This window comes from Myodes glareolus, chromosome 1 (genome assembly GCF_982192425.1).
Source record: "Myodes glareolus chromosome 1, mMyoGla1.1, whole genome shotgun sequence".
Classification (NCBI taxonomy): Eukaryota; Metazoa; Chordata; class Mammalia; order Rodentia; family Cricetidae; genus Myodes; species Myodes glareolus.
Genome location: NC_142026.1, coordinates 127,307,407 through 127,451,585, shown reverse-complemented (window position 1 = coordinate 127,451,585; position 144,179 = coordinate 127,307,407). Strand labels below are relative to the sequence as shown.

At 44.6% G+C, this 144,179-nt stretch overlaps 1 protein-coding gene across 1 annotated transcript; it reads right to left on the bottom strand.

Annotated features, from left to right (window-relative positions):
• Positions 1 to 22,849: 22,849 nt before the first annotated feature.
• On the bottom strand, positions 22,850 to 116,537 carry Ppp1r14c (protein phosphatase 1 regulatory inhibitor subunit 14C). The gene is made up of 4 exons (XM_048421850.3): positions 115,678 to 116,537; positions 59,113 to 59,196; positions 57,314 to 57,346; positions 22,850 to 24,421 (listed from the first exon to the last, which is right to left on the bottom strand). The coding sequence occupies exons 1-4, from the start codon at positions 115,978 to 115,980 to the stop codon at positions 24,347 to 24,349; spliced, it is 495 nt and encodes a 164-aa protein (XP_048277807.3). The 5' UTR covers positions 115,981 to 116,537; the 3' UTR covers positions 22,850 to 24,346.
• Positions 116,538 to 144,179: the final 27,642 nt, after the last annotated feature.

Genomic DNA, 144,179 nt, shown 5'->3' with positions numbered 1-144,179 from the left:
CCAGTAGACCTTGCTCTCACAAACAACTTGTCAAGTGAAACAGATCTGCTGGGAGTCCCGTAGTGAATAGTTACTCACAGTGATGTCTCTAATACGCCGTCTTCCAGAAGGAGAGCAACAGCAGATTAGACAGACAGCATGGATCAGTCCTTTTCCACTGGGAGAGACAGGGGTGGCAATATGCCAACTCTCAGGTACTTAACTGAAAACATCACACTATGTGAGAGGGGAACTGTGGAAATACGCCTGTTTAGCACGGCCTTCATCTACATACCCTTCTGAGAACAAAAGTCTATATGGATTCAATGTACTCCCTCATATCGCCCCCCCTGCCCCCTTCCAGGTGCTAAGCAGTGTTACCATCTGAAGGTTTGGGGCCTTTCCACAAATCTTTCCAACCAGGAAAGTCTGAATGAGCAATTGACTAAGAAAGTGAGCTACCACTGACAGTTTTGTTAAGTTAGTTATATGATAAAAAAAAAAGAGCTTTCCAGGGGTTTGGGAGATGGTGTGGCAGGGGAGGGAGGTTGCTGACAATTCTGACTCTCTGAGTTGGATACCCAGGACCTACAGGTAGAAAGAGAGAACCAACACTCTCCTCTGACCTCTCTCTCTCTCTCTCTCTCTCTCTCTCTCTCTCTCTCTCTCACACACACACACACACACACAGAGAGAGAGAGAGAGAGAGAGAGAGAGAACTCTTCATAAGTAAAATTTTAATTAAAATATTTTCAAGTAACACGGTGAGTATTAAAATAGGAAGTAATATTATTTCCCAAGATTATGTACTTGCAGTGGAAGGTCCAGGTCTCTGTGATGAAGGCCTTGATGAAATATGCAGTCAGCATAGACCAGCTGGTTCATTTTGAAAATCTTGTGACACTTAAGGGAACAAAGGGTGAAAAAGAAGTAAAAGTGAGGCTTTGGGATATGGCTCAGAGGTAAAGCTCTTGCCTAGTAAGCATTAGGCCTTGAGTTTGGTACCTAGGACAGAAGGACAGAGGGAGATGGAGAGAGAGAGAAAGAGAGAGAGAGAGAGAGAGAGAGAGAGAGAGAGAGAGAGAGAGAGAGAGAGAGATAAAAGAAGGAAGGAAGGGGAATGAGAAAGAAAGAACTTTATTTTTCTATAATATGTTTTTCAACATTCTATAAGCAACAGTTCTACCTACCTAGTCTAATCAGAAAGAAGTCATCCCTTTCCAACCCTGAGTATGTGACCATCCACACCTCCCAGAAGGGAGTCAAGTGTGGGTAGATGTCTTGTTGGGGAGCCAGGAGGAAGCACAGTAGGATCAGTTCTGTAAATTATGAAGCTGGAATCTAGCTGCGGAAAGCCTGTATGAGTAAGAGCCTGCCCTGCCTGCCCTGCCCAAATCCACTGGGCTCTGGAATGCAATTTGAGAAGCAAAAACAAGTGAGGTCCCCACCAACCACATCGGTAACCAGAGCCCCCATTCAGGAGCTTGGAAGCTTCAATTTCATGGAGAGAGGCCGTCAACCATTGAGTCTTGGCCATCAGAGAGCAAGATTTGTAAAGGAAGAAAGGAAAGAGAACAGGTTGGTGGGTTAGCATCAAGCAATCTGATCCTATGTCATCGGCCTGACAAAGGACCTGTGGTGAGTCCTCTTGCTCTCCTTCCAAACTGCAGTGACTCCAAGCATGGACTAGCATGGGGGAGAGGGAGCATGCTCAGAGTTTTCTAGATGAATATGTCATGACATTTATGTGCAAAACAGAAAAGCAATAAGAATTGTCTCTCACCAATCCTCAGGGCTGATATTTTTTTTGGGGGGGGCGGGGGGACATATACTGAACAAAGGAATATTCAGATTTGTATTCATTACAGAAGACATTTGCCACAGATACCACTGTGCCTCTTTAATCTACTCCAACTAAGATTTCCTGTGTGATTGAGAATAACCATCTGGTGTGAGAGAATTGTCTGTATTCTGTCAATCATGTATTTTAATAAAACGCTGATTGGCCAGGCAGGAAGTATAGGTGGGTCAACCAGACAGGAAGTAGAGGCAGGGCAATGAGAACAGGAATATTCTGGGAAGCAGGAAGCTCCCTCCGCCACTCCTGTCCAGACCACTGAAGAGGCAACATGTGAGCTTCCACGCTGAGAAAGGTACTGAGCCGTGTGGCTAACATAGATAATGATAATGGATTAATGTAAGTTACAAGGACTAATAAGAAGCCTGACCTAATGGGCCAATCAGCTTTATAGCTTATAGAGATCTCTGTGTGATTGATTTTCCTTGGGACTTGCCAGTTTGTTGGGGTACTGGGCTGGACAGAAACCCCAACAAGCCGGCCCACATGTTACAACCATCCAATTTCACTCATCTATATAGAGCGACAGTGGGAGCTGAGTTAGTGAAGCAGGAGCCAGGGCTCACCGTGTGTGTGTGTGTGTGTGTGTGTGTGTGTGTGTGTGAGAGAGAGAGAGAGAGAGAGAGAGAGAGAGAGAGAGAGAGAGAGAGAGAGGGCAGTGCGGGTTGTGACCAATAGATTGATGGTAGCTTTTGATCTCTAAGTTCATCTGGGATGTTATATTTCTGGAACCAGTACTGTCAGTGGCTGCTTCCTGACCCTTGGAGTGTTGATGAGGGGTACAGTTTGTACAGGGCCTTGCTTGTTCCTAGATCCATGAGTCTCTTGTCTACCACCCTGCTGGGAAAGCAACCCTGCTTCTTCCTCTAGTGGTCTTCAAAAAATTTAAATACTTCTTGGAACAAATTGGGCTTTGTTAGACGTAGTAATAACAGTTATGTGACCCATAATATTTGCTTTATAATATTTAATCTATTTAATCAACATCATTCATTTATCTGAATGCTCCCAAGTCAGAAATTTAATCTATTCTCAGATTAAACAAATATTGTAGATCTCTGCATTTTTCTCTATAGAGTAGTATATTGTCCAACCAAAAGGTCTTGTCACAGTCAACCTTCATGCTATGAATGAGGATAAGCATCCAGCTAAGCTAAGGATACAAAGGCGGAATGAATCAAACTGCTTACGTTTGGACACTCGAGGCCTTGCTTATAACCCAGACTCTCTTCTTGTGTGCCTGTCAGTCCCCCTCCCCCCCAGGAGTTCTTTCTAGACATCACTTACTCTTCTGAGTCAGGACTTGGGTACTCAGGGAAGGCTTCTGAACACTGAGATTGTAGGCATTCATTCTAATAACTGTGACCTCCAAAGCAGAAGAACATAGAGCTATCTAGGTGCCAGTGCTGATGTCTTGCCAATCCCACAGGAACATTTAGGCCCCATCCATAGCAACCTCCAAATTCCCAACCTGCCACTCCTCACATAGTACCCAACAATCCCTGTGGAGTTCTCACAGCCACTGTAAGCATATATATTCCTTGACTTTCCTGTGACAAGAAAAAACAAATGAGCGCAAAACCTAAATCCAGAATGACATATCTTAGCCCAGGTCACCCTTTGTGGGACAGAATCATTTTGTGGTCCTTCTTCCTTCAGGACAAGGCCCTGGCTGCTTAACATCAAGACAGCCATTTTTGGTCAACCCATCATTGGGTTCCCCATCTTCCACGTTCTTCCCTATGGGATTCAACCCTGCAAAATTCACCTCCTCTGTTTGGCTGACCCCTTGCAGCCTCCAGGTTCCAGCATGCTGTTCCGTGTGTTGGTCAGTCTTTACACAGCTGTCTGCCCTGTTTACTGCCTGTACCCTCTACCAGGTGCTGAACACACCCCAATCGACAGGAAGACCAGGTACTGCATACCCAGAGCTCAGTAAGGCAGGGAAGAGAAGGGATTAAAAAAGCAGTGAGAAGATTCTGTGATAGGTAGTGTGGAGGAGCTAAGGACAGGGTGTATGAAGCGTGGCTAAGTGAGAGGTTTTCCAGAGAAACAGAACCAATAATATGTCTGTGTGCACATTCAAAGATGTGTTATAAGGAGCTGGTCCTTGCAATGATGAAGGTGGTCAGGTCCTGGGATCTGCAGGGTGAGCAGGTAGCTGAGCACCAGAAAGAACAGTTTAGTTCTAACCCAGGGACAGGATAAAGCTGAAGGAAGGGGGACTTCTCACTCACTCTCAGGTCAGTCAGCTCTCTGTTCGATTCAGGTCCTCAGCTGTTTGGAGGAGGTCCATCAATAGTGCTTGACCAAATATCTGGACATTCTAGGGCCCAGTGAAGACTACACATTATTAACTACCAAGGGTATCAAAGGGACATCTTGATAACACTCCAGTCCTGTAAATGCTCATGAACATCTTGCTTTCTCAGAATTGTGCTCAGCATCTTTCTCACTGTCATATGGTCCTCATCACAGTTCATGGTATGTCGAGCCAAGCCGTGATTCCCGTTGGAGTTTTGTATCTTCCATTAGACTGCTGTCTGTGATGGTTATTCTTGGTTGTCTATTCAGCTACATCTGGAATTAACTGAAACTCAAGGTTCTGGGTATACTTATAAGGAATTTTTCTTGATTGGATCATTTGCGATGGGAAGATATACTAAATCTGGATCATTTGAAGTGGTAAGACACACCTTAAATATGGGCCACACTTCCTGGTGGCAGCCTATATAAAGGACATGGAAGAAGGAAGCCCTTACTCTTTGCCTGCTTGCCCTCATTCTCACTGGAAAGTCCATTCCTTCACTAATATTAGAACTTACTTCTTTGGGGTTCTGACATGTATTGGAGACTAGCTGAGATGCCCAGCCTCATGGAAAGAACAACCATTGGTATCTTGGGATTTCTATTGGAAGACAGTCTTTGTTGGAATAACTGAGCCATTAAAGGCAGTCTTTAAGCCATTCGTGTGTGTGTATTTGTGTGTGTGTGCATGCTTGCATTTATGCGTGTGTTTGTGTGTGTGCGTGCGTCTGTGTGTGTGTGCATGCGTGTGCGTGCATGCGTGTGTGTGTGTGCATGCGTGTGCGTGCATGCGTGTGTGTGTGTGTGTGTGTGTGTGTGTGTGTGTGATCTTTCAGTTCTGTTTCTCTAGAGGACCCTGCTGACTAATATAATGTCTTTACAAAGCTGCTAGGACCATCCTCTCAATAGGGTCAGACCAACAGGGTTCATGTGTCAGCTCTCCCACTCTCAGACGGACTTCAGAGGAGTGCTCTTAATGACCTTGAGAATCACTTAGTTGTATAAAAGCAGAATAGTAGAACCTCCTAACCTCACTGAGTGTCACCAGGATTAAAGAACCGAGCTCTGTGCTGGGCTGGCTTCTTGTCCATATGTCTTAGGTAGGGTTTTTATTGCTGGGAAAAGACACCATGACCATGGCAACTCTTATAGAGGAAAACATTTAACTGAAGCTGACTTACAGTTTCAGAGGCCTAGCACATTGTCATCATGGAGGGGAGCACGGTAGCATGCAGAGAGACCCAGTGCTGGAGTGGTAGCTGGGATTCTCACGCAGCAGGAAGGACAGAGTCACACTTCCTCCAGCAAGGCCAACCCCCCTAACAGTGCCACTCCTTATGGACCTACAGGGGACATTTTTATTCAAGCCCCCACACCCTTCTCAGCTAACAGTTATACTCCAGCCCTGGCACACTTGTTCATGCAACATAGGCTCTTGACTGACTCATAGGCCACCTCCTAGACTCTCCATTTCTGTCTTGTCAGCAAACAAATGTACCTGTGCCCAGAAGTGACTGGGGGCCCATTCTACCAGAATCTGTTAGCACTATATCGCTCCCTGTGAATGGCTTTAAGGAAAGGGACAGTTTGCTCATGCCTGCTGGAAGTGGGTGACAGGATGGGCAGTTGTCTATAGAAACAGTAGAGACCTAAAACAGTGTTCTTGGAGCTATTGCCAACAGCATTCAGTACTTTTCAGTGACCCAAGTAGTCCGGCTTGTTCTTCAGCTAATGGCGAGAGTGAGTTCAGTCAGGCAATTGCTTCTTGACAAATCATTTTCAAACAGAGGAATCCCTGGGACTATTAATTATTCACCATTTAATTTCAGCTACAGGGAGAGACAAGTCAACTCCCACCAGGGGCAGTTTTGTAATTCTCCACCGTCATAGATGTTTCTGGGTAATAGGAGGTGTGGAGCACAATCATATCTCATGCATTCTCATCCAGAGATGCACAGTCCTGAATGGTTTTATTGTTCCCGGGCATGATCTTCTGCTGAGGCCATGGCACATATTCCAGAATGGGAGCTCATCTCCATATCCCCGTGACTCAGTCACAGCATCTACTTGAGACAGGAACAGCCAGCTCCCCATGTACTTCAGGGTGGCACCACACAAACAGACATCTAGATGGAACAGGTGATGCTCACCATGATGAGAGGGGAGGTGTGCAGAACCACACGGGTCCAGAACAGCACCTTCCAAGGCAGGCAATGGTGCTGAAGGCCTTGCAGAATCTAAACTCATCTCAACATGGAAACAACGTGAAGTAAGCAAGCAACGTCTCAAAGCCAAGAAGACTGTAATGGCGTTCTTTGAAACATATTTTGGCATGATATTACGTACTTCTCTTGTCGCTATGATCAAACATCTGACAGGAAACACTTTAAGGGAGAAAGGACGTATTCTGACTCCTTGTTTGAGGGATGCAGTCCATGGAAGGCAAAGCATGGAGGCATGCAGCTTTGGGGTATCTAGAGTGTAAGAGAGTTTGTTTATATCTCTGAATCATGAAGCAGAGATCTCAGGCCAGAACTAGGGATGGACTATAAACCACATGGCCTCCTTCCCATCAACCCACTTCCTCCAACTGGGCCCTACCTCCTAAATGCTTTACAAGCTTCCAAAACAGCACCACCAGCCAGGGACCAAGTCTTTGAATATATGAAACTGGGATGGACAGCTTGCATTGAAGTCAGGACAAGTGCCAGCTCAATTTCTTGACCTCTCTCTGGGGGTCATAGTATGTCAATCCCATCATTTGGACTTCCTCAGAACATTTTATTTCTACTTTTCATTCCACCCCTCCCCTTGTTAACACGAGTACCAGTGATTAAATGAGTGTTTGTTGTGAGCCACACACATACAAAAAGATATAATGCAGTCATTAAATGTTAACAGAACAACTCACAATCGCTATGTCACTGCCTGGAGCTCTACTGCACAGAACCAGTTTGTTTTATTGCTTTTCTCACAATCCCCATGTGACTGCCTGGGGCTCTTCTGAACAGAACCACAGTGTGTTAATTACTTTTCTGTTGCTGTGATAGTACACCACAACAAAGGCAATGTATAGAAGAAAGAGTTTATTTGGGCTTACAGTTCCAGAGGGTTAGAGTCCATAGTGGTGGAGCAAGGCAAGCTGGGGAAGAACATCTTGAGCCACAAGCCTGAAGCAGAGAGAGAAAACTAGAAGTAGGCGAGGCTTTTTGATCTTTAAGCCCACCTCCAGTGATACTTCCTCCAACAAGGACATCCCTTTTAAGCCTTTCCAAGCAATGCCACCAACTATGGACCAAGCATTCAAATGCCTGAGATTATGGGGGAACATCTCATTCAAACCACCACAGTGTGGAAGGGAGTCTGACAGTTACTCATCAACTAAAGGGTACTGGCCTGGGAACCAGAGCAAAAGCCCAGCTTATAATTCACTAGGCCAGCGTGAAAACCAAAAGATGCTGAAGATCTACTCCAGCACTTGAGAATGTGACCTCATGATGAAACACTGGCTTCTCAGATGATCAGTACACTGAGCCCCAAACTGACAGGACTGATGTTCTCCTATGAAGAAATTGGGTGATCAAACAAACAGGGAAGAGCACCACCCATAAGCCAGGGAGCACTGCCACACTACCCAGATTGGAGAGAGCACCGTGGCTCTTCTGAAGGAGCTGATCCAGGAACACCTTGGTCTTAGCCTCTGGTTTCCTAAATTTCAATTCTACAAGGCTCCATTATTCCAACCATCAGGCTGGGGGACTTTTTTTAACGACAACACGAAACTTCTACACCAAGCTACTCTCAACTGTTATAAGCAGAATTCTCTCTCCTAACGCAATCTCATTAATCATTTGAATGTTATTCTACAATGTGCACAATTCCCTTTGATCACCTCAGAATCTAGGGTATTTGGGGAAGAAGCAGAGCTGCAGGAGGACAGACTTCCCTCAATTGATGAAGGAGAGGATCCATAAGAAAGAACTAAGAATGTTTGGGGAGAAATAGAGACAGTATCTAGAATTTATTGTGTATTAACAGTCATGTGCCTTTACTTAGTTAATGTAATTGTCAGATACAATTGTCATCCTTGCATTAAATGAGGAAAGTGGAGCAAAGGAAGTTTGCTTACATGTTGTCTCAGGGTTTCTATTGTGGGAAGAGACACCACAAGCCTGACAACTCTTATAAAGGAAAACATTTAATGGAGGTGGCTGCTTACAGAGGTTTTAGTCCATTATCGTCATGTCGGGAAACATGGTGATGTGAGGGTAGTTGAGAGTTCTCCATCTTGATCTGTAGGCAGCAGAAGGAGACTCTGTGCCACATTGGGCATTGCTTGAGCTAATGAGACTCCAAATCCCACCCCCACAGTGACACACTTCCTCTAAAAGACCACACTTCCTCATAGTGCAACTCCCTATGGACCAACACGCAAACATATAATTCCTTGGGGGTGGTATTACCCAGCACAACAGTATGAAAATGAAAATGCCATTGTTCGAGCCTACACCACCTACTAAGTCTCAGAAGAGCCCAGAAATGACCAGTTTGATAAATTTATGATTAATTTGGTGATCAGCATATGTGAAGTAATGAGGAAGACGTCTGTGACTTTATACTTTCAGCATAGAGTGACTGATGACTGACCACAGCCAGGCATTGTACTGATCATGGAGGAGCCAAAGCAAAACAGATTAACCTTGATATTCAGGCTTGTTTTGCTCACTCAGTTGAAGACTGTAAGAACAAAAATTGAAACTTCCCAGTGAAAAGAATTGTTTAGCCTAAAAATTGAAATATAAGTTTCTGCTCAGGTTCCCAGATTTTGAACTTGCTGGCTGTCACCATCACTTAAGCTGGATTCATAAGATAATAAATTGTGTATTTATGTCCATCACATAGGCACACATACGTGTGCTTACACAGATATAAGTACATACTAACATTCAAATGTCATGTTTGTGTGTGAGAGTGTACTTTTCCACGTGTGTGTAACTGTGTGTGTCTTATTGGTTATTTCCTTAGAAATGGCTGATACAATCAATATCTAGTTGAAAAAAATCACAGTATTAAGTGTGGAAGACTTTCACATGCCAGGTCTGGGTTATTCAGAAATTTCTGAAAGGGGTTCCAATCAGAGCTTCAAATGAGCACATTGGTCAGTCCTCATCAGAGAAGTTTCTTCTTGGAGTAGTTGGTGATCAGAGGCCCACAACTGGTCAACTTGTAGAGACTGAGGGACCTGGGAGAGCTCAGACCTGAACGGGGTGTCTATATCACACCCCTTCTTTCCAGGCTCAGGGATGGATGCAAAAAGGAAGTCAAACACCATGAAGACCTGAGGGGTGGATAACTTCAAGGATACAGTGTTTTCCATGCACAACAGGGTTGATGCGCATACGAACTCACAGAGACTGTGACAGCCTGCAGAAGACAGAACCCAGCACAGAAGAGAACTGGATAGGAAGTACCATTCCCCAGAAAGAAGATATTCACAACTGATCGCTTCTGGGAGATGAAAAATCAGTCCTCCAATGGGATGACACCGGATATCAATCACACTCCAGGGCTGGCCCCATGCTCAGGAGCAGGGAATCAACACAATTTGGACTCCAGTTTTTTTTTCCTCCTCCTTCTTATTTTTTAGAGGCAAACAGCATCAAGCTGGGTAGGTAGATGGGGAGTATCTGGGAGAAGTTGTGGGGTAATGGAGAATATGATCAAAATATATTTAGAAAAGAATAAAAACACTATTTAAAAATAATAAAATTTTGGAGGGCCTGAAACCCTCTTTAAACACTTCTATAATTTTAAATCCCCATGTATAAAGTGACATCAAAAGCATTTTTAAATGATCATTTTTTTTGCCTTATCTTCATGGAGTCAATGTGAACAGCAGGTGGCAGAGGTCAAAATACTTTTTAAACAGTAAAATGTCACTCTAATGTCAGTTATTAAATGCTGAGGGTGTATTTCCTACAGATAACAGTCAATCATTTCTTTGTTAATTCAGGGCTTACAAAATTGGTCTCCAAGTATGCCAGCGAAAAGATGGTGCTCAGTTTCAGATGGAAAGAATGCTCACCAGGCTGGGCTCAGGGGCCCCATGAGTGGGTCCAGGAAGTCATCAATGAAGACATTGCCCTTCTGAACTATCACTGTCCCAGACAAAGACAGACAGCTGCATGTAGACAAAAAGAGACAAGGAGCTTCCCATCTGTCCTGCAATCTCCAGAGGAGATGTGTAATCAGGGACTAGCAGTGTGGTACTCCTCTGCTTTGTGAATGAAACTGCTGATCCCACACACCTGTGTCTGGGCTTGAGCCAAAACGTTGTCTGTGCCGGTCATCCTCCCATGGAGATGAGAAAGGAATGAGGGATGCTCTGACCTACTCGGGCCTCAGAGGTGCGCACCTTACAGAGGGACAGTGTCATCTGGGAGCAGCTGCAACTGCTCTGTGCCTCCTTGTATATAAGCAGATATGGGAAAGGAGGGTGTGGTCGAATGAGAATGACCGCCATAGGTTTATATGTTTTTGAAGTTTGATCTCTGATTAGTGGAATTATTGGGGAAGGATTAGGAGGTGTGGCCTTGTTGAAGGGAGTTTGTCACTGAAATGGGCTTTGAAGTTTAAAAGCCCATGCTATTCCCAATGCTTTCTCTCTCTCTCCCCCCTCTCCCTCTCTCTCTCTTTCTGTCTCTCTGTTTCTCTCTGTACCTCTTGCTTATGGATCATATGTAATTGCTCAGTTACCTTTCCAGAACCATGACTGTCTGTCTAGTGCCAAGTTCCTCACCATGATTGTCATGAACTCTAACTCTCTGAAACCATGAACACCCAAATTAAATGCTTTCTTTAGTAAGTTGCATTGGTCATGGAATCTTATCACAGTAATAAAAATGTAAACAAGGCAAAGGGGAAAGCATAATCATACAGTGTCAGGGGGACCACTGCATAATGTGCTTACGATTCCCATATGTGTACCATACAGTGTACATACAGTGTCATGTGACTACAACATCTGTGAAGATGAAGGATGAGCAGTGACAGAGCCTACATGTGACTTGCCAAGAGAAGGCATGTATGACCTAGCTGTTAATAAAAGTGTGTGTTCTGGAGCATCTGAGGCTTCCCTATGGGGACTGACGCTCTCAGGGATTCTTATGGGGATATCTGATGTCCAGAGGTCTGTATTTTCAACAATGCCCTCAGGGTCCCAGGATCAGGCAGTTTGAGAAGTAGTGCCCAAAGTCCAGTCTCATTTCTGTGAGCAATAGGAGCCTGGACCATCAGAGTAATGCTCTGCATCACTGCAAGTCTGGGCTGCTGGGAACATCCAAGCAGGAGAGCTATGACACGTCCTTTAGAGTAAGTGAGGTCAAAATCACTGACACTGAATCTCCCCACAGAGAAAGCAGGTTGCCGCTGGATCACTGAATCTGACTCCATGGGAGGAAGCTTTTATTGCATACATGTGGAACCTCCACAGATCAAAACATATGCATATATAAAGCAAATAGCCGCTTGAAGTCACCTCTATGAAAGGAGAGGAAAGAAAGAGCCAGGGCGAAATCCAAAGACGACTTCCATTTCACCCATAATGCTTTATTTCCTGAAATAATGTCAGGCAGTGCAGACAAATAGCAGGGCCATGCTACTCAGAAGACCCCTGACAGAAACAACTCGATGGAGGGAATCCTGCTTTGGCTCAGGGTTCGGGAGAGTCCAGTCCTCCGTGGGGCTGAAGGTCTGGTGGAGTTCATGGTGATGAAAGTGAAGCCAAGACTCTGCAGATCTCATTGGATTAGCAGGCACCAGAGCCTGGCTACACCATGAGGACAACTTCCAGTGGCCTAGTTCCTCTGGCCAGGCCCCACTTCCTAAAGATGCTGCCACTCACCAAATCAGAACTACCATCTCACGACCATGCTGTCAAACACATGAGGCCGTGTGCGACATTTCATATTCAAAACAAAATAAACGGATTAATCTCAATATTATTCCCTAGGATTTTTCTATATCCAGAAATACTTTATATTGGTTTTTAAGCAGTCACTGCTGGGATGCTTAAAGTGAAGGAGCACTGCTGGCTCCTTCAGTAGTTGCTTGCTGGGAAAGCATGATGTCCTGCATTCAAGCCACAGCACACACAAAAAGGCGTCGCATGGCTGCTCACTTGTAATCCCAGCACTCAGGTGCAGATAGGCCCACTCACGGCCTGGTGGACGATTTCTAGGTCATTGAGAGCTCTTGTTACAAAGCAAGAGCTTCCTGAGGAAGGACACCTGTGTTTGTTTGTGGGTTCCACATGTATGTGTGTGTGTGCGTGCACACACACACACACACCACTGTAAAATGATTATAATTTTTAATTTCAGAACACCTAAGTTAGGCATCTAATGTCTTAGCTGTGGGAAAGTTGCTTTAATTTCTGGTCTCATTTAAGCACTTATTGAAGGGCAAGCCCTTTTTAAGAATCCTCTGACTTTTTTCAGTCACATTGAGGGGCACAGCCCACAAAGACATCTTTACTGAGGAGTCACTGCGGCTTCCCCTAGGAGGCCTTTTGTATTTCAGTTCTTCTAGCTGAAGGATGAACCTCTTTCCAGAAGGTTCTCTCTAGAAGCAGCACATAGGATTTGGATCTTACAATGCCTTCCAAAAGTTGTTTATTAAAGGCTTGGTCTCTAGTCTGTGGCACCACAGTGAGGGCGGCAGAATCTTCAGGAGTTGCAGCCTAATGGAAGGATGTTATCTAATGAAGATGTTGAGTACCTGCTCTCTCTCTCTCTCTCTCTCTCTCTCTCTCTCTCTCTCTCTCTCTCTCCCTCGCTCTCTCTCTATCCCTCTCTCCCTTCCTTCTTCCCTCCCTCCCTCCCTCTCTCATTCTCTCTCTCTCTCTCTCTCTCTCTCTCTCTCTCTCCTCCTCCTCCTCCTCCTCCTCCTCCTCCTCCTCCTCTTCACTCCTCTCTTCTTGCCTCTCTTCTCTTCTCCCTGCCCTACCATGAGCAAGCTTTTCCCACTATGCACTCCTGCTATCAGGCATAGGCCCAAAACTACTACCAGGTCAAGTGACTCACCCCCAAAACTTTGAACCAAAACAAGTTATTCTTTTGTAAAGCTAACCATCCTTAAAATGACCGAAAGTGGATTAATGTACAGTTAGAAACACAGGCAGGCCAATAGCTTTACTGAAATGTCATAGACAGACATATGGCAGTACTGGGCAGAATGTAGCCATTTGAGTTAGAAAGCAGCCCCTCAGCAGGGCTCTCAACAAAACATGCACCAGGAAAGAAAATGAATGTGACCTAACACAACAGAGAAACTGCACTGAGGATGTTTCCAGGGAGCCAAGCAGGTTACAGCTACAGAGAATGGCCAGAGCTGTAAATAAAGCCTGGAGGGCAGGAGGAAGGATGCTGCTAATTGGAGTACGTGTTTGCAAAGGTGAACACTGCACGCTGCCCCAGAGGGACCGACTGCAAGTTTAATTAAAGATGATTATCTGTAACCTTGTCCTTGATCTAACAACAGTGGCCCTAGAGATGTCTGGGAGATGTGAGCTCTTTAGATTCAGCTCTTGTTCTTGTTTAGACAGGGTGGGTTGTTTTCCCACGGCTACTCTTCCCAGTTATGATTTAAGAATCTTGCTCTCCAACTACCTCCATTCTGGACAAATATGACCCTAAGAGGGAAGAATAAAATGAACACATTGCAATATTTAAAAAGGTAAAATGTTGCACACAATGTATGTGTGTGTATGTGTACATATATATGTATATATAATTTTAAATCATTTTGTGTTTCTTTCCAGGTCTCCCAAATCTCCAACTATGGAGTTTAGGAACTAGAGAGCTTGAGGGAAGAGTCCTTGATCCTGGGGGGGGGGGGGGGGCAGGCACTGCACTCTGCTTCTCAGGAGGTAGTTTATAGCCTGGCAGGAATATTGTGAGATGCCAACCTCACTGTGGTCCCCTGTTTTAACGCCTGTTGTTAAGCAGTATCAAATAAGTGATGGACAAAGAGCCTGGAAAGAGGAGAAAACAAAGGCTTTAGGACAGCGGCGACTGCTCTCCAAACTGAAAATGAGTGAGGATATTCTATGTAACTACATTCAGCATGTATGCAGACTCTTCCACCTACAGAACATCTAAAAGTGCTTTATGTGTGTATCTATCTATCTATCTATCTATCTATCTATCTATCTATCTATCTATCTATCTATCTATCTATCTATCTGTAAATATACATGCTTACACAGGCAGGCTCTGACATGACAGAACAAGCTCTGATTTCCCTGTTGTTTTTTTACCTTTTGTGCTGGGCATTCAGTAGCCATCACTCTTTGAACTGAGGATTTCCCCCCAGGCTAGCAGTTTGCCATCCAACCCTCATCACACCTTAGACAGAAACAGCAACGGGCATCTGGTCAGGAGTACGGTCATGAGGAACAACGCTCTCGTGTCTCAGTGGAGCAGGCTGCCAACACTTTCTAAGCTACAGCTACAGCTATCACCACAAGCTTCACATGGTTTAGCAGAATTCGCTACATAACTCAGTTATCAGTCTTGGAGTCAAAGCTCTGTCACCTGCTATTTGTTTGAACCCAGAATATGGTTGACTCTACGCATCTGTGGACTGTCCTCCCATAGGTCTAGCTAACTGTGGGGTCAAAATGACTTTTTTAAAATTTGGTTTCTAAACTGGATATGTATAGATATTTTTGGCATTATTCCCTAAACAATAATTCTCTGCAATAACTAATTCCACAGCAGTCCCATTGTTACAATTATTGAGAGTCTATCTGACAAGAGCTTGGGCTTGGGAGGATGCTTGCAAGTTATGTGAAGATATTGTCACTTTATATGATAGACTTGCATGTACTGGGTTTTGTTATTCTGGGAAGGTTCTTGTAGGCGAGCTCCTGAGGATGGCAAGACATGAGTGTGTTTTTGGATCTAGGTTGGTGAGAATAACAACAACAGGTATTGACTATGGGAGTCTGTGGACCAGGCATCCAAGTTCACAGAGGCTGATACAGTGAGCACTTTGGAGCAGGCAGCTTGGCCTCACTTGCTTGGCTGATGACATGTGTCTTAAGTGGAAGCAGATGGGTGTAGAAAGGGATGCCCCCCACGTTCTTCGTGTTCACTGGGCAGGCAGGACAGGCAAAGGCTGGAGGATTCTGGTGGGGTTATTAGAGTTAAGAAGGAAAGAGGGGTAAAGCCTTACCCTGGAACATTCTCTCTACAAGTGCTTCCAATCATCTGGATAAAGTGTCACCAATGGATGGACTCTCAGACCAGCCACTAAATCTTCGAAGTCTCTTCATGGATACTGTCACCACCCCTCAGTGTGTATCCTCATCCCATGGATCGGGGAAGGGCTCTGGTGAGCAAGCCTTCTGGTTACTCTGCTCTGCAAGGCTCACTGAAGGTATTCCACATGCGCACAGGTGCATGAGGTCAGATGCAGGGGTTCAGTCCTTGCTGACCGCTGTAGCATGGGCACAAGAGCCTCACATGTGAGCCAATAGCACTGCCCATTAGCTCTGTGACTTTTGGAAAATGTGTCATATTTTCAAATTTTGTTGTTCATTAAACCCTCTCCTGAAATTTTCTGTTCCCTCTTTGTCACACTGGAAGCTGGTTCTACACAGTTCTCTCTGAGGACATGGCTTGCTTCCCATTCTTACTCTAAATATAAAAAGAACCATATACGAATTTGCACACACCTTAGGCGTATTTGTGGAAGTGGAACTTAGGGGTTGAATGATATTTTCATGTGATATATTTTTAAAGATTTTTTGTATTATTTTTAAATACATGTATATGTGTGGGGATGTGCTTTTGAGTTCAGGTGCCCATAGAGATTAGAAGAAAGCGTCCAAACCCCTGGAGTTGCAGCTATAGGAGGCTGTGGTGCTAGGGAGTGAAGCCAGGTCCTCTGTAAGAACAATATGCCAAGCCATCTCTCCAGCCCCTGCATGTTATACTTCATAGCTATTTCCAAGCTGCCTTCCAAAATTATGTCCCATTAGAACCCCTCCCCTGCTCCATCAGTGGGCAGTGGTCCTGAATGTGAATATGGCATTGCCCACACTACAAGGCTATATATAGACTGACTTACCCTGTAAGCTGCCTAATGATATCTGAGTGACAGTTGTAATGTCTTCCCCCACCATTCTCTACGAGTCTCTCACAGCCCTCGCATCCAGACAGCTCCCTCGATAAGGAATTTGACAGAAGCAGAAGTGATGGCTGCTGAGGACTCCCAGCGGGGATCTGTGAGTGTGCCCTAGATGAGAATGAATGCTGATTACACAATCACAGACTTGGATGTGGTGGGGGACAGTAATACAGGTGCCCCTTAGCTCCCCTCTGGCTGGTAACCCGCTCCTTGTTGCTTGTGGGTTTCTTCTTTTAAGATCTGTGGCATTATAGCCTGACCTCAGAACCACGAACTGAAACGTGGGAGTAGGGGAGGACATGGCTAGGGCTGGGTTATCTTTAAAAGCCACGTGGAGGAGAGTGGGCAGGCTCCACCCATTTCCTCATGGAGACTTCCTTGACGTACTCTATGGTCCTTTAAAAGTTCCAGGAAGCCTTGGTAAGCAGACCACGAGGCCTTCAGATTCAGGTAGCTCAATATGAGCATCCAGCAGGTCAGCTAAAACACACCCTTTTCACTATACAGCAGACATTACTTTCCCAGTTACCAACCACTAATCCCCAAGGGCTTTTCTCCAATGCTCTGCCAATGGTAAAGGAATTCGCCTCTTGGTCATGAAGTCAGTATCCAAGGGAGGTCGGATCAGTGGCTATGAGTTTAAAGCCCCTTCATCTCTGTCTGGCTTTCCCTGGATAATCCTCATTGAACGGATACTGTCTGATTTTTGTTCTTGGCAACAAAATGAGGACTTCAGCTCTTACATGTTTTCTGGCTTCGGGCTCTGGCATTCATTAGAAATGTGGCTTTGTCTTGTTCATTCGCTGTGAGTCATTCTTCATCTCCGGTGTTGGAAAGCTGAGCACAGACCTAAGTCAGGGTGGTGGTTTCTGTTCCTAGTATTGATCATATATGTATATATGTATGTATGTATGTATATATGTATATACACATACATATATATATGAGGTCTACTTGGTCTGTCAAATAGCACAAAGAAATATCTTTAAGGCTTTCTTCAGATTAAAAACCACAAATTAAAAGCAGTGCCTTAAATGAAAGGAAAGTCAGTATAAAACATGAGTGACAAAAAGAGCAATTAAGAGTGTACTTCCTCCTGGAAGGTGTGCAATGTTTTATGGAAATAAAATTTCTAGCAAAGTATAATGCAATAGCGTTGTCTCCTTACAGGGCTGCACAACAATAAAAAGATACATAAAATGGGTCTCATCAAGACACAGCATTGCTACTATTCTGCTCCTTATTATTTCTCCAGGGACAAGATGACAGCTTGTACATTTTTCCTGTGTCTGTCACTCTGTATTGCACACTCTGATTCATGATGTTGTCTTAATGTTTCTGTTAGGTGAGCGAGACTGGACAGCGGAGAGTGGAAGGAGGTGGCAGCGGGGCAGAGTGTTCACTGTCGAAATAGACATTAAAGGGGAACCCCACAGGAGAACCCGTGGGGAGAAGGTATCACAGGAAAAAGGGAGACTCAATACTCACCCTGTAGTGAGTGCACTGTGAGGCCTGGGGATGGGAGCCTGGCCAGGCCTTCCTTTGGACAGCATCCTGGGAAGTGAGGTTGTATGCACAGAAGGAACTAACAAAATGGAATATCAGGGGATGGAGAAGGAAAGAAAGGAGGGAGGGAGGGAGAGGTGAGGGAGGAAAGAAGGAAGAGAAGAAGAAAGGAAGGAAGGAGGGAGGGAGAGAGGGAATGAGGGAGGAAGGGAGGGAGGGAAGAAAGGAAGGAAGCAAAGAAGAAGGAAGGAAAAAAGGAAGGAAGGGAGGGAGGAAGGAAGGAGAGCAGGGAATCCAATCAGGTTGAGGTCTGGGACTTGGAACAGGTCTCAGAACTCCACACCAGTTGTTACTGAGATAATGGGACTGGATCTCAGTTTCTAGCGTGGATCTGGGCTCCAAGGTTCTTGGCCCCCTTCTTTGCCTCCATTAGCTGTGGACATTCTCGGGATCTGAAGGCAGTGTGGGTCCCTCCTCCCCAGACGTTCACTGATCCCCCTGAATGCTTTGTTGCTTTTCTTTTGGCTTCCAACCTTCATGCTGTTCTCTCTCCTTCTTCCCTCTCTCCTTCTCCCTGCTCTCTCCCATGACTATAATGTATTTTTCTCATGCTTTCAATGGCTTGAAGACACTATGGATGTACATGAACTATAGCTTTAATAACTTCTAGTAAAATGACATGGGTAAATTGAGTTTTAGACTGTAAAGAAAACAGTTGCTTGAAACAGAAAATAAGATTCAGGGGAGAAATAAAAATCTATGCTACTTTTTTCTTTAAAAAAAACTGTTTGAAGGGCTTCTTCTTTAAAGACCAATGCCACTTACAAAGAGACACCTTTGGCTAAGTCTTTGGGACATTCTTGGATGAAGACACAAGCAGAGTACACAGAATGTGCATATTAGTCACCGCCTTAGGATTGCAGCCTTGGTGATCCAGACGCTGCCCAAAGAGCTTTAAAAGATGAAGAGTCTTGCCTGTCACTCGCCAGCCAGCATCTGCAGGGACATTTGAGTTGGTAACACTGCTCTAACACTGGCACTGAAGTGATAATTTGCTGCTACTAAACAGCAGGAAAAACAAACAGTAAGTCACTTACCAGCCAGCAAAGTTGACAGAGAGGGTGTCGGACTACCATAACCACTCACTTCGGGACCAGACAAGAACCGATCTGGTAGCACCAGATTTTTTTTCCTGAGCTCCATTTCTATTTAAGTTTTAGTCACAATTTGGTGAACTGTGGTGAGCTCACCAAAGTCTTCCTGGGTTTCCTTTCTTGCAAACAGCCAGTGAAGACGAACCATCCACACCACTTGAGCACCTGTGCTTTTATACATACGTGCTGCTTATACAAGTGGATGGGGTTCCTTCCCCCACGATAGGCCCAACATGTCTAGAGCACACACCCATTCACTTCAGCCGGCACCTGTCTTGCCAACCCCTGCTCAGATTGACCTCTTCACTTTCTGCACATGGGAGTAAGCTTATGCTCTTGCCTTTCTGTGTCTGGTTTGTCTTAGTTTAACGTACCCCACTTCTGTCCATTTTATGGCAGATGACGGGATCTCACTGTTATTCGTGACTGATCAGTACTCCTGTTGTCTGCTGGTGGATGGTAGGTTATGTGTATCTTAGCTATAGTTTGGCAACCCAAACTTCCAAGGCTGTTTGCTACACTCCAGATGTTCTTGAAGAGGGCGCTCAGAACAAAGGTGACCTCTGCTCAGTCAAGAGGGACCCCTGCAGAACTGTCTTGCACCGTCTGTAGTAGGGAATTCCAAACATGTATATAAATGGGATCAGGCCTTGGCCTTTGCAGCAACCATGTTGAAAGTAAACCAATCTTTCCTGCTTTCCAGGACCATCCACTTGTAGAATCTGCCATAACAAGGTGAAGCTGAAGAAGGTTGACCAACCATCTTCACTTACTTCCTCATCAAGGAGCCTGAGCATGGAGAAAACATGTGCCAGAAACAAACCTAGCCTTGGTTACAAAGTTGAGCCGGTACCAGAAAACCAGGCTATGAGGGCCTTGTCTGTAGCTGTTTTAACCTGAGTGCCCTCTTGAGACATCAGGTGAGGTGCGGTGCGATGCAGTGCAGTGAGGTGCGGTGCTGTGAGGTGCGGTGCAGTGTGGTGTGAACAGAGTCAAGGGAGATGGGAAGGAACAGGTCCTACAAAGTAATTCATCTGCAGGCAAAAATGCACCAGAAACAAGAGAGAACCAGGGGATATCTCCATGGTTCTTCAAGGAGAAGCGTTCAGTATGCTCCTGAGGTTGGTGGAAGGGAGCTCACAGAGCCTGGGCAGCTGGGTCTCTGAGGCTGAGAAGATGCTCTCACATCCACAGGCAATTTATAAACACACGGGAGGTTATTCTCCAAATCACCAAGGAAATGGAGCTAGTTTTCCACAATAACCCTACAGGTTTGTTTAGCATAAGAGGAATTCAAGTGAAAAAATATGTACTTGTGTCCAACATGAAAATGACTTCCAAAAAGTTCCAACTGTCAAGTATGCTTGTTTTTAGAAAGAGCACAGATGAGTGCGCCGCTGCCCACAGCATTTCTTTCTGCATCCCACTGGACTTGACAGCACCGTTGAAAGGTCATGAGCCTTGCACACAAAGGTGAGAGTCAAAGTCTTTCTTTGAGAGGGAGGGAGGGAGGGAAGCACCCCCTAAAATGGATGGATTCCAGGGAAGATACCAAGAGGGACTCCCCAATGATAATGGCAAGAGGGACCCCCAATGATAATGGACCCATAGGAAATTAAGTGCTACCGGCATATGACTCACAACCCTGGGGCCTGCTCTTCTCTTGCTAAACTGGAGTCACGTGGATGATGGTTCATGTTCCCAGCCACTGTACTTTCTTCAAAAGGTCTGGATACAACCATTTCCCCCCCTACTGTTGCTAGGCTCATGTTCAGTCTTTCAAGTAGACCCCAGGAGGTAAGTAAAAATCCAGTATCTTATGCTTTCTAAACACCTGCCCCTGAGCTGGGTTTTCTTGCCTTCCCAGCAAATGGATATGTGGCTACTCCATGCTCAGCTAATAGGCCAAGTCCAGGGGCATTATATTGGATCAAGGGGTGAAGGATGGAGTATAAGAATTCTGAAACAGAGAGGTAGAACCAGGGTTGGGATGCTGAGCAGGGAGCCTCCTGTCTCCAGGTATGAGGAGGAGTTCAAGTGGCTAAAACCTGCCCATCAGCAAAGCCTGCATCCCATCGCCACAGCTCAGAGATCTGAAGCAACTCAACTGCAGCTCTTCAATTTCACTCCTAGACATGGTACTGATGGTGAAGCCCCACAAGAACCAGGAAGTCCAGTGGTCATGAGCCATGGGGAATATTGGAGTTAAACTGGCTTCTGTTTGAGTCTGAGGTCTAAGGTCTAATTACCACCTTAGGGAGGCTGTCAACTCTCCTGAGTTTATCTTCTCAGATGTACAACGATGGTGATGTTATGGCCTGCTTCATGAGCTTAAAGCCGGAATTTAATAAAGGTACGAAGGGGTTTTGCCCAGTGCAAGCACTTTTAAGCGGAAGCATACTATCAAGTTTAATTTGTGTGTCCCAGGGTTCCGCGGAACTGGATGTTGACGTCATCCTGCAGTGACGAGCACCTGTGTGGTGAAAAACCAGTGTGTCCGTGGGTCAGCTGCCTCCTGTAGTCATTGTGTAAATGAAGGAGACTGACCTCATGTCAGCACACCACATAAGACACTAGTGGGGCTCAGCGTGGGGATCTGGAAAAACAAGTCCTGTGGACTTAGGGGATGAATGTAATGGGTCCGAGCCGACCGAGGCCTGTGTTGTTTTAAAGCTCAATACACACTCAGACCCCAGAACCACCACCCTAGCCGGGGAGGAAGGAGTCTTCTAGAAGACTCATTGGCGTTTACTGACTTCTTTAATAAGCCAGGCAATGGACTGGATGCTGATTTACAGTCCATTCCCCAGAATGGCGATCCCAGGGCCTGATCTGAGGGATTCACATGAGGGCAAGCAGGTAGAAAACTGCAGATACGCGCTGTGATGGGGTACACACAGAGCTGTGGGGGACACCTTGGAGGACTGGGGGAATCTGTTCCAGCCCTCTCAACAGAGCCTGCTGGTGGAGAGGGTGTTCTAGGCCGAGGTAAAATGCTTTACTAACCCCTGGTGAGAAAATTACATGGGACATTCTAGAAACCACAAGGGTTCAATGGCGTCGAACAGGACCAAAATTAAAGCAGGGAGACAAGGGCCATGTTCCTCTGAAGGTGTGACAAGGGGTCAGTTTTATTAGACAAAGGTGATTGAATCATTCTAATTACTAGGTAGAAATAGCAGAAAGAGATAAGACTGGAGAAGGAAAAGTCAGTTCTAAGATGGCATTGCAATCTAAGGAGGCTCAGCACGGACAGGCTTAAAGTATTAGTTAAGCTTGGTGACTGGGTGTTTTGGAGAGGGAGAGGAACCAAGAATGTAGCCTAGCATCTAGCAGAATCACCCAGGAAGTCCGGTGATGCCAATGAGCAAGGGAGAGAAGCAAGGCCAGAGCACGCACAAGTGGGACGAGAGACCTCGGGAGGAAACGGGACTCCTGCTTGACCTGCTGAACATAACGCCGGCTGGTCAAGCCTGATAAAAATCCTGCACATATCACATATTCCTGACTCTTAATGTGCATGGCATTCTATTAACAACTGGAATTCTTTTTTAATTTCAAATTCTTACAGGCTTGTCTCGGATGGGAAAAGGGGAGTCTGAATGAAATGAATGGGCACAGCTTGGGAGAGCCTTGGAACAGGAGCCCACAGGGCTGAGTACACATCGCTGGTCTTGTTTCCTTCCCAGTCCAAGAACATGGTGGGTCCTCTGCTGAAGACACCAAGAAAAATGTCTTGATTAAATGCTGGCACATACTTGGAAAATGAGCACTCGGTCTCTTCATCTGCAGAGAAGGCAGCAAAGTGAACACGGCCTTGCATAGTCTGCAATCATACGCACAGACAAGCTTGTAAGCATCTCCCTTTATTTGAGTAAATAGCTTGTAAATAAATCATTGGTAAACATTACAAAATTAAATACATTTTCAAAAGCTTGCCAGTATACAGAAAATTCACAAACATAGTTCTTTTAAAAAATAAAATATGTTCAAAGCACCCTTGATATAAAATGCCTGGTCCCTGTCTTCAGACAGGGCCACCTGGAGACTTCTTACAGCAGGCAGGGTTTCCAGGGGGAGGCAGTAGGGGCTTCCTGGAAGGAAGGAAGGGTTTCTACTCACTTTTCACCCCGCCTACATCCCATATGAATTTTAATTCTTCTCTAAAGAGCTGGTATATAACTGAGGGATAAGGGTAGGCACTCAGGCCTAGCTCCCAACATGGAAATCAAAGTCACAATTAGGACCATGAACCACTGAGAGAAACCAGAGATGAAGCCACGCTTCTAAACCAAAAAGCATCTTGTGGGGGTCTTCCCATCTCTACATTTTCTCAATACTCAGTTTACACTTCCAGACTGATGGTATCCAAGCACAGAAGGGGCCAAAATCTACTTCTAAGGAGGAAGAGGTTCAATCTGTTGGCTTCCCTTTGGCCGGCTTTCACTGACAGAGATAATACACAGTATTGCATTGAAAGTAGAGAACCCGTTGCTACATGGGGCTTCCTTTCTCCATTGCAAAACTCTCTTCAGAAAGTGTGCATTTATTTAGAAATCTGGTTGGTTCTTGAAATTAAAAGTTCATAAAACTTCAAAAGACCACAATGAGGCAATAAGGACTTGACCTGGCGAAGCATCTCAACCAATGAAGAAGAAAAAAAATAGAAAGTCCATATAGTAAGCCCTTGACCAACTCAACATGTGTGTCATATGGCTCATTATAATAATGAACACACCTAATTCTTCCATTTTGGCGCAGAAAGTGGATGCCGAAGGTAGACCACATTTTTATGGAGGATGCCCAGAGGCATCTTGAAAACACACATCCTGTGACCTCTTCTAACAGGACAGGCACAGGTTTATTCCATCAACGTGAGATATAGGTCACATTCTATTTTTGACTTAGAGTTTGTAGATATATATATACAACCATGAGACATTTTTGACATCTCAGTCAAATGTATAACTTAAAAATGTCTCATCAAACTGACCACAAGAAAACCGTCTTCCCTGTAGAGTAAGATCCTAATTACAGCTGAGTCCTTACCGAAAACACTGCCTGGCTTTGCTCATCCTTACAGATGCATCTGTTTTTACAGTCTTTGCTTGGGCTGCAGTCCAAGTTGTGACAGCTTTGCCATTAAAATATTACAGTAACAAAAACCCTTTAAAGTAACAAAAGAAAGAACACTTTTGAATAAATGTCTAACCCCCCCTCCACACACATACACACCAAAAAATGTTGTTTGTAAAAGACAACTATGGTTATTTAATAAAAGTCTTCGTAAAGTCCAAATTCCAGGTCGCTTTCTTCGTCTCCGAGAGAATTCTACCCTGTTCCAAAATTATACATTCTTCTTTTGGGGAGGGCTCAGCTTCCTCATGCCTCTTATCCGGGAGAGCAGCTCCCTGATGAATTCCTAAAAGACATCAAGGAAGTTAATACAAGAGGCCATGTTATTAAAACCTGTGCTTGTGACTGTGCCTGGTGTCACTGATGTCAAGTGCAGTGCGTGAATCTGCTTGGAGGTTGAAACTCGGATGTAAAATAGCAAAGGAAGTTTTAGGAAGCTGCAATGTCTGCAAATTTCATAGCCCAAGGCCTTCTTTTTGCTCTGCTCTTTGTAGGGAAAAAGTCAGGTGATGTCACTGACAGACATCACCCATGTAGATTCTACGTGTGATTTCTGAACTCAGTCCAACAATGTGTAGGAATACACTTAGACATCTTGTGATCCTAACTGTGTAGGGCCAGGTTAGAACCAAAGATTCTGTCATTTCCAACTAGTAGCAGATGGCCCTAGACTGTACCTGGGTCAGCAAAGCTGGGCCATTGGTTCTCACAGCTGATTATCAGATCTACCCAGGGGATTTAGTGACAGGCTGCTCAGTCCACTTTGGTGCATCTGGCTCAGTACATGACTTTGAAAAGTGACAAGGTGCCTTTTTGGCAAGCTCCCAAGTGAGACTGATGCTACTGAAAATCAGTCTCTCCAACTGCTTAAACTGTAGACAGTGACCTCACGTGGGTGAGGCCATGCAACCAAGTCTGGCAGCCATGAAACATTTGTCAACAGTGCAAGGTTTTGGTGCACACGAGGCCCGGGATGACGGCAGAATCACATGTATTAGAAGCTCCAGGCATTCCTAGTGGCACCTGATGCACCCCAGTGTTTTTGCTGTGCACCCCAAGTGTTCTGGCATGAGAGAAGCATAATGTTTTAATTATAGAAAAAAAACTTTTATTAATTTCTACTGTCTATCATAGAAATGTCAAATTATTATATCTTTCTACTATATCATCTTGAAAGCTTTGATTTCTAAAAAAATGCTGATTGAGTTGCTTATATATGCATGCACACACACACACACACACACACACACACACACAATCATTTAGTGCATTTTGGCTTAAGATTGGGATGGAATTTCCAACAATTTTTAAATGACCCTAAATGGACTTCTGTCACTTTGTACTAAGCAGTTCTGTGAAGTGTCTGTGTTCTCTGTATGGGTTAGATCAGTAGTTCTCAACCTGTGGGCCATGACCCCTTTGGGGGTTGAATTTCACAGGGGCCATCAGAAAACACAGATTATTTATATTATGATTCATAATGTAGCAAAGCTACAGCTATGAAGCAGCAGTGAACATAACTTTATGGTTAGGGGTCACCACAACATGAGGAGCTGTATTAAGGAATCACAGTGTGAGGAAGGTTAAGAACCACTGGGCCATATCAACGCATTCTGGAAGAAACTACTGAAATGTTCCACACCCTGAAGTTTCAAATAATCAACCATGTTTACCTCTTTATGTAAAAATAACCAAGTACATAGTTGGAATAAGAAACTGTTTTTGTTTTAATACATGGTAAAAGTATATTTATATATAGAACAAAGAATTGTTTTAAAATAAATTTCTTCATAATTTATAAACGTCTTTATGATTTACTGTCAGTCCGTGTTTTATTTGTATCCCTGTTTTAAACACCTATATAGTAGAGTTGCATAAATTTTTCTAAGACAAATACATTGTGTGCATGTATGAAATTACCCAAGAATAAGTACAAATAATATACTAATTACAGAGAAATTCTTGTATGAAAAGGTACTGCTAGTAGAGAAGGTTTTAGAAGTCCTGCTCTGGGGCCTTCCAAGGATCCTTGAGATTTTTTCTTCTTCTGTAAATCATACAAACAAATAAACAAACAAACAAAATCCCATTTGATGTTGCAGATCGGTGCCTACACATTGCCTGCATTTAAACTCGCAGAATAAATCCCTGCTGTGCACATGTTTCTGCTTTCTATTCTCACCAAATTTATTCACAAAGAAATGCTCGGGAGACTCACTGAAGTGATTTCCTGATCTGAACTGCATCCGTAACTGATTTGTACACAGCTGGGGTGAAACCCAGGGCTTCGAGCATGTTAGGCAAACACCCCAGAGATGGAGTCATATCCCTAGTTCCAGAGATTGCCTAGAGACCAAAAACCAAAGACTGAGCACTGATCTACAATTCCTATTTTGTACTGATAAGAAGCTGTCATTTTTGTCTCGTATTTTCAAATGTTCTTCTGCCATCAAAGTCAAATGTATTAAGAAATAATCGCATCTTTTTCCTATTTTGTGTTTGTAAAGACAGAGCTGGTAGCCAGCTGGACTTTCTGGCCAGTGAGCAAAGAGAGAATTATGTGTCATACCAGGGCCAACCGAGTGTAGACACGGATAGACTGATCTTATGGAAGAATCATGGCTTAACTATGTGGGGACCTTTCAAAACCTGGCTCTTCGGCAGTCTCTTCCTGCCAGCTATACCTGTAGTCATTAAGACCCAGGCTCTGTCAGTCCTGCACTGTTCTCTGACCCCAACTCATAATAAGCTTTAGCATGTGATACTTTACCTACCTACCACCACCATCTGACTTTTAATAGTCTGCTAGTATAAAACTAATACGTGGTTTTGTATTAGTTTTGTATTAGTGGTTGTGTATTAGTCTACACAACAGACATGTAGACCAGAGGACAACCTTGGGGTTTTGGTTCTGTTCTTCCACCAAGTGGTACCAGGGATCAAACTCAAACTTGGCAGCAAGTGTCTTTATCCTCTGAGTCACCTTGCTCATCCTTCATTTTGATTTTACAGAAACATAACTTTAATAGACTTAATATACTGTCTGTACATGTGACGATTAATCTTGGTGGTCAATCAATCTGATTTCATTCAGAATCAACTAAAATCCATGTTACTAGGCAACACCTCCGAGGGATTTTATTAATCAGATTTTATGAGGTAGGAAGACCCACCCTAAATCTGAGCTACACTTTCTAGTGCAGCCCACATAAAATACCACGGAAGAAGGAATCCTTTAGTTTTTGTCTGCTTGCCTTCTGACCGGCAAGCTTGTTTATCCTGCTGCAGCAGCAGGTATTAAACCCATCTTCTTCAGGATTCCAGCATAGACTGAAAACCATTAGCTCTCCAGGAACCCTCTGGGTCTCCAGCCCTAGATAGAGACTGCTCACACATCCAGCCTTGCTGACTAAACATTACTGAGTTCGCTGGCTATCCCATCGTGACAACCACCCTTGCACTGACCAGACTGGATCCTGGAGGTCAGTCTAACAACACTCCTCTTTAATATAGACCAGTTCTGTTCATTTTGAGTCCTGACTAACACAAATACATAAATGCCTGCTTAAATTATTTATTTAATTTGTGCATTTGGGTGCTCAGTTGAGTAGGTGAAAAACAAGACCAATATGTAGTCTCCATATGGAAATGTGGCCATGATACTTGTCCAGAAAGTCTCAATTTATTTTCCAGATGATGCTCCAGGAAGACTCAAGGATTTCTAATCAAGAATACCTAAATCCGTCCACTTTGAACCTGATAGAAGAGAAAGTGGGAAGTAGTCTACAAGATTTAGGCACAGGAGGCCTCTTCCTAAGTAGGACCCCAGCAGCACAGACAATAAGAGAAACAATGAATAAATGGGATCTACTGAAACTGGGAAGCTTCTGTAAAGCAAAGGACACTGTCAGTAGGACAAAAAGGCTGCCTTCTGACTGGGAGAAGATCTTCACCAACCCCTCATCAGACAAAGGTCTGATCTCCAAAATATACAAAGAACTCAAGAAACTAGGCACTAAAACTCTAATTAACCCAATTAAAAAATGGGGTACTGAACTTAACAGAGAATTCACAACAGATGAACTTCGAATGGCCAGAAGACACTTAAGGTCATGCTCAACCTCCTTAGCGATCAGGGAAATGCAAATCAAAACCACTTTGAGATACCATCTCACACCTGTCAGAATAGCTAAAGTCAAAAACACCAATGATAGCCTATGCTGGAGAGGTTGTGGGGTGAGGGGAACACTCATCCATTGTTGGTGGGAATGCAAACTCGTGCAGCCACTGTGGAAATCAGTGTGGCGGTTTCTCAGGAAACTGGGAGTCAACCTCCCTCAGGACCCAGCAATTCCACTCTTGGGAATATACCCTAAAGATTCCCGAACATACTACAAAAGCATTTGTTCTACTATGTTCATAGCAGCACTATTTGTAATAGCCAGAACCTGGAAACAGCCTAGGTGCCCCTCAATAGAAGAATGGTTAAAAAAGGTGTGGAACATATACACATTAGAGTTTTACTCAGCGGTAAAAAACAATGACATCTTGAATTTTGCATGCAAATGGATGGAAATAGAAAACGCTTTACTGAGTGAGGTAAGCCAGAACCAAAAAGAGGAACACGGTATGTATTCACTCATAAGTGGATTCTAACCATAATTAAAGGTCTTTGAGCCTATTATTCGTGATCCTAGAGAAGCTAATTAAGAAGATGAACCTGATGAAGATTATTTAGCTATCCACCAGGAGGTAGGAAATAGACAAGAGTCCCAGGTAACCTCGGGTGCATGGGGGGGAGGGAGGGTCGATGGAAGGGGAGAAGGTTAGAGAGAAGGGAGTAGGGGAAGAACGGGGAAAGCTTGGTGGCCTGGGATGGGGGGGGGGAGGGAGGAAGGATGAATATGGGATCAGGGAAGATTATATTTTAACTAAGGGAGCCATCTTAGGGTTTACAGGAGACTTGATTATATATGGGATCCCAGGTCCAAGGAGAGATCCCCCAGATTGCTCTCTGGACAGAGGAGAGGGTGCCTGAATCGGCCGTGGCCCATGACCATACTGATGTATATTTTGCTTATCACCATAGATCCTTCATCTGACGAAGGACGGCGATACAGTCGGAGATCCACATTGCAACACCGGACTGAGCCCCCCGAGGTCCAAATGAGGAGCAGATGGAGGAAGAACATGAAAAACGAAATCAGTACTGCGAGGGATGCTATCACCCACTGATACAAGGGAACGGATCTGATGAGAGTTTACCAAGGCCAGTTGGACCGGGACTGAACGAGGACGTGATCTAACCAGACTCTCCGAATTTGGCCGGATTCTCTGACTGTGGCTGACCCGAAGTCTTTTTGAAAAGCCATTGACTATGACATTGGGACCTGTTTCCTCTACATATAATGGATTTTGGGGATCCAGTTTGTTTGGACACTCACCTTCCTGGACCTGGAGGGAGGGGGAAGGAACTGGAACTTCCCACAGGGCAGGAAACCCTGACTGCCCTGGGGGACGAAGAGGGAGGAGGAGGGGGAGTAGGGGGAGTGGGAGGGTGTTGGGAGGGGGGGCGGAAATGGAAACTTTTATAATTTAATAAAATGTACAAAAAAAAAAAAAATAAAATGAAGATATTACTCAAAAAAAAAAAAAAAAAAAAAAAAAGAATACCTAAATGGCTCTATGTCTGTATCTCAAACATACTTTCAGCCAGTGACAATACAGCCCATTTATTTATTTATTGTTTTTTTAAAAAAACTAGCCTTAAACTGAGGACACAGATTTAGATGGGGGGGGCTGTCTCTTTGAAGAAGTGACCTATGAACTGGGGCCCGAATTAGTTGGTGTGGTAGTTTGAAAGAAAATGGCTCCTAAAGGGAGTGGCATTGTTAGGAGGTATGGTTTTGATGGAGTAAGTATGACCTTGTTGGAGAAAGTATGACACTGTGGAGGGTAGACTTTGAGGTCTTATATGCTCAAGCCACACCAAGTATCTCAGACCACTTCCTGCTGCCTGTGTGTCAAGATGCAAGAACTCGCAACACCTGCTTAAGCACCATGTCTGCCTGCATGCTGCCTTGTTTTCATGATGATGATAATCGATTAAACCTCTAAACTGTAAGTGAGTCACCACAATTAAACCTTTTCCTTTGTAGTAGTTGCCATGGTCACAGTGTCTTTTCACAGCAATAGAAACCCTACTCAGGAAACTGGCCATCTTTAGAGGAGGTTTGGAGGGGCTTGGTGACAGTACAAGTACAGAGACCTTCAAATGAGTAAGTCAGGAGATGGGTGTCCCTGGAACAGAATGCCAGGGTGAGTGGGTAGGGAAATACTGAAGTTCATAGGGCCAGACAGTCAGGACCTAGTTCGCCACATAGCAGAGTCTTGTCTTTGCCACGGAAAGCCACAGAAGGACTTGAAGCATAGAGCAATGTGATTTAATTTAAGAGTCTGAAATAGCCTTTTGGAATCTGTATAATGAATGGCCTTTGAAGACATGCATCACAGCACGAGGAACTGTAATAAATGGTCGCAGTATTGGGAAGGCTGAGAACCACTGATCTAGACAATCATAACAGACATACCAAGGTTCAGAAATTTCTCCATGACTCTATACTCCCTCTCTTCTCCCAACCCCAGGGAAACATGGCTTTGTATTCTGACTATATGTTAGCTTTTAACTAACTAGACTATCACATAATTGGAATCCTAACATTGCATGCCCTTTTATCTAACTTCTTTCAGACAGCCTATTTTGGGAATCTGGCAGTACTGTGGTATATATTAAGAGTCCCTTCCTTTTGATTGCCAAATAGTATTCTGTTTTATAGATGTACCACAAGTGGTTTATCCATTCACCCACTGACGAAATCTGTTGTTTCTGGTGTAGACTGTTACAAATAAGATGGCTTAAAACACACACACACACACACACACACACACACACACACGTATACATATACATACACATATATACATACATACATACATATATGTATGTATGTCTTTAGATGAAATATGATTCCATTTCTTTGGTATGGGTTAGGTGTGGAAGAGCTAAATCTATTCATTTGCCTTTCTTTATAACAATAGCACAGTGTCTCTGCAAATACAATCTGTAAGTCCTGATGATATTAGGTAATGTCATTTTGCCAATTTTGGTGACTTTTCTCCAAATGTTTTTGGCCATTATAGGCCCTTTAAATTACCCTAAGAATTTTAGAATAAACATATGAGTTTACACTCAGCTCACACTATTCCGGGAAGTCCCTGCTGCCCCACTCCCACAATCCTTTTCTAATAGCATGCCAAGTCTATGCCACACACTCACACTTCGTTTCCTGCAACCCCATGGCTCCCTTGTTCTGCCTCCATGGAGCTTAAAGGGTCCCGCCTCCACAGCTCAGTCTAACTCTAAATAGAGGATGAAGCCTGTTTCTATGCCTCTGCTAACTTTCGCAATTGCACACAGATTTCACACTGCAGTTTCGCACAGGACCCTTGGGGGCGCCTTTGTTCATGTTTCCCAGCCAGGCGTGAAGCATAGAGACTTCCCATTAACGCTCCATCATATTTAGTGCCCAAATGGATACATTACCATTTATTTACAATTTGGAAGACTAGCGACAAAAATAGGAAGGAAAAGAGTGCATAGGATGAGTATTTTACATGACTGTGTGACCGTGGGTGGGATGTGTGGTCTCACCCTTCCCCAAAAGAGTGATGCTGGATTTTGAAGGGTGATCGTTATGTTCAAATACTTGCCAATTTGGGACATCTGTGACCACAGGAACTGGGTTCTGCTGTCCCCTTACTGTAAGACACAGCTCTCTCTAGCTCTGAACTCGATTTCTTGGTTTTTAGAAAAGCAAACAAATAGCTCAAGTGAAATGCATGTCCTGCTTGGCTTCTGGCACACCGTCTCTACCAATGGCTTCTCTCAAGGCTACACCCATCTACCAGGGACTAGATGAGATAAGCTTAGAGAAAATCCTATTATCTATTCATTAAATTTTTTTTTTGAGGCAGAGTCTTATGTAATCCAAACTGGCATCAAACTCACTGTGTAGCTGAGGGTGACCTTGAACTCCTGAGCCTCCTGCCTACTTCCACATCCCTAGTGCTGAGATGACAGGCAAACCAAACGACACCACACCCAGTTCATATGGCGTTGGGAATCAAACCCAGGACTTCACCCATGCTAGATAAGCCCTTTACCAGCTGAGCCACAACCTCAGACCGACTAAGAGATGCTCTAGCAAAGACATTTAGTGACGTTTATTCCCCTCCAGGCACTGCTTCAACACGTCTTTCATTTTCATTCAATTTCAAAATATCTTTTTGCCGGGTGTGGCACCCACCTTTAATCTCAGCACTCAGGAGGCAAAGGCAGTGAATCTCTGTTCAAGGCCAGCCTGGTCTACAGAGTGAATTCCAGGATAGCCAGGACTGTTTCACAGAGAAACTCTCTCTTGAAAAACCAACCAACCAACCAACCAACCAACCAAACAAACAAACAAACAAACAAACAAAGTACATTCTCATTTCCCTCTTACTTGGGGTGTGACTTGAATCTCTGCCAGTATGAGATTTGCTTTATTGCTCAGAACATTTCTTTACTGGCTACTGTTCTGTGCACGTTTTATCTAAAAATATAGGCTGCTTCCAAGCCCAACAATTTACCACTGCCTTTATATAGCTTCCTCTCTCCTAAGCCCCATGCACTACACATGCTGAGAGAAAGATTGGCTGCAAGTGGCTTCTCGCTGCATGCTGAGGAGTCGCTTCCCACTGCAAGCTGCAGGAGTCCCATAGGAAAGTGAAGGCCATTCAAGGCAATGCTCTACGCACAAAGGCTGTGACTTTTGCAATACTCAAAAGGGGCAATTCATTCTTTTGGGGACTTTCATTCTCTGGTGACATGGATGAGTGATGATGGATGGGGTGCTCCCTGGTGGCTGTGGATTCTGTACTAGGATCTGGCCCTGGCTGGGCTACACACAAGAAAGAAGAAAGCTAACAGTGATTGATATTCTACTTCAGCACAAGTTGTTCATATTAAATCAGAAGACAAATGTTTGAATGCAGGACTGTTGATGCCATCTGAATTGGACAAATATGGGCTAAGCCCATACTTAGCCCTAGGTGGGCTCCATAAAAGATTCTGTCATAAGTACTGAGCTATTCAGTGGAAGTGGCTGGAAATCCTGTATTTCAGGGGCTCCTAGGCCAGCTGGGGAGGAAGATACAGAAACATGTCCATCAAACAAGGCATCAGATGCAGTGTTAAGTGTGCACACTGGCAGAAGGATAGCTATGGCGGCCAGCACAAGGATATTGTAACTGGACTCTCTCTCTGATGCCAGGGCAAATGAGAGTTTCTGAAAGAGGAGCTTCCTGGTGAGTCTAAGGTTTGCAGCGTCAAGACTTACTACTCAGGGGCAGGATGAGGTATGCCCTTGACCTCAGCATTTGGGAGACAGATGGAGCGGAATCTTTATGAATTTGACACCAGCCTGGTCTACATAAAAAGTTCCAGCCACCCAGGCTATATTGTGAGACCCTAACTCAAAATATTTTTTAAAAAGGAGGAGAGAGATGGAGAAGAAAGAAGAGGGAGAGAGGGAAGAGGAGAGGGAGTGAGGAAAGGAGGGAGGGAGAGAGACATTGCTTTGGAGGAACCATTTGTCCTCTACCACCTTCCCCTTCTTTCTCTCTTTATGAAACTTGTATTAGCTGGCTGTCTCCTGTGGTTTTTAAGATCTGGCCATTCTAGATTCTTGACCATCAAAAGACTACTTGGATGAATGGGCACAATTTTTAAAAGGCAAATAAACATTTTTCTCTGAGCCCTGTTTCAAGATGAACTGTATATTTTATTTCTAGTTGCTTCAGCCAGTTTTGCTCAAATGGTCCCAAAGTACCACCTAAGGGATGCCTGGCACCACCTTAGAGTCATCCTCCGGTTGTTCCCTGTGTAAATGGGCCAATGGAGAGGGCAGGGCAAACTACAGCTGCCTGTGTTGGTGGGCCAGCTGGAGAGGGCAAAACAAATTATAGCTCCCAGAGACACCTTCTTGCTGCTTTTTAAGGAGGTGTGAGCCCAGGGTGCTGAAGACGGGAAAGTGAACTGAGGCCCAAGAAGCAGAGAATGGAAGATAAAGACTCCTAGCTACAAACACAGGAAGAATCCTTTGAAGTAAATGCCTCAAAAAGTCATAGTGGGTTTATTCTAGAAGAAAAGAGCTGAACTGTATACACTCAGTAATAAATGGTGCAATTACATGGCAAGGATTGGCGATTCTCATCCAGAAATGGCAGGGTGTAAAGGTTGTGTATTCTTGCTCAGTTGAGTCCTCCAACTTGGAGTATCCCCTCTTGAAGGGAACAGAGGACCTCAAGTAAAATTTTCACCAGGATCTCAAGAAGTTTCCATATTCACAAGACCTTGTCGCAAGGTTATGTAAGTAGTGACAGTTGCCAGACAGGGAAGATGTGCCCACCAGCCAGCTGCCTCTGAGCTATGCTGGGCACTCCAGGATGCAGCTCTCCTGGGCTGTCACTGTTATGGAGGATTTGAATGACATTTCTTCCTTTCAGTCTTGTAAGCAACACCCATAAAGTCGCAGGTTCCCTGTACTGGGTGCACGATCTCTTTTCTTTGTTCTGTCACCACCAGTGCCCTATCCGGGGTGAATAGACATTTGCTTGTCTCCCCAGGAGAAGTCACACAACAATCAGTGTCCCTCTCCTCCAAGTGGGAGAGATGCTAGTGAAACTGCTCTCAAGTTCACAGGTGAGAAGTACTTAGGAAAATCCAGATCACAGTAAGTGCTGTGCAAGCCCCTTGTCACCAGCCACCACTGCCATGGTTTGACTAGGAAGTGTTTCTCCAAAGGTTCTTATATCGACTGTATGGTCCCAGTCAATGGAACTACTCTGGGAGGTACTCCAGACTTTAGAAAGTGGGGCCTCACTGGAAGAGTTAGCTCACAAGGTATCTTGTTCCTGGTGCTCCTTTCCCTAGAAGCCATGACATGAAGAAGTTTCTCTGCAGCTCTCATATGGCTAGGATGACTTATCGAGACAGGCACCAAGCTCTGTGCTTGGGGAAGGAGACCTCTAAAAATGGGAGTAAGATAAACCACCATGCTCTGAGGTCTGGGTAGCACCACCATCGAGGTCTGGGTAGCACCATCATAGTAATAGATAAACAACCATGCCCTAAGGTTTGGGTAGCACCACCATTATGATAGGTAAACCACCATGCCCCAAGGTCTGTGTAACACCACCATCGTGATAGGTAAACCACCATGCCCCGAGGTCTGGGTAGCACCACCATTGTGATCAAGACTTCTATTCCTAACTTTAAGGCTATGTCCAGTCTTCTCTGGTTCAAACACTTCCTACAAAATTCATGTAAAACTTGAATCACTATTATGACAGTATTAAGAGATATGGCCCAGAAGAGGTGAGTGGGCTCTGAGATTCTCAGAGTGGATTAATGGCATGATCCTAAGAGAGGATTAGTTCTCTCAACAGTGGATTAGTTACCCTGAAAGTGGATTAGTTATGCTGAATTGTCCTGAGAAGATAAAGAATATAGAGAGTAATTAAATAAAATTAATGCTTTAAAAAAGGGTGGATTAAAAGGAGTAAAGAAAATAAGCCACGTAAAAGTGGAAAATTCACAGAGAGTCTGGATTATGTGTACTACTGTGCTAACTTTGAATTTTTGAACTGTGAATGAGCTAAGTACAGAAAGACATTTCATTTTATGGGCTGCTAAGCAAAACCAGCATGTATATTATAAAGGTATCATGACTTCCAAATTTGGGTCTAAGAATATGTTGCTTTGGAAAAGAGGTTCTTTTCTTGTTTCCACAGAGGATGAGAACCTGGGGATTGCTTCCAGACCAATATGGTTTGAAGGACTATGACCCTCTGAAAGGTTGCTTTGAACAGCCCTCAAAAAATTACTTTGCCCAACTGCTGACTGAGATGAACCTAGCACACAGGATACATCATAAAAGAACTGACTGACAATACCCCCAATCAGCAGGAAGCAGTATGGACAAAACTATGCCCATATTCCCAAATATTGTCTATAAATGTTTGTTTACATTTAAAGGGAGAAATGATATTGATATGAATAATTTGCATTGGTATGGATCTTGGTTTATTGATACAAATTAAGGTCAATTTTGTTTTAATTGTTTCAATATATATTCCTGATCTTGATTAAGGTATTGTGTTTGTGTAGTTCATTTAAAAATGTAATGTATAATTAAGAAATATAAAGAATAGTTACTCATCTATAATAGTCAAGCTTGTAGCTATGTTAGTTAGATTTTCTAGATGTATTGAGATATATTTCAGTTAGATAGGTATTCTTCAAATCTTTCAGAGACCTTCAGAATATGGCATTTAAAATGTTCATAATAACTTAGGACTTTTTATGACAATGAGACGCATCTGCTCCTGGCAGCACCAATCTACTTCAAGAGGAAGATGGGTATCGAAGAGGCTCCTTATGGAGTTTGTTAACCATTTGGACAAGAAACTGCTCTTGCCTGACTGCTTAACTGGACATGCAGGACGCACAGAGAAAAGACTGCTGAACTTGCCTAAAGGTGAGATGGTCCTTTGGGGTTCCTGTTTCATGAAAGAGTCTGCTATACATTCTGCAGGACACAGAAAAATGTGACAGACAAACTGCCAGTATAGGTGGAACTATCTTTGAAATTTCCTACTTTGTGGAAAAGTCTTGTAGATACTATGGGCCTTTAGGCTGAAGATGGATGCCCCAATAGTACAGAAGAACTTTGAGTGACTGTCCAGACAGCAAGAAGTCTCTGTCAATTCTAGAGTTTTGGAAGTTTCTTACAATGCACTTCCTGTTTACTTAGGTAATATTGTATCCTTCTGGAGTCTTTGATGAAGTTTAAGAATTTATACTTATAGCTATAGTTTTTTTAGTCATGATAAAAGATAAAGTAGATAAAATATTGTACCTGTTTTATTATATGTAATTTTATTATGTTAAAGGTAAAGCCTTCCTTTTTGTTTAAACAGAAAAGGGGAAATGGTGTGGGAAATCCTTCTGTCTATGTGTTGCTTTTATTGGTTAATGAATAAAGAACTGCTTTGAGCTCACGATAGGAAAGATCAGAGATAGGTGGGGGAAAACTGGACTGAATGCTGGGAGGAAGAAGGCAGAGTCAGAGAGACGCCATGGAGCCGCCAGAGTCAGATATGCCAAAACTTTGGCCAGTAAGCCACAGCCACAGCCATGTGACGATACACAGATTAATAGAAATGGGTTAAATTAATGTAAGAGCTAGCTGATAAGAAACAAGAGCTAATAGGTTAAACAGTGATTTAATTAATATAGTTTCTGTGTGATTATTTTGGGGCTGAGCAGACAGGAACAACCAGGTGGCCTCTTTCCATGCAACAAGCCTCTCCCAGTACCTCCAAATGGAGGGCCACAGTTTCTCAGATTCCTGCCTCTTTCCTCTCCTTCTACAATCTGAAAGTCAGCAGGTAACAAATCAGCCACTTCAAACCACTTGGGTTAAGTAACTTCCCCTCTCAAGGGCTTGCAAGTGAGTATTTGCTCCTTTTCACAAGGAGCTTGAAGTGAATGTGGAAACATTCCTTCAGCAGCATTTCTCAACAGCCACCACCCACTACAGTCCACACCATGCACAGACAGGCATGTGTCACAGACATGTGTCACACAAGTGCTCCCCCCCACAGCAACAGCAGCAGCACCACCACAATTGCCACCATCTCCCAGCTCCAACTCCTTCTTTTGAATCTGAGCCTGGGAGTGTCACACTTAGTCTTTATGTATTTTAGTTTACACAAAGCTTTTTCTTTTTCATGGTGTGTGCATTTTGCTTGGAACTGTACCATGTTCCATTGGCACTCAGCACCTGTCGAAGGTACCTTCCAGGTCAATGCTTCTTGAACTGTGTGCTGCAGCCCCTTGTGGGTCACTGAAATGAATGTGGGGATTGTGACACATGAGTGACATTAAAACGTTTCTGAACCAAGTGATCCAAAACTTAATTAATAATCCACATATAATGAAGCCGTGTTCGCCTGTGTCACGAACCACGACTACACCACAGCCTTGGTTATGACCAGAAGCCAGTCACATTTTGCGCTGCGCATATGTATTCTTGAACCACACAATGCCACCAAATGCTCTCTGAAGCACCTCGACTCAGATTTGGGGTATCTTGTTGGTTTGTTTTTGAGATGGGGCGTTACTATGTAGCCTTAGCAGGCTCGTCAGCTCAGACCTGAGGCTACTTTATGTCATGAATTGCACACAAGGGTCTGCTCTTGTAGACACAATGGTTTAATTATGGAAAACAAAGACTTTTTGTATTTTCCTACCAACATTCTTCAGCGTGAAAGCATCAAATTAATCTTCGAATTGGATTGCGTTAGATAAAAGCACATTGATCTCATTCATATGCAAATTCCTTTTATTATTTACAAATGCTGATTTGCGTGTATGATGATTATTTTAAGATAAATTTCTGACTTATTATTAGTAAGTCATAGTAATAATGGGTATGTAAAAATGTCTCAGGTGAAAGGGGTTATAAGTAGAAAAAGCTTAAGAAGCTTGGTCCATATGCCACCTGGCATGCCATGAACTATCTGACTTAATCAGTGCCAAAGTCTTAGAAAACAGGATGTCGACTGAGAGCAGCAGATCCAAACCTGTGGGTTTTGACCATTTTGGAGGTCAAAAGACCCTTCCACATAGGTTGCATATCGGTACCTAGCATATCAGATATTTTTATTATGATTGATAACAGTAGCAAAATTATCACTCTTAAGTAGCTATAAAATAACGTTATTGTTGAGGTTATCACAGCATGAGGAACTGTATTAAATGGTCACAGCATTAGGAAGGTTGAGAGTCACTAATTTAGAGACTTTCTTGAGGTCATGCTGCTCCTGAGTAATGAGATCAGGACTCAAACACCCTGCTGATGCAAAGACATAAGGAACCTGGAACCACCACCTGGTGGTTGGGTAACCCTGCCTTTGTGCTATTGACGCCTAGGATGAGGAACTCCTTTTTTTTGAGCGGCCGAGTTAGGTGATTTCAGTCTAATTACAAACAAAATTACTGAAGATACACATGCCACAAAGAGCAGCCTTTTCATTGTGGCAGAAAAAGGAGGAGAGAGACACAAAATATTGTGTCCCCAGGGAGACTCTGCATTTTGTGCTGGGAATAGGAACCTGTCTTCCAGTTTTGCTCATTGCCTCTTCCCAGCAGCAGGCAGCCAAAAGTGGGTCCTACGGAAAGGGAAACTTGGTGCCCCCTCAGAAAGGCGTTACAGGACAGTGGAGGCTAGGAACAGTGAGGTATAATATAGCAAGATGTCAAAGTAGATCAAATTATAAAAAGATTTCAAATTAGATCCCTACCTCACATTCTACAGGCAGATAAAATGAATAGATTTTGAATGCATGGTTAAAGTAAATACATAAAAAAATAAATGTTTAAGGTGGAATGCAATGAAATTATCTTTAAGACAACCATGGCAGCAAACAATTTCATTCAAAATATTTTATTTTTAGTATTTTTAATCATGTGCATTTGGGGTGTGTGCATGTGAGTACAGGGTCCATGGAGGCCAGATCCCCTTGAGCTGGAGTTACAGGCAGTTGTGTGCTGCCCTACGTGGATGCTGGGAATCGAACCCTGGTCCTCTGCAAGAGCAGGAAGTATACTGAATCACTGGGCCATTTCTCCAGCCCCATAAACAATTTCTTAAATAAACTTCTAAGAGATTACTCATCATGAAAGATGTCATTGCTGTACTTGACATTCAAACTTATAATTTCTATATATAAATGTCATTACAATTTGAAATAAATTCTAATCTGAATTGTCCTCCTGGATATTCACATATATAAAGAATTCTTTAAAAATCGATAATGAAAATGCCAACATTTAAAAGAAACACAGAAAACAACAGTTTCAAAATGGAATTTTCTAAAGGTGCACACACAAATGCACATACACACAGACACACACAAATGCTAGTTAGGCATACGCCCCCCCCCAAGTCAGCAGTGATGAAATATTTACTGAAACAATGAGATCTCATCAGACTGGCAAATAAGGGTGAAGAAAATTCTCACACTTACTGGTGTGGAGTACAGAACCAGCCCAGCAACCAAGAGGAAAGTCATCTCCTATATTTCTTGAAGAATTCTTGCATACCAGACATGAGGGCAATAGTAATATTAGTGTTCTCAATAATTAAAAGTTGAACACAACACAAGCAATTATCAGTGGAAGAATGGATAACTATAGGCGTGGCAGAAGAGAAAACTGACTTTTGTAGCATCCCTCTGACATCCACATAAACACTGTGGTGCACACATAAGTGCACACAGTAAATAAATGAGATAAAGAATGCTATACACAACCAGACAGATGTCTTGGCAGATAAAGCCTTTGTTGAGCAAGCCTGTGACCTGAGTCTGAGCCTCAAAATCTCCACACACAAAAACAAGCTGGATCCAGTGGTGTTGAGCTGTGGTCCTGGGGCTCTATAGTGAAGTGAGTGACAGCGGCAGGACAGCCAGACGACTGCAGGCTAGCCAGTCTAAAACATGCAGCATGGCAGAAACAAGAGAAACCTTGCCTCAACAAGGTGGAGGAAGAGACCCTGTTCTGTGATATTATGATTGCATTCTGACAATAAAGTTTGCTATGAATCAGGAGATGGAAGTAGCGACTAGCTGAGCAAAATTAAAATAGAAGTTTGGAAGGACTGAAGCTAGATAGACAGGAAGTAGTAGGGTGGGGCTTAGGGAGGGTCTTGGTCCTTGTGGATGGAGGAACAACAGAGATAGGTCACTGGTCACTTCTCCACCGCTTCTCTGATCATTCAGGTTCTTACCCTGATATCTGACCCCCAACTTTTTACTGATAAAGAACTAGATAAATACATCAAGAACCAACTCCTGAAGACTGCCTTCTGACTTCCACATGAGTGTCCTGGTACATATGTGTGCCCCCTCACACACACACACACACACACACACACACACACACACACTAATTTTTAGAAATTATTATTTCTGAAAATAATAATTTTTAGAAACACATAGAAATAATTTGTGGAAAAGATGTTGTATAGTAAAAGATGACGAGGAAGAATTAACAAAATATACATCCCATTGCATTAATAATTAATGCAATTGTTAATACCATTGATAGGCAAGATAAGTAAGGTTTCAAAAAAGAGAATTGGTAACATAATTATCAATTGAAAAAGAACACAGAATAATCTATGCGTATGCTTGCCACCCCTGTGTGGTCACAACAGTTTAATTCCACATTGCTGTTTGGTCAAGACAAGACATTAGGAGAAGCCCGGCAAGGGTCTGGAGAGAATGACCTGACAGAATGAGTGAATGCATACAGTGGCGACATGGAAGTAAAGAAAGGGGTATGGGGACCTGGAGACATGGCTCTACTGTTAAGAAGAGTGCTTGTTGCTCTTACAGGGGACCCAGGCTCACAACTGCCCATGACTCCAGTTCCAGGGGATCCAGCACCCCCTTCTGGCCTCCACCCACACCAGGCATGCATGTGGGACACAGACACACAAACAAGCAACACTCACATATGTAAAATTAAAATACATAGATTGGGGGGGGCAGCACTAAGGTCTTTAATGTCCATTAGGGAGAAAACTGTAGAAAATATCCATTGACCCAAGGAACTCCGAAGGCTCTCAGGGGTATTTCTTTAAGACTGGATACGTAATGAGTAATAAAAAAGTGGAACCTATGTGTTATTTTTATAATGAGAGAGAAAAGGGAGGGAAGAGTAGAGAAGACTGGATGGTAGGGGAGAGGGAGAGAGGGGAGGGAAGAGGAATGGAGGGCAGGACAGGGGAATCAATACAATCACGGAAAGGCTAGCTTTCCCAGGAGTTTGAAAAGTTAATTCCCAAAGCGTGCAGTCACCAGATTACTAGATAGCTGAAAACAAAGTCAAGGCAGGTTCCAAGGGGCCCTGGCAGCCTCCCAGAGAACAGACGGCTCTTTCTAGATGCAGAATTTGTAACACATCTACTCTGATCCCTTCTGGGCCCTTTGGCTTTCAGCATCCGCCCCCACTGCCCACACACAAGCCTGCCCCAGCCTGTGCCATAGGCAGCAGATGGACACATGCTTTGTAATTATCCCCATAGCCAGGTGTCTGGGGGCCTTCCTGGGCCATCCAAAGTAATTAATCTGTTTCACTCATTGGCGACAGTGTGCTGCTTTGAAGAAGATGGGTCCCTGGAAACTAGGAAAGTAACAGCTCTCTGCTCTATAGATAAACTACACTTAGGTCATCGCTTCCAGCATTCTGCACCACTTAGAAAAAAATAAGATGAATAGATACTAAACAGAAACTCTTTAATTAGAAGTATTTCCCAATATAAGGACTCTAAAAGGCCACTCCTTGGAGAACGGTGTCACCAGCCACAGGAACAGTGCCAGGGAGGCAAGCTTTAACAAAGTGTGCCTGGAAGAGCTATGGATGCTTAACCTGTTTCTCAAGAAAATACCACCTGAAGCCGAGTGCAGAGCTGAGAGAGGAGATGGAGAACACATGAGAATTCTTAAGGGTGAGATACACAGGGGACACTAATCCAGTCCATGCCCACATGGCCATGTGCTCTCCCCTCTTTGCTCTCAAGAACACCCACCATCCCCAAACTGCGTATTGAAAGGAGCTACCCACCCCTGGCCTAGGTTCACTGCCAACTTACCTGGGAGTCTAAGGGTTTCTCTGAGGTTTTGGTTTGTTTGTTATTGATGTTTGCTTTTGTTTTGTTGTTTTGTTTTGTTTTGTGAGTCAGGGTCTTGCTAAGTAGCCCAGGCTAGACTTAAATTCAGCCATCTCCTGCCTTAGTGTCTCACGTTCTGGGATTCCCGGTGTTCGCCACAACTGGCTTCAAGTGCAAGTTTGTGCTAATTAGCTTTTCGTCAACACAGTGAAAAATAGTGTTGTCTAGAAAGAGGGGAACTCAACCAAGACAATGCTTCCATCAGATTGCTCATAGGTAACACCTTGGGTCACTCTCAGGACAAACGGTTGGTGTGGTCATACTGGTTTTGGTCATGATGTTCATCACAGCGACAGAAAACGAATTAGAGCAGTAGCCAAGGTAAGAATGAGGCAATGTGCCCTAGGGTGAAGAGCAGAAGAGCCTCTCAGTTCACCAAGGATTAGATAAGCTGGTCGCACCCGCTTTGGATGAGTGATGGCGACACCTGGAAACTGCTCAAACCTTGACAAGAGGACCAGCCAGATATTATCCAAAAAAAAAATGACTTCAGAATTTTACTACCTTAACGGTGCAAGTTGCCCAGGAGACCAGGCAGGAAACAGCAAATCACCACGGCAGAATCCTGCTTCCAGGTGTGCTCAGCCCAGGGGATGCTGGGATATACTCCCAGCCAACACAGCCCTCTAGCGAGCTCCATCCAATCTCACTCACCACTAAAAGGATGGGTGTTCATTTCCTCTGGGTGCCAGGCAGGGATTACTTTTCTCTCCCTGTGCTGGCGTGGCATAATTGATCCTGCTTTTCATTATCTAAAAAGAGGCTTAAGGAATCACCTCCAGGTAAGGTCTGTCACGCTGCTGTCGCAGTGGCTTCTGCCAGAGTCACTTCCCAGAGGTCTTAACTACACCCTGGGTTTGATTTCCCTCCTTTAACTTGAAGCCACAGATACCACATTGTCTGCTTGATTTCTGGACTTCTGCCTTTAAAGTTTAATTTATTTTGCTGCAAGGGCAGTCCCCTTAATCTCAGAGATTTGACCACTGCTCCTAGACGAATTTGTTTTTTACCCGAAGTCCACCTGTGTCTGCATTCAGCAAAAGAAGTTCACTAGTGCTCCAAATTATCAACTTTAGGATGTGTAACTCGTTCTTTGCTTATTAATGCATTTCTTAGAATCTTTGCATTCACAATCCAAGCAATACTAAGTAAAGTCCACATAAATATCCCAACCATGGAAAGTGATTGACAGGACAGAAAAGAATGAAATGCTAATTTCCCATTTTCTAATCACTAAAGAGATAATTCTACCGTAAGAATATTTGCTATGTCTTAATATTTGCTCAGGCGGTCTGTGAAGCAAACTGGCATTTATTTGTGGTTCCAGAACTGCAATTTAGGAAGCAGAGATTCCTGTGAAAACCAGGATGTACCCCTTTAGGGAGGCTTAAAGATTCCTCTTAGGGTTAACAAAGAATGTGCAGGAGTGGCTTACATGGGCTGCTTATCAAGGACAATGACTGGAGGATAAGTCTACTTCTGGAGCTAAGGGCTCAGCATAAATCCTATAGGGCCATACCACTGTTTTAAGAAAAAGTTCAGGATTTTTCCTTAAATGGCTCTCTTGTGATGTGTCACGAAGTTCAGACTAATCACCATGGCACAGGAGGGAGTACAGGTCACAAAATGAAGTCAGTGCTGTAACTTTATGTGGTGGCTTCAAATACCTCTTTTCTTTTTATCCTGACCACCTCTGCCAAAGACAGAAATCTCAAATGCCATGTGTTCATTAGTCTTTAATTCCTATTTATTTAGGTTTATGTAATTCTAAACAGAGAGAAAACTGAAAAAGAGTAATCATTTTGAATTTAATAGTAAGAAGAAATCATAAAGTCACCACCAATCATTAGAAAATGTAGACTGGGCCCAGTGCTCTTTGTAGGCTGTGTGTCATGGCTGGGGACACAGCTCAGTGGTAGAGCACCAGTCTCAAGCTAGTAAGGCTCTACTCCTAGCACAAAGAAAATAAAGTCTGCGTTTTATAAAAATAACTTCATTAACTGGGGGTGGCAAGTATTCAAAAGCAAGACATGGGTGGCTCTTCCCGTGAAAACATCTGTTCTTTCCTTTTGCTATAGTTGCCGTAACCATCATCATCATCGTCATCATCATCATCATCATTATCGTTGTCACCATCATCCTTGTCACTGCCTTGTGCTCAGCTGGTGCCTTCGTTAGGATTTCTATTGCTGTGAGGAGACACCATGACTACAGCAATTCTTATAAAGGAAACATTTCATTGGGGCTGGCTTACAATTTCAGAGATTTAGTTCATTGCCATTACGGTGAGGAGCATGGCAGCATGCTGGCAGATGTGGTGCTGCTACATGTTGGTATGCAGGCAACAGGAAGTAGACTATTAAGTGGTGTGGCTTGAGCATATATGAGATCTCAAAACCCACTCCTACAGTGACACACTTCCTCCAACAAGGTCATATCCACGACGACAAAGCCATACCTCCTAACAGTGCCACTCCATTTGGGGGGGGCATTTTCTTTCAAACAGCCACACCTGGAATCTAAGCCTGTGTGGCAAAGGATAGGTCTGCCCTCTGCCCTTGTTTCCTGAAAGGTCACTCCCTTAGGATGTCTTCCTCAATAGAATCTTTTTATTTATTTTGGGCCAAAATGGTCTAATGAGGTGATTTCAAGTGGGGGTTTTGGGTTAGAGTATCACCTATGGACTGAGGTCAGTTATGTGGGTGGCCAATCATGTCAATGCATTCAGTTCCCCAGACAAACTCCGGAACCTAAGCTCAGAGGGGCCTCCAATGCTGCAACTCTGAACCTGTTGTCCCCCATCACTGATGAGAAAATTAACTGTGCAGTCCACTGCGAGGAGAAAACTAGAAGAGAAGCAGCATGTCTACAATCTTTCCAGTTTTGTCTCCTCGGAATTCCTCCCTTCTTCCCTTCCGTAATTTTAGTCTGTTGTCTTGACCAGACAAATCAAACAATAAAGGTAACAGATTTCAGTGCTTCTGTGGGTTCCTCTTGAGAACCAGTCAATAAGCCCAAAGCTGGCCCAAGGCACCCCTACACCTGCAACTGGCTTTTCAGTGCGGGCGGTCTTGTGAACCGTTCTGTAACTTTGCAGAGAGCTGAATCTTTATTAAACAGGAAACAAACCCACACTTTTGTCCCATGACACATGTCAGGAAACACTTCTGGGATGTTTTCTCTTCATAAAGACAACTAATAATGGACTTTATAGATATCCCAGCAGGGAGCTGATGTTCACCATGTAGGAGTCCAGAGAGACGTAGCAAAGAGGAGAGAGAGCACAGGGTTTATTTTAAATGTCAGTCAAATGCCAGCTCCAGCACACACTGGGCAGAGAGGCCTGGGGCATACCAAGTAGAAAGGTGCTGGGGGTGTAGCTTAGTGGGCACAGTGCTTGCCTAGCAAGCTTGAGACCTAGGTTCAATCCCCAGCACCACACAAGGCCAGCATGGTGCATCCCTGTAACCCCAGAACTCTGCAGGTGGAAGCAGGAGAAACAGAAGTTCAAGGTCATCCTCTGTGAAGTAGTGACTTTGAGGCTAGCCCAGCCTATGGTAAACCTCAGAACAAACAACACAAAAGGCTTGGAACGAAAATGTACAGTTAACAGCCAGGGGACCCAGGGACGGAGATCCTTTAGCCACCTGCTAAAGCCTCCTGGGTATCTCACCACGATTACAGAGATTGCTTCTTTAGAATCCACTGCCCAGTTACTCTACAGAGCTTCAGGGCTGTCCCACCAATGGCTGCAGCACTGGAAAACAGCTCCTTATGACTCTGGTTTTTCTTTGAAAGCGTCCAATTCTGTCTCCATTCAAAAACATCTTTCTGAGAATGGCAGCTTTGCTTTTCCTTTGTTCTTGGTAAGCCCATGCTTATGGTGGCTTTTGCTCTTTCCCCAGCATTGTTCTATTAACCAGGGATATGTAAGAAGTTGTCTGGGCATCATTTTTAATGAGGGGCAAAGTGTGATACCCTTTAAAGGACAAGTTTCTTTTTTTTGCTGTTGTTTTAAAACTTTTTATTCATTTTATATACCCACCCTTTCCCCTCCTTCCCCTCTTCCCCCTCTCTCCCTTCTTCCCCATCCCCCCCCGTACCCACCACCACCTTCCTGCACTTCTCAGAAAGGGTAAGGCCTCCCTTAGGGGAGAAGGGCAAGTTTCCAACTCTTGCTTCATCAAGCTCTGTCCCTCTTGCATCCCAAGACTGGTGTCTTTTTAGAAGTCTCATCTGGAGCTGGATGGAGTCTAACAGGGGCATAGCCCAGGGTTTCCTGCCTGAGAACTCAGAGCTGTTAGGCTGAGCAGTGTGGTTGCCCCATGCTGGAACAGTTCCTCTAAACCTGACAACCACTTCAGGTCCTAACTTAGAAAGGCAATGATGGGCTGAGCAAAGGGTGGTGATGCCTTCTTTCCTATTTTGATAATCTTTTGAGCATTTAAATTCTCACCAAAGTTGCCTTCTAAAGAGATCGCTTTTTAAAGAGCGCTGCATGTTCACCGTTGTGGCCCCGCCTTTAAATCAGTCACAGTCTGTAAACATGTGTGGAGTCAATGAGTAGAGAGGCTGTGGTGAAGCAAGGGCTGTGCTTCCTGCAGACACCCACACAGCTTCTCTATGCCGTCAGTACTCCGTTCACATGACCTCTCCACCCTAACCTGTTCCGGGAAGACTGCACGGGTCAGTTCACGGCAGCATAAACCAGATAACAGCTCGCAAGACTGCTTAGGATGCTACACGGGCAGAGATCTGAAACACACATGATAAGCTAACCACGGCCACCACCGTGCCCCTCAGAAAAGTGACATGCACCAGGCTTGAACAAGGAGAGTCTGCCTTCTTCCTGCCAGCAGGGGAAGAGCAACAGGGCAGGCTGTCCTTCACAGAACACCAGTTTCTGTTGATAAACCATGGCACGTTTACCACGGCACGCCCCTGACGTTTCTGTGACCTCACAGATGACTAGGACCCAGAAATGCTTCTATCACCCTTGCTTTTCAGGCTGAATCATCCTGAGGGCCTCTGATTGCATAGCAACTCACAGGCTTTGATCGTACAAAGCCAAGCCTGTAGCACAACTGGTGGGCAAGCAAATGACATCACAGCCCTGAAAGAAAACCCCGATGTTTCGACCCTGAGCAGCAGCACAGGCGCTTTTAGCTAATAGTGGACTTTCCAGAACAGCCCACCTTTGGCCTTGTCGATCCCTGCAGTTCAGGGGCCGACCCCTCTTTCCTCCTGTATGTACAAACACACTTTCTGTCCATTATCACAAGATATTGGAGACATACCCATGCGATCCTAAGAGTTTAGAATCACACAAAAGAGTGACAAATAAAAAGGGGGGGCTCAATTTGGCCTGGTTGTAGCTGCACAAACCTTGCCCTGATCCCAGCAACTCCAGCAGGTTGGTATACTGACTCCTCAACCCCAAGGAACCCGAAACAGAATCGCGCAGGTCCTCCTTGCACTGTGCAACAATGTCTTCTTTCCTTGCTTATTTAAACCAGATAGATCTTTTATTTTATTTTATTTTATTTTTTATATTTATTTATTTATTTATTTATTTATTTATTTATTGGTATTTCAAGACAGGGTTTCTCTGTAGCTTTGGAGCCTGTCCTGGAACTAACTCTTGTAGACCAGGCTGGTCTGGAACTCACAGAGATCCGCCTGCCTCTGCCTCTCAAGTGCTGGGATTAAAAGTGTGCGCCACCACCACCTGGCCTCGATAGATCTGTTTTTATATAAACTACATCACAGATGGCATTCACTCATGAGGAAAAGCTCAGAACAGCACTCTTGGCTTTAGAACTCTCCTTCCCCCATCCCCCTCTCTGTGTGCATTTCTATGTGTGAATATGGTCACGGCTGTACCACAACACATATGTGAAGATCACAAGGCAGGCTTGTCTATTAGTCCCCACCTGGTTTTTCCTATCTCCTCACTACACAGTGAGCCGGCCCTGACTACATTACGAGTTTGGATGTGCCCAAGTCAAGAAAGGCATGCGTGTCAAGAGGTCGCAGGGTGGATATAAATTAAACTGAAGAAATGAAGCCCTTCAGTTGTCTGCAGCACACAGAAGAGGAAACCGTTGCTGAAAAGAGATGACAGAGGGTGACATGCCCAAAACAATATACTTCTGAGAAATTAGCAGGTTCTTTGAGAATCATTTTCAATATCACCATTGGAGGAATGTAATGGGTGAATTGGGATATTTTGCATGTTTGCACGTAAGTGGGAGGTTACTTTATTAGATTCAAATTCAGCAAGCAGGTTATAGCTCTCTTGTGCACTAGCTTTACCTTATGGGTTTTCTCACATACTTTCACCTGTCTGCAGACAAGCTTGAAGCCTTTGGCGGCCTTTCTATGTCTCAGATTCCTTAACCGATAACAGTGGAGTTCATCTCCTAGCTATACTGTAAAGATTAAATACACCTCCCTATTTCCAGCCTGAGTTCAGAGGCATCCATATCTTCCTAGCAAGAAACAGAAAGCCAACAGGCAAATGGAAGCTCGGCAACCCCTTTCCAGATCTGTAAGAGAGGCCATGGGGAAACCGATACCACGAATACAGAGACGGGTGGGCCAATATACATGATTAAAACTGGAACTAGAAAATCATAGGGAGCAGTCTCTGTGGGGACCAACACCCAGATATGGGTGGGGCCCAACCACAAACGAGAAGTTACTGGGGAGAAAAAAATCACAAAGGGGACTCCAGTCTGAGTGTGGCATCATTTTGTGAATGCTGCCAAGTCCTTACATTGAATATCAGAGGGGAATCTTTGTGTTTCTAGAATCTAGGGCACTTGAGGGATGGAATAAAATCCACAACTCTAGCTGTCTCTGTGCATTTCCAGGTGAGGGGGTGGGAGGCCAGAGCAAGGTGCAGTAGGGGTGCTGATGTGGAGATGAAGAAGAACTGGTAAACTCTACAGTCCAGGGACAAGAGCTCACCCAAAGTCTGAGACTGGGTCATTAGGTTGAAGAATGAGTTCCCTCCCTGCCCACACCTAGATTGCCAGTGACGACTAATAGCAATCTCCTGTACCCGATTCATCAAGAAAAAAAAAATAAAAACAAAAAAACAAAACAAGATAACAAAAGAGGTCAAAGGTCACAATTTAAAGAAGCAGCAACCCTCATAATGTGATTCAGATATGACAGGAAACTTCTCAGGCTAAGACTCTAAACCAACTACGGCCCTGTACCAAAGGGTCTGGGGAATAGGCAGGCAACACACAACCAAAGTAGAAAATACAGAGAGGAAGTCCTGGTGATGAAAAACACTCTCACAAAAATGTAGGCAAACTTTGGTGGTTTGGTGGATGAAGAATAGATTGGACACAGCTATGGAAAGAATCCCTAAGCTTGAGGCTATATGAATAAAAAGAGACAGCAGGCCTGATGGTTGGTGTTAATTGTCAACTTGGTAGGATCTAGTATCAGCTAGGAGACAAGCCTATAGATACCTATAGGGATACCTATGAGGGATTATCTAGGTGAGGTTAGGAGGGGCTTATGGGAGATTATCTCAGATGGATGGAGTGAGATGTGAAGGCCTTCCCATTCTGGGCGGTGCCATTCTCTGGGTAGGGTCCTTGACCGTATGGGAGTGAAGTGGGAGATCTGAGCACTGAAATTCATCTCGCTCTCTGCTTTTGGTGTGAATGTGACAAAACCAGCGGCTTCATGCCCCTGCTGCCTAGACTTCCCCACCACAAAGGAACTTTGCATCTTGAACTGTGAGCCGAGATAAACCGTTCTTGTCTTCATTTGTTCTTCTCAGGGCATTTTATATCACAGCAATGGAGTTTAAAGAAACTAAGGCAGGGAGGGATCCCAGTTCTACCGTGAGAAGATACAGTGTCGTCAAAATGGTTTTTCTTCCCGACTTGCCCTACAGCTTGAACGAAATCTCAGTCAAAACTCCCAGGAAATTCTTTTGTGGTTACTGCTAACTGATTCTAAAGTGCAGAGGCCTAGAACTGACAATAGTTATCACAACACCAATAGAAGAATGCCTTGGAGAACTGATGCTATCTCTCTTCAATCCTTACTCTAAGGCTCGAGTAATTGAGACTGTGTGGTATTATGAAAGACTGAAAAACCCATCTATGACATAGAATAGATAGCCAAGAAAAAGAGCCATAGAAATATAATCAACGAATCTTTGGTAAAGGATCAAAGATAATAGAGTGAAAGAAGAATAAACTTTTCGCCAAATGGTGCTGAGACGATTGAACATGCATATGCAAGAGAAAAGCAAATAATGTAGACACAGCTTTTCTCTCTCCAAAAATTAACTCAGATGGACCAAATATAGACCTAAATGTAAAACAATAGCACTCCTATAAGACATCGCAGGAGCAAACAGCAATGGCTATTAGCATCAACAAAGACAAAAATCCATCAGGAGAGGGTTGATAAGCTGGGCTTCCTTAAAATAAACCATGTGTTCTGTAAAAGACACTGCAGAGAGTAAAGAGAGAAGCACAGACTGGGAGAAAAGACATTCAAAGGACAAACCAGTTCATACAAGCCTGGAGGCCAAAATAATCAATCCCTTACCACTCTCTCCCCTTTGTGTGTGAAACACAGCTATTCTACCTGCGATCTATATCCCCAGCCATGGAGTATTCTAAAAATTCAACAACAGGAGCTGGAGAGACAGCTCAGTGGCTAAGAGCATTTGCTGCTGTTACAGGAGATGTGGGTCTGGTTTCCCCCAGCGCACTCCGTGGCTTGCAGCTGCCTGGAACTCTATTTCCAGGGACTCTAGGGTCATCTTTAAGACTCTGTAGGCACTGCACGCATGTGATATACTTAAATATATGCAGACAAAATATTCACACACATAAAATAAAAAGCAAAGTAAATACATGTTTAAATTCGACAACAGCCAAAAGACTTCACTAGACCTCTCATGCCCAAGGAAATACACAGGTAACAAATAAATATGCAGATAGGTGCTTCAGATTATATGTCATGTAATTAAAAGAATGAAGCATCACTATACACTCCTCAGAATGGCTGAAAGTCCGGAGCACCAACAACTCCAAATGTTGTGGGGGATTGGGGGCAGGAGGAACATTCATTTCTGATGAGAATGAAAAATGACCTGGCTGCCTTAAAAGGGTTTAATAGTTAACCACAAACTCAAATATAGTCTTAAGATACAATACTGCAATCATGTTCCTTGGACTGTACCCCAAAGACACGGAAACAGGTCATTACAAACCCTGCACACGAATATTCAAAACAGCAATGCTAACCCTTGAAGGCAGTCAAGACATCCTTCAGTAGGTGAGTGGAAGGGGGTGAGCTGTCAAGCCACGGAAAGACACAGAGGAGACTGAAATGTGTGGGTACAAAGGAGCCAGTCTGTGGGGCGACATGATGTAAGACTCCATCTGGGTGACAAGCTGAGGAAACTATGGAGGCAACAGAGAAACCAGTGTTGTGCCCCAGGAAGAAAGAAGGGATGAGAAGGCAGGATGCAAGGTAGTGAAGCTGCTCTGTAAGACCCTATGATGATGAACACTGACCGAAAATGCCTGAAAACTTACGGTAGGACAAGTGTGAACCCTAGCGTAGACTATGGACTTGTATGATTACCTTGTGTCAAGGAAGGTTCATCAGGACCTACAGATGTGCTGCTCCAGTGGGGATGCTGATCATAGATTAGGATGGATGTCTGGCAGGAAATCTTTATGTCCTCTGGTCTATTACTTTGTGTACCTAAAACTGCTCTGAAAATCTAAGCATATGTAAAATACTGAGTCATGAATGATTTAATAAGTGTTTAAAGTGTTCATAAAGAAATAATCAATACACGAGATGGGATTAGATCAATGCCCAGCTTATTAATTAACTAGCTATTACTGTTGTTATGGTTGTTAAATTTTTCGCTGCAAATAACCGTTACTGAACTGCCGGGGGGTGGCTATGATGCTTCCATTCACAGGGGCCTCAATGATGAGAGGAAACGGAGGCTCAGAGAAGTTGAGAGCAGGGTTTAAGCTTACTCAGCACTGGCTGGTTCTGCCTGAAAGACTCAGCTAACTCAAAACCCATTCTCCTTCCCACCGCCCATCCCCTCTCCACAGCAAGAGGCCATAAACCAATCTATCTCCATCAGCAAAGACTCCTAATTTACATTCCAGACTTCTTGGTGACATGTCTGTCTATAAGGAGACTTTGATCAAATACAGCAGTCCAGAGATGGCTGCCTTAAAAGCAGGGGGTGCTTCAATTATTCAGCATCTAGTTCAGATTGGGTAACACTCTTTAAAGGTCTGAACCTCTCGCTGAGGGCACTTGGAGGACTGGCGGGATGGAAGGATAGAGCTCCAGGCCCAGTGTCAGAACTCAGAGTCAAGCACTGGCTCCCTGGCTCCCTGCTCTGGCCCTGTGGACAAGGTACCCAAACCCCCTGCACTCTAACTGATGGCTGTGCTGATTAAATATGACAACATAGGTTGATACGGTGTGAACAACTTAACTGAAAAACTAGAAGCTGGTGGCTTCTCTCACAGTCCAGGTGTTGCAAATTGTGTCATATGAGCGTACACCAAAAGGCAAAGCGCTCCACCTTTCTCAGGGAACCCTTTAGGGAAAACGAACAGAATCCCTCACTCGGCACCGTTTCCATTCCTCGAAACCGTAGGCTAAAAAAAGAATCCAGAGACGTTCGCTTGGAAACTCCAGCTCACTTCCCTCCTTTCGGAATAGTCATATCCTGTATTATTATTATTTTTTTAAAAAATCTTTTAAACCTCCACATCAAGTGTGGAGGTTGAGGCTAAGGAGATAGATAACCCAGTTGGCAAAGTACATGCTGTGGAGGAGCATGAGGAGCCACGTTCAACCCCCAGCCAAGGGTGGTAGTTAAGGCTCTAATCCCAGCCCTGGGGACGTAGAGGATGGAGGATTCCCAGGGCTTGCTGAAGAACCAGCCTAGACTATGCGGAGAGCTCCAGGCCAATCAGAGAGCCTCTCTCACAGAACCAACAAACCACAAAACCAGGCCAAGGTGGACAGCACCTGGGGATGACAGGCAAGGTTGATCTCTAGACTCCATGCATCCACATGTGCTTACATCCACACGTGCACCCATATGAAGAAGTATACACAAACGAACACGCCAAAAGCGGGGAGGGTGAATAAGCCGAGCTTTGCTGCAGCGACAGGACCCTCTGTGTTCATTTATTAGCATAGCTGTGAACCACTGTAGAATTTTGATTCCTAGGCACAGCAAAAATCAGGGGACACAAAGAGGGTTGTTTGGGGTGCTGTCTATGGGGCTGATCAAAATATCTACCAGCCAGTCCATATTGCCTCATTTAAATAGCCATCCAGTTAAGAGAGGATCAGAACAAAAAGGGAGTGAGTGTCTGAGAAGAAACATCTGGTTCCTCTCAGCAGCAACCAGAGCCTCTCCACAGTGCAGCTTACCCATCTGCATAGGCCATTGCTTTTTCCCTCAGCTCTGGGGATGGAAGTCAAGGTGTTGCTAGGGAAGCACTCCGCACTGAGCTACATGTCCAGTGGAAGCTCCAGCCCCAGCAGCCTTGTCTAACCTGCCAGAACAGCTTTAAACCCTTCTCCAAACATCAGACTGTTGTAGTTCAGACTCATTCCCCAGCGCTCTGTAGCTGAACAAGCTCTATTCCCCAAACAGCTAAGGAGGGAGGCTCTCCTGCCTCCTTCTGCTTCCAGAAAACCTGGAGTCAAGCCGGCACTCTTCTGGCAGGTGGCTAGACCAATCAATTTGACAAAAACTGAATCTCCCTGGTATGAGGGTGAAGGGGGAAGAGGTGAGACACCCAAGTAGTCATGCATCATTTAAAGTGGGGGATCTGTTCTCAGAAAAGTGTGTGAGATTTTTGTTGTGTAAAAAGAAATCTCTATGTTTATGACAACAATGGTGATAGCTCACTATAATGTAATTTTAAGGGACCAGCATTTTCATGTTGCTCATGATTATATTAATTTTCTCTCATTCCACATAAAGCAGCATAAAAAGTGTGACTCTCAGGCTGCTCACCCCATAATAAGACCCAATAATAAAATTGAAAAGAAAACACCTGATTAAAATCCTCACATGGAAAAAGTAATAAAATTGATCCTTGAACCAGGGAGAAAAACTAAAACAAATGGAAACAATCCAGAAAGACATCGTGGCTGTTAGATGTCATTATAAGAGGTCAATAAAATCACTAAAATAACTAAAGTTCAGGAAGTCTTTCAGAAGCTGGGATGAAGTGAAGGACAGGGAAACCAAAAATGGGAATGAGCTTCGAGGTTCCATTTAAAGTTGATTTCTCAATAAGAAGAAAGCCCAAGATGTAGAACGCCGAGGAAGAAATCAATAAAAATGAGTAAAACATAGGTGATTCCGGAAACACAGAAAGCTGTATTTTAAATCTCTAAGAGTTAACAGAATACACAGCATCACACCAGATCAAGCCACTATGAAATTTCAAAACATAGAAAGAACCCCACAAGATCGCTGGAGAGAAGCCGTCACATGCAAAAGTCTAAGAGCAGAAATGACTTGGGATTTCTTACCACTAGAAATAACATCCACTGCCACAGAATAGTGTTATTTCTACTTGAGTTTAATTATGACTTTATCTTAGACTTCTATTACATTTTCTGTTAAAATTGATTGAGGTATCGTATCCCATATACAGGAATTCAAAAAAATTGTACCTATAAATATCCTTTCCAAAAATATTACTGGACGGTGGGCTCCAACCATCTCCGGAAGTACAGGAGATTGGGGTGTGGAGGCTGATAATGGAATCTGGGATAGCAATGAAAAGAAATCTCAAGTCAAGCACTCAGCTGAGCCCAAGAACAGCATCTCCAAACCACTGAGCAGCTGTTCCGGGAGGAAGGTTTTAGGAAGAAGGGGAGAGTGAAGCACTGAGCATGTGCAAAACATTACAGATAGACAAAAACAGTGGAAGTCGATAAAATAACATCAGGGATGAGACTAGATCAAAGGTCTGGAACTTATCAGCTCCAGGAAAGTCAAAGGGACACACACACACACATAAACACGCCCGCACACACGCACGCATGCACACACATGGCCCTAGTTTACTGTTGGCTTAGTAGTGAAAACATTTTAGTCATAATAGTATAGGCTTCAACTATTGATTTAATAAAATATATTTATATAACTTTGTTGAGAGGATGAATGGAAAGGAATTATGTCAATACTAAGAGAACTGTCATTTTTCCCCTCAAGTCAACAGACAGATGAAGAATAAAAGCAATAAATACATATCTAGGGATATAACAGCAAATGAAAAGAAATAGACAAATGTGTTAAATATCTACCCTCAATCAAATGATCACAAAACACTTTCAACTCATACATACACACACCTAAAAGCATTTTTTCTCCATAATTTACTACATCAGAAATCAGAAGACTTACCACCATGCTTTGATATTAAGTAACCCCCAAACACCTGATGGGTCTTCTAATTTCTCTGATTTACCATAAGAACAAACTGAAAGTATTTGGGGTGCAATGGTTTCATAACTTTAATAGCCTAACATATTAATATCTTAATATCTTCCCTGTTTTGCTTTTAATCATTTAGATCCTATATCGATGGCTTTGATCTAATCAGCAATATCCATTGTTTTTTATGTTAATGCATATCAGCTGAGAAATACCCAGAGAAGGCATAACATTTTTCTCCTAATAAAGGCAATCATGTGTATGTTTTTGCCTGCACGTATGTATGTGTACCATATGCATAGGTGCATGTCTAGTACCAACAGATGTCAGAACGGGGCACTGAATCCCTCGGAACTGAAGTTACAGGTGGTTGCAAACTGCCATGTAGCTGCAGGGAACCGAACCCAGGTCCTCTGGAAAAGCAACCAGTGCTCCTAACTGCTAATCCATCTCTCCAGCCCCGGTCTTAGGCATTCTTTAAAAATGCATACCCAGAAAGCCATAAGGTATATTCTCCCTCTATAATGATTCTGCATTACCTCACAATTTTCTGTGGAGTGAAAATTTTTCTCTAAAGCATCAGCAAACCCTGTTCCATTAGCATCTTCCTGAACTAAACAGGGTGAGAAACAACGACGCCGGCACAGCGAGAGCACAGACACTCGTGGATGGAAACCGGCCACTTGTATTCACCTGCTGTAGCTAAGCTTTCAAAACAGACAGATTGATTTGATAAAAACCAATTCTAGCACAGCACTTAGTAGAGTAATTTGCTTACCTCTGTTGGTTTGTAGCAGTCTACGAGAGCTTCCTAGGATTGAACACACAGAAAGTCAGTGTTTATTTTTAAATTCATTGCCTTCAAAGTGAAATAAAAAGTCATTTCTTCTTAATTTATTTTATCTTAAAGTATGTATATGGTATGTCTGTGGAGTATGGACACATATGTGCAGTATCTATTAAGGCCATAAGAGGATATTGGACATCCCTTGGAGCTGGAGTTACAGGCAGTTGTGAGCTACCTGATATGGGAGCTGGGAATCTGACTTCTAGCCCTCTGGAAGAGCAGCAGGTGCTCTTAATTGCTGAGCCTTCTCTCCAGGCCCCTCATTTCATCTTTAAATTATCATTTTACAACCGTCTGCCAAGACTTCCTATTGACTATCTACAATCACATTTTATTTCAGTATCACTTGGTCAGCTACAATATGAAAACATCATTCATATGCAGCCATGTTTTGTCCTTAGCGTGGGTACATATCCATATAGATACTACATAGAGTTCTTGATTTACAAAAGACTTGCTTTGGGGACTATTGTGGTTTGGAAAATCAGATACAACCCTTACTAGGTTATAAATGCCTTGTTGAGCAGCGCTTGCTTTAAAGGGTTTTTTTTTTTTACCTTTTTCTACACACACACACACACACACACACACACACACACGCACGCACGCATGCACATACTCACACTCTTACCTTTGAACTCTCTACCTGGTTAATATTAAACTAGACATACTTAAAGCTGAGACCCTGCCTATGTAAGACGGTGGCAACCACTGTGGACATGGAGAGAGGGCACTGACCATGCTTCAGCCATAGATGGTCATAGGCCCTTCTCTCCTCACTCACCTGAACCAAGCAGGAAAGGGGACTGGAGGATAAAAACCTTTCCCAGTTCTCAGCTTATTTTGTATGTCATTTTATTTTCTACAGAACTAACACTTATTTCATTTTTTTTTTTAAAAATAAAAACCTATTGTCTCCCAGTGAAATCTACACACAGGGAATAACCATTCTAGCAGAGGCTGCTCTCCACTCCCAGGGCACTGGTAATTATGAACACATTAATCACATCAATGAAATAAAATGGGCATGTTGACTGGTGCCAGCCACCCTTGCCACAGGGGATGGTCAACAGCCACTAACAGTGATTACCAGTGGGCGTTAAGAACAACGGCAGGCCACAGGTTAATTAGTTTTAGAAACTGCGCGGTGCAGACGGAGAAGTGGTGGACCTGACCTCCCATGGGAAGAACTGTGTTTTATTGCTTTCTGATATGGAACATTAAACACTTCAATCCCAGCTGTTCTGGCACAATACAATCCAGTGAGCACCTAATAAAAAGATACTTTGCTAAACTGAATCACATTCCAAGCCATCTAATTCTCTAGGAATTGCTCTCATGAATGATTTAATCCACAGTTGCAAGACCAGTGCCCAGGGCTTGGATAGTCCCCAGTCTGGCACAGTTTCTTTCCTTCGTGCCTGCCTGCATGGTAACCCTCTCTTCCCTGGAGACTGACTTTTCAAGGTAGAGACAACTGTCTCCCAAGACAATACGCCCCAGAATTTCCCTGGGAAACTGTCTGCTGTCAGCAGTTGCTTTATTATCAGACCTGCACTAATTGGTGAAAAGCTAGCACTAATGCCCTCTGCTCTGCCAAATGCCATTGTTCAAACCCTGGTGACCGCCAGTGTCCCCACCAGGCAACATCAGTTATGCCCAGGTTTTGGAAACTCAAGTAGACTCAAACAACCATGCTCAGAAAATCCTTGATTCTGAAAGCTGTTTACCTGTAATTTCGAAGCTCTTTCTTCCTCGCTGTCAGCATCAAGAAGGTCATCAATGTCAATTTCTACATCTGGCATTTCTTCTTCCTGGTGGGAGTGAAGGGGAAGACTTTAGTGCAGGGAGAAACAAGGTAGTACACACTAAGGACTCAGTTATCCAGCCAGAAGGGGTGATGGGTAAGAAGGGGAGAACAAAGCTAGAGGGATGAGTGGCGGTGGAGAAAGAGGGTGAAGAAAAGGGGGAGAGATGAGAGGTGGAAAAGGAAGGGGAGAAAGGAAAGGAGGGATGAGGGGAAACGCAGGAGCAGCTAGCGTCACATTCTGCATCTAATAGTAAGTCACACCTATGAGTAGATGATAGACTGGCAGAGTTCAAAAACGCTAAGAACTATAATTCCCGATCCAGCACACGCTCCTCTCTCAGTGACCACACCAGTCTTTATTGTGGGGCCCTGTCTTCCCTTACACTTCCCGGCCTGTAGAAAACCTGACGTCACGTACTCAGGTACAGACCCACCAAGGATGTGTCATTCAAGACCCAAAGGGATTCTGAGACAGGTTCCCTCCCTCTGGACAAGTTCAGACTGAGGAAATGTGGATCCCTGGACACTGCGGGTAGCCTTTTGCTGCCATAAAAGAGACCAAGTTCAGGACAAGGTTGACAAGAGTGGGGAGAGGACCAAGACAGTCACAGCAGGACAGTCTCACGTATATAAAATAGGACAGGAAGGGTGGGCCCGGAGGGAGTAGCGGGGAGGAGAAGGGAATGAATATGGTCAAGATATGTTGTATGAAATTGTCTAAGAAATAATAAAAATATTTTTAAAGCAGTTTCTAGATAAAACTAAGCCACCAGGTCAAAGCGCGTCTGAGCAGATGCCTTATATTATTTCAGCTGACTTGGGCTGAGCAATCAAAGACATCCAGGCCAGAAAAGGGGGCAGGAAGGGTGAAAGACTTCGCTGGTTTGGAAGCATTCGGCTCGGTCCCCTGCCCTCTGCTCTGTCCCCCGAGTCTTCCCTTTACTCTCCGAGTAACACAGTTAAATGTGAAAATAATCCAGAATGCAAGAGAGACCTGCACTTCTGTGTTTCATCTTGCCCCACGCAATCACCAACCGCCTATCTCTGTTCAGCCCCAGCGAGAACTGAGAGGAATCAGCAGTGGCTGGAGAGGAAGTTACACATGCGCATGTGCCGAGGGTCACATGGCCTTAGCTGCTCCTTCTAAATAAATTACCTGGTCTTGACTTCCAAGGAAGGCTCACATTCTGAACCTCTCCAACAATCTGATTTTATATAGATCTGAAATATATTTTTGAAGTTATATATTTGCAATGAGGGCAGAAAGGAACACTGGCAGGGGGAGATAGGGACTGGGGGGTGGGATGGGGGACCTGGTAAACATACAATCAGTAGTGGTGCAGACTTTTTGTAGATTCTCCACAGTGAAAGGACCAATGAGGGTGCAGATACCAACTGTGAAACCCAGCTGGCTTACAGGACAACGGGCAGAGTCCAGCAGGGACCCAGGGTACTGTGGGAGGACATGCACTGGCAATTCATGTGTAGGGGGTGCCAGGCAGGTCATTTACACAGTAGGTATCCCCAGGCCAATAGACGAACGAACTCTAATGATGAGTCCTCAGCGAAGCTGGGGAATTCAGCTCCACCCACAGCTCACCCACAGCTCATCACATCTTCAGTCAGTACCTCGTAACGCAAGAACACCTTGGCAGGTCTCAGCTGGCTCCATTCAAGGAAAGCCACGGCAAAATAGACCCCCAAATTTTAATCGAAGCCGCAGATGGCAGTGCCTCCCTCTCGCCTTTGTCCCCAGTCCTCCCTAGAACAGATCTCTGGGTTCAGTATTTATCCTCTGTGGACACTGAATATTTAGGTCATTGCTTTGTGAAATCAAACAGAGGAACCTGGCCTAGACCCTGCTCAAGAAATGGGAGCCGCGGGCAGCTTAGAGTCCTCCGTTTTGGGACACAAAAGCACAGTCAATAATGACTATCTCCTCAGAACAGTCCAGCAGTGGGGTCCCCCCCCCCCACACACAAATCTGTTCTGATCACAGGAACAGAAAACGGTTTGATGGTGAGTCAAGCTTTATCAAACTAGCTTGGACTTGTGTGATGATGCTTGCCCCAGGCACGGGCACCTCGTTAGGAGTGTACAGGGCTGTGGCTCTCTGTTAACGCCTATACTTGACTCCTTTCCCCAGACCTGGAGAGCTAGGTTGTCTAACATGGTTGCCACCGGTGGTATTTAAACACCTCGCAATGCAAGCCAGACATGGATTTAGTTTCACACCAGCCACATTTCAAGAGCTCGAGAGAGCGCGTGCAGCACATGGCGTCTGCACTAGATTTAGAACGTTTCGTCAGCACGAAAGGTCCTGATGGGTAGCATGACCGAAGGGCCGCTAGTCCTCTGGACCAGAGTCAAGAAGCAAAGTCTCAATCCTAAAAAGCCTTAATCTCAAAAGAGATTTAAGAGGTGCAGAGGAAATACTGAGTCTTAAGGTCACTTACGGGTCATGCCTGAGACAGGAGGTCACCTGACTGGAGACCTCTGCGCTCCTTTGTAAGAGGCAATGCTGACACACGGGTAGGGCTGACTGAGTAATAATCACAGGCACCTCAGGTAGCCACGAAGTCTCCACCTGACCAGATGCCTCAGAGACCTGGGGCAGCCACGTGCAGCCTGCGCACAGAGCAGAGGTTTTCAAAGGCTGGTGATTCTACATGCATGGAGGTTCCCTTTGGCTGTGGACTGTGGATGCTTATCCTAGAATGACAGGGACCCAATCATTTCCTGGGCAGTGAAGGCTCCCAGAGTCTACAGGGGCCTAGGAGAGTTTGGCTGCCTTCCGATATTTGCCCCATATTAAAGATGTATCCCCACACAGAGGCTCTGGTGTCAAGGAGTGAAGCCTTGGTCTTCAGAGTGCTGGAGAATGCTAGCAGCCCCGTCTCCACGCCTCTTTAGGCAAGAACTCTGCTGGTTCTAAGGCTGTGACCCGAAGTCCCGGTGGGAGAGAAGTGATTCTGAGAGACACTTGATTTCTCTCTTCAGCTATCAAGATAACACATTTTTATTTTCAGATATAAAATTAGGGCATTTAACAGGCACTCAAGAGTGAAGCCAAAATTGACCTCCAAAGGAATATACCAAAGACTTCCATTCGCAGCAATGGACCACAGAACAAAAATCCCAAAAGAATGGGGTATTTTTTGTTTGTGGTTTTGGTGGTTTCTGTGATGGGTGTATTCCGCCACCCACAAAAACCCCAAAGATGCCTCTCTTTTAAAAATTATAGATCTTTAAAACGTCCCACACATTCTCTCAGCTTGGACTCCAATAAAAACAGTTTCTATAACAAGAAGAAGGCAGAATGGGACCCAGGTCACTTTCCCCAGAGCGAACAACAAACAAACAAAAGCTGTTTAGCCTGACCTACAGAGAAACTGAAGTACATTCCCGCCATTGTCTCACGGTTTTCCAGAAACTGAGTGAGAATTAGATGCCCGCCTCCCCAAAGTTGGCCAAACTGTCATCCTTAATGCAAAAACCATACAAGAATCTCAGTTTTTAAAGACTTGCCAGGAAGTAGGAGTAGGGGAAATGAAGTTGGACAGTCACAGTTGATGTCACCTTGCTGAGAACATGGCCGCTGAAGGCCCCTGAGCAAGGGCGGGAAAGGACAAAGGAAGGAGCTGAGCCAGTTACAGGCCTGGGCTGATGGGAAGGCTGGGAGGCTGTGTGGACAGGGCTAGTCTCATCCAGGTGTGAGGCAGCTGGACTGGAGCAGGAGCCTTCAAGAATGGAAGGAAGAGGTAGAGAGTGTGAAAACCAGGGAAGGAGAACAGGAAATCAGGAAAGAACTGGATGCTGGAGCAGGAAAAAGAGAAGATCAGACCCAGGTTCTGGGCCCAAGATGTTCTAGAGAACGAGGGAAACAAGAGGGACGCTGGGACCGTGAAGACTTTGCCAATCTACCCAGCAGCTGTGAGGTCAGCATGACCAGCCTCCCCACAGCTATGAGGAAGAGGCAGGATACCCACTTTGCAATGCTCAGGGCCACACTGCGGCACTGAGTAACAATGTGTGACCCTCACAGGCAGCCACAGTAGCCAGAAGCTCATCACAGGCACTGACATTAGTACATGGTGCTGTAGTCGATACACACACACACACACACACACACACACACACACACACACATATTTCTAACAAGCTTGAGAGTGGTCAAGTAGGCTTTTACAAAATGCAAATGTCATCTTGTCCCAGCAGTGCAAGGCCAGCAGGATGCTCCAACTAAACTTAGATTTGGAAAAAGATAGTATTTTCAGGCTCTATACAACACAGCTCCTCGGCAGTGCTCAGAAGTCTCCATCCCAAAGCAGGCATGAGAGGTCACAATAGTATGAATCGCTATGTAGGCTGTGGCATCTCTAGAGAAGCAGGGGGCAGTAGAGGCTACTAGAGTACTGAGGAGCCTAGTAAACACCAGCTATTATGGACTGTCCAAACAGTCATGAGAAAACCAGTCAAACATCCGATGTCTCACCTCTGTATATGCCTGTGTGGAGCAGGGGTGACTGACGTGGGAGATACAAGATAAGAACAGAACCCTTAGCGGTATGTGAGTGCTCTATGAAAACATTTATACCTCATGTTTTCCTTCTAATGACAATCCCCCAAATGTCCCATAAAACAACAACAACAAGAACAAAACCTGTCATCTATGACCACATTGAGTTGGACCAACTGCATTTACACATTACGCCAAATGGGATTTACATTATTTGCTATGGGCTAATGAGACAAAGGTCAGAGGGCAGTCTAAATTTATACAAATTTAATAATAGGAATGACTCATTCACACCAAGTGATACTGGGAGATGTCATCCGGCCGACCCTGAGCCACAGCAATATGTACAGATTTTCTGCTAGGGGAAGAACGACGTCAGCCATCCCAGTAGGTAAATGGTGTACATTTAAGATGCTTGTGGCTTACATTTAATTTGCAGTTCCGGTATAATTTCATAATTGGAAGAAGCATAAGCATCAGGAGTTTATACCTGTTTTAATTGATACATATGCAAATGATATGGTAATATTAAATATCTAAGTTAGAAATCTACAAGAAATTAATCCCACGGAAAAGTATCAGAGCCCTGGGAATTAAAGGCAGACCAGAGGCTTTCACGAGGGATCAGCTTGCCCACATTAGATGAGAGCGCCAAGGCCAGCAAGCTTCCCAACAGCACACCGAGTGTGCAACACCAGGAGCGAGCCCTTCATCTGTTTTGTGAAGCTGTAACGCAAAGCCTAAAGCTGGAAGACTTACAAAGACAAGAGGTTTATTCAGCTCACTCTTCTGGAAATCCAAGAGCATGACATTAGTACGCTCCTCTGAGAACATCATAGTGGTATCACACAGTAAGACACATATAAGAAGTCAGATGGGACTCAGGAAACAAGAGGCAGGGGAGGGGCCGGGGTCGCTCTTCAATGACAGTCAACTCATTTGGAAACTGACCCATGCCTGTAAGACTAAACCCACTCCACTTTGAAATGCTGACACTAACCTCTTTGTGAGGGGACAATCCACATGATCGAAGGATCTTGTCCCTCTTAAAGATTCTACCAATTCAATATCACCACATTGGGGACCAAGCTTGGAGCACACGAGCCTTCGGAGACAAATCATACCCAAAGTAGAGCAAGCAGGGACTCCAGAATCCCAAGGAAAGATGTTTTCTAACTTTGACACATCTCCTCCCCATTAGGGCAGTCAAGAGTGACAGAAAAAAAAACACAGGCATTTGACACTTCAGGTCTTTCATCTTAACATTTTTACCTCCTATGAAAGAAGCACTCTGGAGAAGCAGAGAAATTAACTGAGGAAGGACCTGGAATGCTAGCTGACAAAGCTCAGAGGGGACAAAGTAAAATTGTGACTGAGGAGAGACAAGCAGGCAGGGGCTTGAGAAGCAGTGGCCGGCCTGCTAGCAGTATGTCTGGGGGCCTCATTACCAAGACATGTGACCAGTGCTCAACCCCCCACGCACATCACACAGGCAGCATCAGGGCCTAGGGTGCCCTCAGCTTGGGTGGTGAACAACAGGAGTAGATAGGAGGCACTGTTCCAATCTGAGAGCACACTGTAGTGGTTGTCTAGCACATGCTTGCTTTAAAGACTAATTGAACTCATTCAGCGGAAGTCTCCTCAGAGCTGAGTCACCAGTCTCACCAACTACTTCTTTAAAAACATCACAGCAAACAGACAGGCTGACACCTGCCTGTAACCCCAGCGTTCAGGAGGCAGGGCAGGACAATCACGTTCATGGTAAGTCAGAGGCCATTCCTGGCTACCTGGATGACACATATGCACACACACGCACACACATAAAAGTGCATGCACGCGCACACCCAGACACATACACACACACACACACACACACACACACAGACATGAGCACAAATGCACACACGCACACATGCATGTGCACACTTGGCTACAGAAGGTAAAGGGATGTTTCACACTCTATTCATAGGAATTATCATTTTGTCTCTCAAGACAGCAAGGCTTAGCACCCCCTTGCCACACACCCCATAGCTTATGTTCTTTTCTGAGGCACTCAACACCACGACAAGTGACAACGGCTGCAGATGGGAGCAGGCCGCCACACGTGCCATCCCAACCCCCGAACATTCTGTCTCCCTTGCTTCCTGCTCGTGAAAGCACATAGGCTACAACTGACCATGAGTTGCATTATTTTACAAACACCTTGCAATGTGTTTGAAGTTTTGACAGCTCCCAGGCACCATTTAGCACTCCCAGTTTTATTAACAAAGGGCTCGTGACACAGGCTCATGTCGTAGCAGCCCAGATCTCACTGCTGTCTCAACATAACAGCAGCGTCAATCAAACAAACGCTGCTGCTAGACAGGAAGACTGACATTCCTGGTGGTAAGAAAAGAGTCTAGAACAGAGGTTCTCAACCTGTGGGTGGCGACCCCTTGGGAGTCGAGAGGTTGAATAGCAGATATCCTGCATATCAGATACTTAAATTACAATTGATTTATAACAGTGGCAAAAGTACAGTTATAAAATAGCAACAAAAATAATTTTATGCTTAGGGGTCACCACAACATGAGGAACTGTGTTAAAGGGTCGCAGCGTTAGGAAGGTTGGGAACCACTGCTGTAGAAACAGGCAAACTACATTAGAATCTCAGAAATCCAGGAGAGTCCAGAGTATCTACCCCTTGGCAGAGAGAAGAAGTGACCCCATTGGCAAACATGGTTGCTTCTTTAGGGGGAGACAAAGGACAAGGACATTGGTTCAGGGTAGGTATCTTGATCTGAGATGCACAGGACCAGAGGTAGTCAGTTCTTAAGTTTTGGAGCATCCTCAAAAACTGTACGTTTGACCACCTCTAATCTGAAAACCCAACGTCTGAAATTCCCAGTTTTTAAAAATGTTTTCTTTGCCTTATCGTCATTGTGGATGGGGGTGGGTACATGTGTATGCACACACAAATGTGTGCTCACTCCACGGTGGATATGCGAAAGTCAGGATAGTCAATCCTCTCCCTCCACTGTGTGGGTTTACAGGAACGGAACTTAGGTCATTGGGTCTGAGCAACAAGGGGCTCGGACACTCTGTTCGCTATGTTTCTGTTGCTGTGATTAAAGCAGAAAATCAAGGCAACTTATGGGAGAGGTCACTGTGGTTTATGGTTTCAGAAGGTATGGGTTCACTGTGGCAGGGAGGTATGGCAGCAAGGCAGCAAGTGGAGGCGTGGCCACAGGAGAAAGAAGCTAGGGGCTCATGGCTTCAAATACAGTCGGGAAGCAGTGAGCAAACAGGAAATAGCTCCAGGGTTAAGCTTTCAAAGCTCACCTCTAACGACATGCTTCCTCCTGAACTTCTCCAAACAGTGCCACCAACTCAGGATCAAGGGTTCAAATACCTGATCCTATGGGGGACATTCTCACTTAAATGAGACAAATGCTCTACTACCATGCTGTATCCCAGCTCCCAAATCTAATGCTTTTGGGGTGTTAACACGACCCTCAGAAGTTACGGGTTTGGGAGTATTTTGGATTGCAGTATTTCAGATGAGGGCCCCTCAAACTGCATAAAATATGTGGTAAGAGGTGACAAGCCTTTCAGGGGAAAAAGTCTAGGCAGGGGAGAAGGGGGCAGGGGTGGGGCTAGGGCAGTAATAGGGTAGGGCTCAGTGAGATATCTCATGAAAAGATCTTGACAAGGAAGAGAGAAAATCTTTGGGGGGAAGAACAGGTACCAAGCTGTAGCTAAGAAGATGCAGGTGGTAGAGGCACGGGGTCCCCAGTGGAGGGAGGGCCAGTGAGGAGCGAGTCACCTGCCGAGAATCACAGAGCCCTATAAAGCATCTAGCATGTGCCAGAAGCAGGAGCAGCTGCTGGCGGCTCTGAGTGGAGGGATGACATGACCCGGTTTGCCTTTGAAAGGTTTCCCACCTGCGGCTTGTTGAAGCATGGGCTTTGGGGAAGGGAGAACATACACAGAGGAAGCTTACACAGTCCCAGAAATAACTGGAGAAAGGTAACACAGGCTCAGAGTAGAGCAGTCACATGATGTGTATTCTGCTCTTATAACTAGGCTCTTATGTGGGTCACTGCCAGCCCAAACTTCACAGCCAACAGAGGTGTTCCTTTGCATCTCTGCTAGAGACTGAAGTGGGTGAGGGCAGAAGTCTTTGGGTGGAGATGGATACATCTGGCCTGCAGTGACCAAACAGCAGCAGGCTGTGAGATGGCCCTGCAGATCAATGGATGAGAGGTAGTATTGGCTGAGAAGACACCTAGTCTTCGAAAGTAACAGGACTACTCAATTTGGGATGAGCAGCAAACAACCAAGCTGAGCAGAAGTCACCTAGACTGTCACTCCTGGCCATGTAGCGCCTCCCTTCTTAAAACTCTCCCTACCTATAGCAATGCATTTTAGGGACATATCTGAAGAACTGCTTACACTCTCCAAACAGGTCTAAATAAAATCCTCTAAAAGATTCTGAGAGGACTGGGAGACAGCTCAGCTGGCAAAGTATTTGCCTTGCAAGAATGAAGACATGAGTTCAAGTCCCAGGACCCAAGTTTAAAAAACAAAACAAAAAACAACTAGGCATGGTTGCACATACCTATAATCCCAGCAGAGCACTGGGAAGGAGAGACATGCAGATACCTGACGTTCTTCTGCCAACCTACTTGGAAAATTCCAAGCCAATGAGACACTGTCTCCATTCTCAAAAAAACTCTAGATGGAAGATGGAAGACATTTGAGAAATGACAGTAGAGGTTGTCCTCTGGTCTACACATACACACGTGTGCATGTGTGCATGCATACACGCACACACACATACTCAGGCACACAATTAAACGTACACACACAGATGCTCATACGCACACACTCACAGTCCCACTATGCAGAATCGGGCAAAAGTGACGGATACACCCATCTTTTGTCTCAAATGTCTCTTGATGCCACTTCCTTATGAAGTAAAAGGAAGTCAGAGAGTCTGGGTGATAAAGCTCGGAATGGGAATCAGAGAGCCTAAACCTCCCTTTCCTGCATCTGCTCTGGCTGCCCTGCTCAGCAGTGAGACAGCAGGTCAGAGCCAGGTAGTGGTGTGGTGGCCTGCCCAGAGAAGGGGGTAAGGAGAGTCTGCGGGTGCTGGGACACCCAACTCCCCCCATGTACCATGCTGTCACCCAGGGATACTGTCTGATTCTCAGGCTGGATGAAGAGAGGCCATGATCAGGCTGCAAGCCCACTACATAGCAAAGGGACCAGAGTGGACATGAAGTGATCACCATATACAATCAATCAGCTCCTCTCTCAAACATAAATAAATTCTCAATGTAAATGTCTCTTCCAGGAAATTTTTCATTGCTGATGTCTAAAAAAAAAAAAACACACACACATGAATGCCTAACACATTATCAACTTGTTCAAAATCACAAGGATTAAAAGGGGAGAAGAGAAAAGAAAAGGAAAAAAAGAAAAGAAAAGAGGAGAAAAGAGGAGAAAAGTCAAGAAAAAATCCCAAGATTCCATGCCAGGAAAGAGTCTGCACTGCCCAGAAAGGCAGTGTTGAGAGAAGCCAGGGCCACAGCTGACATACAGCATCCTGGCCAAACTTCAAAACAGACAAGAGTCCAAATGATAAAAAGCCAAAGAGGCCAAGCCAATGTGAAGAGAGCCCGAAGCAGGGCGCTATGAGTAGGAGGGAGCAGCTGGGTCATGACACTTCCATGGTACCCAGTCAGCACGGCATGGTGGTTGAGACCTGGGGGAGGGGCAGAGAGAGAACCCCAGACACCATGCTGGCAAGCCCACCCGCAGGGCTGCTCTGTGTGAACTTGCTGGAATGTTCCTTCCTTCACTTCCCCTACAGCACAGAGGAGAGGATCTCCCTTTGGGTACACCAGGGTCGGAGGATATGTTTTGCACATCTACCTTTGGGCAAATTCCAGTCTTCGAGGGGCCATTCATAAAACAAGTCAGCTGCTACCAGAGCTTGTGTGGAAAATGAGCAGATCAAAGGGCAGGCTCCTTTGTAAACAATATACATAACCTTTTCTGACTCATGGGTGTGTTCTGTGTGGGCAAAGTGACTGTTCACAAGACCCCCTTGATGGAGGAGGATTATCTGTCTATTGTGTTATTTTCATTGGTCAATAAAGAGACTGCCTTGGCCCTTTGATAGGACAGAAAATTAGGTAGGCGGAGTAAACAGAACAGAATGCTGGGAAGAGGGCAATGAGGCAGATGCCATGGAGTCAGCAACCAGGTCAGACATGCTGAATCTTTTCTGGTAAGCCACCACCTCGTGGTGCTACACAGATTATTAGAAATGGGTTAATATCAAGATATGAGAGTTAGTCAGTAACTGACTCTCTAGAGATAATGGGCCAGGCAGTGCTTAAATGAATACAATTTGTGTGTTGTTATTTCTGGGGCTAAGCTAGCCATGCAGGAGCCAGACGGGATAAAAAGCAGGCCTGCCCGCAGCTCCAAGCCCTCTCTACAACCCCTGAGAAGACTCTCCTCTTCCTAACCTGTCCTGCAACTCTCTGTGATGACCAGTCTCTCTATAGCCCAAGTGTCCCTGAATTTGTATTTTTTATCAGTGAGTTTACTGCCTCCTAGCTAAGCTACTCTGGGACACTTTGAGCTGGTTCCCACACATACATCTTTACCCTTCTCTAATACAACCCCACTCTGTAGCCAGCTTGGCAACTTCAAGAATACAGATATGTCACCTTCTCAGAGCATTTGAGTGGCTGCAAACTTCTCTTAAAGTATAAAGTCTTTATTGTACAGGACTGTTTTGGTTATCCTGAGTTTTTTTTTTCCACATGAAGTTGAATCTTATTTTTTCGAGGTCTGTGAAGAATTGTGTTGGGATTTTGATGGGGATTGCATTGAATCTGTAGATTGCTTTTGGTAAGATTGCCATTTCCTACCTATCCATGAACATGGGAGATCTTTCCATTTTCTGATAAAGACTTAAAGTTCTTGTCCTACAAGTCTTTGACTTGTTTGGTTATAGTTACCCACAAGATACTTTATATTATTTGTGACTACTGTAAAGTGCATTGTTTCCCTGATTTCTTTGCATGTTGTTGTCATCCAGGATGTCAGAGAGGAAGCCACATCTGCTCCTGAGAGCAATGTCAAGGCTGAGAGAAAAACTAGGGGATCAGACACAGTGTGCTTCCACTACCTGGACCAGGAAAGGTGTATTTGTCTGTAGACTTGGTGAGCACAGGGTTCAATAAAGGTCGCAAAGAGGGGAAGAGATTAGCTATCTCTGGAGGCATGTAGTGAATGGCCTGCCACCATAAGGACTAGTCGTAGCAACTGGCAGGGTCTGGGAGCTAAAATTCAGTCCATTTAAGACTTCCTTCCTTGGAAATATATGTATTTATATTTGAGTCTACAGTAGTAAATTATTTTTTGGTATTTCTATAAAAGTACTACACCAAGTAGTTTCAACTATGTTGCTGATAAAATAAGTTGGTAGCACATGCCTTTAATTCTAGCACTTGGGAGGCAGAAGCAGGTGGGTTTCTGAGTTCGAGGCCAGCCTGGTCTACAGAGCGAGTTCCAGGGCAGTCACAACTACACAGAGAAACCCTGTTTAAACAACAACAACAACAACAATAATAAATTTAAAATAATTGCAATGCTTACCTAGAACAGGGGTTCTCAACCTTCCTAATGCTGAGGCCCTTTAATACAGTTCCTCGTGCTGTGGTGACCCCAACTATAAAATTATTTTAGCTGCCACTCCACAACTGTATTTTGTTCTGTTATGAATTATAATGTAAATATCTGTGCTTTCTGATGGTTTTAGGCAACACCTGTGAAAGGGTCCTTTGACTCCCAAAGGGGCTGCTGCCCCCAGGTTGAAAACTGCTGCCCTAGAAGATTAAGTAAAAAGACACAAAAGTAAACAAAGTGTGGACAAAACCGGGTGTAAAATAAAGTATTGGAAATAAGTCAAGGTCTGTGGTCGTTTGAAAGTAAATGGCCCCTATAATCTCATGGGGAGTGGCACTATTAGTAGGTGTGGCTTTGTTGGAGTAGGTATGGCCTTGTTGGAGGAAGTGTGTCACTCTGGGGGTGGGCTTTGAGGTCTTATATATGCCCAAGCCACGCCCAGTGTCTCATTTCACTTCCTGTTGCCTGTGGGTCAAGATGGAGGACTCTTAGCTCCTTATTCAGCACCATGTCTGCCTGTATGCCACCGTGTTATACCTTGATAACGGGCAAAATCTCTGAACTGTAAGCCACACCAATTAAATGTTTTCCTTTGTAAGAGTTGCCATGGTCATGGCGTCTCTCCACAGCAATAGAACACTGGTGAAGACAAGGTCCTACTTTCAGTGTCTATTCCAAACTTGGAAAGTGTCTTTCCAGAGAGCACATCTATATCTTAGTCTGTTTGTGTTATTACAAAAAAAAAAACAACAATAAAAAAATACCACAGAAGGACTCCTTCACAAAAAATAGGAATTCATTCCCATGTTCTGGATGCCTGGAAATCCAAGGTCGAGAAGGTAGCAGCTTTGGTGTCTGGCAAGAGACCCTATATCCATCTACACTTCCAAGATGGTGTCCACCCAACGGGAGGAAGGTTGTGTTCTCACCTCACAGAATGAAAGGCAGAAGCAAAGAGGACTGTACATTTTAACACCGAATGAAGCCCATTCCCAAGGGAAGCCTCCCTGTAGCTGAACCATGTAAAGATCTGCTTAAGACTGTCACATTGGCCATTCCGTTTTAACATGTGACTTTTGAAGGACCATTTCCACACTGCAGCAGCACCTCACTGGGAAGTCTGGAGAACGGTTTTCAAGACATGACTCAGGAGCATCTACTTGGAGTCTCCTGTGAACTCATAAAAATGGCAGATTCTTAGAGACTCCTTTGAACACCAACCAAACCAGTATCTAAGTGACGGTCCAGGGAAGAATGATAGCTGCCACTGTGGAGGCTTTGAGTTCCTTTTAAATATAGTAAGCCATTCATTGTAAATAATGACAAGAAAAAGAAAGGAAGGGAGGGAGGGAAGGTGGGGAGGGAGGGAGGGAGGGAGGGAGAAAGAGAAAAGAAGGGAAGAGAAAGAAAGGACAGGAGGGAGGGAGAGAGAGGGAGGGAGGGAGAGAGAGAAAGAGAGAGAGAGAGAGAAGAATGAAGGAAAGAGGGAAAAAAGAAAGAAAGAAAGAAAGAAAGAAAGAAAGAAAGAAAGAAAGAAAGAAAGAAAGAGAAAGCAAGCCACAGTGGAGTTGGGGCTCTTTCTTCTTTAACACTTTTGGAGAGAACCACACTTTCTACTCCATTTCCTGACTGCACGCTGTGGTTTGGGCATTGTTCAGAGATCGGCAAACTGTAAGAGTCACATCTACAATTCGGGGCAGCAGGCAAGAAGAGTTTAAACAAGTAATGTCGAAGAAAGCAGATGGCCGCGACATGAGATGCTCTTCCCCTTGGCACAGGGGCAACATTCAGTAACCTGAGGGTTGCTGTCGGGGGCGTGTCACTCGGCCGCTGACAGTCTTGGCTTCTTCAGAGACCCTCTGAGAACAGATGGCTCTGATGCGGCCACCTTAGTACTTCCATTTGGAAAGAGAGTGGAGGAACTTGTCTGCTATTGCTTTTGTCAAGTGCACATGTGGGTCTTCATATGTCCCCCAGGAAGGACATCAGTGACAAATTAGGGAGAGGCTGTTCTGGGTGTGTGTGTTTAAAAGGTACCGCTCAGCCCTTCACACTTGCCTTGGTGGGAAGTCGTCCACCCTCTGAGGAGAAGAACTACCGATACTCACACAGCCAAAGCCCAAGCATACAAAACCAGGCAGGCATGTTCTCTCCTCTCCCGAGCAGGCAGGGGACAGGTGTCATGGCAGATTGCTGCCACACTGGAAACAGGACCACCTTTGTCTCTGCCCAACTTCAATAACATGAATGCCCACCCCAGGCATCCTGTGACAGTCTGGAAACCAGTTTTGCCACTCTGTGAAAGCAGCCTGTCAGCTTAGGGCCATCTGTTCCCTTCTCCCTAACCTCAAAGACCCCAGGCGAACAGTGAATGCGCAATCCAGTTCGATCACTGATTGTCAGACCATTGCAAGACAAGCAGCCCCAGAGCCTGGCTCTGGAGTCAACTCCTACCAGTAACTGCTGGGGATAAGATTTAGGAAATATGATCCCTGATTAACTCTCTAGACAAAGGGCAAGAGCCCTGGTCAGGTTGCTCACAAGTGTTGAGCCTGCGATAAGTGCAACCTAACTTTAGAAGAGTGAGCTTGAGCCTCATTTCTTACCTAATCTTTTCTGTCCCCCTGAAGAACTGGACTGAGGATGTGGCTCTGTGGTAGAGTGTTTGTCTAGCATATGAAAGGACTTGGGTTCAATCCTGAGAGAGAGAGGGGAAAAAGAGAGGGCGGGAGAGAGAGAAGCAGGCTTTGCCTTATACTTTATATCTGGGCAAGTAGAGCCAACAGTCCTTGCAAGCCTTCTACCAGTCTTCATTGTGAACAAGTGCTCCCAAGGTTACATGGCAAGAGGCAGTAATTCAAGCCAGAAAAAAGGCTCAGAGGGCAAAAGCCCTTCTGCACAAGCCTGACGACCTGAGAGTAGTGATTTGAACGGCATGTCCCTCCTAACCTGGCATTTAAGTACTCATTGCCAGTTAATGGAGCTGTTTGGGAGATTTAGGAGGTGTGACCTTGCTGGAGAAAGAACGTCACCGAGGGTGAACTTGGAGCTTTCAAAAGCCAGCTGCATTCTCAGTCAGCTCTCTCCACACCTGGCTTACAGTCTGAGATGCAAGTTCTCAGCTGCTCCAGCCACAATGTAATGGTGATGGATTCTTATCCCTCTGGAACCCTCAGTCCCAAATAAACCTTGGTCATGGTGTTGTATCACAGCAATGAAAGACTGACTTTACACTCTGACCCTCTGAACCCTGAGGGAGAGGACACACTCCTCAAAGTTGCCCTCCAACTTCTACATACACGGAAGTGGCATATATGCTAACCCAACTCCCAATAATAATCAAAATAAAGTTGTAAAGAGGCAGCAGCTCCAGGTTCAGGTCTTGCAGAGTGGCTATTGTTCATAGGGGACAATCAGAGACTCTGGGCTCTTCCTGGTCCAGGGAAAGTCTTGCCTTTTCTCCCCCAGATATTGTCAGCCTGGTAGTACACATTCGCCTTCATAATGAAGCTTGGGTGCTTATAGTTGAGGCAAGCAGCTTCTAAACACACTATACTTCAGAGCCCCAATTTTGTTATTCTGACTCAGTAGCAAAGCAAGTTCCAACTCCCACCCCCCACCACATCTGTCCTTTTCACTACTACAACACACTCTGATTAGAAATCTAGACACTTGCCTTGGCAGAGGGAAGTAGGGCCAAGCTTCTATTTTAACTTTGTGAACCGACTGGAGCGTGTGTTTATTGTAAAAGAAAAGAAAGGTGACAAAAAATGGGGCAGGGTCATTATGATAATCTTTGTTTTTATTTACAGAAAGAGGCATTAAATGCTTAAAATCTTTCCATGACACCTCATTTTCCCACCGCATGGGGTAGATTTTGGATTGAACACGACAGATTCAACCATGTGGATATGGGGTGGGGGGAGCTTGAAACAAAAATGAGATTCAAGATTCTAATGCCTTGCTCTGACTCCAGCTAAATATTAATAGAGGAGGGAGGGCAACAGGACACTTCATACCTAGTGGATGCCCCATAATCATCTGCTGCCAAGTGACAAGTGTGTGATTTGATCTGAGTCCCAATGGCTCTAGGGAGCTTGCTCTGTTGTCATGAAGGCAAGCAAGCATGGCTCACAATTTATGGTTGCTCAGCTGCCCTCGATGACCATAAATCCTTGCTTGCCTCTAAGCTGTCCCAGGTGGCTCAGCTAATAGTTGAGTGGACATAATAAGAGAATATTGTGAGGGTTCCCTTAAGGTCAAGGCTCTTATTTAGAAAGGGGAGGGTTAAACGGGACCATAGTTCTTGTTCTGTGTGTTCCAGGAAAGGATTATGCTGGTCTGCTGTTGTATGGAGGGGGAGTGGGCCACATCCCACCACCCGACTAGCTTAACCCCTGAAATAACCACACAGAAATTGTATTAATTAAATTACTGCTTGGCCCAAAAGCTCTAGCCTCTTATTGGCTAACTCTCACATCTTGATTAACCCATTTCTATTAAACCTATGTATCACCACATGACTGTGGCTTTCTGGCAAGATTCTAACCTACATCTGTCTCAGGCTGAAGATTCATGGCATCCGCCTGACTCTGCTCTTCTTCCCAGCATTCTGTTCTGTCTTCCCCACCTACGTAAGTCTGCCCAATCAAAAGGCCACGGTAGTTTCTTTATTCAACCAATGAAAGCAATACAAATACAGGAGGACCTCCTACACCAGTCTCCACTCACGAATGACACACTCTTCAGTTCAAATAAGGGCCAGACTCAAGAGTCTTGAGTCTTTGGCCTTTGGTGTCTTGTGCACATTGGAGATGGGGTGAAGGCCGTTTAAGCAGAGCACTGACATTTGTCTGACACAGCATCAGCCCAGGAAGGTCTAGTCCTCGGCTACCACACCTCTATTGTTGCTCGTATGTTAAAATGCATCATGAATGGACCCCAGGTTCCTGTCTGGGGAAATGAGAAAGTCGAGAGAAGGCTGATGGGGATGATCATGCAATGATGTGAGGTTCTTAATTCCACTAAAGAGAATGTTTAACGATGGTGAATTTTATGTCGTGTGTATTCTACTACAGTAAAATCAAAACAGACCGTCAAGATGGGCTCCATCATCTCCACCTGCAAACTGAGCTTTTTGAGGTCAGGACCACACTCATTCCTCTCTGTCATCCTTAGACCCAGCATGGTATCCACACCCAAACCCAAGCTGTGCAATTTCTACAGAGTGGTAAAACTTGATACATAAACTGAATGACAAAAAAAATGATGAATAAAAAGATAAATAAGCAGAAGATATTCCCAATAAGATGCTTGGGCCTGCAATCATCACTAAGTGCATTTTCTAAAGTTCAAGTTAGTAAGAGTAACCCAGTGGCTCACACTTTTAATCCAAGCACTGGGGAGGCAGAGGCAGGCTGGTATTTGTGAGTTTGAGGTCAGTCTGGTCGACAGAGTGAGTTCCAGGACAGCCAAGGCTACACAGAGCAACCATGTCTTGAAAAACCAAAATCAAACAAACAAAATATAAATAAATTTAAAAAAAAGACCTGGGTACATGGGATTTTCAAACTGACACAAATTTGCACAGAAGATCGTAAGAGCCATGAATTTTAATTATAAGAGAATAACTACAGTTATTTATACTATAGCCATAAGTACCAACTGCTCTAACTACAAACTGCCAAGTCGAATAATGCAAAGAGCAAGTGCACATGTATTATGTTTTCTTTTACAGCTTTTGCCTTTCCCCTCAATTCATCCTAGACACAGTGACCGTTGAATCAAATGTTTTATTTGAGTGGGTTTAGCCTCACGTTTAACTATGAGCCAGTAACTCAAGGAGTATGTGGAACTAGCAGACTTCCTCTATAGTCAGATGCTGAAACATGGGGAATATCTATGAGCAGCCATTCATACACAGGGAACGGCATTCTGCAAGAACCTCTTACCTTTTTACTGCAGTTAGGCAAGGCATTTTATTGGGTCATCAAAAGACAAAATTGCTTGTGGTAAAGAGGGGAGCAGTTGGAGGCCCAGGTAATTAAATAAGGTGTAAAATCTTTTAAATGCAACACTACTTAGTCATTTTGACAACATGTTTTAAGAACACCCTGGGACAGTAAACTATTTCTTGATAAAAAAAAATAATCCCTCCTTTAATGAATGCCAAAAAATTATGATTGACATATAAATTATGGTAGAACATAATTCACTTTTCTTAGTGAAATTATGCATACCACTTCAAATCCTGCTTATGATATCATTGTACATGCTTCCTAGAAAGTAAATTAGAGTTTCCTGTACAAAGAGAATTTTTAGTTCACACTGATCAAATTCTCAGAAGGGTTTTGAATTCATTGATCATTTCTTGGACTAAGGGAAAGGTGACAGAAGTAAAAGAGAAGATTCAAGGACAAAGGGAGAAAGGGAGTAAAGAAAAGCATGCTCACACATCGGGCATCCAATAACTATCTGCTGGAGAAGAGTCCTAGAGCCAGAGGGAGGAGTTCGGGAGGGTTCCAGGGCTGAACCAGAAAAATGTCAAAGGAAATAAATAAGGAGTAAGGTGTCACCGGGAATGGAGCCTTCCAGATGTGAAAGAGACAGATGTGAGCGGCCCAGCAGAGGTTGGTGGAGTGCTGTATCCCCACTATGCCTCTTGCTCCCTCCCATTTGTCTTCCAGTCTTCTTTTCCACCACACCACTGTCCTTGTTTCACCTCTCAGCACACTCCTAAGCACCCTAATGTTCTACTCACTACTGGGAATTCTTTAGAAAACCGAGACTTTAGTGCAGGCAGTCATCCACACCAACTGGGGTAAAGCAAATGGACCCTGTGTTGTTGTTGCTACTGTTGTTGCTGTTGTTCCTTGTGCACATTTTCCTACTTTCTGGGCAGTCTGTCACTGGGAAGTCACTGAAACAGCCAAGGTTTGGCCTGGCACAGCAGTCTCTGAGATCTTTCCACCTTCTGAGACCTAGCTGTTGCTGTCACTACCTCTGCCTTCTCTTCCTTTTTAATATGGATTCTTGGACCCATTCCCTGGAGATGCTGATTTAATAAGACCCAGATAATTTTGAAAGCCTCCCTTACCCCAGTGATTCTTAAAATTTTCAGTCCTGAGAAAGCCTGGTCTAAGTAGCTCCTTCCCTCTTTCTTTGTGATTCTCTGCTGGGGCGAGCCTGCAGAAATGGCACTTGTTTTACAGTTAAATAGAAGTTTAAAAGACAAAAAGTGTGTGTGTATGTATGTGTGTGTGTGTGTGTGTGTGTGTGTGTGTGATGTTATTGTGTTCTCTTTGAATTGTTTGAATGCTGAGGAAGGAGCAACAGCTGCTAAGAGACCTTTGATTATAAATGTTGCTGGATTAATCCAACATCCATATCTTGAAAATGCTTTGACTTCAAAATTTAAGTCAAAAGATATGTTACTTTGGAGAAGAGGTTTTGTTTTTGCTTCCACAGGAAATGAGGGACTGTGGATTCATTCTGAGCTAAGAAAAATCATGTTTGGTCAAGGAAGATTCCCTGAAAAATCTCTGATAGGAACGGATGGCCCAGATGTCTGAGTCCTACATCCAGAACAGATTCAAGACTGCTGCCTGAGATGATAAAACTTCACAGGATACACCAGTCAAGCCTTGATCATAATTCTAAATTTTCTTTAGGTCCCTGTAAGATTAGCAGTACCCCTAATCAGCAGGAAGTATCCTGGAAAACTACATCCACATTCCCCCCAAAATGGATTATGGATATTTATCTTTGTTTACAGTGTTGGTTACAAGATATTATGGATAATGGTCTGGACAAAAAGCTAAACAAAGGATATTTGATTTAGAGTTCTTGTTTTGAAAAAATAGGTTGGGGAGTACTGTGGGACAATGGTCTGTACCCTGTCACTTGTATTTTAATGAAACACTGATTGGCCAGTAACTAGGCAGGAAGTATAGGCAGGGTGACCAGGCAGGAAGTAGAGGCAGGGTAATGAGAACAGGAGAATTCTGGGAAGAGGAAAAATGCAATCTGCAATTGTCACCCAGATGCAGAGGAAGCAAGATGAGAAGACCTCACTAACAAAAGGTACCAAGCCATGTGGCTAACATAGATAAGAATTATGGACTAATATAAGTTATAAGAGTTAATAAGAAAAGCCTGAGCTACTAGGCAAACTAGTTTATAATTTTAAAAAAGTGTGTGTGTATATACACACACACATACATGCACATGTGTACACACACACACACACACACACACAAACTGATCATCAGAACATTCCAGAGTTAGTCAAGCATGTGACTATGCCCATGTCACCTCTAGCATTCTCAAGTGCAGAGGTGTAGGCGGAGGCTGTTTGTTCATACCTGGCTGTCCTGACCTGAAATATTCACACAGAAACTGTATTAATTACAACATTGCTTGGCCTATTAGCTAGATAACTAATAGTTATTAGCTAAATAACTCTTACATCTTAAATCAACCCATTTCTATTAATCTGTGCATCACCCCAGGTTGTGACCTACTGGCAGAGTTCCAGCATCTTTCTCCTCTGGCAGTGGCTACATGGCATCTACCTGACTCCTCTTTCTTTCCTCTTCTATCTGCTTGGAATTCCTGCCTAGCCCTATTCTCCTAAGCCACTGGCCGAAACAGCTTTATTCATTAGTCAATAAAAACAACACATATACACAAAGACTTCCTGTACCACAAAGGGAATAACCTAATTGGTTCATACAGCCAATGGGAAAAAAAAAGAAAAACTACAGAGAATGAGAGAATGGCCGGGATCCAATTCAAGTGCACAGAATGAGTGTGCAAAGACAAAATGAACCTGCTGAAATCTGCATCTACTCACAGCTCAGTCCTAGAATTTCTGAGCCTTGGAGTGGGGCGAGGAGTTAATAGAGACAAGGGCAGCACAGAAGACCTAGAAAGAAGCAAAACCAATGCATTCATTCTCCACTCTACCCGGAAGCTCAGTCACCACAGGCCTGGTCACGTGTTCCTCCACACTTGGAAGGTTCTGTCCTCCTGTCTACACCTTGATTCCTAGCTCAGAAGCTAATCTGTAGTCAGGATCCATTTCCTTCCTTGATACTCAAAAGGACAGGCCTCTTTTCAAGTCTCCCCTTCACATTCTCTACCAATAACTATGTGCCACATGAATACATTCTCCATCACTTGACCTTCCCTCTGAGAAGGTTGATAGGGCACTAATGTGCCACCAAGCAGTTCAATAAGCAAAACGGGTCTGCGGACCTACGTAACGAGAGGAGGTGGCATCTCTGTCTTTGCTCTCTCTCACTGCTGTGAGCTCTACAGGCTCTATTCACAGCTGGTTATTCTTTCTGTCCCTTCGAATTCTGAGCCTCATTCTCAACATGTGAAAAACAAGATCAACCATTTCCTGGATATATTCAGTGTTTACAACCCACCAGGAAGTGTTCTAGGTGCCAGGGAGCAGGTGGGTGACAGTTGATCTGAATCCTCACTTGATGGGACTTAGAATTGCCTGCCATATCTCTGGGTGTGTCTGTGAGGTCATGTCTGGAACGGTTTAACTGTTAGGGAAATCCCATCCTGAATGTGGGCACCCATTCCATGGTCTTCCTGACTAGGACACAGTGTGACCAGATGGTCACATTCCTGCTGCCCTGACTTCCAAACATGATGGCTGTCCTGTCTTCCAAGTCACAATGGGTTCTATCTATTAAAATCATGAGCTTAAGAAAATCCTTCCTTCAGTTGCTAGTGTTGGGTGGGTATTTTGTTACAGAAATGAGAGAAGTAACTAATACAGAATGAAAGACAATATAGACAGAATCTTGTCCTTCGGGTCCTTTCTGAAAGGCAAATGTTCCACCAAGGGAAGAGCAACTGGGGAAAGGAAAGTGGCAAAGAGATACAGGAGGAGGGGCCTTGGCAGTAACCTCTCATCAGTGCTGGGACCAGTCCCTGGACATTGATCATCTGTGAACACAGTTGTAAAAGTCCCTCAGAAATAAAGAGGGAGAAATTTTACAAGCTAAAAATAACCCAAGCAAAAGAAGTTGGCTGTAAAAGACCAGGGCAGAGGGGCTGCACTTTGGGGATACATTGAGGGAACTTGCTATATGATTGAGCAAGGAATGCAAAATCAAGGATGGCTTCTAAGATGGCTTTGAGTGGCAGTTAGGCCAGTACTCCATTAGATAAGAAGGAGACAGGAAAATGATTGGTGAAGGAACAAGAAGAAAACTCAGAAGTTCAGCTTCAGGTAGACCCGGGATCTCCATGTGAGGGGAACATTGAGCTACAATCCTGCCTGGGAGATACAGATGCTGAGTGGACAGACTGAAGAGCATAGAATCCATTGGCTTCCCAATGAAGCAGCTGCTACATTGTCACAAAACCCACAGTTAGTTCAAGAGTCAACAGAGAGCCACTGGGTTCAGAGCACAGTCTGGCTTGCTCTAAATAGAAGCCAGCCAATGCCCACTTCCACCCCTTGCTGCTGGAGACACCCTGAACTGTTTCGGGTTATAACCACCTTTCCCCTGAAATCCTCATCCACACAGACCACATTCAGGAACTCACAAAAACGTCAAGGCCAGGATTAGTATGGTTCAGCAAAGCTTCTGGGCTCTTAGCTTCACCCTGATTCCCACTTACAGGTTTTAAAAAAACCACCCCAGTGGTTTTGGTCTACCTATCACCTCTGTTCATCCTCCAGCCCCACTCCCACCCCACTCCAGCTCTTCCTCATGTGGAACCATAGCACCCATTCCTCAATCACTGTAGGTGTGAGCAGCAAGACATTGACTATGAGAGTCATCAGCACTGTGCTTGGCACAGGGGTCTGGGTTGATACAGCTATTACTGTTTTGAAAAGAGGACACTGTCAGTTTTGTACTTGTAACAAGCCTGAGGACATCACCATGTTGCAGAGAGAAAAATAAGGCACAGATTTATGGCTGATGAATCCATCTTTTATCATTAATCAATGAATGAAACAGTCGTTAAGACTCACTGACCCTCACAAGTGCAAATCTGTCTCCGTTGGACAGGCTTTTGGAGAGAGGCCAGAAAGTGGACAAATGGCCTACTGAAATACAGCCTGAGCTTTAAACAAAACAACATCCAGAATGCTGTAGACTTGGGATCCATGTGGATCTCTTGCCACTGGTCACCTGTGTAGCCAGAGGGATGCTGGGAAGCACACGGCTTCATGTAGGCACTCTTACTACTCGATCTCCCTTTACAGGTGCAGTGGGCTCTTTGCACAGATCATGAATAGTGGAACTGGGATCAAAACCCTGGCTTTCTCAGCTCTACAGTCAACGCTTTCCTGTTTAATTGAAGCTTCCTGTTCAATTACCACGATGTAATTAGCAGTTCCACCTTTGGATGGAGTCTGCACACGGCAGGCTGTAACCTCGGCTGAAGTTTTGCAGATGCTGTTATTGTACACAGGCATTCTGCATTGATCTGAGAAAAGCTCTCAAAGGCTACAATGTGGACACCTCCAGAAGATGAGATCAGGAAAGGTTCCCGCTGAGAGGAAGGCTGAGCAATCACTAGTGGATGAGACCAGCTGTCACGAGAAATCCCTGCTGTGTGAAAAAGAGCTTAATGCTGTGCTGTACTGGAGACAGAAGTGCTAAGTGCTGCCCCAGCCACCCGCACGGATAGAAGAATGTCTCCCACACTCACTCAAGGCCACACTGGAGTTGCTATCATATCCATTCAAGAGACCAGAGTTTCCTTCATATTTAATAAGAGTGGATATGGAAAAGGGAATCAATGATCTGGTCACCAAATATTGTTGGCCTAGAGCCAGGTATGGTGGCTGTAATTCCTTCACTCTAGAGGCTGGATCACACTGAGGCCAGCCTGGGCTACACAGTGGGTGCCAGTCTGCTTAATCTACAGAATGAGACCTCGTTGCACAAATAAAATAGTAACAGCAACAACAAAAGCTTACTGGAGCCGTGTGTGTGTGTGTGTGTGTGTGTGTGTGTGTGTGTGTGTGTGTGTAGACCCTGATGGACTCCAGAGCAAGGAAATAGAACTTATAAAAATGGAGAATTGAGCACTTAAACAACTGTCAGCTGGAATGCCCCATAAGAAAGAAATGTTCTGTTGTTCTGTGCTTTCTCGAGCAGACCTGCGCTCCAGCACAGGGTGGCTAGTGGCCTGAGCATGTGACCACCATCCACCCCTGTATTCCATCTCCCCCCGTCTTTGCAGTCACAACCTGTCCCTTATGACTTCCTGTCTCCTAGGAGCCCTGGACTCTCCCCTAACCTTCAGAACTGCCCTCTCCACCTCATCTTCTGATTGAAAATCCTAGTCCCCTGAATCCACTTAGTAACAAAAACTCTGGTTTTGGAATGAGTCGTGGAAATACGTGTCCAACCATCTAATTAAAGCTATTAGCAAAAGAGTCATACAAATGAATTCATCGCCATCAAACTGAAAGTATGTTAACTAGTTCGAAATTAGAAACTCTGATGTTTTAAGTACATAACCACAAGGTTCAGATTTGACAAAACAACTAATCAAAACATTTGCTTAATGAAATAAGAAACCTGGATAATGTAACCTCCCCTAAGAGTGTCTGGAGCCATGTTAGAATATAACATTCTGCTTTGCTTTTTTTATATGGTTGAACATTTTCTGTAAATAAAAAATACTGGAAAGAAATAGCATTAAAGGCAATATGCTGAGTCTGGGTAAAATATAAATTTTGACTTAACAAAAATATTATAGAAAGGAAATAATTATGGAAGTAAAAATTATAATAATAATTAAGGCAAGTATAAAATAAAAATGGAAGTCTGAGTTAAAATAGAAATTTAAGCTGTATCACTATCAACCCTTCATCAATGAATTTCTCTTAAATTTAAAATTCTGACCTCTCACTTGGCCCATGGAGGTCTCAAGATGGAAGACAGACAACTTACACAACTTCACCTCACGCAATGGAACTCATGCAACCAAAATTTAAGAAACTATAATGAAGTGAACAGGCCAGTGCTGGATTACACAGAACTTCTTAGATAGTGGCATCGTACCTTTAAAGTAGATGAGAAAACTGTACCTATAAGCTTTGGGATTGTTCTGATTCAGCTGTGAGAAAAGAAACAAACAAAACCAGGCTAACCAAAGCAGTTTAGAAGAGAGGAGGATTATGGGACTTACACTTCTTGGTCACAATCTACCATTGAGTCAGAACAAGAGCTCAGACAGGAACTTAGATAGAAACCACGGAGGATGCGATCAACTCATTCACCCACGCATAGGCTCTTGCTCAGCTAACTTTCTTGTACTGCCCAAAACCACCTGCCTGGGGACGGTGCTGCCCACAGGCACAGTGGGCTTGGCCTGCCACACCAGTTAATAATCAAGACAAATTTCCCCACAGACATGGCCACAGATCAATCTGGTTTATGCACATCCTCAATCAATGCTTCCTGTAAGGTGGCACCGGGCTGTGTCAGGTTGACAATTAAAGCTAGCCAGGAGAGGGGACTTCCACAAAGGAAAACTGTAGCTGATTCATCTTCAAGAGCCAAAAGAATCACTCGCCCTGTTACTACAAGTAACAACTCAAACACTGAGAGAGGTGGGAATGCCCCCAAATAAGCATTGCACCCCATCTAATCTCAGCTATTGCATATATATATGTATATATATACATATATATGTATGTATGTATGTATATATATATATATGGAGAGAGAGTGTGTGTGGTGTGATTGTGGTGGTGAGGGGTATGTGTCTTGTGTTTGTAGTATGTTTGTGTGGTGTGTGTCTGTGGTGTGTGTCATGTGTGTGTGGTGTGTGTATGTGTGTGGTGTAGTGTGTGTGATGTGGTATGTGTATGGTGTGTGTGTGGTGTAGTGTGTGTGGTGTGGTGTGTGCTGCGTGTATGTGTGTGTTGTGTGTGTGTGTTGGGCTGGAGATATGGATAAGTGGTTAAGTGTTTCCTGCTCAAGTGTGAGGACCAGGGTTCAGATCCTGAGAATTCACATAAATACCAGGGTAAATCTGGCCTCTGAAGGTAGAGATGAGGGATGACCCACAGCAAGCTGACTCAGGGAAAAAGATGGATGTGTGCCTGAGGGTGATAAACCAATAGCAACCTCAAGTCTCCACATGTATGGACACACACATTCAGTGTATACACACACACACATATATACACACACAGACATGTACACATTCATACACACATACATACCACATACACACATTGAAAGTGAAAAATAGATTTGTTGTTAAATGCTATGTCCATCATTGAGACTTCCCTGGTTTTTTTTACCCATTTTAAGAAATGTCCCCTTTTGGTGACTCAGCAGCAGGTTCTTGATGACTCTGTGAAAGCCAACTTTTGGAAGAATCTTTTTGGGCGCTGAAACCCCCTGAATTCCTAAAGGAAAATACATTTCTTATTCTACTTATTTTCCGTAGAGACAGATAAATAAAATTGAATTTATGAAACATGTTCAACTCATGAAATCTTAGTGTTAACTGTGTTATAGCAAAGTCAAATAAAGTTTATGACTAACATCAGCCAGAATTACTTGTTAATAGTCCAAGATGACTCATATAAAAAAAAACAGTCATTCTTTCCCCAATGTGGAAGTCTAGTGTACCACAATAATTATGAAAGATATAATATGAAAACCGCTGAATACTTCTTTATATTCATCAATGTCTACAATGTATCAGTTTTGTGGTATCAGGCACGATCCTCTTAGCCTTATATATATTATTTAAGCCCAAAAACATCCCTCTAAAGTATGTCTATGCCCTATTCTCTCCACTTTACTGCTTACAAGTTGACAATGCTATAGAGTAAAACTGTATGTGGACCGAAATTATTCTGTTGATGTCCTAGACTCAACATAAGATTATTAGGAGATGTGATCTTTGGGAGGTGATTTAGTCATGGGGGTGAACCCCTCAAGAATGAGATTAGTGCTCTCATAAGAGATTGTGAGAGACGAACCATAAGAAGACAAAGGGAGAAGGTGGCCCTCTGCAAACCAGGAAGCGGCCTCGCAAGACAACAAATCCACTGGCACCTTGGCCTTGAGCTTTCCCGCCTCTGACTGTGAAGAGCAGCAGCTACGTGAGCTCCCTCAGCTGTGGTGGTCTCTTCACCAGTAGCTGTCTTCACCAGCAAGAGCAGGTGAAGACAGAGAGACTGAATAATTTGCCTCAAGATACACAACGTGGAAGTGGGAGGCATAAAATCTAGCAGGCCCTGGTGTGATAGATGCTGTGTATCTAAAGGCTACGCTAACGAAAGCTGCTGCATCGGATCACTACTGGAAGGTAACAAGTGTCTCATTGAATAAAAATGCCTGAATTTAGTCCAAGGACAAAATTGAGTTTAAATTGTATTTAATATCGTTTACACCCACGCTAGTTAGCTATGTTGCCAACTTGACACTCAGGATTTGGGAAAACAAAAAGAAAAAAAGCAGCTAATTCTTATTCCACCCCTGAATCCTATTTCCCACTTCAACTAGCAACTGCTAGGGGAGGGGAAAAAGCAAGCAAACAGCTTACAAACAATTTACTGCAGGAAACAGTTCTAGCACAAGACAAATTAGAGCAGCAATGAGAAGAGAAACCTGCCTTTGCTCTAAATCCTGAATAAGTCAAGTCACAGTTAATGAAAGATCAGAAGCATACATACAAAGTAGGCTGTGTTTCTTAGAAAGATGGCTCACACAGACTGAGCAAAGCCAGACACTTAGCCCTCTGGTGTACCACAACCACCACAGGGATACCGTGCTAGGTTTGGAAACACGGCTAAGGTCACATAGGACATTTCCCTCATTTAGACACACAGGAAGAAGAATAGAAACTTGTGTGGTGAGCATTTTTAAATTGGAGAACTGGATGCCCCGAGGTCAAGGCGATGTTTCTAAACGCCCTACCGTACTATTAAGGTCTCGGATTGGGGGTGTAACACAGTGCTGAAGCACTTACCTAGCATAAGGGTCTCTCTGAGTTTATCCCCAGAGTCACAGTTAGTTAATTAACCAGTCAATTAATTGAGTGTCCCCTAAAGACAACCCAAATCCTAGAACTGAAAGAGAAAATACCCACCAGGCCCAAAAAGCAGGCACTAAGCGATAACCTCCAGGGGGTGCTACGCCAGGCAGTCTTTATCAGTGGCCTCCCTGGCAAAAGCTCACCTGATCTTGATGTAGCACCTGCTGGCACATGCTTTAAAGGCGATAAACACTGCACTTCACAAGGGAGCTCTACAGAATTTCACATCTAATAAAAAAAAGATAAATTTGTCAACTGTACCTAAATATAAACGTGACCTTCAGTTCCCTCTGACTTTCATTTAGCAAAACAAACGTCAACTGTGACTTTGCCCTCATGAATATGAACATTGATTCTAGCGAAGCTGCAGATTTGGCCCAGTCATGTCTCGTTCCATCCAGGTGCCCCCTAGGACCCGTTCATACAGCCCAGGGTTGTCACACAGCTCTGAGAACTTCACTCAAACAAAGAACTTAGCAGCCAGGATTTCATCCAACCTGGATGCTCACACCTTGCTCACCATCCCCTGGCCACACTATTGGATTACAGTCCCAAACCATCACACACTCTTTTTGATCTCTTAATGCGGCTTTTAATCTCATATTACAAATTCTCCAGGGTCTTACTTTCCGTGCAACCCACGGATATGACCCTGGCACATCTTCAAGACACACAAGAATATCTACGTTCAAGAGAAGAGACAGAGGGCAGACTAAGGCATAGCACAGATACTTACTTTATAGATAGGAAAACCAAAGACCAAAGCTTGACTCATTCTCCAAGGTGACAGTCATTAAGCGTGTGGCTGAGCCATGACTTAAGCCCTTGTCTTTCTCACTAGCCTATGGGTGGATATTGTTTTCCAGTTTTGTCACAGACGTGGCATTTTTTTTCAAATTATTTTATCTCACGTATACAGCAGGGTTAACGTGTATATGATTAGTTTTTCTAACAGCCTAGGAGACCAGCAGCACAGATTTACCGCGAGACTTGGTGCTAGGATTTAGGATCTAGGAAAGGGCGACTCTGAAGAGTTGGTTTCTGTTTTCACAGGCACACACAGAACCTCGCCCCCTGGCCAGGTCTGGACACTACACGAGTATCCTGCCTCTCTCTGTATGTGTTGCCATGGCCATGACCCTGCCCGTGAAAGTGAAGACTCCTCACAGACGGGCTGGCTCTCTACTCCTTCCGACTTGCCCAGACCGTTCCACCCAGTTCTAATCCGAGGTCGGGGAGACACCACGGAGCTCCAGAGGAAGTAGGCTAAGGCTATGAGATATTTTAGGAAGTGGAGCAGAGCACTGAAAAGCACAGCCGCCTGGCTTCCCTAGAGAGCTTGCTTTGCCACTAGCACACACTCGGTGGGTTCCCCAGTAGCTCCCTGTATCCTTTTCTGTTCTTCCCTGATGATGGAGAAGTTTGTCACCTATGAGCCGAGATGCTCGGGTCCCTTCAACCCACTCTCTCTTCACTCTACTCAGTGACCGTTGCTGTGACAGAACCAAAGAATTAGCCAATGACCTGATGACACTCCTGTCTTCCCATTACATTATTTTGTATCCCAACTTTGAAAGCCAAAAGTGATGAGGGCGTACATGATTTTGTGTCAATGAAAGAGGAAATAAAGCAGCGAAGGCAGCAGCCATGACTATGTTTAGGTAAGAGGCTACAGTCAGGCCTTTGTCTGAGACGTATGTGGTTGGTCTGTAACTAAATCCGATTGGCTTAGCTTAGGTTGGAGAATCGAACTTCAATATCCGGTCCTACTAGGTAGCAGTCTTCAGTCTCCTTCAGTAGCCTCTTCCCTCTCAGACCTACCTTAGGGTCTCCTAAAGATACCAAAGTTTTCCGTACTCCTCCGTCATAGAAGCCGATTTTGCTGCCTGCATTTGGGGTTTCCTCCAGTCTCTGATGCAATTAGACCAGCTGGTACCCAACCCCCCGCCCCCGAGGTAACTTCTAGGCAGAGCCAAGAAAGAGGAAAGTGAAGCCTGCGGGGGACATGGAGTATTCACAGTTGACACTAGTGGAAACACGCAAGCTTTCTAAAGCTTTCTAAGAGGTAGACCACGTCCCAGGGCCTTCTGGGAAAAACACATTCACAAGTATGTGGCTTTAACCACTGGGTGGCTCCACAGCCTTTCTCCATTGGCAGAAGGGCAACATGTTCATGAATGAGGCAAGAAAGATCAAACAGAGGGTAACGGTAAATCAAGATGGGGGCTTCTCTGACGAGTCTGTCCCTAGCCCAGTGATTGGTAGGCTGGGCTCCAGGAGTCCAGCTGTCAGCCTATCTGACTTCTACCTACTCTCTCTCCCTTTGCCACGTGTCCTGAATTGATCCCAGAGGACCAACTCAAACTAATCTCCGAGTAGAATGCAGGATCATGGGACGGGAAGGGGACAGGTTGTGAAGGAGGGAGAGGAAACTTATTTGGTACTGTTCCTGGGCATGTACCCCACAGCCCTACTGGGAAAAGAGATGGACAGGGATGGGAAGGGGGTGGGGGTGCTGGCATGGTTACCATGATAACACCACACCCTTACAGAAGTTATAGCCACAACCCCAGGATTCCACACATGACCCCTTGCCTGTTCCCTTGGCTGTCAACACATTCCAGCCTTCAGACACACTGGTAAGAATTTCCATTTATCTTCCAAGATAGTTCCCTTCCCAATATAAACCTGGCCTAAGCTGCCATGAAATGCGACTACGCCTGGCCACGGATGACCTTCGTGTTCTCTGGCTTTTCTCTCCACGTCCTTTCACACCCAGCAACCACCAAGGAAATGGTACGTCTTCATTCTCTAGGACGTGCGGAGAAAATTTCTCCTTTCAGAAGGGTTGGCAGTAGAGGGAAGGCCTGCCTTGTCTGCTGAGTGTGAAGCTGGCTCATCCCTGCTTCGAGGGCAGTTTGGTGTCTATAGCAAGTCAACCAGCAGGGAGCCCCTGAGAGCCAGAGCTCTGGTTGCAGCTAGACCTCAAGATTGGAGTAAAGGGGGCAGCAAACAGCATGTGAGGTCAGGCACACAGGAAGCCAGAAAGTAGAGAAACTTGTGAGCCAGCACACAGGGAAAGTCAGATCACTTGGCCGTCGGACCAATCAAAGAGAATTAGCCACTACTGACTGGTGTTCACTCACCCCACTTCACTGAGTGGGGTGAAGGCCACTGATTGGCCTCAGCATGCCCACACCACCAAGACTTCTCATGTAAGCCACTCCTTCAAGTCCTCTGCAAAGGCAACCACCTGTGTCAAGGGTAGGGCCCTGTGCTTACACAGGCCTCATTCCCGAAACTAGCCTAGGAGTAAGCTCACTGTCAAGATCCAAGAGATGGTTAGACTATAGATACGAGTCTACTATCCTCAGAGACAACAAAGTGAGTCTCAAAATATCAGTAGAAAGGCATAGGTTATGAACTGGACAAGGAACATGTCCCTCAAATAACCTAAGGAGGGCCTCACTTCTTCTGAGGCCTGAACTCTCCACACTTTAGCTAAAATGGCATAGAAGGAAGCAGAGCTGTTTCCCTGCATCTCTGTGGCCTGAGACAGTCAGGCAAGGAAACGGTTGTGTTGAATTGAAAGACAGCAGGAAGTGAGACAAGAAGTGGTTGCCAAGGAAGTCAGACACAAATTGCACATGGCATCCTGCCTCGTTTCATTTTTAGGAGCCAATTCCAGGCTTGAGAACTGTGGCAGGCCATGGGCACCCCTGCAGAAGGAGAATAAGAGCCTGCCAAGCTTGGGCCACCCAGACTGACCAGCTGGGCTGGTTGCCCATATTGCCTGGGATCTACCTCGCACTCCTTAGTCTGACCTCACAGGGCCTACAGGGTCCTTCCTGTCCACTCTAGTTTTAAAACCCTATTTCTCTCAAAGGGGGCACTCAGGTGGAATGCCCTACAGAGGGAAAATAGGACCAAACCTTAGGAAGCCTGTGTTCTAAATGATCTGGTGGAGTTTCAGATTTTTCTTTACTGAAGTAACAGGATGACGGGTAACACATTTAGAGATCTTGTTACAGAGAGAGAATCTCGGAAATTTCTAAGGACCCACTATTACAAACAAATATTGCCAACCAAGAAGTTCTTTGAAGCAACACAGATATGTTGTGCCTGTGGTTCAAACTGCACTTTCTACCTCAGGCTAGAGCCTGCCATCCAGGTTTTAGTTCAACTGATCTGGCTGAGAGAAAAAACAGCAGCCCTAAGCATAGCATCAAGAGCCGTGTGTTAGGTTACCCCAGTAACAAGGCTGGAGAATGTGAGGTGATCGTGTGTTTGACCAGGGAAAAGTACACAAAGCCAGAATCCTGGCAACTACCCCTACACACGCACAGACATGCACACAGACACAAACGCACAGACACATACACACAACCACACAGACACACCCATAGACACAAATATACACACAAACATGCACAGACACAGATACACACACACACACACACACACACACACACACACACACACACGCACCACAGAGTAGCCAAATCACTCCTAGAGAAATGTCAGGGAATCCACATACTTGGGGATTTGCTTTTATCGGTCTTTTTGTTACTGAAGTGATTTTAAAGATTGAAACTACTAAACAGTCATAAAGAGAAAGGATGTTAAAGTCATTGTATCAGCAAACTGTCCTTCCCCACAATGCATTTAACATATCCAAATTTTCTATCTTTAGTGAATGATTACCATCACCTTACAAAAAAAGGCGGTTCATCCTGGGTTCACGTGTGACCTCTGTTGGCAAAGACCCCATCACCACAGAACCTAGCTCACAAGAGAAGCCCTTGTGAGTCTATCATCTCCTGTGTGGTTCTGTTAGTTACTAAACCCCTCCCTACCCGGGTTCCATTCTCTGAAACCAGACTAATAATAAAGTAGACTCCATTCTCTGTAGGGTTACAATAATCTCAGATCTTGAGTGGATGGAGACACCATTTATCGTATGGAACCCTGTACACAGTTTTTCTGAGACCATTTCTGACTCCTTGTATGAGTGCATAAGCTTATAAAAAGTGTTGACATTTGAGGAAGCTGAGCAGAGGGTGAATGGGAGACTCTGTGCCATCTTTGTATAGCTAAAACGTCTTTTAAAAACAAAGACTAAGACCCTCCAGGCCTTTTCCTCTGACTCAACAGATCGTGGACGGAGAGGAAGGCCAGGGCAAGCCCCAGCTTGGAGCCGAAGTGATGAGCTGATTGAGGAAACCCAGAGCGCAGTGTGGAGAGGCTAAGGAGATGGCCACGCCACTGTGGAGCCCAATCATGTGACAGCATGCACAAATATGGCTTTTTAAAGACATGGACTAGCTGACCGCTGGCTTGGGTTTCCAGTTTCACCTCTTCTGCCACTGGATATCTTCCCATGCTGTCCACAGCTCAGCTCCTACTGTGGTAGCTGGCCACCAGGAGAGGTGCCAAGCACCATTTCCAAACACTTCCATCTGCAGGTGAGAAGCTTCTATTTTAAGGTGCATAATAAATAAAAAGAATGAAAAAGATCCATCAGCTCCCAGTAGTCTAAATGAAGAATAATCACACACCTCACAAGCAACTCACTTAATTTTGACTCAGCTCTGCTTTGCCCAGCATGCTTCCCATGCTACCAAGGGGGCTTCAAACAGCAAGCCATATAAAGTCAAGGGTCCATGAGCAAGTATGTACACACACACACACACACACACACACACACACATACACACACACACACACACACACATACACACACACATACACACACACACATACACACACACACATACACACACACATACACACACACACACATACACACACACACACATACACACACACACACACACACACACACACACCATAAAAGAGCTTCATCTCAGTGTGAAAACACTTACATTGGGGGTTAAAGAGATCTTCCAGAAAGCTGCCTGCTCTAACTGAACTGAGAAAGTTAAGTGTTTCCTTCAGATGGCCATTAAGCCACTTGAGCCATTAGTCTTAAATGTACTACTAATAAATATATGTATTTTGCTTATATGTTATACATACACATATAATGAATATACATAGGTTGCCTATAACCTAGTTCCTCATGACTGAAAAAAAAAACCCAAATACCTAATAAGTGCTAGTAGTTCACCGACTACTTAATTACATGATTTTGAGGTCTTTGAAGTCATCCCCACTTTAATGAAACATGTCTTGGGCTAATTATAAAATATGGAATGGGGTTGTTTATGTGAGACTAAAATTAGGGAAGAACAAGAGGAAGGGATTAAATTGCAACCCTGGTCTGTGCCTAAGAAGGTCCCCTGCATTTCAAGTGTGTGTGTCACTCACTGATTCTGGGAGGGATGTGAAAAATCTGAGCCTTGGCAGCCCTGGGAGAGCCTTTTACTGGGCTACATATGGAATCAGTGTGTCACTCAGAGAGGTTAGAAGCAGCTGTCTCAAGCATCTCTTCTAGCTGTGGGCTCCTGTGATTTTCTTAGAGTGTCATCAGGGTCAAGTAAAATAGCAAAGTGTTCCTCAGTCATGGGGTGTTCAGTGTGTAATGGTGTGCCCATGCTGGCTTTACCAGTTCAGGACAGACAGCTGTGTTTTTAGAAATATCACAATCCAACTGTTAAACACAGTAGGCAGAGAATTTTCAGGTCAGTGAAACTATTCTGAATGATGGTATAGCATTAGATGTTATATATTTATTGACATCTACAGGAACTACCATATAGACAGTAAACAGTAGCATAAATGATGCACTTTGGGTAACAGTGAGTTTCCATATAAGTCTGTTGATTATAATAAATGCACTGCTCTGGTTTGGGATCTTGGTAGTCAGGAAGGCTATGCATATGTGGAGCAAGAAGTATATAGGAGTGCTGTGGGACAATGGTCTTTTATCCTGTCACTTGTAGTATTGTTAATAAAATGCTGATTGGGCAGTAGTCAGGCAGGAAGTACAGGTGGGGCAATGGCAACCAGGCAGGAAGTAGAGGTGTGGCAATGAGAATTCTGGGAAGAGGAAAAATTCAGTCTGCCGTCGTCACCCAGACACAGAGGAAGTCAGACACAGAGCAAACAAGATGTTTCTTTGGGACTGAATGGCTGTGGAACCGGATTGGACAGAAACTCTATTTACAGTGGCTACTTGCATTTCCAAAGCATGAATTCAACAGTGTTTTCACTATCCATCTCACTAAATGTCTTGGCTTGCCTCCCCCCACCCCATCAGAAAGGGAGGTCCATGTTTCCCTTCCTTAGAATCTGGGTGAATTGGAGACTAGAACCCAAGGGACACCACTGTAACTTCCAAGCAAAATCGTTTATACCAGAAAAACTTCTTGCTTGGTTTCTTAACATGTTTCCTAAGAACCAGTCACCTAAGAACCAGCAAAGAAACTGAACGGCATGAGGGAAACCTGCTGTGTGAAATGATTGGCACAATGGTTCACAACCCCAATGGTTTGCTGACCCTCTGGCAGCGGACACCTCAGCATTAAGCTAGCCCCCAACCAATTCCTCACAAAGCAGAGAAGAGTCACCCCCACAAAATGCAGACTAGTAAAAAGGAGATTCGAGGAGGTCTGTCACCTGGCATGGGTAAATAATGTCAACCTGAGTGAATTTAGCTCTTCCCATGCAGTCTCTTTCACTTTCAGATTCTTCTCTCTGCAAGTTTCTCACTCAGAACTTATCCTGTGCCCTCACTTCCTGCAAGTTTTTGGTCCATGCGGCACCTTCTCTTTCCATCAGAGATTGGTTTAGCTCTTATAAATAAGAGCAATGGCTTAATTGGGCATAGGCATACACGTTTATAGCCTCAGCATTTGGGAGTCAGAAGCAGGAGTTCAAGGCCATCTGCACCACATAGACAATTTGGTCCCTGTCTGGGCTACATTGAGGTCTCCTCCACCCCAATAAAGTGAAACAAAATTCTTAACAACAGCTACGGAACCAACTTTTCTTTTCTTTCCCTTAACAAAGAAATCCAAAGTAACTGGCTAATGACGTGTGTTCAACAACAGCTCAAAGATGCCAAGGTGAGCTCTCTTTTCATTTTGTTTTCAGTTCATTGTTTCTTTCGTCTTCTGTTTGCACACAGGAAGTCTGAGAAAGGACAAAAGTTCTATACCAACAACAACAACAACAACAACAACACACCAAAAAGTCATTAAACACTCCATACAGTGAACGCCACCATCATCCCATTGATCCAAACTCAGAAGATTCCCCTCTAAATACACTGCAAAATTATATATTTTAAGAGAACAAAATCTCTTATTAATAATTTCGTATTGATTATATACTAACCATTTTGGATAATTGAATTAAATAAGGTATTTTGGAAATCGGGGCCCACAAGATGGTTCAGTGGATAAAAACAATTGCAACCAAGTCTAAAGATTTGACCTAGATCCCCAACCCCATTGATGAGAAGAGAGAACCAACTCCTGAAAGTTGTTCTCTGACTTCCACATACATGCCATGAGATGCACACATGTGTATATACTCACATGTGCACACATGTGCACAATAACTAAATATTATTTAACAATTAATTACATTATATAAACATGCACATGAATTAACTACATTAAAACAAAGTAAATATTAATTTTCAAGTTATCATATTTTCTGTGATCTATGAAGTTGAGGTTATTTAAGTCCATGGCATTTGTGTTCCCCGGACCACACCCAGCCTTGTAGTAAAAGCCAGGGAGAGGGTGCTCACCCCAGGGAGTATGTTATCAGTGTAGGGCTTTTCTTCCTGGGAACCAGCTGTTAAACATTTACCAGCAGCCCACTGAATAGAGGTAAAACTCAAAGACATGGAAAACATGAAAGAGTCTTTTGTAGGGGTGGCACAGGAAGACGGAAACAGCACAATTATGAGGAGAAAAGTCAGGAGTGAGGGGGGATAACGAAAGAGAGGAAAAAAACCAAAAAATCCCAAAGAGAAGGGAGAGGCAGGGAGACCACTCCCGAAAGAAATGGTTTGGTTTATTGACTATTCTTAGGAAAATGTTCATTACGTATACAGAGATGACTTGAAATAACTAAAACGAGCCCTTTGTCTGCAAGTCTCTAATGCATTCACTGCCCATGTGCTGGCTTTCTGTGGCAGAGAACTTCAGTATAGTCAAGCTTCCTTAATGGCTCAGGCTTCCCATAAGCAAATGGCCTATTGCACTGCTCTGTGGCAACACCCTCCCAGCTCCTGGCACATGATGGGAGCTCTCTTGTCTTATATTAAAAATGGTCCTAGTCTTCAAGATTCTTTTGGGTACCATCTCTCCACCCTGTCATCAGGCTGTCAGTCATCACCCCCCAAACACACACACACACACACACACACACACACACACACACATACACACACACACACACATACACACACATATACACACACACACATACACACACACACATACACACACATACACACACACACACACACATACACACACACACACACACACACACACAGCATTTCCATGGAGCAGCCTTATTTACTGCCTTCAAACCAAGATGCCAGAAGAATGCGCTTGCTAGTATTATGTCTAAAATAAACAAGCTCAGCCTGACCACCACGGCTATCTCCAGGAAGGAGTGGACACAACAGCAGAATTTTGCTGGGTCCCTAAAGTCACTCCTGTTTTCTTTTAGGTTGTCCAAGAGCCCCAAGTGGTTGATATTGAAGAATTCAGAGTTTCTAGGTAGGTGAGTCTTCATGAACTATATAAAATATTCAATGGAAAGGAACCAAAAAGGAAGGAAAATGGAGAAGTATTAATTAGGCAAGAATTGAAGTTCCATCATGGTGAGTGAAAGCACTAGAAGCCCTGGTCCCTTAGCAGGGTAGTGTCTTTTCCTAAGCTAGACCCAGCTCCATGGCTACCTCTCTTCTTGTCCACAAAGGATTTGAAGAAGCAGAGTGGCAATGAGTCACAATCAGAGGTAGACAAGAAATTCTAATGGAGGCAGCCCCACCTTCCAACAACCAGCACCTGGGAGCTGACCCAGCTCCCTTGCCCACTCTCTGACTTTCTTCACTGCTGTGGCATCGTTTTGTATGCAGAGAAGATCTGTCTCTGCCAAGGCATCTTCTTATTGGTTGAATAAAGAGCTGAATGGTCACTAGCTAGTTAGGAGAGGATAGGCGGAACTTCTGGGAAGAGAGAGGAGCCATGAAGAATCTGAAGTGAGCGGCATTCACTAGCGAGATATGGAGGGAGTCTGACTTACAGTATGGAGGAGAGGTAACAAGTCAACTGGCAGAACATAGATTAATATACATTGGTTAATTTAGGTTATAAGAGCTAGTTATAGGGAACAAGCCTAGCCTAAGGCAGAGCTTTCATGCTTAGTAAGAAGTCTCCATGTCAGCTGGAAGAGCTGGCAGTCCAAAGAAAGTCCAGCTACACTTCACTCTCATTATTCCAGAGAGGAAGGAGAAGACAGGCTTTTGGACATCAGTCCAGGACCCAGGGCAATGGTTCTCAACCTTGCTAAAGCCACAGCTCTTTAATACCATTCCTCATATTGCGGTGACCTCAACTATAAAATTATTTTTGTTGCTACTTCGTAACTGTAATTTTGCTACTGTTATAAATCATAATGTATCTTTCAATGGTCTTAGGCAAGCCCTGTGAAAGGGTCAGTCAACCCCCAAGGGAGTCGTCATCCACAGGTTAAGAACTAGTGCCCTAGGGTAACTGAGACTGCTGCCAAAGGAGTGGTGTCCAGGCCTCTTAGACTCTGAGTGGGCAGGAGCAATAGCAGCATGGACTCCTGCAATGCAATCTCATGTAATGACTCCGATGGGTGTTCTCTGAGTCTACACTAACCTCCTACAAGTGCATTTTCCTTCTACTCTGAACTGAGTCATTGGTCATAACACAAAATTCTGAAAAGCTTATTTTACTGAATTCATTGTGTGCAACACTTTGCATTAAAAAATGTTCATTTCATGGAGTTTGTTTGTTTTCGAACGTGGTCTGATAGCAACATAAAAGCCAATTCTTTGACTAACTGCATGTTTGCCCAGACTATCACACACAGAAAATAATTTAAATAACTATGATACACAAAGCTATTCCAGAAATAAAATTTCCAAAATTACCTTCTCTGTGCTGAGCATTTCACTTGTAAAGAAAGAATCAACAAATGTTCTAAAAGTAAAAATAGAAATTCTGGAAAGAGCCCCATTATTCAATTCCACTTTCTGCCTGGCACCAAATAGGGCAACAGGAAAGTCGGCTGACCTTCTCAAGGAATCTGGTGGGCAGGGTTGGTCAAAAGCCACATTTGAATTTCTTGTAAAAAAAAAATAATATAACTTTTCTAGTTAATTCTTCTCTGAAATAAAATTTTCATGTTTTCTCTGAGCCTAAAACTTATGGGAAAAGACTTGAATGTTAAAGGCAACATCAAACTCATTTGAAAACCAGCTGCTATTTATGGACTATTTTGGGTAAGGGTCTTGGTACCATAGGGATGAAATATAGAGAGCAAGATAGGAAGTCCCACCTAGCATTAAAATTTACACACCAAACTCTATCTGGGTGGTTCTCAGCTCCTCTGGGGGTTGACTGACCCTTTCACAGAGGTTACCTAAGGCCATCAGAAAACACAGACATTTACATTACAGTTCATAACAGCAACAAAATTACAATGATGAAATAGCAAGGAAAATTTTATGGTTGGGGGTCACCACAGCATGAGGAACTGTATTAAAGGGTTGCAGAGTTAGGAAGATTGAGAATGCTGCTTTGTCTAGAGACACATAAGCAAAGCCCTCTCTTTGGGTCAGTTTGGAGATGCTATAACAGAATAGAATAAGCTAAAAATACTTAGTAAAACAAATACTTATCATGTTCTAGGGGCTGGAAAATGCAAGATCAAGGTGCCAACAGATGCCTTGCCTAGTGAATACCAACTTCTGAATTCCTGTAGGTGTGCCTTTCTTTGAGTTCTCTTTTATCTCTGCTAGAGAACAGAGAGGGAGGAGCTGTCTCCTGTCTCGTGTCTTGTGAGGACACTAGTCCTCTTGATGGGAGTCCTGCTCTCACGACACAGCCACTTCTCACAGGAACTGTCTCTCAATACTATCAAGGACGTGAGGATTGCTCACTAGTTGGGGAGGGGAAGCACAAACATTCAATCCTCCACACACACTGCATCATCCTCTGACATATGGCGACAGCATTGGAAGAGCAGCATCTTTACAATGAATGGTGCTGGGTCAATAAATGTCCATGGAGGAAACATTCAAGCTTAATCCACATGTTGCATCATACACAGAAGCAGAGCCAGGTGGACTACAGATCTAAATGTAGAAAGCAAACCGCTGAGACACAGAAGAAAGAGCAGCCATGACTTGGAACAACGGATGTTCAAGGATGCAGAATGAATGAGCCAACTGAAGGGGTAATGGACAGAGTGAGAAATAGTAACACATAAGACAGTGTAAAAGGTAACTCCAGGGTAGGAGCACACACTCACCGTGCTTATTTCTAACAACAGGGTCTGTTGTGTACAGATAAGTCCAGGATCCACTAGAGAGACAACATGAATCCCCAAATGGGCTTTTGTTATTATTTTGTTTTTCTTTTTTAAAACAGATGCTTTATAATGAGCATTTTCAAAAACCAATCTATGGATGGGGCTGTCCTCCTAAGCACACTTGGAGGAGGTGAGAGGGTCAGGGCTCCCACGCACAAGTGGAGGGTCATCTGACTGCCCCTCTCTTTTTCCACACACACCAAACATCCGACAGTGTTTTAGGTGCCCATTCTGAAGACATGGAGTAACTGATTTGAATAAATCGGCTAGCTTATTTTTTTTGTAAATATTTACAATCGAATTTTTTTTTAATCTTCTTCAAAAAGAGAAGATGCCAAAACACAGCCCTACTGGGCCTCTTTGCCCCAGCCTTGAGCTGTTCTTAGCATGTTGTAGCTATGATTCCAAGTCCCTCCACCATGCCTGCTGGATTTAACTACCTTTGTAGCTGGATTCTGAAGCACAGCCTCAGAGAGCCAGTGAGATAATGAGGATTCTGCCTTCGCCAATGCTATTACTCCAGGGAAGGGCTACTTACATGGAATTTCTGACAGAAAGCCTGCGGTTTCTTAGCCCAATCTCTCTCTCTCTCTCTCTCTCTCTCTCTCTCTCTCTCTCTCTCTCTCTCTCTCATGCTCATTTGCCCTTCTAACATACTATCCCGAATTTCTAAGACTCTCTCCCCGATGCCAGCCCCCAGCACCATACCCTTGAACCACTCATCCTCCAGAATGTGAACCAAACAACCTTCTATTGTTTACAAAGTACCCAGGTTTTGATATTCTGTTCCAGTGTCAGCACAGCATAAAGCCATGGTCTCCTTACTTCTGATTACAGAGAGAGTAGGCTATGTAGGCCTACTACATAATCTCCAGATTCTTCCTATATAAAATAGCTGTACACATTTATCACACAAAACATAAGCAAAATTAAAATTATCCCTCCAGCCATTAAAAAAAGCACGATTAATGTTTTTATATGTTCCTCTGGTATCTTTTCTAGACACACATAAAATATACCCAAATCATTTATGATTTACATATGTAGATGCTTTGAGAAGGTAATTCCTTGAAGGAAACCAATGAGGATTTTCCATTTTGACATACAGATTGTTACTCTATGTAACTGAACTCAGTATATGCTATAAAAATGTCAAACAGAATAACACAAATAGACTTCATAAGGCTCTGCTTCCTCATTGGTCAAATAATAAACTTTAATTTAAATACATGCCTTAACAAAACAGAATTAGGTGTGATGAACACCAGTAGATGCTGCTAGCAGTGATTTCATTTATGCGCTGGGCTTTTCTTGGGAAGGTTTGAATATTTATTTTGTTTTAAGGTAATCTCTGAGAAGACTAGAACATTTAAAGGGGAGGGCCAAGAAGAGGGATTTGTAGCCCTTCAAGAAGTTAAGGAGGATGGGGGTGCGTGGACCAGTCCATCTTAAAAGGCAAAGCTGCTACAAGGGTCACATAAAACTGTGTTATGAAGTTGGGCCAGAGGGAGGCAGATATGACCTAGATAAAGGTCTGGGAAGGAAGATTGGGTGCACACATAGCCCATCTCCCTAAGCCTTGCACCCCTGGTGTGCAGAGAGCAGTGTGGCAATGCCCCGGTGCAATGACTAACAGGAGAATTTCTGACTCACCACTCAGGGGATTTTAGATACCTTGTTTCTCTCTTCACCTCCCTTCCCAGTTTACAACATCCTATCAGCACAAAAGCCATTCCTCACTTGTTCAGTTGTAGAATGAAGCATTAACCGAACTTCAGGGCGGCTCACTCATCAGCTACAGCCCACCATTCATCCATCTCCAAGTTTAACATGGGCACATTTCAGAGCACTGTTTTTAGAGTCTCAGGCAAGATAAGGTGATGGCTTGTCTAAAACCAGACAGGTTTCATTTGCTAAACATCTGCCCATATAAACTGGTTCCGGTATGAGATTGCTCAGTTCTTAGCCTCCTGAAGTCTGATGAAGACACGGATTATTCTAGCTGAACAAAAGGTGCTTGTCTACCAGAGACACCATGCTGTTCTTGGACTTGTGCTATTTGTAGGATGCTTTCATTGTAGCAAGCGTAGTCATGTTTTAGCACCAAATCAATGACTCATTTGCTTTTGACTTGTCAGGGAACTGCCCCACCCAGTGAAAACATAAGAATTTAGCCGACTAATTAGAATTGTAGAGTATTTGCTCATGGGAACTTGGCAGAAAAATATCTCTCTCTCTCTCTCTCTCTCTCTCTCTCTCTCTCTCTCTGTGTGTGTGTGTGTGTGTGTGTGTGTGTGTGTTTGTGTGTGTGTGTACGCAAGCATGTGCCAGTCTAAAGACTCTGCACCTTACCTTGCCTTAAACAGATTTAATTCCATTAATATGAGCAGAAATGAAGTGACAATTACACCAGTTACACACATGCATAAATTTAAGAGAAGGAAATTAATAGCTCATTGGCCACAGATAAGGACCTGAACAAAAGTATCCACTAATATCAGCAAGCAAGTTAAGGGATTTTCACATTTTATTTAGAAAAACAATGTCTTTATTTCTGTCCATCAAAGACAGTATCTTGTACTTTGAAGTGTGAAGGATAGAACACACGCTGTAACCTAGGGCTTACTCATAGTGAGTCTCCAGGGGTCTCTAGATGTAGTTTTGCGGTAAAGCGCATGAGTAGCCCAGAAATGGCCTGGATTTGGTCACCAACACTGCAATCACAACAATAACAATAATAACGACTCAAGTGAGCTTCTAGCTTTAAACCACAAACTAGACTGAGCCTATAGCCAGTTTCGTCCAACTAGGTAGATGGAAAGCATAGGATCTGTTGCTAGTTACTGATGCAAACTGGTCATCAAAGAAATAATCAGTTTTCTCATTGTGGTTTTCAGAGCAAATGGATTTGGGTTTTTCCCTAAAGAAATTGTTGAAATGGTTCATCTAAGAAATGACAGAATCCCATCCATAGTTCAACCAAGACAAAGTCCTTTGGAAAGTGGATCAGGCATATAGCAGCAAAACTTGCTTGGTGGAGGGGTCAGACGTGCTAGCATTCATGGCCGTATCAGGGGCATGAGAGTGAGGCTGAGGCCCACAGTCACCAGGGGCCATGCTTGCCCTTCGCATCACCTTTCCTTGGACCAATTACGCTTGCACATGTCATGAAGGTTCTTTGAGTTTTGTTGTCTCATCTTAGAAATGGGGTAACTAATTGTATCCTAGCGCTTTGGTAGAGGCTGGCTGATAATATCTGGTGATACTTCAGGATCCCATCATTATACAAAACAAGCACACAGTACATAAAAGTAACAAATTCTGCTTCCCACATCCTTCCATAACTGCCTTAGTCAGGGTTTCTATTGCTGTGAAGAGGCAACATGGCCACGGCAATTCTTATAAAGGAAAACATTCAAATAGGACTGCCTAACAGACTCAGAGGTTTATCCATTACTGGCATGGCAGGAAACATGGTGGTATGCTGGCAGACACGGTGCTGGAAAGGTAACCAAGAGTTCTATATCTGTATGACAGGCAGCAGGGAGAGAGAGAGAGAGAGAGAGAGAGAGAGAGAGAGAGAGAGAGAGAGAGAGAGAGAGAAATGCTGGGCCTGGCTTAAGCACCTAATACCCCAAAGTCCATCCTCAGTAACAGATTTCCTCCAACAAGGTCACACCTACCACCTACCCCAACAAAGTTACACTTCTTAATAGTGTCTCTCACTGTCTGTCCCTGTCTGTCCCTGTGTCTCTCTCTCATGCACACACATAAATACACACACACACATACACACACACACACACAATCTCATCCTTACATTCTCATTCTAATCTGAGACACCATGCCCAGTGCAGGACAGCTTTGCTCCCACTGCAACTGGAGGCTGCATGAGTTGACTGGCTGTTTGGTGAGCTACACTACCAGAGTCTCTGGCTCTCATTTCTCTGCTTTAGAAATCGCCACTCCTGTAATAAACTTCATTTTCTGAGGTGCACATCAAGTTTTCTGGAAAAATCTCTAAAGTTCGGAGCTGCAAAAACACAGGTCTCCCTCATTTTGTTTTCTGGTTTTTTTTTCACACGAGGAAAGAAAACTTGAAAATAAAACCTCATGACAAAAATGATTTCCCAAGGGTATAAGCTGATAAACCACAGCCTGCCTAGAAGAGAGTTACGGCATCCAGGGCCCTTCCCACTGCATCATGGGAAAGTGAGCAAGCTTGATTTGATGTCAGAGATGCCAGGGAAATTTCCACAGCCCATGAGGAACACATCCTGCCCTGGTGCACTGCACTCATAGACAAAGTCACATGACAGCTCACCTTCTCTTCCCTGAGACCCGACATTTCCCACAAAAGTAAAAGGTAATTAAATCAGGTTCAGGTTATTTGCATTATAACTTCAATGAGCTTGTCATATCCTCCCTGGAAAACTGACTGGGGCTAAAGGAAGAAGTTACGAACAGACATGATGATCTGAATAAATGTATTAACGAATTCATTGGCACACAGGGAACAAGACATAGGTTCTGCTATCATACGCTTCCAATCATCCAGAATTCCTTCCTTCTTCTATAATGCCTTCTTGACAACCTCACCTTTGCCCTTGTATGTCTGAGAAGGATGATGTCTTCTCATTCTGTCTTGTGGTGGGAGACTCGAGCACATGGTCCCAAGATGGTGGCACTATTTTGGAAGGTTTTAGCACTTTTAGGAGGGGGAGCCTCGTGGGAGGAAGTGAGTCACTCAAGAGTGGGCTTTGAGGTTTTATAGGCTCCACTTCCTGTCCACCCTTTGCTTCCTGTTCAAAGATGTAAAGTTTTCTAGCTGCATACTCCTGACACCAATGGTGTCACCTACTGCCATCCCTTCCCCTCCACAATGGACTGTTTCCCCTGAACTATAAGCCTCCCTTCCTTAAGTTGCTGTGTCTTGGCTATTTGGTCACAGGAACAAGAAAAGTAATAAATCCATCCTTCCCCTTTGATCTATATAAGCATCTCCTGAATGAATGAATTGGTGAATGGATGAAGAAAGGAAAGACAGAGGGAAGGAGGTAGTTCTGAAGGAAGGAAGGGAGGGAGGGAGGAAGAAAGGAAGGAAAAAAGAAAGGAAGGAAGGAACAAAGGAAGGAATACTGTGTCCTCCACAGTTCATTCCATATTTGCCCTAAAGGAGTTCTACAAAAAAGAAAAGTCCCATTTTCTTCATTTTCCCCGTTCCATCATGAAAACAATACTTTTGAGACTAGTCTACACTTTGTCTCATTGGAACAGGTCTCCAAAAGCATCAGTGCTGACTAAGAAAACCGAGGTGGGAGTTTATTGGCCTGGACTTTTCAGGGGAATCAGAAACCAGAGCCTTCATTCTGAGCTTGGTGGAGACTTGAGTGAGACCGTCGCTCTGAGTCTCCCTTGCAGAAGGCAGATGCTCACCCCATCAGAGCACCATCCAACCATTAGTGTTCCAATGCGGAAGGGTCTTCATGAATACCCAGAGCTCCAAATGACAGAGGAAGGAATGCTGACCTGTGATTGCCTCCTCTGAAGACTTTTATCCCCCCTCCCCTCCCACTGTGAATCTCTGCTTTATTCGGGGCAACTTCCTTCAGCTCCCAGGTTCAAAGGAACACACAGTTATAATTTGCAGTCAAGCAAAAAGAGCTATGACTTCAAGTCAACAATGAAAGAGTAGGCTTCAAGGCAGGCACAGCAACTTGATATCAATGAAGTTAATTTAGGGTATGCAACTAAGACCAGAAATGCCACCACTGCTTTGAAGGGTCAATTTCAACCTTTCTTACTCCACTGTCAGATATGGGACATTTGGGGACCTATTCTGACTTCTACAGCACAAGGCCACAGACTAGGACTAGACAGCAGCCATGTACCTCTCCTGCTGTTGGAAGCTAGAACTCTAAGAGAGTGTCAGCGCGACAACTTCCCTCTGGAGACCTCTTCTAGGACAGAGTAATGAGGCGCTAGTAAACGAGAAGAGAAGAGGAGAGGAGAGGAGAGGAGAGGAGAGGAGAGGAGAGGAGAGGAGAGGAGAGGAGAGGAGAGGAGAGGAGAGGAGAGAGAGAGAGAGAGAGAGAGAGAGAGAGAGAGAGAGAGAGCACTCTGTTCTCTTCATCCCTCTATAGGAATCCTAAGACCACCAAAGGGGCTGTACTCTCATCATCTTATTGAGCACAATCATCTCTATAAAGCCTCATGTCTAAATACTATCATTTTAGAAGTAAACATTTCACCCTAGGAATTAGTGTCAAGGAAACATGGTTACGCCATAGCAGGAACACCTAGGAGCAGCTAGGAAGGTGAATCATTGGAGCTACAGATAGCACAAGAGTCCACCCTTACAAAACTGTGGCAGGACAGGAGATAGGATAGTAGAGAGGGCTGCCTAGAAAGGCCTAGGATAGTAGAGAGGGCTGCCTAGAAAGGCCTAGGATAGTAGAGAGGGCTGTCTAGAATGACTTAGGATAGTAGAGAGGGTTGCCTAGAAAGGCTTATCAGCCAGCTTCCTGGGAAGATGGGATAGAGTGGCTTCTTGGAGGAGAAACCACCTGTGTCTACTTGAAACAAGGTGAAAGCAACATGTAACATGAAGGAAGTGGGGAGTATGATTCTGGTGAACGGACTCCCTGATGTCCTGTATGGAGACCCTGAAAAGAGCAGCCTGGTATGAGGCAGGCAGTGAACAACTCCAGAGAAATGAATAGGATAGACCTCTGAGCCCTGTGTTGCTCTATCCTAAGAGGCCATGGGAGAGAGGGATATAAATTATCTATTCAGATTCTAGAAAACAACCAAGCTTCTGGAGCTGGCTTTTCCAAAGCACCATGACACAGAGGCAGAGGACTGGAAGTAAAGGGGAAGGAAACCATGTCCCAAGGACCATGGTCTGTGACCTGTGACCAGGGCCTGTGGCTCAAGCACTCTGCACCTTGGCCTCTTCAGTTCCTCTTTAGTGATGGGAAATCAGTAAGGACTTTGTGCATTCATATGTCAGGAGCAACGGCAGCATCCTGGCTAAGTGACTTAGGAATGAGTACAGCCTTGAACAAGGACAAATGACACCTCTGATCTCAGTTTCTTCACTATAAAAGGAAGAAGGAAGACAATATCCCCCGCCCAACACACATACACAATCCAAAGAATTATGGAGAGAACTGAGAAATGAAATGGATGAGTCTCCTGGGTCATGAATTAATGGCAGAAGCAGTAGTAGGAGAAGCAGCTGTGGTCAGGCGTGCTGATGGCTGCAGGGGTACTGGTCCTTTAAAGGCAATGAGTGGCCCTTGCTGTGAAGCACGTGACAAATTGTAAGGTACTGGACTTCAGCAGTAGCGGGAGAAGTCAGGAAAACTAGACATGACCAATCTGAGCAACAAGCACCAACAGGACTTCAGGACTACTGGGTGTGTCAGGCTAGGGAGATGCCAGTGATAAGGATGCCACATACTTTCCTGGAACGCCTACGGATACGCAGAGGGAACTGAGGAAGAAGAGCAAATTTGTAGAAAGATCACAAGCAATGCCCTCACAGACAGCAGGCCATGAGCCTCCCTTGAGGCATCTAGGGAAGATGCCCATTTCAAAGTGCCTTGCAGATGCCTGGAATTCAGGCTAAAAAAAAAATAAAGACAGATTTAGAAGTTGTTAACAGACGGGCGTCAACTGGAGGCACTGGTAGGAGAGTTACATCACCCAGAAAGATTATGCACAAATGAAAGAGGCAAAAAAGGAGGTAAGCAGGGGCTAAAGATGGGCCCCGAGAGGTGTCATCGTGGAGGCAGACACTGTACAGAATCAGAAAGGATCTGGGAACGGGAAATCAATGAGAGTGAGAGGATGAATGTTAGGGGGGCAGCCCTGGCTTAAGATGCTCGGGGACAAGGAAGAACTTCAGAAGGAACAGACGAGCTACCTATCTGTTAGAGGCCAAATCAAAGTCAGTAGTAAGCAAAGCCACTTGACTAAGACAGAAGGTGGTCCTTAGTCCAGCGGTGGTGGGATCTAACATCAGTTTACTGTGGCTGAAAAAAAGTATGTCTCGTGGGTGGAGAAAGACCTGGGGGGAATAAAAAACAGAAAGGAAAAGAAAAAGATAGGATGGTACCCAGGGTACATGGCAGAAAATGAGAAGCTTTGGTTTGGGTAGAAAAACAAAATGGTGGTAGCTACTTTAAACGGAGGAGAAAGATTTCAATATCCAGGCAAGTTAGATTGAAAGTGTGCATGGAAAAAGAGGCTCTGACAATACAGACACGGAGGGAGCATAGTCAGTGTAGAGATGTGCCTGGAGCAGCCCCCTGGGACACCAGCTAAGAAGACACCAGTGGAGAAAGGAGGAGATAACAAGAGCCTTAAAAATCTGCCAAAGCTTGAAATACCCAAGTGCAGGAAATGAGAGACAGTGGCAGCGACGGGGAGCAGGGGGATAAAATAAAGCCATGCAGAGAAAGCACGGAAAATAAAATTCAAAACAATGTGGCACTCACTTCCCTCACTCCGGGGCTAGGTCAGGTTGTGTGCAGACTGAGACAAGGATAGAAGACACCAGAAGCAAACACACACCACAGATGGGCCTGGCAGAGTATCATGGCAAGGTCACCTGATAGCAGCCTGGAGACCCATGAAAGGTTGGCTTTTCTAATGCACTCCCTCAATTTAAATGCACCCGGCCATTATTTGGCACTGCTACCTTGATATAGCTGTTTGGAGCTATGAAGTAGGCATATATTTAACAATGCCGAAATACAACAGTAAGGGTCCAAGATAAAATATGAGTTACAGTAACAAAATAGATGGACTTTTCTCTCTTTGCTGCATCTACAATAAACATTGCTAGCTAATTCTAAGGCTAAAACACCATGACTTTCTGTCTTATTTAGGGTTCCTATTACTGTGATGAAACACTGTGACCAAAAGCAACTTGGAGAGCAAAGGGTTTGTTTGGCTTACACTTTGACATTGCTGTTCATCAATCACCAAAAGAAGTCAGGACAGGAACTCAAACAGGGCAGGGTCCCAGAGACAGGAGCTGATATAGAAGCCAGGGAGGAGTGCTGCTTACTGGCTTGCTCCCCATGGTTTTCTTGATCTGCTTTCTTATATATCCCAGGACCACCAACCCAGGGATGGCACCATGAATCATGGACTGGACCCTCCCCTCCCCACATTGATCACTAATTGAGAAAATGCCTTTCGGCTGGATTTCATGGAGGGATTTCTTCAACAGAGGCTCTGTCCTCTCTGATGCCTCTAGTTTGTGTAAACTGACACACAAAGCCAGCCAGTTGACTTTCTTAGAACTTTTGGATTAGTCCATTTTCCTTCATCCAAACAAATCTTTAAAAGTTCTCTATGCCCTACTAGAGACAAGCACAATGAAAAGTATCATGGTTCTTGTTTTCAAATAGTTAAATCCACTGAATTATCTAAGATCAGGAAGGCCCTAGAACATACTTGCTTATGTTCAACTGAAACAACACACAATCCTTCTATCTACAGTGGATGCAGATATGCTTCTCCAAAGCTTAGCATTTGATTGATGTCAGCACCTTGTTTCCTGACTCCTAGTCCACTTTCTCCATATCACAGAGTCACCAACAGTTAGTGGCCAGTTATAAAGCCAACAAAAACAACAAACACACACCAACTATCCTTGAGGTTTTGCCAGCCAGGTGAAGCATGAATAATAAAAACTCAAGAGAGAGAAGTTGGGGTTCAACCTGAAGATCAGAAAAGCAAAAGAGCCAGCCACTGGCTCTTACCTCTACCTCAGTCTAAACTGGTGATCCTGCCTCCAAGAATCTCAGAATGAGACTGAGCCTGAGAGCTGTCTCTTCCCATTTTATAATTGTCTCTAGGGCTGAGATTAAAGGCATGCACCACTGGGATTAAAGACCAGCACTGCCTGGTTTCTATGCAACTATTGTGGCTACTGGGATTAAAGGTGCGTGTCACCACTGCCTGGTCTGTAAGACTGGCCAGTGGCCCTGTTTTTCTTTCTTACCTCCAGGCAGGCTTCCAACAAGTATGATCCCTACAACACACAGGAGCGAAAAAGGAGACTCAAGAGATCAAAGGAATTGTCTAATCTTATACACCATTGCTAAATGAGGGGCAACAGGAAAAATGCAAGTTAATCCAGCCACAGAGTACAAGTTCCTAACCTCGCTTTCCCCAATTTCTTACTTTGCCCACTACTGCAACAAAATATTTGACTAAAAGATACGTAGGGCTTACTCTGTCTCACAGTTTGAGGAGGCACAGTCCACTGTGATGGGAATACAGAGTAACAAAGTGTCTGGTCTCACTGCTGCTGAGTTAGGGAGTAGAGAAAGGTGAATGCTGGCATTCCGGTCACTTTCTGCTTTTTATTCAGCCCAGGACCCTAGATGTCCAAGTTCAGACTGAGTCTTCCCACCATCTGTTAAATCTCTCTGGAAACAAACTCACAAAACACTCCAGTGAGTTTGCCTCCTGCAGGAGACTAAGTGTGGCTTTCTTTTCTTACATTGGAAATTCAGAATTCTTTTATCCATAGTGTTGGTTTTTTGTTTTGTTTGTTTAGCTTTTATTATTTTGTTTTTCTTTGGTTGCCTTTTTTTGGCTATTTAATTTATTCTTTTGATCTTAGGGTCTGAAGGTCTTTGTCTTACAGACATGTACTATGGTAACCTGGAACCTTACACACAGGGTTGATCCTTCAAGGGAGGGAATGAAAAGTCTGTTTTCCACAGGGAAGGTTGTAGTGGACAAACTTTCTAGCCTGATGACCCATGCAATGTCTGTGTGGCTGGAGCTAGCACTGTAGCCTCCTCCAGACACTTAACATAAATTTATTTTTCTCAGTAAATTGCAAACCCATTTTTCTCAGCCAATATACAGAACCTGTCTTTACAGACTTTGCAAAGAGTTTCAATGCAGCCATGTCTGATCTGTGTTTTAGCTTACTTTGTTCCTCAAGGAGATTTATGTATACTTTGTTGTGCATAGGACATTAAGTTAATCATCACTATTATAATTTTTTGCCAAATTGATCTGTGCTTAAATATGCCTAAAATAAACCGCTTGGGGTCAGACTCACAGAATTTGAACCAGCATCAACTATTGAGTCCTGCTGAACCGACTGCCTTCCTGCCTCCCTCAGCTCATCTCTCCACTACCTATGAAGGTTACAGAGATCTCCACACCTTAGTGCTACTCTCTGTAGGTTGCTTTTATGGTGATTAAAAAATAATAAAGCTTTTAAGTCCATTCCTAAATACCTGAGAAGTGGGAATTCAGCACATGTCCCACAGGCTGAGTTCTAAGTAGCAGCTTTATCTCCCAGCTGTGACACCAGTGATGCAGCAAGGCAGGCTAATTCGATGCTGGCGAGCAGAGGTGTGCTCAAAACAAGGACAATGCAGAAAATGAGAAGTCTCTTCTGAACATAAGAGTGAACCCACTGACACACCTGTGCCCCGTAGGCCACATGGGGCCATAAGACATGATCTGCACAAGTACAGAAAGGTCACAGTGAAACATGATAATCTGTACAATTGGCACACCTATGCGAGTAATGATGTTTTTTAATTTTTAAAAATAATAGGATGGGACCAGCAAGATTACGCAGTGGGCAAAAGTGCTGTGGTTCAAATCTGACTGCCCATATTCTATATTCAGTTCCCAGGACCCATGGTAGAAGCAGAAAATTGACTCCTGCGAGTTGTCCATTGACCCTTCATATGGGTGCCATGACACATGTGCACCTGTTTTCTCTCTCTCTCTCTCTCTCTCTCTCTCTCTCTCTCTCTCTCTCTCACACACACACACACACACACACACACACACACACGAATAACAAATTAGGAAAAAAACAATAATAGTGTGATCTTGGAACACTAATAATCATAGGTCCATCAGTCAACTAAAAAGTAAAGACCTGAAGGTTGAGGAGTTGGCTCACTTGCTCAGCAAGCAGGAAGGCCTGATTTCAGATCCCTAGCACCCAGGTGGCTCCATATGCCTGAAACACCAATGTTGGAGGGGTCAATGAGTCATAAGACCACTTTTAAAAAGCAAAAAGACCTCAAATGTGGAGGATGAGCCAGCGCTGGAGAATGTTCATGGCTAAGGTACACTGCCATCCCTGTGATTTGCTCTTAGCAACAGATTTTAATTTCCAAAGCAAACCAAATTGCAAAATTAGAAATGCAAACGTTACCTTGAGGCTGGGAAAGCTTGGAAGAAAATGACAGGATTTACCCAGTAAGCCGTCTTGCAACACTTGTCAGGGTAGACATTATGCCAGATTTCAAGTCTCTTAAAAAAACAGTTTGGAAGATAGAAGAAATGCCTTAAAACAGAATTCCTTGCATATGGATGCAGATTTAACCTAACAGTTCTGTTACAATCAAATTCCTAACTCAAAATTTCACTGTGTAAGCTTTCTCACAAGGTAAGAAAGAGCTATAAGCACATAACCCCTTACTACAGGATTTAATGGCCATGTTTATCTATGAACACAAGTCTCTTGGACTAGGTGAGAAGAGGTCTGGTCCAGGGCTCCACTTCTTCCTTGCCTCTTCACTGAAGTCTTAAGAAACCAAATGGGCCTTGAAATAATTTTAGCTTATGCTCCAATTGACCAGAATTCCTTCATCTGTTGTCAAGAAGCTTTCAGAGCAAGAACAAGCTCCACCTAGATGGGCATGAGCCAGAGGCATGGGCACAGGAAGAAAAGAAGATGAACACAGATCCCGGACAAAAACTGAAGAGATGGTGGAGTGGGTAAGGGCACCCACCATCAAGTCTGAGCCCCCACAGCCCACGTGTTGGAAGGAAAGTCTAGCAGTACACGTGGCCAAATGCCCTCCACCAGCTAGGACTGTCCCAGGGGTGGGCACCAAAAGAGAAGACACCTGGGCCTTGGGAAGATTTTTCTCAATTCTACTCCAGCTCAGAGCTCTGGGGCATGAGAGAACTCAACATTCTACACTTAGTCTTGCGATTAATTCATTATACGGATGCAGCTATCAAAGTAGATGGGTAGAACACATTTACAGTCACACCTATTAGCTTAAATACATAGCGTTTCCAATATTGAGACATCATGACATGACCTCTGTGAGTTATCTGTTTTGTACGGTTACAGCTGGGCCCATAGTTACATGGTGGTCACACTGCCCCTCTCCCAAGACACTCCCACCTCTGTGAGCTTGTTCAAGCCTCTTAGCCTTCCCTAAGTTTGTTTCCTTATTTGTCAAGACAATGACAGCAAGAGCCCTCTCATCTTAGGAGTGCCGTGACCAGGAAATGAACTGGTGCATGCCAAGTGGCTAAAACAGCACCTAGGACCAAACAAGGGCTCTCTACATGTCCACTCCACTAATCACCAAACAAAGTTGCCTGGCTCCTGGAAATTCTATGTAAAAATCTCGGTCAGGCCTATGTGTTTCTTCTTTCCCTTTCCTTCTAACTTCAAATGCTTTGTTTTATGCTTTGCAAAGAAAATTATTTCTCACCCTCAAAAGGACAACTCATCTAACTGCTGATATGTCTGGTACAAGTCCTTCTAAAATTAAATATGCATTCTTTACTACCCAGCTCGGCAGATAATGCAGGCCTCTTGCTGGTATGAAGCTCAAAGTCTAGCCAACTGGCTTGCTGTGCCACTAAACATTCGAAAGATATGACCATTTCCAATTGTAAATATTACAGTTGTAATTCCTAGTCTTTATATTCATAAGGTTCAAAGCTACAAGTCAGGGTTCTCATTCATGAAGCCAAGGAAGTGGTGAGAAACTCCCACTCAAAACAGAGCCCCCTCAGTGGAGAAATAGATGGGAAGAGGCCCACCATAGTTGTGTAGTACCCCATATGTCTCTATTAGTTAGCAGGGTCCCCATCACTACAGTACCCTCTAACTGCTCACACTCTCCGGTTTACTTCTGTTCCTCCAGCCTCCAACAAATGACAGAGTTGAAGGGAAATACGGACACACTGCAATGTGTGCAAAAAAATCTTACAGAATTTCACACGCACCCTAGTTATTTGTTACGGTCGAAGGCCTAAAAGCGCCAAAGGAAAAAGATACACAGAAAAAGTCAAGGTCATATTTATCCCTTTGAAAAATGGGTCTGAAGTACACATTCAATGCAGCGAACATTCGAACTTTCACCACCAGCAGCCACCACCAAATTACTCTGATGAATTTGCAGAATGTATCATTTGTTGGGCTAAGCAGGTAGAGAGCTTCTTCTTTCCCAGGGTACCTCTAATGAAGCATTGCTAATATCACAACAGTTCCTCTAGTAACTCAAGTCTTCACCAAATCTAACAAAGGATACAAAACTCAACAGGAAATAAAAGAAAATTAATTATACTCTCCAGAGGCCAGACTGAACACATTCATTCACCCAACAAGAACTCCATTTCAATCAAACACATTGTTTCTTTAAAGAGTTTCACCAACTCCCTATCTTAAAAACCCACGATCTTGTCCAATTTTGCCAATTTTTACTTAAGCAACTAAATGGGCTTTCGTGAGAGCTAGACCAGAAAAATAATATTTACAAGCTTATTGTTTATACAGTCAAACTTCATTATATTGCAGTCATTCATTAATAGCCAACATGGAGAATGCTGTTGCCTTGTGCAATATGAGTGCTAAAGAAAATATGTGTTCACAATAGGCCATAAAATATGTGAAAACAGGACGGCCCACACGGATTGGTAAAGCCAGCGAGTTCATCTGGCTTTCATTTTTGCCCAAGAGCCTACCGGTTACAAGAATGCCAATCTAACTTTAACTTGGAAACCACATTCTTAATTATTAATCTCCTCCACGCTTGTTTTCATTCCTTCCAAACTCCACTAGGCTAACCGAAGCAGAACACTTCACTGAGAACCCCTGTTGCTAAAGACTCTCGGGAAATCATTTGGCCTTGGTCATTTTTCTCCCTACATCAAATGTATGTGTGTCAGACCTGTGCATGACCTCGCACCCTGAACTGTGGGGGACCGGGAGCTGTTGGGAAGAGCTTTGCTACCCTGAGCACGCAGCTTGGGACGGCAAAGTAGCTACAACAAAGCTCAATCTGAGCAGCTTGGGGAGGAGCCTTGAGGATTCACGAATGGGGGGTGGGGGGGGGGTGGGAGGCTGAAAAAGAGAGAGCGTTGGTTTCACAGTTGTGAGCTACCAGGGGACTCTGAGATCTCCAGAACCTCTCCTCTCCATAAGTTTCTTAAGGTTCTTCCCCTTCATTCCCACAGAAATCTGGGCTATCCCGGATCAGGGCACTCATTAAAGGCTCCCATTTCCCCAGTCTCTCTACTAGGGCGCAAGCAAGGCGAGGCACTCCGAGTGCCACTGGGTGTAGTTAGGGCTGTGCAAACAAGCTCTGAAAACTCGGAGGAAAACCCTGGGCTTCTCGAGACCCAACCCTCTTCCCACGCTATCAAGGGAGCCCGCAACTCTCCGGGTACTAGGCAGCTGAACCCAAGTAGAGGTGTCCCAAGTGCTGCGCCCCAGCACCCAGGGGAGAGAGATCGCGCGCAGAGACCTGCTCTGGGGTTTGATCCCCAAGAACCGAAGCAGCGCACACGCGGGAGTCAGAGGAGGGCACGGAGGGGCGAAATAGAACCCAACCCTCCCGGCCAGTGCCCAAGTACCTCGCAGCCATACAGCTGACCCAGCTGCTCCACGATCCATTCCTCCAGCACCAACCGTTTCCGAAGCTCCTTACGGTCGTATTTCACTGTCACTTTTCCCTGCTGGTGACGTCGCTGCTGCTGTTGCACCTGCCCGGCAGCGGCCACTGTGGCCACTGGCGCCGAATCTTCCCTTGAGGAGCCCGAGCCGCTGCTGGATCCCGGGCTGCCGCCTGTGCCACCACGGGGGCTCTGGAAGAAGACGCGCGCACCGCCGCCGCCGGCCCCGCCGGCCGCCTCGCCGCCGCCAGTCACCACCGACATGTCCCCGAGTGCCGGAGCCCGAGAGTGGCCCGGAGAAGGGGCGGGCGAGCGCCCCGCGCCGCTACCACCGCGGCCCCGGCAGCCGCATACGAGGGCCCGCACCTGCTCCGCGCGAGCCTGGCCGCTGGATCCTGGCGGAGGGAGGAGGGAGGAGGGCGGGCAATGAGGGCGGGACCACAGCCTTAAAGACGCCTCCAAGGACCCTGGTGCTGTAACCCCAGAGACCGCCCCCGGCTTGAGAGTCGTCTGAGGTGGAGAATCTGTCTGGGGGAATGGTCAGTGCTGGGCTGTGTTGTCCAGAGAGGAGACTGGCGTGGATTGTCTGGGTGGCAGGGGAGAGGCGGTCTTGCACACGGGTATCCTCGTCTCTTGCTCTGCTGATTCGAACTGTGCTTCTTTCGCAGTCCTGGGGAGCACGAAATCTGTGGACTCCCACAATCTGGGTCAGCTCTTTCCCACAGGGTAAAAGATCGTGGGAAATGATCGAGCTGAAGGTCTTCTAGGATGGCAGGGAATGCCTCCTCCCCTCTCCTTCGGCCGGCCCCACCCGGTGGTTCCAAGCACACATTCCTATTCACGCCATGACCACCACGGATGCCACTTCCTCTGTCGGATTGGTAAGAAAATTGATGAGGCGATGTTTGTGCAATCAGGCAATCACCACGGTTGAGAAATTATTCCCAGACCGGTTTTTCCTTTTCTTACTAAGCGCCTTTGATTCACCCTAGGCTGGGAATCAAAGGTTTGAACAGCCCAGAGGGTGAGGGGCTAGTGCCATCAGGACCCCAAGTGTTTCAGGGTTAGCTAGGCTTAAAATCTACTGTTGTGTTCTCAGCTCAGACAGCTTTCCTCCCAGGGCCATTTCTAAACAACCTCTTTTTCCCCCCCAGGAAGGCAGCCGCATTGACTAGCTTACTTGAAAAACATCATGCAACCAAGTAGAATTACGAATGAATGAGCTTATTATAAGGTTGAGGGCGAAGAGGTGGGATGCAGAATTATAAACAGAAAAGTGTGTGTGTGTGTGTGTGTGTGTGTATAAAATTACAGGGAGACACTAACATATTCCTGCTGTACATAACAACTCATTTCTGTTCGGACAACTGAGAGAAATCACAAAGGCATTCAAAGAGACGTAATCAACAGTTAAGATTGTTAAAACAAGCTGGTGAAGGTTCCCAGAAGCTCTCAGAAGAAAAGAAGCCATCACGTCAGCTCCCTCTGAGCGGTTTCCCCCGGAGAAATGTCTAGGTGGGCTTCTCCATTGTAAGGCAGAAAACGAAGCGGTGGTCAGAGGGTCAGGCTGTGCATCACCCACTGGCACTTGGTTCTACCCAGGTTCTAAGATGCCTTTGTTTCTCCAATGTGGGGTTTTCCAGCAAGAATGTGAGGGAATTTTCCCAGGCTCCTATGCCTGTGGTTCACTGGGAGGACACCATAGGCCTTGAGAATCACAAAGGAAGGACCTTAGAGAGGGTGTCCTGTACCAGGCTGTTTCTTTGGGGCCACCAACCAGCTCCCAAATTATAACAGAGACTTATTTTTAGTTTTGAATGCTCAGCCTAGCTTAGGCACGTTTCTGACTAGCTCTAACTTAAATCAACCGGTTTCTCTTTATCTACCATTTTGCCTGGGGCTTATTACCTTTGTTACTTCTGTGTGTCTTGCTTTTACTGCTTCTCTATGTCTGGCTGGCTGGCATCTGCTTGGCTTCTTGCCCCCAGGCAAGTGTCCCATTCTCTCCTCCATCCTCCCTCCTTCTTCTTTTCTTGTTCCTCCCTTTTCTTGAGCCTACATCTTTTCCTATTTATTCTCTCTGCCAAGTAGCCTCGCCTATCCCTCTTCTGCCTAGCTATTGGCCATTCAGCTCTTTATTAGACCAATCAGGCGTCTTAGGAAGACAAGATGAAACAAATGCAGCCCACCTTTACAGAATTAATTCTTACATTCTTATGCTGTTTAACAGATGCAGCATAAACAAAAGTAACACACCTTTGCACAGTTAAAGTAATATTCTGCAATATAAACAAGTGTTACACATCTTTGCCTGGCTAAATAAACATTCCACAACAATGTCCCATGATAGGGTGGTTCAGGTAGGTCTTGAACTCCTCTCAGAAGAGAATCAAGTCCAAAAATCCAGATCTCTGGAGAACGAAGAGGCCATCTGAGCACTAGGTGAGCTTCCTGCAAATCTATCAGAGATGAAGGACATGAATCACCATGATAAGACCCTAGAGACAACGGCCATTCTCTACATCATCCACCCATGGTTGCCTTGTAGGGTATTTCTGACTGTCTTAAACACTGACGGCATAGCCAAGTGGTGAGCGTCTTCACAAAATCCACCTGCTTGCCAGGAGGAAGTGGAGGGATGGCGGGAGCACAACAATCAACAGTGATCCCCTCCTGCATGAGCTCCTCCTCCAGTCGGACAGCTGGTTCCTTGCCAAGTTCTCAAGACCAGTCCTAACCAACTGCACTGACCAGAATCTAAATCAAAACAGAAACCACCGAAATGTTAGTGAAGGAGAAGCTCTACAACATGTCTGCCCTGGCCTGGTGCTCAGACCCTATGGTAATTGTTTGGGAAGCTGTTATGATCCTAAAGCATGGCGAATGGTGGGAAATTCCCGCGCCCTGCCCTGAAGTTTTGGACAATGAAGTCAGTCATTCAAGAAGGGCTTCAAAGAAGTCGTGAAATTTTCACAACGTTCTTTCTGAAGAATTCTGGAGTCAATTCTTTCTCACTGCATAGAATGCGAATCCCCCCACCACCACCACCTTGGTGCTTAACTCAGTTTTCACTTGCTATTTCAAATGGGACAAAAGATGTAGATGCCACGCTCCAGCCCTGGTAGGAACAATCGCCAGTAAGTCGCATAGCCTTCCATCCCCTAATGAGTCACTCATACAGACAAGTGATAATGGACCTAATACAGAGCCCTCTCTCTAGAAACACATATTTCTCTAGCCCATACATCACTGACGTTGGAAGTGAACTCCACCACCCTACACCCCCAAACACACACTTCATTTCATGCTTGAAAACACAGACCTTCACATGCAGATCTCGGCAGACTCTTCACCAACTGCTTTATAGATTTCCCAAGCCTAAGCCAAGATGTTTGGGAATAGAGTAATTCTTTTTAGACTGGGTCCTCTTATTAAGATGACTAGTTAAGCTGGCAAAATTCAGCCTTCAAAAACTCTTGTCTCACACCAGCAAGGTCCTGGGAGCCATCTCCACACCAAAAGAAAGCAAAAATGAGCACAAACTCAGCAAAACTGAGAGTTGTTCTCGTTTATAGTATATATACATATGTCCATATAATATATGTATACATACACGGAAGCAATATTTTTATTCTGGTGAATCACAAATGTTTGCTTTTGATTTTTAGTAAATGCAGTGGAAGGATTTTAGAAAGCAAGAGATGAACTTTTCCCATAGGCAATTATTTCCTTTTTAGAGTGGCCTAAGAAAGTGGCTGTTGTCAATCTCCTCTCTTCAGATCTTTGCTCTCTTATTTTGGGTGTGTTTTTCCTCTCTTGATATTTGATTTGGGTGAAGGTGTTTCGTTTTCTGGAGTTATATAGGTCTTTTTTCTGGATACGATTTTCATGTCTGAAGTTAGCATTATTTAAGAAGCAGTTCTGAGCGTTCTTCAACCTCCAGAGAAACAGATGCTTTATGAATGTTTCTGCTCACACACAAATTCCCTTGCCACCAAAAAGACCAGATATCATCATAATTACACAATACCTGGAGATCTCCCTTGGGGATGTTATAATTATACCCCAAGGTCACAAACTTAAACACAGTGTTCTTAGCTAGAGTAATAAGGCCAGTAGTACTATGTTTAAATCCTTGGGCTGGCAGGATGGTGCAGTGGGTACAGACGCTTGCTGCCAAGGAAAGTTGTCCTCTGACCTTCTCATAAGCTGTGTGTGTGTGTGTGTGTGTGTGTGTGTGTGTGTGCGCGCGCGCGCGCATGTAAAGAAGATGCATATATCTTAATTCTCTCAGGGGTATGCTAAGACAGACAATTAAACAAAGGTTTTAAGTCTGATTTTCACTTAAACAAGGAAGATATCAAATATGTGCCTTGGGAATCTATCCATGATGCACAAGATATTCAGTTATCAGAATAAAGTTAAAGAGAACAGGGTGGTTCCCAGTATATAGTCTTTCTTTTGATCTGTGTGTCATCTATTTTGAGCTTCTTCTACCTCTAGGCCTTTGATTCTATAATTTAGTCAGAACTCCAACATGAGTCCAGATCTTACTTGCATAAACACCAACAGTTATTAATCACAAATCTATAACTTTGTCTCCGTGAAAATTCTTCCCTGACCATTCATACAAGATAAAAGATATGGGTTGACAGGATCGGGGGGTGGAGGAGTGGGGTGGGGTGGGATGGAGTAGTGTGGGGATGTGGGGAGTGGGGAGGATAGTGGGGTGGGTGACGGGTGTGGGGGAGTGGAGGTGGGGTGGGGTGGGAGGATTCACAGTTTTAAAAGTTGAAAATCCTTCCTATTCTAGTGACTCTAACTCATAAAATACCTTGTCTCTTTCTGCAGAACAAGGTTCAGGCTTCTGGAAGACATCTTGATTATCCTCCCATCTAGTCAAGGACTCTTGTCTTCTTCCCTTTCCTTGCTGGAAGCATCATCAATTCCCCATGTTTCTGTCTGCTCTTCCATAGTTCTGCCTCTACCGGAAGTGCCCTCAACAAGGTCATCAGCCAACTCCTGCTGCAGGAGTCCTTGATAGCATTTCACCACTTCTATAATTTGAGCTCCTGCCACCTTTGATAACCTTAATCTCCAAGCCCTCTCTCCCCTGAGGTCTCTATCACTACATAGTGAATATTTGAAGTCACTTATGCTCAGCAATGTAAAAAGTGTTCCATCCCAGTGTTTTCTAAGTATTTTTAACCAGCTACAATAAACAATATACTTTTGTTGTGACTCAAATATCTACACACATATATAATTCCTTATATTGCTTGTGATCCACTTTGACACTCTAGAGTCTGTATTCTATTCTGCTCCATTCAGTTTAAAGAATGACGGTCACAACCTGCTAGACTGATTTCCCAGTCCACTTGTATAAAGACTTCAGCATGCCCAGCGCTGCTGTTGGCGGAGTGTGTCCGTAAGGCCCAGTTCCAGTTCTCCTTCCTCTTGATGGCTGTCCAGGCTGGTTATTGGTTCATTTGGCATTTTCTTCCACCAATATTAAACATCCTAGCAAGCAATTTTGACTCTGGGTAACTGACAGAGATCATATGTAAGATTCTTCCAAAAAGAGGTGTCACAAAAGAAGCACCTCATTGGTATGTATCTCAGTGGTATGGTGCCTACCTAGCAGGCATAGGCTCTCGGCTCAAGACCAGATTCATAAGTGAACGCTAATGATTCCATGATTTGCTTCTGTCTCAGCTCTGTCCCTCTCTCCCAGACTTCTGCCCTCTCCTGTTCGGACTCTGTGTCCCTCCATCCTGAAAGCCTTCCTTCCATTCCTGATGTTGAGAAATGCAAATATGGCCATGTCATGACGAGTGAAAAGCACTTGCAATGCCTCCTGAAGTTTCCATTCCCTTCAGGCTGCAGTCCAAGACAAGCTGGCCTTGTGCACGGGCTTGTCTGGAGCTGGCCCTGGCTCTTTATTTTAGTGTCTTCTCAAACACTCCCCACCCTGTTCTCAGGAAATCCTTTTAGCCCTCTTTTTCCTGTGTTCCCAACCTGTCTCTTCCCAGGTTCCCTGGTGTCAGGCTGGCCTTCGGTCCTCCTCTGCACTAGGTCTGCTCTCGGCCCTTTGACAAAATCCTTCCTGACTACCCTAGTCTGAGGGAGATTCTGATTTCACACTTGCTCTTGGTCACCATGCCTGTCGATCTCCTGTCACCCAGGAAGCGTTCATGTGACCCACTCTTTGCTCAGATGTCATTCCCCAGACGGGCCTTGCCTCTACACCCTCTGGCCTCTGCCCTTCCTCTCTTTCTTTTATTTGTTTGGAAGTTATATGTGTATGTGTTCAATGACACATTGTACCAGCAGAACATATATTCGTAAGGACAGGGATTTTGTAGCTCACATTCATGTTTCTACTTCCTATAACTATGAAACAAACAATGGCCACTATATCTCATTAATGACAGATTAGTGGTCATCTACTTCTCCCACTAAACTGAGAGCTCTCAAAGATAATGGCGTAGCTAGTGGCTGTATCTACTTTCAAGCACAAGAGCAATGCTTCACACATGATAGATGCCACACACTAGTGAGAGAGTGGGCCTGTCTACACACACCATTTCTGCTGATTCTCCAGCTCAAATATGAAAAAACTCAGGTCTAAGGCTCAACTCAGAAGTAGAGCACTTGCCAAGCATGGACAAGGTTCTAGGTTCAATCCCTATTACCAAGACACAGGAAAGGAGAAAAGAGGAGAGGGAAAAGGATAGGATGGAAGGGGAGGGGAGGGGAGGGGAGGGGAGGGGAGGGAATATAGGTGAGGTGAGGGGAGTTTGGGTTTGTTTCATCTCCCCCCAGCACAGGCCCCGATTGAGTGGTACTGGTTTCAGGTCCTAGGGAACAGTGCTTCTCACTCCAAAGAGACACTCCCCTGAGTTTTATTATATTTCCATAATGAACAAAGACACAACTGTCTCCCAGTTCTACCCATTAGCTTTCTAATCCACCACTGTGAGCAAGGGACTGAGGAAGCAGGTGGAAAGCCAGTCCGTAACTCTGACTCTGAAACCTCACCCAGGAGTTCCATGGGCTCTTTCTCTTGCCACAGCTGTGTAAGTAGGAATAATCTCAAAGCTGCCCCTAAGGCTGTGGAGGCCTTGTTTTGTTTTTACCAGGTTCACTGTAGAGCAATGTGTGGTCTTGTAGTTACAGCTCACATGTAGCTTATGTCACTGTGAGTCACTGTATATGACAGCATCCTGACTAGCTTGGAGTCCGTTCTATGTCTGTGCTCTATGTCTTATGACCCAGTCAAATGCCTCAGAAACCATAAGCATCTACCCTCATTGCGCTACGTATGTCACCGTGAGCCAATAGCAAACTACTCAGAACCAGTTTGGGAGCCACGCCCTGAAACACATTGTACTGGTCTCATTTTGCAACTGTAAATGGTTTATAAATTTTAATAACTCTAATGATAGCAATAGGTATTGAGTGTTGCCCTCCAGTCTAAGAGAATGCAACACTGGCTTTAATTTCTTGTTTGAAGATCTTCCATTAAAATGCCAGTGATCCTAGTGATCCAGAAGGATAGGAACCCTCCCACTGAGATCACATGCTCATCACATGCCGACTACATGCCATGGAGAACAGTGTGGATGCCTTGTTTTAGAAGTCCACAGCCTTGTGTGGATCTATAACTGTCAGAATCATCACATGAAGCTGAATGCTATAACAGGGTACACCACAGTGGAGGGGTATCTGGGTGCCGGTAAAGACCCGGTACATCCACTATCAGTGTCCTGAAGAACTGGATGCTCTTCTGCAAGTCAGAACTCCCCCATTTGATGGCTGTCAATGATGATGGGAAAAGCACTTACTATGGCCCTGTGGTTAGATTCAGGAGAGTTCTAGACCTCAGTACGCTTGTGTATACTCACTGCAAGGATATGGGCCCCTCTTCAGGGTAGGCAGGTCCTGTGTTAGTTTTAGCTGTCCTCAGATGTTCTAACTAGATAGTAGTTTGGATCTAGTAATACCACACGCTATCCACCACGGGCACCTATTATATCGTAGGCACCCAAGTTTAATGTTATCTCATAAAAAGCTTTCAACTACCCTGCAAGACCCAAACTCATTTACCGTAACTCATTATTTCACCCTTGCTGTGGCCAAAGTTTGTTCCACTCACATTCCAGAAACCGGAAAGTTTCAACAGCATTTGGTGAGGGCCTCCTCGCTCGCGGCACTATAACACACATGGCAGCAATTGTCACATAGTGTGACTGAGCAAGCAACCAGAGTGAGGTCACGTTTAAAGCAAAGACACTCCTCTGACAAGCCACCAGCCCGTTCCTGCCTGAGTGTTTTAGTCTAACTGTGATCAAGGGCTTTCTGGAAGTGGCCACCTCCCAACGGTTCCACTTCTTCCCACGGGGGTTACAGTTTCCAGCATATTCAGAATCACCCCCTGGATCTGCGCATCTACCCTCAAGGCTGCTTCGCTGGAAGAAGGAGGCTGGGAGATGGGCTCTGTGGTAGAGCTCCTGCTCCTATGTGTGAGGCCCAGGGTTTGATCCTCAGAGAAGGAGGGGTACTAAGGAAGAAGGGTGCTAAGGATAAGGGAGGGAGGAAGAGGGGGAAAGGGTGGGAGAGAGAAATGGAGGAAGAGAGCAATAGCAATAGAGAATTAATTTATTTGGTGCTGGGACTATAGCTTAATAATAGAGAATTTACTTGCCTGTCATGTGCTAGGTCCCAGGTTCAACCCTTAATACACTATTCTCCCCTGCCAAGGAAAAAAGTTGTGCCTGTAATATATAATACCAGGGTTGCATAGTAAGACTGTATATTGAGAGAGGTGGAGGGGCAGCTCCCAGCTACCCCAGCTACCAGAAACTGAGCAATCCTCCACACTGAGATTTAGTTGGAACTGTATTTTTCAACTGCTGATGCTGTAATCTGTAAGACCTACTGGAATGTTCCCATCCTCTCAGTTCTGGGTCTTTAGGGCAATGTTGTAGGTGAGGCTGGAATCTCAGGGTTATGGCCACACAGAAGAACCACTTTTCTCTCTTTCTAGATTGTTTTGGTCAAATCTTCAGTCTTCCTGAGAAAATCTCTGGGGGACAACCAGCCTCAGAGAAACACACACCCAACCCTCTCAGGGGTGGCTACCAGAGCTCCAAATGTCCGTAATGAAAGTGGTTTTTCTTCCTCCCCCTCTGTGCACTGAATGGCTACATTCTTAACTCACAGGGCTCACCAGCAGCCCCCTGCTCCTTGGTGAATGGAATACAAATCTGCTGCTGGACTCAGCCCAGACAGACAAGACAAAAATCTCTGCTGTTCCCTCTTGGCACTGGGGTCATCTGAAAATTCTCCGATTATTCTACTACGCTGCTAGGATTGAGAACGAGTGTCCTAGACCACCAGGGACCATGTTTTGGATGACAACTACGTTATTCAAATATTACTCTCATTTCTCAGCCTCCCGCCCTTCCTTCCCGCTCCTAAACGCTCTCTGCTCTGTGTCTTTGCTCCACAGAAAACCGAGTCAGCACCACGGCTGCACCACCACCTCCCCATAAGTCTTGAACCAGTTGTGCCATGGGTAAGCATGCCACAGCAAGCATGTGGAGGTCAGAGGTCAACTTTCACGAGTTGGTTCTCACCTTTCACCTCGAAGCCAACCTAATCTACAAAATGAGTTGGAGGACAGCCGGGGATACACAGAGAAATCCTGTCTCAAAACAAACAAGCAGTGCAGGGATAAGGAAGCATGAAACTATTGATGACTGCTGAAGGAAAGGCCAGTTTTTGGTTTTGTTTGTTGGTTTGTTTGTTTTCAGAGATGAGATCCCTGAGAGGCTACCTATGGTCTAGTAGATGGTCCTATGCCCATGTACATACAGGCAGCATTAAATGAAGTCAGTGGATTGATGGGGGTGTAGAATTTGGAGGGAAAAGTGAACTTTGAACTACGAATTTTGGAGGATAAGTGGTGGAATGGTAAGGGGAAGAGTTGGGTGGGAGGGTATAGGCGGTGGATTTCATCAAAATACATTATATGCATGAATGAAATTCTCAAACAATTTTTAAGCTTAAGAACATGCTCTGTCATAATCTTGTATAAAGAACTATATAATATTAGAAATCACAATATATTAAAAAATAAATAAGGGTGCTTCTGTTTTTCATGCTTGAAGTAACAGGAAAAAACTATTGCAGTCTGTCAAATACATACCGCTGAAAAAAAACAGATCAAATTATTACATTGGTGTTGTGATACAGCAAAATGGAACAGCCTAGAAAATTAAGCAGTCAGTAAGTGTGCCGAGTGTGAGCAGGGTGGACAATAGTGTGAGCAGGGTGGACAATAGTGAAAACAGGCAAGGCAATATGCGGTGGAATGTGGCAGTGGCCTCCTCTGCCCTGACAGACCAACCCACAGAAAGAGAAAATTATAAAATATTCCACAGATGCCCTTTGGCTGTCTGAGCACTCACAAATGGAGAGAGGGAGATTTAGATGGAAAAATCCAGAAATGCGTTAGAGCATGATGAATGAGGGGGAGTCTCAAGGTTCTTTCAAACGGTCGCTCGTAGATATCAGAACCACAATGGGAATAACTGCCACCAAGTCCCGAGATAAAAACTCTAGTCAATGCACGATTCTCGTGAGCCAAGAAACCTCAGACTTTCTGAGGAACTCTAAGAAGTTTATTTGCGTATTGTGCTGTATCCTCTGGTTTACCCTTTCAAGGCTGGCAGGCAGGCATGGGGCAAGCCAGATGCCACACAGGGATGATAAGCCAGGCTGTCTGCAATTGCTGAATCTGGAAGGCAGTGCTGGGCAGGCTGGTGTCCCAGGGCTAATCTGTGTGTGCGTGAAGTGGGTGCCTCTTTTGACCTTCCAGGCCACCCCTGTTCTCAGGTTCTTGCTCCATGTGTCCCATCCTCCAGCGCTGCTCTTCCTGGCAGTTTTCCCACAAGCCTGGCCTTTTCTCATCTCCTTTGTGCTTGGTTCTTCCATGGCTGGCAATCTTTCTCATCTCCCAGAACCGTAGCCACTTCCAACTGGTATAAGCCACTATGAGACAATAACTAGGGCAAAAGGCCTATACTAGGCTTCAGTACACAAATATGTACAAACACACACACACACATACATGCACAGGCACACATGCACACATGCACACAAACTTACAAGTGACTAAAGACACCTCGATTACTTCCAGGGCTACCTGGCTCACCCAGTGTTAAGGGCTCTGGGACCCTGCCCAGCCCCATCGAGGAATCACAAACTGTGGCCATCAGTGTTTGTCAGCCACGGTTCCCGGTGTGAGGGCAACAGGCCAACCCCACCTTTCCAGCCCCATTGGAAATGCTTTCCAAGGCCAAGGGCATCACGTCTAGGTGGATGACCTCCACAGGCACATGTTTCTCACTCTGCACTTCATGAGGAGTGAAAGAAATGGACATAGAAAAATATCCATAGTCCATTTTTTGGGGAATGTGGGCGTAGTATTCCAGGCCACTTCCTGCTGGTTAGGGGCGCTGATGATCTTATCTATGTTAGCCACATGGCTCAGTACCTTTCTCAGCTGGGCAAGTTACATGCTGCCTCTTTAGTGGTCTGCGCAGGAATGGCAGAGGGAGCTTCCTCCTCCCTAGCCTTCTTCTATTCTCATTGCCCCGCCTCTACTTCCTGTCTGGTTGACCTGCCTCTACTTCCTGCCTGGCCAATCAGCGTTTTATTAAAATACATGATTGACAGAATACAGACAATTCTCCTGCACCAGCTACCCTGACATAACCCTTGCTAAATGCCAGTCACTGTCCCCAGGGTTTTATTCATACATGCTGCTTAATCCTTGAATTACCTTGCAAAGAGTCAGAGGAAGTCTAAGACAACCTGTTACGACTGTCTCCTTGATACAACCTAGAGTCACCTAAGAGGAAGAACCAAGGAGCCAAGTATTGCCCCCTTCCATTGGCCTAGAGCCATGTCTGTGAGGGCCTGTCTTGACTGATGATGGATGTGATAGAGGCCAGCCCACTGTGGACCGCACTATCTATAAGCAGTTGAGTCTGGGCTGTGGAAGAGATTAGCTGGCATAAGCCAGTGAGTTAACCAGTGAGCAACATTCTTCCTTGGCTTCTGCCTCTGAGCTCCTGGTCTGGCCTCTCTCAGCAATGGACTGTGACCTGGAAGTTTGAGGCAACTAAACTCTTTCCCAGGTTTTCATCACAGCAGCGGAAAGGAAACCCGAACACCTGTCAAGTTTCTCTTGTCAAGGCCATCGGCCACTGAAGCCATGTGTCATGTGGCATCTCATCAAGAGGATTGTCAACAAATGTGTGCAAGCCTGATGTATGCCCATTACATACAGACAAGAAAGTTCCAGTGTGTCTCTGCAGAGCAGATTCCTTTTGTCATGGCCACTCATGTTCCTCCAAACCCAGGTTCTGTTCCTGAAACAGCCTCCTTCGTAAATTTGATTTTCAGAACCAGGCATCATGCCATATAGCTGCAAACCAAGCACTTGAGAAACTAAGGCAGGATAATCTTGAGCTCAGGGCTAACCTGGACTACACAGGAAAGATCAACAAGGGTCAGTGTGAGACCCTGTTTCAAAAGCAAAGCGAATCTGATTCTCAGTCTCAACAAGCTCTTGCTTACCGAGCCAGACAGGAACAAGCAACCCTTCATCTTCACACTGTGAACAAGGTGTGAATCATAATGTCACAGAAAAGAAGAACAAATTCAAGCTTGTCTTCCCAGGAGGGACGGTAAGTGTGTGCAGCAGATTAAAGGAGCTTCCTTGAAGAGCTGGGGTTTGCTTGCTGTAGTAGCTCTCTTTTGAGCTGCTGCCTTTCTGCCTAGCCCAGAATACCCCAAAAAGAAATTAAGTTTGAAACAAGCATGAAAGAGATGGTCAGGAAGGGTCTGTTTTGCAGGATCAAGACCTTGGCTTTCACCAAACCTCCCTGAGGTGTTAATAAATTTTCTTCTTATACACGAGAAATGAGACTGGTGTCTAGGGAGCTTAGTTAATGGGAACCATTAGCAAGCCTGAACTGGCAATATAATATATGAATCATGTTTATGTATGGACTCTAAGCTGCATGCCCCCAGACACCTCTCAGGCTGGAACTAGTTAGCTGGCCCTTACTGGCATTAAGTAATAATTCAGAAAACCTTGAATAAATACATTTGCTTTCTGGGAAATAAGCAGCAGAGTCAGCAGGCCGTGCCTGTGCTTCACGGAGCACGCATCTCCATCTGGCCTGGGTGTCTCAAGCTCAGCTCCTGCACCTGCTGCTCTATCAGTAACACAGTGTGTGTTCATTAGAGCAAGCTAAGTGCTGCAGCAGATGGCCAAAATATATAACGGGTCCACCACGGTGGGCCTCCATTCCAGGCTCACCTAGTAACTGCAGAGAGATGAACGGCCCTCCTCCATTTATAAAGCTATTCTTGGAAGCTCTGTATCTTCGAGTTGAAGGTCATGTTACTTCAAGGTCATACTGGGTGCTGAAATCAAGCCACCAGGGGAGGCTGAAAGATAGCAGAGGGTGGGTTTTCCTGGGCCAGGGAGGAGAAACAGCAATTGCTTTGCAGTACTGTTGCACCATTCCTAATGCGGAAGGACCTGGTATGCCGGTTCAGCTGTGTGTCCAGGGAGAAAAAGGAAACGCAAGCTCAGATTTTGGACGAGTGCTTAGGAGTCCCTACCCTGTGATAAGTTATGAGATTGAACCCTGAGTTTTATTCCTCACTCTTTTTTTTTTTTTTAATACTTTGGCGGCCCGAGCGCTGTCAGTTTATTAGTGTCGTTTCAGCACCTTGAAATCATCCACACTGCCGCATGGGACAGATCAGCATCTGCTCCCAAAAAGCTATTTACATGAACTCTGCTTTCCATTGGAAACAACAAACAAACTAGCAACACATACACACACTCTAGAAATCAGTCACAACGCGCTGGACTGTCTTCAAAAGTGGGCGAAGTCATCCTGACGCAAGGCCGTCAGCCTCTGCTGGACCCTCTCCAGGAACAGCAGTCTCCCGGAGGGCGTGGGCTGGGAGTTTGGAGAGCAAGTGCCCTGGCTCAGGGAAGAAGTGCCTGCCGGGACACTTTTTTTTATAAGGAATTCATTTGAGATGGCCGTTAGAGGCAGAAGTGGGGCCTGCAGGATAAGCCTAGGACAAGCCATTACGCTGGAACCGAGGGCCAGTCCCTCATTTCCCAAATCTGGTGCCATATACAGTGATACCCAGCTGCCTACTCAGAGGGTAGTGGCAGGGACCAACCTGACGGGAGAGGCAGAGCCCTCAACTGACAGGAGTGAGAGGGGAACCTTCCCATCTGCACAGGCTGTGTGACCAGGCCTAAGAGGAACCAGTGACCTAAGACTGGGAAGCTCTAAAGGCCTCAGGGCTAAGGCCTGTGGGACAGATGCACACACTGTTGTCCTCACCTGACACCCATCAGAGAGCTTCAAAAGGACCGAAGTACTTCTCTATGAATCTTCATTACATCTCCACGAGGTAGGCAAGGAAAATGGACATGTCTCTTTAACCAAAGGGGAAACTGAGACTCAGGGGATCACTGCTATAGTGGTGGGTGCATGGTACTCAGGTACTAGGCTTTACTGACTTTGCCTTGGGCCAACTGCTGGACAGAGGCTCTACCCATGCCCTCTTTTGTATAAAGTCAAATCTCTGGAACCAATCAAGAATGCATGGAAAGAGGAAGAGTTCTCCAGGAAAAGGGTGGCCCTCAGGCATGAGCTTGAAATCTTGGCTCCAATTCGAGGCCAAATCTCTTCTAGCAAGGTTGGCCTTTGGGAAGAAACTGAAGGGATCGGTAAGCCAGGCTCTGCTCTTAAGCTCTAAGGATCACAGTGGCCTGACTCTGTAACAGGATCTTTCCAGAGCACTCCTCAGCAGGGGTTCTAAGTCACTGAGCCCTATACCCAGGGATCTAGGGCCCAACCCAGGTCCCAGCAGCAGTACAGGGCCTCACCCTGGTCAAATGGACTCTTTTCAGGACGGTGAGGCAGGGGTTATTTCCCACTCTTAATAGAAGAAGCAACAATATAGGCTGAGAGACACATTTGCCTGTTTTGATGAACATTTCCAAGTTCTGTTTGGGGGATTTTTCTTGGCATAAATACAAACAGCTATGAAAAGAAACACAAAAACAAACAAGCAAAAAAAAAAAAAAAACCTCAACTGCTGCAGTAATCTTTTCTAGGCCTGGCAGCCAGGTAGACCTGGATTTGAATCTGGCATCTATCACTACTGTTCAGCTTGTTGACCTGGAGAACTGGAGAAGGCATCAGTCTCAGTCTCCTTATATGAAAACTGGTGTAAGGGTAACATCTCACAGTGGTGTTGGAAAGATTCAATGAAATCATGACTATGACTCTGCGTAGGCAGACTTTTCCCGTCCAGACAACCTGCTCCCAAATAACTGGCAGTTGCTTTCCAAATAACTGACTTGGAGGCTTAATATAAATTATAAATGCTCGGCCAATAGCTCAGGCTTATTACTAAGTAGCTCTTACTACTTAACCCATTTCTGTTAATCTATGTGCTGCTCTGACTGAGGTTTGTGGCTTTTACCTCTATTCCATTTTGTATGTCAGACCCACTCTCCATCTGACCGGTGACTCCCCTGATTCTACCTTTCCTCATCCCAGCATTCTCAGTTGGGCATTCCCACCTAGCTTTATCCTATTCAGTTATTGGTCATTCAGCTTGTTTATTAAGCTAATCACAATGACATATGCTCACACAGTGTACAGAAGGATTATTACACAGCAACTCTGTATCAAGGGGCCCAGCAAATGAAAATCAAAGCACATTTTGCCCTGATTCTCAGTGGTAGGTAATGGCACCTCTGTCTTAGTTAGGGCTTCTATTGCTGAGACAAAACACCAGAACCAAAAAGCAAGTTGAAGAGGAAAGGGTTTATTCAGTTTACACTTCCATGTTGCCTTTTATCACTGAAGGAAGTCAGGACAGGAACTCAAGTAGGGCAGGATCCTGGAGGCAGATCACTAATTGAGAAAATTTCTTATAGCTGGATATCATGGAGGCATTTCCTCAACTGAGGCTCCTTTCTCTCTGATGACTAACTTGTGTCGAGTTGACACGCAAAATCAGTCAGTACATCTTCTAAAACAAAATATACAATCAGTGTTTAGAACTTGTTACAAGTGAGGGGAGTCAGAGAATTCTCAAAACTATATTTCACATTAAGAGGATAGGGGGGAGGTGTGCAGCTGGAGTGTCGGCTCAGGAGTTTAAGAATAACCAGCTGCTTTCACAAAGAACCCAGCACCTACATAACAGCTTACACCAATCTATAACCCAGAGCCTCTGACGCCCTCTTCTGGCCTCTTACCATACTGTAGATACATGGTACATATACATACATACAGGCATGTGCACGTGCTTATAAAATAATAATAAATACATGTTTACTTTAAAATAAGGATATTATGAGTTGGATGGATTTAGGAATTTAGGGCCTGCTCCTGAGACCCCCTTCGCCTCCCCCAGGGCATGTTGTCCAGGTGCCTGACAGCTGCATCCATGGTTGGGGAAATGTCCACAGCAATTCATAGGTAAACTAATAGAAGGCTTCAATGTAAGATTTGAAGCTCTACTAAAAGGAAACATGGGGGCATCGGAATATTTATCTAGACAACAATGTTTCAAATATCGCTCTCCCTCCAAAACACAGGCAACAAAAGCAAAAATAGACAATTGGATTCATTAAACGAAAAATCTGCATTGCAAAGGAAATCATCACAATCTATGCATGTGCTAGGGCCCAACGATGGAAAGGATGCAGGGAACTCTATGTCCTGGCACATGGCTCAGTACTAACTAGGCATTCTGCAGAAGGGACACAAATGGCTCGCCACCACTAGTCATCAGAAAAATGCCAATCAAAACCTGGAACGCAAACTGTACCTGTTAGAATGTCATCTAAGTTAACAAGAGGAACTAGGCATGCTGCCAGGCACCTGCAATCCCAAAATTACTGCAGGACGGAGGACAGCCTGAGGTATGTGCTGTGATCCCCCCCCCCCCCGCTGAAAACAAAAAGCTAAAAAGGTGCATTTCTGGCAAGGAAGTAGAATAAAGGGGAATCCTACTGCAGTGTTGGGGGAGGGATGTAAATTAGAGCAGTCCTTATGAAAATACAGTGAAGATTCCTTAAGAGAATTCAAATTGGAACCTACCACATGAGCCAGCAAGCTTACTCTTGGGTGTGTACCTAAAGGGAAAGAAATGGCATGTTAATGATGAGGCTGTCGCTCAATGGTGAAGCACTTGCCCCGTGTGGGTAATGTCCGGGGTACAATCCCCAGGACCACAAAAAGATATAAATGGATATCCTCATGTCAAAGATCTGTACTCCTGTGATAACTGTCAAAATAATAATAGGGGTTAATCTCATTATTTACCAGAACATCAATGGATGAAGAAAGGAAGGAAATCGTATCATTTGTAACAACACAGGTGAAACTATAGGGTCTAATACTAAGTAAAATACACCAACTACAGAGAGACAAAGACTGCCTGATTTTGCTCATGCGTGAAAGCTTAAAAACTCCAATTCACAGAAGCAGAGAGGAATGGACATCAAGGCCAAAGCAGATGATGAGTGTGAAGCCATGCTGGTACGAGGCCCCGACATTTCACTATGGCTGAGGAGTACGCTCAGGACACCTGCGTGACTACAGCAAAAAGAGGGCATATGCGAAAACCGTTGAGGCCTCCTTGCACAAAAAGAGAGCTATGTCAGGCAACACATATGGAAATTATCCTGATGCAGCCCTTTCACATGTATATATATTTCAAAACATCATATTGTAAACCATCAAATTTAAATGGTTTTAATTATATATAATTAAGTTATATAATTATATACATAATTAAAAGCACTTATATATGTTCTTATGTATGCATATATATGCACATATATGTGTATGTATGCATAAGCATTTAAATTTAATTTAATTGCTGTAAGGACCACATGTGAATGGGAAGTTTTAGGCCCAGACTCCAGAATAACTTACTTAGTGAAATAGTATATTGGCTTTTTGTTTGATCCTTAAAGCAGTTGGCTAAGGTCTTTTATGGCAGCTGGATACGTAGACTATATTTACTTGGGAAGGAAGAAGTAACCCTGAATAGACGTCTCTCTGGGGTTATTCAGTGGCTATCCTGGGACAGTCAGATCACAGGGAACTACACTGTTCCCCTTGTGGTCCTAGTTGGCTCTGACCTGGCTGCCCAACATGTAATGCGTTCGCAGAGTTGTTACTTTCACACTGTGTGAGGCAGCAATAACGTCCCGCTCTGTAGAGAGCTGCGTGATGCCATGCCTTAAAGGTGGGGCTGGTTTCCACCTTCCACCTTCCCGATGATGAGTGCTCTCAGGTGTGAACAACTCCATATATGGCTAACGTTAAGAATCTGGCTTGCTTCCGCATTGCTGGACCTATCTGCATTTCCCACGTGGCTTGCTGGGGTTGGCTACCCAGAGATTATTTAAGTTGTAGGCTGGCTCTGCCCTGGGCAAGAGGTGCGAGAGGTGTGAGAGGGTGAGAAGATTGTTCAAAGGTCCTGAATAAAACCACAGTAAGAAGAGTCCAGTGTTGTGTCTTCCTTGCTGGCGAGGTGGGCGTGACACCACTCACCCAACACTGATGGGGTTACATGTTTCCCTCATCCTCCTGGTGGTCCTAGCCCCTACTGGCTGGTTCCATGATCTCCCTGATGATCACAAGTCTTCTCCAGAGCCCAGAGCTATGGGGCATCTGCGTTAGTTACTTTTCCCATCACCACCACAATAGCTGGCCAAGAGCAACTTATGGAAGGAAGGGTCTGCTTCAGCTCACTCTTCTGTGGTAGTGTCCACCATGGTGGGGAGGTCAGGGCAGCGGGAATGAGGCTGATGGACGTATCATATCCACAGCTGGGGAGGGAGGGAGGGAAGGATGGAGGAGGGGAGTGGAGAGAGAGGAGAAAAAGAGATAGGGAGGGAGAGGATTGGCGATGCTTAGTCTACATTCTCCTTTCTATGCAGTCCAGTATGCCCAGTGTGTAGAGTGGCACAGTGCACCTTAAGGTCGAGTCTTGTCATTTCGATTAAGTCAGTCTAGAAAAATCCCTCACAGACGTGCCCAGAGACCTCTCTCTCGATTGTAGATCCTGTCAAGGTGACAACCCGTGTTAGTCATCACAACGCCCACACTTGAAGTTGCTTTAAAGTTTCCAGTTTCAGAAGCATCTCCTCTGTGAGGCAGGGAGCCCTGATTTGCTGAACTCTGCTAGGACAGCCTACATCATGTGGGGAGGGTACACTGTTGTGCGAAATGCCACCTGTTGGGAAATGATCGGTAATTTCAAGGCAGCAGCTACTTGTTCTTGAGGCTAGCCCTGAGCTCCCCTATCCGCGTTTCCTCTGAGGAACTTCCTGAACAACACAGCCTTTGAGATGCTCAGAAGTGTTTGAGCTGGCTCGGCTCCGAAACTATGTTTGCTAAGGTGTGGCTGCATCCCTTTTCATTCCAGGCATGCAGCCTCTAAGGGGAGAATCCTGGCTCCTGCCTTCTCCAAACTTGTCCTGGCACCTGGCACCTATCAGCCTGGTGGCTTTCTGTTTCCCAGCAATGTCTTCCCCCTTCATCCTGGCAGTAATAAAAATATTCTAAAGAGAAGCAATTGTTTCCTTCCCTTTGGCTATCAGACTATTGACATTTCTCTGGGGATCTCACACTAGGAGGAGGAAAGGGTTGAAGCCTGGTGCTAGACAGAGGAGGAGAGATTTCACAGTTTTGACTTGTCAGAGCACCGTGCAGGAGACTCTGGAGCCCACACAATGAGCCAGTGATGGACTGGACCACACCTTGACCGAGTCTATTTAATTATGCATGCCTCTGACCCTCTGTTTAAACCTAAACCTCATCAGAACCCTAGTGATGTATTTGGGGGCATGGGTGTGTGTCACTGGATCCCTTTGATCCTCTACCCAATGAGGCCATACTGAAGAAACCTCCCTTCTCTGCTCTTCACTGTTAAATAACTTTAACTGGCCAGTTGTGGGGCTGGAGAGAGAGAGAGAGAGCTCATTGGTTGAGAGTGTTTGTTGCTCAACCAGGAGGCCCTGAGGTTGGAGTCCCGTGCCCAAATCAAATAGTTCACAGTTCCCTAAAATTCCTTCTTCTGGTCCCTCTAGACATCCATAGACAAGCATACATTGCACAGATACATACACATGAACATGAAAACACAGGCACGTAAATAAAATAAATTGGTTTATTGAGTCAGGTAGCTAAATCTAGCTTACAAAGGCTGCAGACCCAGGCTCTGATCCTAACAATTTTGGTACAAAGACTGCTCCCTCTGAATCCACAGCAGAGTCCAGTAAGCCATCAATATACCAGGGCCACTCTTCACCTCCTTACTTCTACCAGGAACCATTCAGGTCCAATGATCCAGATCTTCAGGTTTTAGGATATTATATATTTTATATGTGGTGCCCTAATTCTAAAGTGTTGGCAGTTAAATAAAAAATTTTAAAGAGAACTGTAAGAGAAATAAAGGTATCTCTGGCCCCACCCCATCTGCAATGAGCAGAGTTTTTCGACTTTGTCTCATGTGAGGGATTGTGCTAAAATTTGAGGGTGCTTTGGGTGTATCTTGAGACTTCATGGGTTTAAATCTAACCCCCACTATGAAATGTTGAAAGGCTAGCAATGTGGTCTAACTAAGGTGTTCTTAGGCATGGCCTTTGGGGGTGGCTGCATTAGTTAAGGACACCCCTGGAGGCTGAATATAGGCTGGACAACCAGACAAAAAGTAGAGGAGGATCAATGACAACAGGAGAATTCTGGGAAGAGGAAAGCCCATACCTCTAGAGTCCTGGCTCAGATACGGAAGAAGCAAGATCTGACTGCCTCGCTGAATAAGGTACTGAGCCATGTGGCTAACATAGATAAGAATAATGGGCTAATATAAGTTATAAGAGTTAATGAAAAGCCAGAGCTAATGGGCCAATCAATTTATAACTAATGTAGACCTCTGTGTGATTTCTTTGGGACTTAACGACTGCAGGAACCAGGCAGGACAGAAACCACAGACAACAGATGAATCTGAAAAGAGAGGTTTAGAGATGGAGCTCAGTTGGAAGGCACTGCTTGCCTAGCAAGCATTAGTCAGCCCTGAGCTTGATCCCAGTACTCATAAACTAGATGTATTTAGACATCTCTATAAATTCAGTGCTCAGAAGCTCAAGGTCACCCTAGATTATACAGAGAGTTTGAGGCTAGCCCAGGCCACAGGAGATCTTATTTTAAGGAAAGAAAGAAAGATAGTAAAAAAGAGAGAGAGAGAATGGGAGAAAGAGAGAGAAAGAGAAAAAGAAAGAAAGAGAGAGAGAAATAAAGAAAGAACAAAAGAAAGAGAGAAAGAAAAGAAAGAAGAGGGGCTGGAGAGATGGCTCAGTGGTTAAGAGCATTGCCTGCTCTTCCAAAGGTCCTGAGTTCAATTCCCGGCAACCACATGGTGGCTCACAACCATCTGTAATGAGGTCTGGTGCCGTCTTCTGGCTTGCAGACATACACACAGACAGAATATTGTATACATAATAAATAAATAAATAAATAAATATAAAAAAAGAAAAGAAAGAAGAGAAAGAGATCAGTTGATACACCTATGTGCACTCTTTGTCTCTTGTCATGTGAACAGCCTATACCTTAGACTTAGTGGCTAAGAAGGCCACTTCCAGATACCACCTCTTGCCCTTTAAGCAGAACTGTGAAACAAAATGCCCCCTTTCCTTTGTTAAGTGCCTGCCCTCAGCGTTTCTCTAAGATAGCAGAGGGTACTCTAATCCACTTCCTTCTGCAGTAACTCTACCATCTCTAAGAGTCATTTCTGCCAGTCAACTTGTGAAGACATTCCCTTTTACAGAAGGAAGATTTCCGTTTGCCTTTGAGGGAACCCTCCTGGCACTTCCCTAAGATAGACTTCCAGGAGAGAAACACACAGTTTTATTTATGTGGACATGAATGACCACAACAAAGTGCAGACTTGACCTGAAAAAAAATGACCAAACCTCAGGGCTTCTGTTGCAGTCTCAGAATATTACATACCTATATGTGTGGGTTGAACTCACAACAGTGGGGAAGAACCTCATGTATGAGGCAGCCTATGATGGTTCAAGTTTGTAATCCCAGCACTTGAAAGGCTGAAGCAAGAGGATCACTGTAAGTTGAAGACAAGTCTGATCTACATGAAGTTCTAAGCTAACCTAGGCTACAAAGTGAGACCCTATTTCAAAATAAAATTTAAATAAAATGATGCATGAGGATCCTGAAAAAGGGAAGAGTTGTTTTAACAATGTCTGTTTAGATGGATGTCACCTTTTTTGTGCCTACCTGGTGAAACATTCCCTTCCAGAGGGCTCCCAGCTGTTTGCGGTGATGAGTCAGCTAAGTGAGCCTCCCTTCCTGCTCGTCTCTCCAGGGCTAGAATCCCTATGCAGTTTCCTACCCTGGCACCCCCAGTGACTGGCTGCCCAGATAAGTCTGCAGGATCAGCCACCTGTGAACCCCCACAAGGAGCAAATACTTGTAGAATTTACTCATAGCTCTCATTGCGAGTTTCTGTTTGGTGAATTCCACGTTCCCAGGAAGTGCCCTCAGCATTTCATAACCCAATAGCTCTTGTTGGGCAGTGGGAAGGGGCGGGTGAGAGACAACTTTGTAAAGCCTGAGATTGACACCGTGACTAGGAACAGACAGTTAGACACCATTCCTTCTCAGAACCGCATGTTACCTGGAGCCTGTCCAAGGGGACCAGCCTGGGAAGCCAGGGAGGAGAAGGCAGAGATGGAACAAGCAACTGAGCCTGCCCCTAGCCCCATGGTGGCATGCTTCCACCCACGACCTGGAGACTTGAAGTCAGGACAATGAACTCCATGCCCAAGGACCGGACACTGAAGCTCCCAAAACGGCTAAAACAGAACAAAAGCCCTCCTTTTGTCTTTTAGCCACGGGTTCAAACTGCCAAGGTTACTGTCTTCAGTCACCATGTCAAAGTTTAGCCTTCAAAATGAGTGTGTGCAAGTAGAACTTCATATGAATTAACAGAATAGTAACGGGCAATGTTTATACTCCTAACCGGATTACTACAAGTGTACGTTTACTAGTTATGTGTAATTGTTCCCATGTGGAAAAGTATAGGGAGTAGAGGGAGGGTGGAGAAAGGGGGAAGGGGAAGGAAAAATGGTTAAGGTTTAAGAAAGGTGAAGGAAAGTTGGGTGGGTAGGGAGGGGTGGATCTGGGAGGAGTCGGAGGAGGAAATGAATATGACCAAGACACATGAGCTTCCCAAAGAACTAATACAAATTTTTAAGAAAAGAAATGTGTGGGAGAAGAATTTGTTAGACTAAACAGGAGTGGGTGCAGTCACTTTCCCCAAAGCCAGAAGGCAGCAAAGTATGTTATAGGACTGCCAAGCATGCTTGTCAGAACACTACCCGGTGCGGTGGTTAGTGTGGTCAACTTTCACACTCTTTAGAATCATCAGTAAGAGAGTCTCAGGGAGGTGTTGTCTAGATCAGACTGGCCCATGGGCATGTCTGAGAGGGGCTGTCTAGATCAGACTGGCCCATGGACATGTCTGAGAGGAGTTGTCTAGATCAGGCTGGCGCATAGGTGTATCTGAAAGGGACTGTCTAGATAAGGCTGGCCCATGGGCCTCTATGAGAGTGAATTGTCTTGATTTTGCTTGCTAAGGCTGGAAGCCTTGTCCTTTGTGAATGGTACCATTCCCTGGGGTTGGGTATTGGACTCTTGTAAGTATAGAAAGGGGGCTGAGTACAAGAAGCAGGCATGCTTTCATTTCTCTCTGCTCTTGACTGTGGATGTAATGACTAGCTACTGCACGTTCCTGCCTTGACTTCCCTGAAATGACGGACTGGGAGCCGGATTTGTAAGTTGTATCAACATTTTCTCCCTTAACATTACTCTTATTCTTGTTTTTGTTGAATTACAGCAGCATAGATAAGATGGGGACACCCAGCTACCTCAGCACCCACATTTCCCACCAGGCAGTTTGCTAATCCACTTCTTCATTCAAGTCATAGGTACCAAGGAGGTACCTCTCCTAGAACCATATGGGTCCAACGTTGATTTATGATGCAAGAATGACTCCACATCCTGCCCCAGAATCAAGCAGGCATCACTACTTCAGGTCTCTTCGTTAAGGTCTGATACTCAAGGTCTTAAAAGACTTGGCTTCTTCCCTGATCTATCCAAGTTTTCAGTGTGCTGCTTCTTCTCCACTGACTGAAGGACTGACGAGGAAAATGCCTCACAGCTGCAGTCAGGCTTTCCTAAAATTGCTGAATGGTACTTAAAAGCATCATGGAGACCATGTTGGCCTGGGCTGATTGTATAGGTAAGAGGCTGAAGATCCTGTGTATAACTCCGAGAGCTCACTGGAATTCTACTGCACCTATACAAGGGATGTTGTTGTCTGGGAGGGTGGCTGAGACCAGGGAGTGGAAACAAGGCTCATAAGGAGCCGGTGAGCCAACCACGATCTGGAGCAGTGCTGACCACCTAGGTACAATGGAAGAAAACGGAGGCAATTCTGTGCAGAGTGGGTGAGCAAATCATGGTGATTTTTGCTTCTACCGTAGAAGTCCTGCTCTCCGTATCACCTAAAATCTAGCAGAACTGACATGCAAAGCTATGGATTTGTCAAGAACTAATTAAAGTAAGTTTTAGGGGCTGGGAAGATGGTTCAATCAGTAAAGTCCCTGTCATGCAAGCATCGGGGCAGGGGTTTGGATTCCCAGAGCTCAAGTAAAAAGCTAGACATGGCAGTGCACCACTGTAACTCCTACACTGAGGGGGAAGGGCGGAGAAAGGTGGATTGCTGAAGCCCATTGACTAGGCAGCAAAGCCTATCAGGGAGCTTCAGGTTCAGCGAGAGATGTTGTCTCAAAAAAATAAAAGATGGAGAGTGATTGAAGACACCCAAGGTTAGTCTCTGGCTTCCACAGGCACACACACACACACACACACACACACACACACACACACATGCACACATTCGCCCAAATAGCCACACTAACATACACAGCACACACATACTTTGTGTCATGAATACTAGTTAAAGATTGATGCAGAAAAATTACTTCAAGAATTACTTAATAAAATAGAAGTATTTACCATTTCACACTATCTGAAGGTCAGAAATTTGGGAGTGGTTTGTCTGGGTTGAGTCATCTCCAGGTGCTCTTGAATTATAGTCAGAACCATTGAACCTAAACCAGCTGACTAGGATCACTATCACCTGAAGGCACAACTGAGCAACAATGTCTGCTTTCAGGATGGTTAGTTCACATGACTGCCACGTTGGTACAGGATAGCTGGTGTCACACACTCTCTATAGGGTTCTACAGGCCCTCACACTCCAGAGAGGCCCTCTCCAAGAACATGTTCAGACAGAACATGCTGGAATCTATAGTGTTCTCTTCAGTATAACCGTGGAGTGAGTCATACTCTGTCTTTTCTACAATGCTCTATTGTTTATGCAAATGTTGACTAGTTAATTAAAAGTAAACGCAAAGTCTTCCTTCTTGACAAAAGATGGGGACACCACTCCTTCTGACCTTGACCACCACGGCTTAGGATTTCCAGTCACTGTGTGAGAATGACTTTGTCAGTATCAGAGCACTGGTTTTCTACATAACACTGTGTTCACTTCTCCGATGTTGGTGCCATCCTTCCTCATCTGCATCATGCTGACAAATTGTCCCTTTGGTCTTTATATGAGAGCTGGACTTCACTGAACTCCCACTATCCCTTAGCTTTGATTGATTGGGGAGCGATCTTTGCTTTGGGGATCCTGTCAAGCATGTGCTGCCACAAACTCCCCATTAGTCAAAGAGAACGCTGGAGAGAGGCTGTGGTCCTGCCTGGCTTCTTCCTTGCTTGTCCCACGTTGGAGCACCCTCTGACACTTTGTGGGTAGCAGCAGCAGAGAGTCAAAGGAAGGTGGAGTTCTGTTGTACTTCTGGTTCAAATGCAGGGTGGAGGATTTGAAACTTGAGCAAGACTGGACTTCCTGAGGATTTCAGTTAGTCCTCTTTTTTCTAGAACGTGTTATCTGTGGTTTTACATTTTCTGTGCTGTGGTTGCTGTCCTCCAAGACTCTCACATCTTGACTGTCCTGTGCCAAACAGGGAAACCAATTTTGTCTAAACAATAGAGCACTGCAGAAAGGACAGAGTATGACTCACTCCACGGCTATACTGTAGAGAACATTATAGATTCCAGCATGTTCTGTCAGAACATGTTCTTGGAGAGGGCCACCTTTTGAAGAACACATACTAGCTAGCTACTGCCTCTGCCTGTCTAAAAGTGCTGTTCTTCTAAAGATATCAGTTGATTGGATTAGGGCCCACCATAATGATCTCATTTGAATTTATTATCTTTGACCTTAATGCATCCATTCGTGTTCTGAATGGCTAGGGTTCATATGAATGTGGTTGTGAGTACATACTTCAGTCTGTAGCAGATGTTTTGAACTCTATCTGACATTTGTGTGTTCATCTTTTTAAATAGTTCATCTTTTTAAAGGTGTGTGTGTGTGTGTGTGTGTGTGTGCTTGCAGAAGCCAGAAGATGGGCATCAGATCCTGTGGAGCAGGCAATTGTTAGACATTCTTGAAGGTCCTGGAAACCAAATCTGGATCGTCCACAAGAGCAGTCAGCTCTTGTAACCACTGAGCCATCTCTCTGGGCCTAATCATCACCGTTAAACACTGCAAAATTTTGCTCTCAAATGGGTCAACCAACCTAAGCATCAATTATTCTGAACATTATTTCTGTTCAGCTTTTGACAAAACCAATGATTTCATTTTTAAAACATAAAATAAAAGGAAAAACACCTCCTATAAAAGGAAAACAAGTCTGATGAGTGGAAGATGCGAACATTAACAAGAGTGAGATTTATTCACAGCTATGATGTAAGTCATGGACTTAACCTGGCACTCATTAAAAGAATTGCAGTGCCAGTACTGGTCCTAATTAAAATAAAGTTAATCTCGGTGTCATTCCATAAACACTGGCAGAAGGCACTGTGTCCACCGTTATTTTACAGTTCTCATTAACCCAGGATTAGAACCACTATCATCTTCCATGGCTCAGTGTGAAGCTGACAACATTTGGAAGAATAATTTAAAATTCAACCATGCAAAGTAAGCAAGAATGAGACAGATGTGACTGGAATTCCTTGCTCTCAAGTGGGTGCATCCCAGACAACAGCCGGAACTGGAGTGACAGGAGATCACCTTGTGAGCTCTCGGGGACGCTTCATCGGCTCAAAATGTTCTCTCGCCATGGTACCTCAAAAAAGGCAGACAGATAAAGATGGAAGACCCATTGTGAGTCACAGCTCCTAAGTGAACTCTGACCTCTTTGGAATTTTCCCACAATGGATTCTCAAGGTTGCAATCAAATTTTTCCCACATCCTCTCCCCTATTCCATCCAACTCTCTACTCTCTCACTAACATGTGTGGAAGTTACAGCTCTCCGTTTTCAAAGTAAAACATGTATCACATCTCTCAGGATGTCTCTACTCGATGGCCCATGAGAGAGCCTTATTACCATCTACACAACAAAGGTAGTTTCACATTACAAGTGACAGTCTGGCATTCAAACACCACAATAGTCCTCACCTAAACCATGGTTTTTGTTCCCATGATTTCAGTTACCTATGGACAATTGTGATTCAAAAATACCATATGGAAAGTTCTAGAAATAAGCATGGCCTAAGTTTTAAAATGCATGGAGCCTGAAAACTGTCCTCTTCCATACATTCCAAAATGATAATGATCTCTTTTCCCAGTGTATACACGCTGTGTATGCTACCTTCCTGGAAGTCACTTAGTATAAGAAGTAACTTAGTCTTGGTTATCAAACTGGCAATTACATTGCCAATTATACACATTTGTGTTCAAACAACCCTTATAGCACTCAATAATGACCTTCAGATTCAAGGATAGTGATGCCAAGGAGGCTTCAGAACAGAAACAAAGAAAGGTCAACTCTGGTACCTTGGGCAGCACTGCAGATCGTATAAAAGAAAGCTCCAAATATGTAGGAGTCAGAACCTTACAGGGTTTTAGGCGTCCAGTGTGGGTCTTGAAACAGACCCAGCAGATAAATGGTGCCAATTAAACTCTCCACCAATCCCTCAATTACACTTTCCCTCCTCTCTTCTCCCTAGAAAATTTAACCAGAATCATATTGTTCCTCTTTAAGTGAGTTATAAAGTTAAGAACAGGCCAGGAGCCATGAAGACCCGGTTAAACAAATCTGTTTTCCTGGCAGGCACCTGCCTGTGTTGTGGAGATGCCCTATATCATAGACCCCCGTATC

Bases quoted from the DNA above. Each gene is read 5' to 3' on its own strand.
- Ppp1r14c (XM_048421850.3), bottom strand. From the start codon at position 115,980: ATGTCGGTGGTGACTGGCGGCGGCGAGGCGGCCGGCGGGGCCGGCGGC. The intron at 59,197-115,677 runs GTACTTGGGCAC...CACTCCCACCAG, and splicing joins GTCAGCTGTATGGCTGCGAG to GAAGAAGAAATGCCAGATGT. The intron at 57,347-59,112 runs GTAAACAGCTTT...GTTCAATCCTAG, and splicing joins AAAGAGCTTCGAAATTACAG to GAAGCTCTCGTAGACTGCTA.